The sequence below is a fragment of the Polyodon spathula genome, chromosome 10, assembly GCF_017654505.1.
Source record: "Polyodon spathula isolate WHYD16114869_AA chromosome 10, ASM1765450v1, whole genome shotgun sequence".
In the NCBI taxonomy this organism is placed as follows: domain Eukaryota; kingdom Metazoa; phylum Chordata; class Actinopteri; order Acipenseriformes; family Polyodontidae; genus Polyodon; species Polyodon spathula.
Genome location: NC_054543.1, coordinates 16,044,732 through 16,188,910, shown reverse-complemented (window position 1 = coordinate 16,188,910; position 144,179 = coordinate 16,044,732). Strand labels below are relative to the sequence as shown.

Sequence of the window (144,179 nt, the reverse complement as noted above, 5' to 3'; positions counted from 1 at the left end):
TACTGTTGTTTTTGCTGTAATGATGTAGCATGCTAGAAGTTCTGCTAGGGTTTAATTCAGGGCTAAAAAAACCACAAACTGAGGTACCAACAAATAGTGATATCAAATACTGGTATTAAATCAAGGATGCTTATCCAGAAAGGGGGCGTTGTTAGTCTGTAGATTATGCTGCACTGCTGTAGTGTACATGTATGAATCATATATAGCAATTGCTTGCCTCAGATAACTCAGCTAGGCTTTCCCTGTGAATGAATTTGAATGAATAAAGAAAGAAATTGGAAGGTAACATACATATATAAATACACATCACAGTTGCCTGAGCCATGAAAAATGAACTGATGAATCTGTTATCCCTGATGTGTTCTGTACTTTATAAAAGCTGTATTTCCCTGTTGAAAGTTAGTTTCAGTCACATGCAGGTTTTGGTGTAGCGCTGACATCCAGTGCTTGGTTGGCAGGTGCTTACGTATTCAATTAATGATGTTTTACAGGGAAAGGTCTCAAAAGTGATGAATTTGCACTGCTCATACTGGAGCACAGATTTTAACCCGCACCTGTGCTCACCTATCGCTGGTGCAGACCTTAAGTCATTGTTGGATGCCCAGTTGATTAGTTCTATAGTATTTTAGTTTTCATTATTCCTTCCCCTGTCAGTCACAGCAAGTGTTTTGTTCATACAGTATTTACACACTAACCTGTCACAAAACCACCACACACTATGTGTTGCTATTCACAACACAGGAGATGAATATTTTATACCAACGTTTTTTTTTTTTATTGTTTGTTTTTTTAATGATGAAGTAACAGTGGACCATTCTATTATCTAGTGTCACCACCTAGTGGTAAAAGTCATACATTGCAGAATTGTTCCCTGCAATAGTTGTTTCTATATTAAAAGTTTAGGCCTATAAATAAAATAAAATGATATATATATATATATATATATATATATATATATATATATATATATATATATATATATATATATATTAAAACAATGACATTTCACACAATAATTTAAGGAGTACCTAGTTAGTTTTAAAATGTTTTTTCTTTTAAATCTATTTTTATCAATTACTCACCACTTACTACATACGCCAATTGTTATGCTTCCTGCTGTAACCTACTTACTGATCCGGGTGTTCAATAAGAGATTGCCTCTTTCATCTCCTGAACCTAAGCAACAGATGTTACCCAGCTATTGTCTCCTGGAGACAATGACCAATCATTTCTGATGCACAATCATTGCTAGTCAATATTCCTCCCTAACTGGCCAGTGCAGCACTCCTCTTATAAAGCTTTCCCATAGTAAAACCACAGTGACGTATAATAAAGCATAGTGAAAGCATGGTAAAGCACTGTGGGGTAAGGATAGAGTCACAGCCCAGGTTGGTGGAAATCAGGAAGGAGACCCAGAGACAGAAGCTTCAGGTTAAAGCACGATTCCAACCCTAACCCTAACCCACATTCATTCTCAAAACTAACACCCGTGATCACCCTTTTTATACACCTGTGGCTGGGATTAATTAGGGACGGTGGGTTATAAGGGGTGTGGACACGTGGCCGTCCCGGAAGTGGGGACGTGTGTGTAACCATTCGTAAACATTCTTATCGTTAACGGCTCATTCATCATATTAATAAACATGGCAAACCAGAGTAAACTAAGGTAAATGCATAGTATAACCATGAGAAAAGTATAGGAAGACTGCAAAAATACAGTGCAAAAATACAGGGGTAAACTTGTATAAGGGTCCCCAGTCAGGTTTGCTAAGCGTCAACAAGATTCATTGCATGGCTCATTCACTCTACATGCTGTTAAGGTTTAGATTTAGGGTTAAACTAGCATAATTCTCTTTGATCATCATTTTTACAGTCACAAGCTCAAATAAAGGACATACGCAAAGCCATACAAAACGTTTTTTTTAATTTCAACTCTTCTCACAAAACCTTTGTACTGTATTGTATATATATATATAGATATATATATATATATATATATATATAATATATATATATATATATATGTCACCCGCACATTTCTAATCTACAGGAATAGTTTTTTATAGCATATAAATGCTGGGTTAAAAATAGCTCTTTTGTGCATTGATTGCGCAAGGAAGTCCATTAATGATAATTGTCTCCAGGCCTTTTTTTTTATTTGTAAAGGGTGCTATTGTGGTTTTAGTTCACCTTGTGTGCTTCAATTATATATTCTGACTCAGCATAATGGGTCTAACAGCTTGGAGTCTGCTTTCAATTTTGTTTTTATAGCAAGCCGGCCTCCCATGTGCTCTATCATAAGTCAATTAGTGACATTCAAACTAAGGTTTTTAATCATGTACTTTTCTTTTGTTAGATTGACATTTTCTCCACCCCTTCAGCGCTTTCTTGCCTGTTATTAACCAACCAGCTGCTTCCCCTAATGACTGGCATGTTTTGCAGCCACTGACATAATTCTACCCCTGTGCCACTGCTGTAATGAAGGGTGTCTACCTGGGTGAATACCTGAACTACCTATAAGTAAGGCATGCAGGCGGATACATTTATTTAGCGTCTTTAACCAGATATCTGTTTTTAAAATGAAAATACATGCTAGAACACACATTTCTTTCAAAACTGCATACACAGTGAATGGAAGTACAAGGTAATATTATACAGTTATTGCATTATTGCATAAAATGTTGAATTGGAGTAATATTCATGCCCAAGACAGTCAGTAAAAATAACATTCAACCTGATGTCACTTGCAAAATGTTAGAGAGAATAAAATATGGCTGTCATGTTGAGTCTGTCAAGAAAAGCCTCTACATTTAATTGGGTATCTTTTAAATGTACAAAGAGCTTTTATTTTATCATACAGAAAATGTCATCTCTTCAGCTTAGAAAAAAGAAAGAGGGGACTTGACTGAAGTCTATAAAATCAGAAGTGGTGGAGATAGAGTTTACCTAAGGTACTACTTCAAATTTAGCACAGAGAATAGAACTAGAAGGCATAGATGGAAGCTGTGTAAAAGTACATTTAATGACAAAACCAACAGGTATAGAAAAATGACTACTCTATAAGGGAACACAGATTTAACATCTCTTTTGAAGTCTTTTTTTTTTTCTGTAGGTTTTCCTGTCATCACAAAAGTCACATTAGGCACTTTGTTAATGTATTGGTGATTGAGATATTGTCACAGTATTAAGCTAATTGAATCTGGCCTGAGTCAGTAGGATATTGAATCCTTACCTCAGGCATATTTGTGTGATCCTTCATTTAATATCTGCATGTTGCTAAGATACCCTGTTTATTTTCAAATCTCACCCATATTTTGATATCCAGAAATATAATTATAGATGTTGATGTGAACAATGCATTCAAAATATCTCTTTTATATTGCAAGAATATATTATGTATTTTTGGACCCATTAAAATAATGGCTCTTCCTTTATCACTGCGTCTAATGTAATTGAGATTAGCTGAACTCTTTTTACAAGCTGTGTTCTGATTTAATTAAATCCTTAGGGTTGATGTCCTGGTTTTTTCTTCAATGTTTAGCACATAAATGCCATCTGCATTCTATTCAAACCAGACAGTGTGTGCAAATTTGAAAATATCGGAGGAAAAAATTATAAAATATGTTTTATTTATAGTACAAAATCTAATGGGCAAACATTACATTTGGCATTTTAAATCCTAAATCCTAAAGAATATAAAGCACTGGTATGAATCCACCTGCTGGACTCCAATAAGCCAGTGACTAAAAGGACAGGCAGTCGCACAAGAACAGGACTTGGAAGCCTACAGCAATCCGTACAGAAAGGCTTTGAGAACAGGCATGTCTCAGAGGAGCAGTTAAAGAACCAATGTATCTGATCAATGCTTGATGCATTGGCTGTCACTGTATCTCTGGGGCTATTTGTGATTGAACTGAAAAAAGCTTAACAGCATCACTGGTTAATTGAATCAACCTCAAAATGTAATCAAAAAATGTATTATGAATATACTGTACCAGCCTTTGCAGTCTCCTTTACAAAACCCACAACTTTATTTGTATGACCTGGTTGTCATGATCAAAATGAAGGTGTGCTTTTAGTTACATAAGCTTGACCTTTTACCTGCAATCACATATGGGTCTATGGAAACCATCTTGAGAGGTTTGTTTTCTCTATTTCATCATCATCCAAAATGACTGTATGAGATTCATTCAATTTTATTGACTGACTTTTCATATAAATGTGTGCTGAATAGATTTTGTATAGGTGATCTTATCAAAGTTGATTGATTAGTGACCATATTTGGCAGGTTCATTGTTTTGTATCCTACAGTGTTGTATATAAATGTTGTATTTTTTTTATTATCCTATTAATTAAAGTTAGCATTTTTTTTGCTTTTAGCTTTTTCAGACTGGAACATTTGGCTTTGTTTAAGCCCCCTACTAATGGCTTTGTTAGCACTGAAAATAAAATGTAAGCCAAATGATATATTAATTGTTTTTTTTTCAACCTTAAAAAAAAGTATGAGCAAGATATTTCTGAAGAGTAAGCCTTTTTTTTTAAAAGAAAAAAAAAGAAAAAAACAGCGATTTGAGGAATTTACATGAATACTTTATTAATGTCGCAAGAGGCTTTTAATTATGTGAAACTGATGTTTCATTCAGCAAGGCTAATACTGATATCAAAACCTTCTGCATGTGCACGAACCACAAAAATAGTCTCCTCCAAGCACTTCAGACAGGATGTACGGAAATAATCAACACAGACTGACGCAGAAGCAAGCGAGAACAGACATCTGTTGACGCAAAATCAACAGCAGAAAGGCAGGATTTATCTCAAGTAGGTTGAAGAAGCTGGAAGCCACCATATCAGATTATTAAGAACAAACCCGTAGCTATTTTCAAAGTAAAAAGGAAGTACCATTATATCCTTAAAAAAATGATAGTTCTTATTTGGCATTGTGCGATAGAAGGAAGGTTAAAAAGGTTATACAAAATGTTAGGTGCCTTGAAGCTGTAGTTGTCCTTAATATGGGCAACCTTTCTGATAACAAAATCTGCCCTTTTCTGTACATATGGAGCCAGCTTTCAAATACAACCAACATTTATAAAATGGAAGGCTTGCTTGTGAATTCTAGTGGTCTCATCCCTACAAGTGTCAATAACCTCATTAGGATACTGTTAAAAAGAGCAGCTTGCTACTGAAATATGACAGGTATCTTACCTGATGTATTCTAGTTTAGAATCACTTTCTACATCTGTTTCTGTCATAATATCCTGATGACTTGTTGCTAGGGCATAGGCTAATACCACTGGTATACCAGCTAAAAAGAAGCAAGACGACATGCCTGAGCATTATTTTATAGCCACAGGGGTGCTTTGAACAGTCTTCTTGACTGGATAAAACAAAGTGAATCTAAACAAGAAATACATTTGCTCAGAAATACCAGTGTATTACCCTGAAGAAACTACAGCAGAACCATTAACAGATCACAATAGCAGCAATGGAAGCACAATGGGTTTCGAAACAATTGCGCACAAGAAATCTTGATGAAAATGAATACCATTGTGATCCCATTTGTATGTCAATATATGAAGATGATACCACTGCTGTGTTATTCTATCAATGGCTCTTACTATTGCAGGAGCTTTTGTGATACCATTGCGAGTTTATCTATTTATTCAAGCACCCTTCACAGCTCAGGTCGAATGGATGGGCTCCATGGCGCCAGAAATAATTAGTTTTCTGTTCATTATTAATAGCTACATAAATATAGTACACTTAAATTCAGGTTAATATGAGCTTTCCTTAAAAAATTGCTACAATACTTCTAAATCATTTTTCTCAGTATTAGAATTATATATGCAAGGGAAATTCTAGGCTCCTTTGATGAAGTTCCAGATTCCAAAGAAATCAAATGATGTGGTGACTTTTCAGTTCTTTCAGTGTGATTGCCTTTAAAATCAGGAACTACCTAAAATGGCCCGGCATTCAACAGACGCAGATAATGCCAGGGTGATTATGATAGAGCCAAATTATTAGGGAAACACTTTTTAAAACCAATTGGGGCAACATAAAGCCAAACATGGGCTAGATTCTCTAAGAATCCCAGGACTAGAAAAATGTGAAAGGGAATAAAGGAAAATGTAAAATAAATGTTACAAAGCTACTAACTAGCAGTATTACTACTTTTTTTGGTGACAGATAGAAAACATCACTTTTGTGATTCACACTCCATGTAAAATGTATTTTTTTTATATAAAATGTCATACAATAGCACTGTATTTTTTTTTTTTTTAAGTGACTGTCCTGTTTGTTTCAATTTCTCAAAGGCAATCAACAGGTTCAGCCATGCTTGAAAAGCAAAGCTACAGAAGAACTAAACAGAAGACGAGCATTTAGACCGATACACTGAACATGTCTGTGTAGCAAGTTTTGCAGTAGAGGAGACAGGGTTGGTTAGGGTCCCTAAATCATTTAAGATAGGCCTGTGTGCGTTTTAATGCAGACTGATTATAAATTGATGTGAGTGGTAAGAGCTGTCTCTGATGGTCTGAATAAGATTCTGAGCAGTGTTGTAGTTAAGACAACACTACAAGTTTAATCTCCTTCATCAGATCTATCTCTCTCTCTCTCTCTCTCTCTCTCTCTCTCCAATTTGAGCCCTGATTCAAAATTCTCCAGTTCTTCTGTTTTTCATGAATTGCAAATGCATTCAATTTGTAACCTTTCTTGGCATTCAGGGCTAGGGTATAATGTCATCATTAATACAGATATAACAATATTGTGACAGTCATATTGAGTTGTGCTTTACAAACTAGAAGGCACACATACATTTATTTTTTTATTTTTGCTGAAAGCCAGATAAAACTAAACAGTGAACCCAAATGATACAAGTGGAATCTCACTTCTCATGTTCATGGGATTCCAAATCCTATCCAATAACAAGACACTGTACAGTCCAATTAACAAATATCACATAGGGTCCTAGTCATAACACAGTCTGCACCAGAAGGTCTTGTCCTGTTGGACTATGAGTAGAAGCTGCACATTACTGATTTTATAATTACATTTCAAGACCTTAAAGAGCAGGCAACATACATGTCTTACTGTCCCCTTGCCTTTCTATAACGTTTGCAATCATACTGTATCCGACTTTGATTTCCATTAGGATGACTTATCGCTTTGTAAATCTGAGTTACCCCTTAAACATGAAGGTGGGTAACAGCAACACAGCTGCATCAATCTGTTTAACAGCCACAATCCTTGATACTCCACATACTTTTATTCTCATATGATACATGCATTTTCCCTGACATAACTGATCATCTTAAACACAGGAAGGAATTTTCTACATGATTGTCCAATATACATGAGACTGAATTAATCTAAATCAATTTACACTTCTACTGTTGTTCTGTGAGGTATTTCCATTAAATGGGCTACAATTTTAAAGCATTCTTTAGATCTATTTTTACATAAAGGACACATATAGTGTACAACGAGTTTTGCTGTGTTGAAGTTTGTTTTTGGAAGTTCTGAAGACATGCACCTTGGACAATATATGCAGATTTGCGGAATTATTAAATTGATGTTGGCCCTGTATTAATGCTCTTGTCAGTTGTGTAATAAATCATGCAACAGAGCTACTCAAAGAAATACAGGGGTTGGACAAGAATATGTAACACCTGCCATAACACCGTCAATAGGGTGTAGATGTGACAAACATGCAAGATGTTTACATTTACCTGGAGTGATGCGAGAATTCCTGTCATGTGAGCGATAGCTTACCAATATGTACTACTATCCCATTATACATGTTTTTAATAATAATGTATTACTGTTTTCACATGGACATTATATTTAATAAGGCATCAGCATATTTGACCTTTGGAAATTTGGGTAATGATAAAGTAAAAAATGGCTCTTTTGGGTGTGCACCAGCCATTTCTCTCATAGCCCCACAGAGGAACAAAATGCTGGTGACTACTAAACATTTCAAATACCCATGAGTACAAAAACAGCTACACGATGAATAGGAACACTTAGAATGAGATAATAAACAGATGCATACAAATATCAGATGCACATTTATGAGTTATACAGTATTCCTTTAAGCTTCTGCAAGGTTTGACATCTGCAGCCAGTTCTCTAAACTTGGGAGAGGTGCATTAAACTTACCAGTACGCTGAAGCTTATAAAAAATATATATCTATTGTATAGATGGTTCTGCTGTGAGGTTTGTGTAATAACAAAAGGTATGGGGAACAATAAAAAAGTGGTGTGCTTATATTATTAATACTTCAATGGAAACACTGCAAGATGGGATTAATATTTGTATGGGTAGTTTTTATATCAACCACTGAAAAGGAAAAGGGATATTGGAAAGAGCAGGTAGTTGAAGTCCCCAAGTGGCTCACCTGGTAAAGAACCGGCGGTGTGATGTGCAGTTAGGGGGGCGCGTCTTGCATTGGCTCTGGAGTTCCATGGTTTATGGAATCTAAATTCCTAGGAGTGTTTCTCCTCATCGTGCGAATATGGACCCTAATCACTAGGTGGCTGGTGAGCTCAAGCAGGCACCTACAGGGCTGGCTATTGCCCTTCAGAGGCCAGTCGCTCACCAACATCCACTCTCAAAAGCTCCTGGGTGTAAAGAGGCAGTTTGCTTGGCACAGAGATCTGACGACTCCCAATGGCTATGTTCAGGTAAAAATTGGGGAGACAAATGGGGTAAAATAATTTGCCGCTAAAAAAAAATATTAACAATAATAATTATGGCACCACTATCTTACAACCCTATTGAATTTTTAAAAAATATATATAAATAAAAAACGCAGACGTGAATATAGGAAGGCTTCTTTGACAGCTTAACCTTCTTCCACCAGGGGACCTGAAATACAGGGAAACACATAACCTCAATTTCCAGGGTACAGCCGTATCCCTGGTGATAAACTCATTACACATAATAAATACATTTTTGGACGACTGTTATTTGTCTGCTTGGAATCAACCTACGTTTGTTTCTGCCTTAAATACCCGGTGCTGAAAAAGGGACTTGGTTCAGGAATTCCCAGTGTGTACACGTACACACCAGAAAACAACAAGCACAGACATTGTGTTCGACAGAGAAGGCAGACAATTTAAAGCCAACAGTGCCCTCTAGTAGACTTGGCAACAGGTACATGGTACAGCACAGAGAAAACCATCCTGGAATAGTTCAAGTCTGACATATTCACAATTACTGGAATCTTAAAACTATTCACTCTTAGCCGACATATTTCACATTCGCTACGAAGATATTGGAAATTAAATATTTGGCAACATTTATTCGTAACTGGAAACAGCAGCATGGTTTTGAGAAATTCTTCAGTCTTCGGAATACATTAATTAACAGGATCTCGGGGGCACATAGATTGTTAGTTTACATAATGTTCAAACTGATGTTTAATCTTAAGTAATCTTTTCCATTGCCTAAAATGTCTCAATGTCTTTCTCTCTCTCTCTCTCTCAGGATTGTGGGAAGAGCTTGCAGGGAGACAGTAGCGTTTGAACACTGGTGTGGTAGGAGGGTGTTTTTTGCTACCATTTTTTGCAATATTCTATAATTATTTGTCAATCGTTTAGTTTGTTTATATATCTTTGTTTTGGTTTGCATTTTACTGCTTACTGAGTAGTGTTGTGTGTGTGTGTGTGTGTGTAGATCCCGTTATGGGATCTTACTCTGGAAGGTTGGGGCTCTCAGCCGCCGACACAGGGTTAGCTGCTTGCAGGATACCGGCGTGTCGGAGGAGGAGTGCCTGCTGGCAGTAGGAGAGGTAGTCGGCTATGAAAACATAGTGTCGGCTTCCTGTATGAATAAAAGATTTGTCATCTTTTTAAAAGAGGTATCGCTGGTCAATCAACTGGTGGAGGAAGGATTTTCAGAGAAAGGAGATTTTAATCAAGTGTCCCCTGTTACCAAGGTTATTATGTCTAATGTGCCACCGTTTAAAAAAAAAAAAAAGAAGAATGAGCTTGCCCGATATGGCAAGCTGGTATCCCCAATTAAAAACATTCCCTTTGGGTGTAAAAATGCTAATTTTAAGCACGTCCTGTCTTTTCGGAGACAGGCGTTTTTACTGCTGAATAACCCAGGGCAGGTGATTGATGTAGCTTGGAGCTTCAGTGTAGAGGGTACGGGCTGTGTTGTATTCGTCAGCTCAGACACAATGCGGTGTTTTAACTGTGGGGAACAGGGACACCAAAGGACAGCCTGCCTGAGAAAACCATAGAAATGAGGAAAGGCAGGAGCAGGGTACTGACAACAGGGAGGAGGCTGGGGATGTTGGTGGCAGCGTGAGGATGAGTTGGCTCCCCCTTCACAGCGGCAGCCAGAGTCTGCAGAGATCAGGGAGCCGCTGAATTGAATGGAGCTGCAGACACCACGCCAACTGCACTATTGATTTTACTATGGATAGAAACAATGAAGAGCCCAATCCCCAGTCCTCCAGTGAATTAGCTGCAGTTTTTCAGTTCAGTGGCCTGGTTGATGTCTGGAGGTGTCTGAACCCTAATGCAAGGCAATACACCTGGTCTCGTCGCTCACAACAAATATATAGAGCAAGGTTAGACCGCTTCTACACGTCACACACTCATTTGAATAAATTCGTTAAAGCCAACATCATTCCCAGTAGCCTTTCTGACCACCACTGCCTGTTAGTTACAGTGATACCTACCACTGACTCTCACAGCACCTCCTACTGGCATTTTAATGTAAAGTTATTACAGGACACAGTTTTTGTAAAGCAATTCTGGAACATATGGAAAAAAGAAAAACACTCTATAAAAATATGAGGCAGTGGTGGGACATTGGCAAAACACAGATTAGAATCTTTTGCCAGCAATACACACTCAACTCAACACACTCCGGGCTTAAAAGGCATGTTATATGCAGACAGGCTAAAAGAATTGAATCTGTTCAGTCTTGAACAAAGAAGATTACGTGGCGACCTAATTCAAGCATTCAAAATTCTAAAAGGTATTGACAGTGTCGACCCAACTGACTTTTTCAGCCTGAAAAAAGAAACAAGGACCAGGGGTCACAAATGGAGATTAGACAAAGGGGCATTCAGAACAGAAAATAGGAGGCACTTTTTTAAACAGAGAATTGTGAGGGTCTGGAATCAACTCCCCAATAATGTTGTTGAAGCCGACACCCAGGGATCCTTCAAGAAGCTGCTTGATGAGATTCTGGGATCAATAAGCTACTAACAACCAAACGAGCAAGATGGGCCGAATGGCCTCCTCTCGTTTGTAAACTTTCTTATGTTCTTATGTTCTAATTCAACTGGGTCACTGAACGCAGCAGTGACAGAACTTAAAATTCTCCAGCAGAAACACATGCTGGGCAGCCTGCTGAAGGAGAGAGTGAAGGGGGCGCTGGTGCGCTCTCGCTTCATGGAACTGAAAGACATGGACACCCCCTCCAGTTTCTTTTCTGGCTTGGAAAGGAGGAGAGCAGAAAGCCGGCAGATGCATCGCATCCGGATACCTTGCGGCAGGGAGCTGTACAGCCAGGAGGAGATTAGCGGGGAGGCAGTAAAATTGTATACTGAATTATATAGTAAAGAGCCATGTGACCAACAGGATATGGAGCTGCTGCTTCAGGATTTACCCACCCTTAGCGAAGAAGAACAACATCAATTAGATAAGCCGCTAACATATCAGGAGCTGACCACTGCTGTTACACAGCTTTCAAATAGAAAAGCTCCTGGCATTGACAGACTGCCCGCTGAATTTTTAAAAAAATTCTAGATTGTGATTGGAGAGGCCTTTTTGCAGGTGCTGGGAAAGAGCCTCTGGGATAAAGAACTGCCCTTCAGTTGCAGGAGGGCAGTAATCACATTGCTGCCCAAGAAAGGAGACCTGTGTTTGTTAAAAAAAACTGGAGACCTGTTTTGCTTTTATGTTCTGATTTTAAAATAATTTCAAAATGTCTGGCCAATAGATTAAAAAAATGTATAGGAGCTGTAATTCACATGGACCAAACCTACTGTATACCGGAACACTCCATTTTTGATAATTTGTTTTTAATTCAAGACTTTTTATCAATGGCTAATACATCTGATTTGAATGTTGGGCTGGTCTCTTTAGATCAGGAGAAGGCGTTTGACAGGGTCGACCACACATACCTTTTTAAAACCCTGGGAGCCTTTGGGTTTGGCCCTGTTTTTATTTCTTACATTCAGCTTTTATACTTAAATGTTTTTAGCATTTTAAAGATCAACAATGGGCCGAGTCAACTCTTCCCAGTGTGCAGGGCTACTAGGCAGGGCTGCTCCGTCTGGAATGCTTTATTCACTGGCCACAGAGCCCCAGCTACATCTACTGAGGGGTAGGCTTGGGGGGAGCCAGAGTAGGGGGGCTGCGGATAGGCAAACACCTGTTTTTAATTGAGAGTATTGGATTAGCTAAAATAGGTCTCCCTTGTTTTTACTTGTGTTTTAGATGCCTGGAGGGCAGTGAGGATGGTGAGAGATGAGGGGTCTCCAACAGGCAGGGTCCTGTTGGAGGAGCCCCTATTCTTCAATCCGCTCTTCCCTGCACGTTTCTTTCAGTCAATGACGCTCTGTGCTGGTTTTGTGAGGGCAGGAGTGACCAGGCTGAGCCATTTGATCAATCTTGACCTCTTCTGCTGGTTGACTGCTACACAGCTGGCACTCTTAGAGGCTGGCAGAGAAAATGGTTAGTGAGCTGAGAAGCTCTCTCTCCCCCGAGCTCAGGGAGGACTTGAGGGAGATGTCCATCGGCACAGGGCAGAGACAAGACTTCATCTTTCCAGGGTTGCTAGTGTGTCTAGCAGTAGGTGAAGGAGAGGGGGATGGAGGGAATAAGGGAACGCTACTCAACCTTAACACAGTTAAAGACTTAACTCCTCACACAACAGGGAGTGAGAGAATCAGTTGTGTGTGAAGATATCACATTTTCACCAGTTGAGAGGGTTGGTAGATTCAAGGTAGAGGGCATGTCTGGAGGTAGAGGAGGGGCACAGGCCAGTATGGAGGGTGCTGTATAAACTGCCTCTCACCAAGAGAGCAGGAGACCTGTAGTGGAGGATCCTGCACTGTACTGTGTCCACCAGCAGGTTTCTCCAGAGTTGATTCCAGTAATAGCTCAGAGTGCTGTTTCTGCTGTGCAGAGGAGACAGTGTTCCACATGTACAGCGAGTGTGTTAGGCAAGGACCACTCTTCCATCTCTTCCAGGAGCTCCTGCAGGGCCTGGGTGAGGAGTTCAATAAAAAGTTTATCTGTGGGGTTCCCTACAGTTTTAAAAAGAGAAACAGGTGTGTTTTAATTAATTTTATAATGGGTCAGGCAAAATTATCCATTTTAAAGTTCAGAAAGAACAGGATTTCTGGGACCGGGCTGACTGATGCCGGGCTGCAGTTCAGGGTGTTGGTGGTCAGCCGGATAAGAGTGCATTTTTAATTTTTTAAACTAAATAATAACCTGGAGGATTTCCAGGAGAGGTGGTGTGTGGGAGATGCCTTGTGTGATGTGAGTGAGGAGGGGGAGCGCCAGTTTTTGTTCTAATTTTAATTTAATTTTATTTTTTGTTTGTTTGTTTTACAGTGTTTTTATTAATTTTGGCTTTAATCTGTTTTAAACAGAAATAAACCACAGTTTTTTATTGATTTTTTTATGATCCTTTTATTCTATTTAAAATCTGTTTTTAAGGAGAACATGATGTATTTTAGGATTTCTGCTGAGGCCGTAGGAATCTTAATTTTTGTTGTGTTTTACCTTTATTGAATTTTAACAGATTTTATTTAGAATGTTTAAATAAAGGATCTTAAAAGTCAAAAAAACTCTCTCTCTCTCTCTCTCTCAAGAAACTTAAGAATCTATCTGAGTAAAGTAGCAGGAGAGAGATGTTGCAGCACCTAATCAAAATACACAATTGGCAGGTAGAGTGACAGCTTCCAAGGAAAATCAGGACCAATGGTCAACTTGAAGCACTAGAAAGGTTAACAGAGGGACGAGACATTATAGCACGTCTTCCTATAGGTACAGTGCAGCTGCTAATTACTGTAGATACTTTGATAGTACCTCTAGTTAGGTGTAAGACAACATGAATTGTGTGAGCTGGAATTGAATACCCCAGACGTATTGTACATTTTTAGAACAGAATTCATGTTTAGCTGTGTTTCATCTGACCAGGATTAGCAAATTCATGTGCTTCGTATCCCGTTATTCTTTTCTGCTGATACCACACTTCGCTCCTGCAGTCGTTAGATTTACAGACCCCTGAAGAGCTGCTGAATTGTCTGGAACCCAGTCTGTCCTTTGAGGATTTCAGGCAAGCCCTTCCCTTCTGAGCGGAATGCATTTTCATCTCAGGAATGGTGGCTAATGCTGGCTGACCCTCTGGTGATCTGCAATTACAAAATCAGTTTCAGTGCGTTTCTAGTGGTTTAGTGAAATTACGAAACAAAGCTGTCTGTGCTAAAGCCAGTGCTTCACTGCATACTCCAGTTCGCTTTTGCAGAAGGTTTTGATTCAAACAAAGTTCAGGTGTGAGGTTTCTGTGTCAAAGTTGTTCTGAAGTTTTTGTTGAGGTTTCAAAGGCTGAACCTCATTTAGCATCAGTTAACCAAACAAATAATAAGAAATCATATTTAATGAAAATGTTAGTAACATACACTGAACATCACAGCTGTAAATATAATACTAAGAGCTCTTAGTATCATGAAAACAAAGAACATGTGCTAGCATATGTAATATGCACTAATTAAATGTTATTCCACATGTTCAAACAATCAGAAATTCTTACCCTCTTACACCTCTGACCACAAAAAAGTTAAATGTGTGTTCACAAGACTGTATGAACCACAAACTTGTTTATGAACACATTCATATGGCTGAAAACACACTTGTTTCATTTATTTTTGTTAGACAGCAAATTGAAGCTTCAGTCACTTACCTGGCTTTGGCAATTTTGTGTTCACGGTTTGCAACAGTTTGGTTAACCTAGGAAACAATGAGTGTGACAGTTATTAATTATTAGAAAATGATTCAGTACCATCAGCTCAAATGGAGCTCAGACAACATCACTCAACAACAAACGAGACATGGACAGTTCGGCAATATTGATCCATTCAGACATCAGGAACTGACCAGATGAACTATAAGTAGGGCTTCTGATTTTCGTTGGATAACCAATAAAGACCGGAAAAACTGTGGAAATGGTTAATCAATTCACGTTGACGTTACCCTTTTTCCATTAAAAAATAAAACATACTACAAAAATAATAATAAATACATTTCCCAGTGCTGCTAGGCAATGTCCCACCTTCTTGACTTGTATCTGTCATTGATTTATTCTGAATACTTTAAACCCACCCCAACTACTGAGTGACAGCACACTCCTACATTTCTATTGGAGACTCTGCTTGCGAGATTTAAAACAAGATTACAATCAGGATGGAGGTTTGTTAGAGGAATTTAAAGCTGTATTACAGTTAAGATACAGAGGATTTAAAACAGAATTGTGGAGAAATGTACAAAAATGCCTCCACACAAAAAAAAAAATCGGAAGAATGTGCAGCTGACCATAGGGATTTTTCTGTGGAAGACAGCAAAGGAAAAAAGGTACAACTTAAGTGTGCAAGTACTGTCCAGTCTGTATGGTCTGAACGCAAAAAAGCCCAAAAAAGCCTCTCAAACATGTCTTCTCTCCAAGTTCAGGTAGCATACCCAACAATAAACAATAACCTGCAGCCCTGTCAGTGCTCAAATAATTATTATTCTTTATTATACTAAATGTTGACATGTTGACCAGGTATAGTTACGTGTCTATTGCGGTTTACTATTTTGAAATAGTATAAAAGGATGCTCGGGTACAACAGCACCCCGTTTATCTTGCTTCAACTGCTACCATCTTTGCATGTGTTGCTTTGAAAATATAAAATATAAATAACGTAATAGGAACAATTCCTGGACTGCTTAAGCCAGTGACGTGCGTCAATGATTTATTTAATTTCTTTTTTTTTTTTTTTTAAAAGCCCTTTAAAATTGTGCCAAGCTTAAAATTCTGCCAAGCTTCAAAAGCAGCCTGTTGTAAAAAGGCTTTCAAGAACAGAGAGCGTCATTAGACCACTAGTATAAAATGTGAATCGCATGAAGGTTTCCCTGTGAATAACAAATAGAGTTTATCCACAATGACCAAGCCTTGAACTGATAGCACAGGGTACAGTAATAATGAAGCAAGGAGTCTTCTGTTGTCTTGCGTGAGGTTTGGAGAAAAGGGTCTGCTGTATAAAAAGGATCAAAATTAACTGAGGAAAACAGTTCAAAAGATATAGCTAATTACTTTAATTGAAGCACTGTACTGTAGTACTGTAATGAGGACATTTTATTTATGGCTCCATTAGCTAGTTCTGGAAAGCAGCAACATGATCATTGTATTTTACATTTACATGTGCTGGATGGCTCTACACTCATTAGCTACTTTAAGATCCCACCCTAACCTCCACATCTGCACTGGACCTTCTACACTAATGTGTATGTAACAACTAGAATGTGTCCTTTGAGAAAGAAAGAAAGAAAGAAAGAAAGAAGCACGCACCGCGTTACCTAGTTGTACAGTATTTTGGTGGAAATCTCAATATGCACAAACACTTGGCATCTGGTAGAATCCAAATACTCACAGTGTGTTTTTTACATTCGCGGTGTCTGGAAGCTCTTTGATAGTATGCTAGATGCCTCTCAGCCAGGGCTATCCTCTGTAAAAGGTTCTCTATAAAGTGCTGAAGCCGGGCTTTCCCACAGACTTCACGCTGAACCGTGGCCTCCAGAAAGTGGTGAATACTGATTACTTCCCTAGAAACAATTAACAGTATGAAAATGTGAGAAAAATACAGGTGAATAAATGGGAAATGTATTGCTTTTTCACTGACATTTGGTAAAGGGCATTCAAAGTTAACAACTCAGGCTCTAGCACAGAATGACTGCAGTTCATTTAGCATGTTCGAGACATGCTGGGACAATGAATGCAATAGTTACCTTCCATTAGTGCATCTGTCACACTGGTTACAAAAGAGACACTTTTCTTTTTGCTTGAAGTCCCACCACAATTTGGAAAGGAGTCATGGACATGTGTAATGTTAAGCTGGCATAGTTAAGTGTCTATTGTGGTTTGCGCAGAGTGGTTACTAGGCAGTTTCCGGACCACTTCTCACAAACGGTAAACAGCTGTACTTACTGAGGAGTTCGCACTCAACTCCTCTACCTGGCAGTGATTTAAGTGCTGGTGAAGGTTGAGGCAGCACAGACCCATATCTATATTCATGCAACATTTCAGTTGGTTGGTAGATGGTGATGAAGCAACATTGCAAAAGCAAGTTGCGAAATATTAAAATATCTCAAATATAACCTGGCACAGCTATGTCACGGTTTGCAAGACACAGTCCAGAAACTGCAGTCTGTTCAATTGATTTAGACAGTGATGGATCTAAATACAATCACTCTTTAAATATGAAATTAGGCCCAAACCTGGCATTTGACTTGCTTGTGAAGATGAAAATACACTGATGAGACACACAGGGGATTTAAAAGACGGAGGTATTTAAATCCCACTGCCTATTAAAATGGATACTCACCGTTCCTTCCTCTCCAGCTCTTGTTCAGACTCGGTAAGCTGCTGCCGTAGAGCCGCGATTACCTCGACGGCTGTGTCCACCTGCTTGCTCAGGGCCCTCTCTCGCGCCAGGACCTCCCTCTTCTCCCGAGACAGGTGCACAAACTCAGCCCGGGTATTCACCAGCTCCATGTTCTTCTGCGCCAACTCGCTGGTCACCTTCTCCAGCCTCTTCTCTACTGTGCACTCCGCCGCCTTCATCATCTCATCAAGCCTTTCCCGCACACGGCTCTCAACTGGGATTGTCAAAGCCGATTGGCTGCCTGCAGGCACCAACCTGCATGATCCAGTTTTGAGGCGCTCAGGCGGTCTCTTACACGCGAGGGTCTGTGGTTTGTCCCTTTCTGTATCCTTGAACTTTTTGTCCGCCAGGTCTTGAAACTGAAGTGGAGAGCATTTTTTGCAGTTTTCAGTGCTGCTGGTGTTTATGGTTTTCTCCAGCAGGTAGTCGAGTGGTTTACATGCAGACGCTAGACTGTAGTTGGTGATGTTGTGCATGGTTTCATAGGTATGGCTGTACTCCAAGTGTGCCCTCAAAGATGACAGGCTTCTGAACCGCTTCTGCTCTCCACATCGTGGGCAGCGGAATGGCAACCGCTTGCGGGCACAGCTCTTTTCCAGTGACTCATTGCAAAGTGTCTCCTTCCTTTCATATAACTTCTGCTGCATTTCATTAAAACCTGAAATATAATTTTGTACAGTGTAACTTGAGAACATTGAGCAGGGTTTGTTTTCAGAATGTAGACCAAATCTGGAAAATTAAGCTAGATATTTAGTTGCAGAGAAGGTCCAAGAAAATGATACTTTCAGGAAATTAAATATTAAAAGTTTCTGTATTACTATAAAAAAAAAATGAAATCTCTGATGACTGGCTATACTTAAAGCTGGAACTTACATGGATGTATTTATATCGGTTACATTTTCCTAACATTTAATTTCTTACCTGTTTAATATCATATAAACTGTAGTTTCTGCTTATATCGCTTTATGCCATGCTTATTATCCATTCCAGCAAACCTTGCTTCTGAGAAGACATATTCTGGGGAAGTGTGGCAGGGAAGCATATCAGTTTTGCACAGGCTTAAGAGTACAATTTGTCATCGATGGGCTACAGTGCACTGCGCAACACTAATATGCTTCCCCAACGCACTTGTTTTGAGGAGTCTTTTTGGAAGCGATGCTTGCTTGCATAATTAGTACAGATGGCGACCAATTATCTAAGCAGAAACATCAATATAGAATCATTATCATTCACACCTAGAATATTTAAAAAAATATCAGGAAAATGTACTGTTTTCAAGCACATGTACCACTGAGAAAAGTACTGAATGAACCATACCAAAATGTCACACTGCTGGTTCTTTTCAGCAAAAAGAAACTGCAAAGTATCCCTTATAAAGGATTAAGACAAGTATACAGTTAATTAATAATTACAAAGAGTATGAATCAAGACTTAAAAATACATTTGTATGTCTTGTAGCATGTCTTTTTTCTTCACAATAACTGGGACCAGTCATAATGTTACAGTTACAACGATGGAACATGTTAACATTATACTAAATATGAACTTGGATTGTAATAAAATATCACATTCAGAGAAGCAGTGTAGAACTAAAAGGGGCAAGGCATCAGAAATGAAAAAGATTCGACGTTAAAAAAATACAATCTTTTAAATCTGCCTCTTTTGTAAGTGCAGCTAGATTTCAGACTGTTGGGAACCTCGTTATAGACCAATTCGTGCACTGGTAATTACAAAATTCACTGTTCTTTTTCCCCAACAAAAAAAGATTAAATATTAGCAGTATATAACAGAATATTTCTTATGATTTACCAATTCAAAATACACACTCAGATATATATATATATATATATATATATATATATATATAATATATATATCATATATTATATATATATATAATTAGGATAAGAACAATGTTAAAGAAGTAGGACTGCAAAATGAGCGATGCTGCCCAAATCAGAATGTTCTGTATGAACCTGTAACTGCGGCCAGAATATCGTCCTACTGTGCCAGATTAGCACTAAACACTCACATTAAATCAAATGGAGACTGTTCATACTGTACAGATTATACATTTACATGAATTTTAAGAAAGGTTTTTCGTTTGGTGGGGTTGTTTATAGACTGCGCTACTTTTAACTACAAAAAGTATCGCAGATATTAAAACAAATTAAATGCTCCTACTATTAACGAGTGGTTTACTGTTCGCAGATAACAAGGCACAGATCACCGAGAGGCAACATTTTACACAAACAATACAAGCCGCATAAACGCGAGTTGCTTGATGCAAATCAAACCTTTGATCTCAGTTGATAATTCTAACCTTGATATTAGTTTCAAACCAATGCAATATCCATAGCAACATGCAGGCCGGTTCAACTACTGCATTTTACAAACAATTTTACCTGTATACTTGGCGTGTCATTGGGGAAAATGTGTAGTTTGTCTGGCAGGTATAGTGTAACACTCCCCCTGCTTTCTTGTCTGACAATCCAGTAAGCCAATGGGTGCGTTCTCGTATGCCAAAGCAAGCTGCGCTTGCTGCTCTCCGTTTGACGTCACACGCAGCTGCTTTAGTAACGCCTTCCCAGAGTTTGCTATGGAATATGGAAGGCCACCTGGGTCAAAAACGCATTGTGTAGTACACAAGGACCAATCAGAGCACACAAATGACTACGTTAAACAATTTTGTTTGGTACGTGTTCTAAAAAAAATATCACGAGCTGTGTATTCCTTACATTAGTGGCTTGTCATGAAAATGCACACAGTAGCCAAAAACCTTTGGTGTATCATTTAGACAAGAAGACGACATCAATTTAAAACAAGGAATATTGCAAATATGGCGAGCGATTTTTTTTTTAACTTTGTTGTCGCAGTATACTTATCACGGATTAGCACATTATGTTTAATTTACTGTTAATTACTATTTTATATCGATTAATTCATTTATTTATGTAACACTTTAAGTGTCTGTTATTAACGTTGAATTACGTAAGAACTAAATTTATCAGCATGATAAAATAGGAATTCATGAGGAATACACTTATGATTCTAATAATGTAATTCCAAGTGTTCAATTAATCAGGAATTACATATGAGCAGGCATTTATTTGAACGTGTTACCATTTATTTAATACAGCGTTGACAAGGGTGTTCGCCCTTCTTTTAGTAGTTTTAGTAGTTATTTGAATTACGATTGAAAGGCCACTCGTGATCTCTGCCACCTGCTGCAGCCAGCCTCCTGTAGCTACTTTTCTAACTTCCGGGGGTGGTGCTGGATCTCTGCAGATTTTTGAGGGTGGAGCTTCGTGACGTCGCGCAGAAGCCCTCCCGGAACGCGATGCTGTAAAACTGCGGAAATCTGTGCTACAAGAACGCACCCGATCAATCCTGTCCCATAGACCTAGATTACGTAACAAAAAGAAACCCATTTACAAGTGGACACTCCTTTTAAAGAATCATGCAAGACGGGTTAGTGCGGCTCTTAGAACGACCAGTGGAGAGATTACAGCCTGTGCAACATAGGAACAACACAATGTTACATTTTACACTAAAAATAAATAAATAAATAAATAAATACTGAATTCAGGTGTTTCCTCTGTTAAAGGTTGAGAACATTTCTGAGATCTTTCCAAAAAAAAAAAAAAAAAAAAAAAAGCTTTATTGATTCGTTTTACTATTGACTGCCTCGGACCAACTTTCTGTCACGGCACTCCGTGAAAACATGGGAGATTTTGCAGTGATTTTGCAGTTTTACCATGCTTTCAGTATTCATTTTCAATAGTTTATATACTGGTTTTTCCTTTTCCTTTTTTAAAGCTGTACCTTTCTCATGTTATATTAGACTTCGGCATGCTAAACATTTCTTTAAGAGAAATTAAACTTCGTCTTAGACTTGAAGACACCTGTATGCCACTAAGACAATCTTTCACCAGGAGGGGGTTATAATTAACATCTCTAAACTGTTAGTTATAGTCTAACTGGAGATTTTGAAAAACATAAATAAATGGTCTATCCCGGTACTGTACTGATAGTAATATATTCTTATTACCTGAAATACAGGCAATGTTACAAAAAGGTCATTTCCTCTTATTGGAACGTGACTCTACTTGAGCCTACTCTACGCTAGAACTGGTGGGAGGGGTAACTCTAGTCAAATACTGTCACAGTTTGGTAGTATCGTACACATCTTAGTCGCATCCCCTGTAGATCCTGTAATACTAGAGGTTGTCCTAATTAACTGTGCCTTTTAAACCAGCTCTTATTTTTGTATCCTATTCAATTTTCGATGGAATGCCCTATATAGAAGATACCCTCTAGAGGAAAATCCTGGTCCTGGAGAGCTGCAGGGTCTTCTGGTTTCCATTCCACCTGAGTTCTCAATTACTTAATTTAACCAATTGTTTTCTTAATTGGTCAACACTAATATGTTTCCTAGGTCTTTGGCTGTTGATGATTTAATGAGACCCAGAAAACTTGCAGGATTGTGGCTCTACAGGACCAGGATTGACCACCCCTGCTATAGAATATCCCATAGGACATTCTAAAGGGCAGAGTATCCTATAGTACAGGTGAGTCCTATAGGACACATTAAAAAGACAGTGATATTTTGATGTCCTATAGGACATAAAAAAGGGCAGCTGGAGTATCCTATAGTACATCTTAAATGTGAGCCCTATATGACACATTCAAACGATAGTGGTATCATAGGACATCATAGAGGGAGCCCCTATATGATTTTTAGAGGACAGTGCTATACAATATCTTATAACTCGTTCCCAATTTACTGTTTTTTTTTGTTATAATACTCCTATAGGACGTTTTTTTAAGGGAATAAATAATGTTCTACTGATAGCACAACCTGACATTGAGGGTGAAAATGTATTCTCTGAACACATTTATTTTAAGTAGTCCCATAATTATCCTTAACAACTTCTTCTATTATATCCAACCCACCCCTCTCTTTTACTTGCAGTAGATTGCTATTAAAATATCTCCTTCCTTTAATAGCCATCTCCCAACATTGTATCGATTGTATAAAAAAATGCACTACAATTATGAAGTATTCTATTTCCTCTCTGTCTGCTGCTTAACTTTGCTCCCTACAAAAGTTGGAACCCAGGTTAAATTAACCTACGTTCACAGCCTTTTTAGGTCATAAACAAACTAAAAATCTTAAATTTATCATAAACTTGGAGCAGCCAGACTGAAGTGCTATAGTGAATCAGATCAGGCAAGGGGCAGAATTGGTTTAACAGGTAAAATCCAATTAATTCTGCTGTTACAACAGTCAAATTATCTGTTATTCTAGGCTTTTAAACCCAAAACTAAGAAAGCTGCTGCTGATTTTTTATTCAGCTTTGATCCATCATTATATATACACTGAACAAAAATATAAATGCAACATGCAACAATTTCAAAGATTTTACTGAGTTGCAGTTCATATAAGGAAATCAGTCAATTGAAATAAATTCATTAGGCCCTAACATAAGAAAGAACATAAGAAAGTTTACAAACGAGAGGAGGCCATTTGGCCCATCTTGCTCGTTTGGTTGTTAGTAGCTTATTGATCCCAGAATCTCATCAAGCAGCTTCTTGAAGGATCCCAGGGTGTCAGCTTCAACAACATTACTGGGGAGTTGATTCCAGACCCTCACAATTCTCTGTGTAAAAAAGTGCCTCCTATTTTCTGTTCTGAATGCCCCTTTGTCTTTGTCTGTCCTGAATCTCCATTTGTGACCCCTGGTCCTTGTTTCTTTTTTCAGGCTGAAAAAGTCCCTTGGGTCGACACTGTCAACACCTTTAGAATTTTGAATGCTTGAATTAGGTTGCCACGTAATCTTCTTTGCTCAAGACTGAACAGATTCAATTCTTTTAGCCTGTCTGCATATGACATGCCTTTTAAGCCCGGAATAATTCTGGTCGCTCTTCTTTGCACTCTTTCTAGAGCAGCAATATCTTTTTTATAGCGAGGTGACGAGAACTGCACACAATATTCAAGATGAGGTCTTACTAGTGCATTGTACAGTTTTAACATTACTTCCCTTGATTTAAATTCAACACTTTTCACAACGTATCCGAGCATCTTGTTAGCCTTTTTTATAGCTTCCCCACATTGTCTAGATGAAGACATTTCTGAGTCAACAAAAACTCCTAGGTCTTTTTCATAGATTCCTTCTCCAATTTCAGTATCTCCCATATGATATTTATAATGTACATTTTTATTTCCTGCGTGCAGTACCTTACACTTTTCTCTATTAAATGTCATTTGCCATGTGTTTGCCCAGTTCTGAATCTTGTCTAGATCATTTTGAATAACCTTTGCTGCTGCAACAGTGTTTGCCACTCCTTCTACTTTTGTGTCATCTGCAAATTTAACAAGTTTGCTTACTATACCAGAATCTAAATCATTAATGTAGATTAGGAACAGCACAGGACCTAAAACTGATCCCTGTGGTACACCACTGGTTACCACACTCCATTCTGAGGTTTCTCCTCTAATCAGTACTTTTTGTTTTCTACATGTTAACCACTCCCTAATCCATGTACATGTGTTTCCTTGAATCCCAACTGCATTCAGTTTGAGAATTAATCTTTTGTGCGGGACTTTGTCAAAAGCTTTCTGGAAATCTAAATAAACCATGTCATATGCTTTGCAATTATCCATTATCGATGTTGCATCCTCAAAAAAATCAAGCAAGTTAGTTAGACACGATCTCCCTTTCCTAAAACCATGTTGACTGTCTCCCAGGACCTTGTTACCATATAGGTAATTTTCCATTTTGGATCTTATTATAGTTTCCATAAGTTTGCATATAATAGAAGTCAGGCTTACTGGTCTGTAGTTACCTGGTTCAGTTTTGATTCCCTTTTTGTGGATCGGTATTACGTTTGCAATTTTCCAGTCTGTCGGTACCACCCCTGTGTCAAGAGACTGCTGCATGATCTTGGTTAGCAGTTTGTAAATTACTTCTTTCATTTCTTTGAGTACTACTGGCAGGATCTCATCCGGCCCAGGGGATTTGTTTATTTTAAGAGCTCCTAGTCCCTTTAACACTTCTGCCTCAGTTATGCTAAATTTATTTAAAACTGGATAGGAACTGGATGACATGTGGGGCATGTTGTCAGTATCTTCCTTTGTAAAAACTTGTGAAAAGTAATCATTTAATATATTTGCTATTTTTTTTTCTTCATCTACGATTTTGCCATTTGTATCTCTTAAACATTTAATCTCCTAGTTGAATGTTCTCTTGCTGTTGTAATATTGGAAAAACATTTTAGAATTGGTTTTAGCTCCCTTAGCAATGTTCATTTCTATTTCTCTCTTGGCCTTTCTAACTTCCTTTTTGACTTGTGTTTGCAGTTCCGTGTACTCTTTCTGCGTACTTTCTTTTTGGTCCTTTTTTAATGCTCTGTAAAGAGCCCTTTTTCGCTGAATATTTTTTTTAATTGATCTATTAAACCATTTTGGCAATTTAGTTTTACATTTAGATTTGTCTACTTTAGGGATGTAATTGTTTTGCGCCTCTAGTACTACATTTTTGAAGAACAACCATCCTTCTTCTGTGGGTGTTTTCTCTATTTTACTCCAATCTACTTCTGTTAGTCTCTGTTTCATACCTTCATAGTTTGCTTTTCTAAAATTGTAAACCTTAGCTTTAGTCATTACTTTTGGGGTTTTAAAAATCACTTCAAATGAGACCATGTTGTGGTCTGAGTTTGCCAGTGGTTCTCTGACCTCTGTTTTAGTTATTCTATCTTCGTTATTTGAAAAGACTAAATCAAGGCATGCCTCCCCTCTAGTCGGTGCCTTGACAAATTGTGTTAGGAAGCAGTCATTTGTCATTTCCACCATTTCTATTTCATCCTTCGTGCTACCCACTGGGTTTTCCCATTTTATATGGGGGAAGTTGAAATCTCCCATTAGTATGGCTTCTCCTTTGCTACACGCATTTCTAATGTCATTGTATAACAGATTATTTTACTCACCATCTGAATCTGGCGGTCTATAGCATGCTCCTATTATTATGCCCTTTGAATTTTTGTCTGTTATTGATTCGGCTTTATTTTCTTTGTCCAGGTTTAACACCTGGGCTTCAAGACTGTTTCTTTTGTATAGTGCTACCCCTCCTCCTCTTCTGTCCTGCCTGTCCTCCTGTACAGTGTATACCCACAAATATTATATTCGTCCCCATCACTCTCAGACAACCAAGTTTCAGTAACACCTATCACATCATAGTTACCTGTTAGTGCAGTAGCTTCAAGTTCTAGAATTTTGTTTCTGATACTTCTAGCATTTAAATAAATACATTTAATGGTTGTCTTACCTGAGTTGTTGTTCTTGTTTTGATGCGGTCTCCCTTCTGTTTTTTTGTTGATTTCTCCCCCCTTCCTTTCTAGTTTAAATGCTTCTGAACCTGCTCGAGGATCCTTTCTCCAAGTAGACTGGTTCCCTTGTTATTTAAGTGCAGTCCATCCCGTCTATACAGATAGTCCTCGTTGTAGAATGTGGTCCAATGATCAAGATAGGTGAAGCCTTCCCGTGTGCACCATGTCTTCAGCCATGCGTTTTGATTAATTATTTCCAGCTGTCCATATGGTCTTTTGCAAGGTGCCGGTAGTATACCAGAAAATACCACAGTTTTGGTTTTCTCTTTTAATTTCCTTCCTAGCTCTCTGAATTTGTTTTGCAGGGATTTTGGTCTGTCTCTTCCAATGTTGTTTGTACCGATGTGGACGACTACTATCGGGTCGTCTCCTGTTCGTTCTAGGAGCCTGTCCACGTTCTCAGTGATGTGCTTGACCGAGGCTCCCGGAAGGCAGCACACTGTTGTAGTAAGGGGGTCCAAACTGCGAATTGAACTTGCTGTGTTTCTCAATATGGAGTCCCCAACAATCATGACCTCCCTTCTTTTTGCTGTCTGGTCACCACTGTCAATGGGGTCCTAGATGTTGTTCCTTTCATTCTCTTGTTGTTGGTTCTGCTCATCAAAATTCTGAAGTGACTCAAATTTGTTGGTTGTTTTGATTTCTGGTGGTTGTGTTTGACGAAGTTTCTTTTTTTCCCTGCTTCTGCCTACCTGAATCCAGCTGTTCTGACCTTCTATCTCCTTGGTGGCTTTCAGTCTGTTAGGGGTGATGCAGACTTCCATGAATTGTGGGTGTGCCAGTTCCTCAAGATCCTGTTGCTGTCTCACTTCTTCCAGCTCCATTTCTAGCATATTTACTAGTTTATGCAAATCCTGGATCGCGCGGCACTTTACGCACACTTGGTTTAGCTCCGCTGGCTTTTCTCGGATTTCCCACATCAAGCAGGTGTCACAGATTACTGGCTTGAAGACCATGTTGAGGGTTTTTCTTCGGATACCTAAAGTGTACTGACCCTTAATGGTCTATCAGTAGACAACCAGTGAACTTTGGAAAAAAAAAACGAGAACTTTTTTTTTCGCCTAGTCTTTTGTCAGTCAGTATCTGATGTGACCACCATTTGCCTCATACAGCGCGACACATCTACTTTGCATAGATTTGATCAGGCTGTTGACTGTGGCCTGTGGAATGTTGTCCCACCCCTCTTCAATGGCTGTGCGAAGTTGCTGGATATTGGCAGGAACTGGAACACGCTGTCGTACACGTCGATCCAGAGCATCCCAAACATGCCCAATGGGTGACATGTCTGGTGAGTATGCAGGCCATGGAAGAACTGGGACATTTTCAGCTTCCAGGAATTGTGTACAGATCCTTGCAACATAAAGCCGTGTATTATAATGCTGAAACATGAGGTGATGGCGGTGGATGAATGGCATGACAGTGGGCCTCAGGATCTCATCAGGGTATCTCTGCATTCAAATTGCCATCGATAAAATGCAATTGTGTTCACTGTCTGTAGCTTATGCCTGCCCATACCATAACCCCACCACCACCATGGGGCACTCTGTTCACAATGTTGACATCAGCAAACTGCTCGCCCACACGACGCCATACATGCTGTCTGCCATCTGCCTGGTACAGTTGAAACCGGGATTCATCCGTGAAGAGCACACTTCTCCAGCGTGCCAGTGGCCATCGAAGGTGAGCATTTGCCCACTGAGGTCGGTTACGATGCCGAACTGCAGTCAGGTCAAGATCCTGGTGAGGACAACGAGCGCGCAGATGAGCTTCCCTGAGAAGGTTTCTGACAGTTTGTGCAGAAATTCTTCGGTTATGCAAACCCACAGTTTCATCAGCTGTCCGGGTGGCTGGCCTCAGACGAACCCACAGGTGAAGAAGCCGGATGTGGAGGTCCTGGGCTGGTGTGGTTACAAGTGGTCTGCGGTTGTGAGGCCGGTTGGACGTACTGCCAAACTCTCTGAAACTACGTTGGAGGCGGCTTATGGTAGAGAAATGAACATTCAATTCTCTGGCAACAGCTCTGGTGGACATTCCTATCAGCATGCCAATTGCACGCGCCCTCAAAACTTGAGACATCTGTGGCATTGTGTTGTGTGACAGAACTGCACATTTTAGAGTGGCCTTTTATTGTCCCCAGCACAAGGTGCACCTGTGTAATGATCATGCTGTAATCAGCTTCTTGATATGCCACACCTGTGAGGTGGATGGATTATCTTGGCAAAGGAGAAATGCTCACTAATTTGAGAGAAATAAGCTTTTTGTTCGTATAGAAAATTTCTGGGATCTTTTATTTCAGCTCATGAAACATGGGACCAACACTTTACATGTTGTGTTTATATTTTTGTTCAGTGTAGGACATTGCTGACTCCACACAGAAGAAATACTTATTTATTCTGAATTTTTAAAATTCAGATTACTTAATTTCTGAAGAGCACGGGTTCAGAAGAAGGAGTCTAGATTCTGTTATTTAAATTAGTTTTAAATGAAGGGAAATGGCGAGCTAATGGACGAGTCTTGATGGGCCGAATGGTCTTTTCCCATTCTCAGATTGAATGAAAATAATTTAAACAGGTTTAGTTAAATACTAAAAAAGATAATATAATGCTGTCAAAGAGATGAAAACACACTACAGTGTTGTTTTTTTGCCCACCTAAACTTTTTTTTGTTTTGCATTTTTATTTTATTTTATTTTATTTTATTTTATTTTATTTATTTATTTATTTATTTATTTATTTATTAATTGCATTTTTTTTTTTACCTTATACTGTGTTTGAATACTTAAATGTGATAATTAAAAACACACTGACTCTGTGGCCACATGGTGTCATGTTTTGATCTTGTTGAAATCTTGTGAGATGTTGGAGCCAACCAGGTTTAATGGAGGCTAGTTTCAAATAGATACACAAGGTTACTGAATTCCAGCCTTTGAGGATTATTTTCCATTTTTAGAAAATACCTAAAACAAAGTATTACCCTTAATCATCTTTCTTACAGTGTTTTTTGCTGTATAGTTCACTTAATTTGCTATAACCGGTCCTATGTGTGTGGTCAAGTATCCATTCTAGTTTAGCATTAAAAAATAAATAAAAAAAAAACAACTGGTAGGATGCCCCCATTTATTGACCTGCTGCACATCTTGAATTGTTGATTCACTGAGCTTTTAACTTGAAGTAGTAATTATAATATATATATTTTTTTAAATCCTCATATATTCTAAAAAACTGACTTTGAGATCCGAATGAGGGACGGAGCCCACAAGCGCCTTGCAGGGAGCACCCAGAGAGATCAGGTTTTAAACGCTTCAGAAAACCTGATGACAGGGTAACATGCGCAATATGGCCTACATGACAGAGCTACTGAAAAAGAAGGAGGAACAGATCATGCACAGAAGGTGAGACTGGTTTGCTAGATGTGGTCATATGGCCACCATGGTCACCTGAACAGCTCTTAGTCAATGTTCCTTTGGTGGAATGTACACAAGGTCAGCTTCCTGAACCTAAGTGCATATGAAACTAAATTATGGAAGGCTGTGGTAAATGACACACAATTCAATTATTTGTGTCCTGTTGAACATGATTGCAGTTTAAAGATATCTTAAACAAATCTATATTTGCTCCATTCTGCAGGTCTTCTGATGTAGGGACGAAGGAACGCACAGCATGCAAGGGGAAAGTTGCAATATAAGGTAATGCCACAGCTGACAAAAAGAGCAGGGCTTCTCAAACTCAATCCTGGGGACCCGTGTGGCTGCTGGTTTTCATTTCAAACGAGCTCTCAATTACTTAACTAGACCCTTAATTGAACCGATCATTTGCTTAATTAGACCTTTTTACTTGTTTTCAGCTCTTGAACATTTGCATATTTCAAGTTGGCTGTAACATTTGACAAGTAACTTGAACTGCAACTGTTTAACAGCTGAAAACAAGAGGGATACTTGCTGCTGTCAACAACTGTTTAAAGATCAGATTTCTATACCTGCATTTGGCTAAATACACACTTGTTAGCAAGACTATTGTTATAAGCAAACTTTCAGTTTTTTAAAGAGTTGTAATCTTTTAAAACTTATTTTCCTAGACCTTCGGATACCATTGATGTGGAAGGATTTTGGCTACTTCAACAACAAAGGAAGTAGGTTCTCAAAAGCCATTTTGCTCATCCCTATATCACTATGATTACAGCTGAAGGACATCTTGACTGAGCTACCAAAGCTAACACTAAACTAGATATGAATCTGATAACTATAACACACAATAGTACTGAAGTGAGAAATGCTACAAGAAACTATAACAATTCAGTGAAAAATGGTTTGACTAGAAGTCTTTTTCATACAGTCAAAATGACTGCCATTGAGTTTTAGTTCCTTAAGTATTTCCAATAATACAGTAAACACAACTTTGTAGATATTTGGTGCACAGGCTGCAATAGTTTAGATAAATATCAAAGCAGCCCATATAGTGTACCAAAACCAAATCTCTTAGAATATCTAAGGAGAACAAAAACTGATAGTAGTCACATGTTATCCTAATCAACCTGTTTTGCATTCAGACAACCACCTTATTTAAAACAAAAATATAAAGGTAACACCCATTATCAACATCTTTGGAAACCTGACAGTTTTCAATTTCTTTGATAAAACTAATGAAAAGCACACTTTTGTCAATAAACTAAATAATTAAGTGATTAATTGGTTATAATCTGTTTTCCAGGGTCCCGACGCGTGGCTGTACTTTGCTTGATGAAACTCGGGTCTGAGGTTTTTGACACAGAAATGGTGGTTGTGAATAAAGCTATCACAGACATATGTTTTGGGAATTTAACTGTGTTGTGAGTATCTTAACCAGAAAAATGATGTGCATGGTGTTATTTTGAACAGCAGTGTTAACAAAATGCAGTTTATTTATTTTTAAATGATTTCTAAGGTTGTACTAAAAGGATAAACGTGCTTCAGTTACATGTTTTAAACAAGTCTTTATTAATGTCACGATTGATTGTTTAAAGTTAAGCTAGATAAGATTATAAGAGCCAGGAGTATTGTAGATCTTTTGATCCAGCTACAGGGAGTTTTTGGTTTTGATGTTTGTTCTTCCCATATTGTAAATCCGTGTCTTACTCATACCACCTTTTGATTTTTGCAGCAATGAGGCAGGACCAGGTTTTGAGTTACAACTTCAGGTGAACAGCTGCTGTTTGGAGGAGGAGCCCTCCACAGGCAGCTCTCCTAAGAACTGGGTGCTTCATTCAGCAAGCCCACAGGAAAGAAAGTGTGTCAACTGCTGGATGGAAATGACCCAGAGTCCTTCCTTCAGTCCAATCCATTAGCAGTGTGAGTTAATGTATTCTAATGTCACGCTTTTCCTCTGTTACTATCCCAGGAGTACTTGGTTATAATTGACCTACACAGGGTTATATTTGGTACATGCAAGATGTTTTGTAACCCGCTTTTCACTGTATTTTGTTCCATGTAGTAATGCAAGTGGATCGCCACTAGTAGTAAAGCACCAGCAGGATTAAAACAGTTAGTCCAGCTGTATTTAGATCCACTGCTTTTTTGATCACTACAATAGACTTCTGTGTGTTTTCTGTGTTCTTTAAAGAAAAGTATATATATACAATGCCTTGCAAAAGTATTCAGACCCCTGACCGATTCTCTCATATTACCGAATCCGACGTGGAAACAAGGCCAAGCGACTCAACTATGCACGAAAACACAGGAAAAATGGCAGCAGGTGTTCTGGACTGATGAGTCAAAATTTGAAATATCTGGCTGTAGCAGAAGGCAGTTTGTTTGCCAAAGGGCTGGAGAGCAGTACATGAATGAGTGTCAGCAGGCAACAGTGAAGCATGTTGGAGGTTCCTTGTAAGTTTGGGGCTGCATTTCTGCAAATGGAGTTGGGGATTTAGTCAGAATTAATGGTCTCCTCAATGCTGAGAAGTACAGGCAGATACTTATCCATCATGCATTACCATCAGGGAGGCATCTGATTGGCCCCAAATATATTCTGTAGCATGACAACAACCCCAAACATTCAGCGAAAGTCATTAAGAACTATCTTCAGCGTAAAAAAGAACAAGGAGTCCTGGAAGTGATGGTATGGCCCCCACAGAGCCCTGATCTCAACATCATCGAGTCTGTCTGGGATTACATGAAGAGAGAGAAGCAACTGAGGCTGACTAAATCCACAGAAGAACTGTGGTTAGTTCTCCAAGATGTTTGGGCCAACCTACCTGCCGAGTTCCTTCAAAAACTGTGTGCAAGTGTACCTAGAAGAATTGATGCTGTTTTGAAGGCAAAGGGTGGTCACACCAAATATTGATTTGATGCAGATTTTTCTTCTGTTCACTCACTTTGCATTTTGTTAATTGATAAATATAAACTATTAACATGTCTAGTTTTGAAAACATTCTTACTTTACAGCATTTTTTCACACCTGCCTAAAACTTTTGCACAGTACTGTATATATATATATATATATATATATATATATATATATATATATATATATATATACACACACACACACACACACACACACACACACACACACACACACATATATATATATATATATATATATATATATATATATATATATATATATATATAGATATAGATATATTTTCCTTGTCAGTGGATGTATACCAGTATGTTTCTAAAATATATTTTCTTTGTGTTTCAGAGAAATTTCAGAGAATGGTAAGGGTAGCAATACAGATTTTAAGGGACGGGTCGGGGTTGGGGTTAACCTGGCAGATTTGAAAACATTTTGCCAAGTTTATTGACCTTCAAATGCTTCTCAAAAGTTTTTGACACTTTGTTCCAGATTTATCAAGACGGGTACTAGTTTCCTAACATGAGCAGCTTTTATTTTTCTTTCACAAAAATGGTGCAAAGACCTTTTGTCCTCTGTATACATCATTCATTCAAATGTGATTTCTTTATTTTTTCTCTTCTTTCTGGCTGCCTCTGTTTGGAAACATATGCTGTCATTTGCTGGCTCAGCCAGTGTGCATGACCCAAGATATGATGAGTGGCTTCTTGAATCAGCAGGTAATCAACATGTAGCACCTAGATTTCAGGATCTGTTTTGGTAACATGCTTTGTCATACACTGCAGTCTTTGTGATGTGATACTGATGTGTTTACTGTATTTTTCTTTATTTCTTAATGGTTTTCTCTATTGTTGGGTCTGCCCTGTGTCACAGAAAGCTGTTGGAGTTGTTCTCAGCTGCTGCAGGCTGTACTGTGTCGGGAGAGGCGGAAATATGTTCTGCTACCACACACCACAGGAAATTGAGGCTGAAGTAGAACCTACCATTGTCATTCCTGTTAGCAAAGTATGCTTTATTTAAAAAAGAAGAAGGTGAAGAATTACAAAAACGGTGCTAATACTGGGAACAGTTCAGGGGCATACCAAGATGTAACATTTACTTATATCAGAATCGTACCTAATTTAAGAAGTTTCATGTTTTTTTTGGGGGGGGGGGGGGGGGGGGGGGGGGGTTTGTTTTACAGTAAAACCTGTCTCTACAGTTGTCTGCTCTTAATGGCCAGTAAATCTCTGAATGTATTTTTATGACCTATGGACTTTGAAAAAGCACTCACCTGTCAAGCAGTCTAAAATGTTTAGTCCCTCGGGTAGGCTCTTAAAATAGGTTTTGCTGTCAATACTTTTAGTGCATGCACTACATTGTGATACATTTTTTTAAACCCTAACTAACTTTTGCATGAATGTATTTATTTTCATGATGTTTGGTACCAGGTTAAGTAAAACCATAAAACAGTCTGCTTTCCCTATTAACTGAGCCAAAAGACGCTGCTGAGGTAAAGTGACCTACCAAGTGCAAGTGTAACAGAAAGCAAGCAAGACAGACAAACTGAGAACTTTTTTAATCTACTGTAGTTCAAGATGTCATTTTTTTAAAATAGAAAATTCTGTACATGTTTGCAATATCATGCGTTTCTTTCGAACTACACATTTTAGATCGACATTATCCTGAACAGATCTGTAAGTCTTCTCCTAAACTTAACCTTCTACTGTACATCCAGATAGTCTTTAGTTTTGGGGCATTTACCAAATTCAAGTTCTAGAAGTGACACAATGTGACTCTGCTAGAGTTCTCATCACGTTGATTTCTGTTGAGCAGGAATCAAGGATCCGAGCTGTGGATAAGAACCCACAGAAAAGGACCAGTAGTTTCACTCTCATTAATCTCACAGATGGCGAGGCAGTGACCAATGTGTTCACTGCAGGCTGCAGAGAGGAGCTTCAGAAATGGATGGAGGCCTTTTGGCAGCATTTTTGTGATCTGAGTAAGTTAAGTTTATTTTGTTATATAATTGGGTATAATTGATGTCTGGTACTGTACTGTCTCTGAAGTAAGTGTTTATATTAATTCCTGCTAACACACCTTCCAAATATGCCGAATAAATAACTTTTCAATGTTTTATAGATGCCTATGAAATTTATTTTAATTTCTTGTTTTTTTTTGTTTTTTGTTTTTTTTTTATTTGTGTTTTATCAGTTAATCACACCATCAGGGATCCCTAGTAGTATTAAGGTCTTCTATTGTAAAAGCTGCTGTTTTGATAAGGTCCAACCAAGGTTTTTGTATGATGCTTTATTTGCTGCTCTGCTAATTCATCAACCCAGTAAGTTGATGGAATGGAATGTGTAGAGAGTTTGGGGCTCCAGACACTTAACATACAAAATGGGTCATCACTATTACAGATACAGAAGAATATTGTTGTTGGTGGCAATGTGGTATTCCAGTCCTTTAGCTCTAATCTCCCTGTATGCTTACTGGTTTTTTTGTTGTTGTTTTTTTTCCTTCTCTTTGGCCAGTGGAAGCACTGCTGCAAAGAGATCATGGAGATTGAGATAATGTCGCCAAAGTGGCCTTCTTTGTTCCTTACAAAGCAAGCCACCCCGGTCTACCGTGATATAAGTAAGTTTAATTGCCTAGAGAGATGCAGCCCAAGAGCAGTATATACTTAACGTGAAAAACATCAATTATGTCCATAATTGGATGGGCTACAAAAGATACTGTAATAGATGGATAGTTGCTGATAATCGTTGTGATAAACTGTCTTATTTTTTCCTGAATCAGACATCAGAGAATGAGCCCCACAGGAGTGCATTCCAAACACTCGTTGGTAAACTCTCTGGTAAACTCGCTGGTAAACTCGCTGGCAAACTCGCCGGTAAACTCGAAGGTAAACTTGTCGGTAAACTCCTGGTGGCTCCTGGTATTTCTCAGCTTTTTCATGAATTTCACTAATGTGAAAAAAAGCTTGTACTTGGTTAGCTACTTTGGCAAACAGCAGGGCTGATTAATCTCTGATGGTTTCTTGTAAGCTACAAGGTTCCTACAAACCAAGAAGTTTATATATAGCAACGCTTTGGACAATGGATATTGTTCATATATCTATAACTGTTACTGTTGTTACATACTAAATGGATACCAAAGCCGTACTCTGGCATCAAAGAGTCCTTGTTGTTATCTACTACAATATTAATCCAAAGAACAGTAAATATTTTAGCAATGGGAACTTTACCAGATTTTATACACTAAAAATATAAGCGTAATACAGAAGCACAGGCTTTTGTACAATCTTGAAACTACAAAGTGCTGCAGTTTTTGATGATAAATTAATTTTTTCACAGAATGCCATAGCAGGGTACATTTGCATACTTGAGTAGGCAAAATAAAACCATTGCTTGAGACTTTGATGAATATTTATTTATTATTTTACTCCTATTATTTAATAGCAGCAATTGATTCAATTATTTTATACAGCAACTGGTAGCATAATAACACAAGGAAAATGTGATTGTTTTGTTTTAATTATCCTTTACTTTGCAGGCATTGATTCCCCAGTAAATAAAGTAGAGGAGACAGGTGGGAGGTTTCTTTTCGGGCAAGTGGACACTCCTGTGGTTCCTCATTGGGGTGCCCTATTTGAAGGCACCCATAACATGGTTGTTCAGAAAAACGCGGTGTCTCCTAGTCAGAGCGGTGAAAACCTCAGTCCTTACAACTACCCAATCAAGAAAAGACGACCTCCACTGCCTCCCCCTGATAGCTTACCTACTAACAAATCAGTCAGATAAAGAAAATTCCAGGAAAAACCCAATGGCTCCAATGAGGGCATCTTCCCTTGAAAGCAAGTTCTCTTCGATTAGTACAGCAGCTGCAGAGGCCCATGGTCCCTCCCTGCAAGAACCTGATGCGTAACAAAGCCAGTTCGAGTGAAGACCAGTTGCCAGAGCCCTTACTGTAGCATGACCTGAAGAAAGGGCTGTACCCTCTCTGTCAAAGTCTTGTTTTATTTTCAGATCTTCTAGCTTTTTATTTACTGCCATTTTTATACTTTTAAACATTTCAGTGGCAGTGGTAAATAAAATTTATACTATTGTTAATCCAGACCCCTGTAGTCCAAACCTATGATAATGAAATGCAGGCTCATGTACAGGTGATTATTAAATTTGGTCCCAACTGGTTTTAACCCTTTGTTGCTTTTTAGGAATGGAATAACGTGAAACCATATTCAAAAACATTTAAACTTTATTTTAAAGAGTGTTTTTAAACATTCTAGAAAATGATTAATCAAAACAGTCTTTTAATAAGGCATGGTTTTACAGTTTTTGAATAGGGTCTGTTCTTTAGTTTTCATTCCTAGATGGTATAGTGTAATGATATGTATTGTGACGCATTCCATTTCAAAATATGTGTGGACATACTTAAAAATCTAATGTTAGATGGGTCTCTGTCACAAGGACAGTTGGAGTGGTGATGTCAGAGCAAGGAAGTAATAGAGACGACTGATGAAATGATATGAAGGCGGTTGCTTGCGGCGGTTTATTTCAAACAAAAAGGTTGTACAAAACAGAAAACACAGACTGAACAAACAAAATGGCGCGTTGGCCAAAGTAGATAGACAGACAAACAAAGTGGACGAACAGAAAACAAGTACCGTGCTGGAGCTTCTAGCATGAAATAGCAATTGTCATTTAAATATCTCCTCTCTCACCCAGTCTCCACTCACGAACACACAACCTCGAGTGAGTGAAAACATGTTGTTTTTATGCAGCTGTGCCAAGACTCGATTTGCCAATCAATCAGTCAATTGGAGTCTCAGTACAACTGCACGTGAATTAAGTTAGTGCAATTTCCCGTGCTCACATATTATTATATTTTACCTGTATGTGAAGTACTGTGCAATCCTCGTGGCTAAATACAAATATATATTTTAAATCACTTGTGTGATTTAACACAGACCCATTTATATCCCGTGTACCAATGACTATACACCAACATTAACACACTACATACAACATAAAACTTATATAAATAGCAGAGGGGTGGGGCATTTTGCCACAGTCTCTCAATTCAAAACCTTATCCTGGGTTCTCTAACTGGTAGCATGGGTGTCATTATGTAGCATTGAGATAGCTTCATATTGTTAACTCCTTTTTTTAACTTTATAATTGATTGAAGGTTGTTTTTGGTACTATAATACTCTATTTTGTTTTGTAAAAATAACTTTTTTTAGTAAAACTAAATGTAAATTTTGTTTAAAAAGAAAGAAAGGAAAGTTTTGATACTATGATGATTTTATATTTTTTGAAAAGACACGGATGTTTATTTTAACAATCTAAACAGCAGTGGATCTAAGTACAGCTAGACTTTAACTCAACATTGATCTGAATTTTAACCCACTGGATACCATAAAAATACATTAAAATGAGGCCGCAGAAAATCCCATATTTAAGAAGTAACATTTTTTTGAACGACGATATTAAGATGTGCCACTGTTTAGCTCATAAAATAGGCCACATCATGGCTTAAATGTTTCCTAACTGATTTAAGTGTCCATTTTTTCAGACAGAAATACATCTGGGAATTGTTTTTACTGGCTTTGCAGTCCTGTGGTTTTCCTGTGGTTCTCTTAGAATAAATACTTTAAATATGCCTTCGTAACAAATTAGTCTGTTCATTTAAAGTGAGTACTGCTTTCAAGAGCTGCTAAATATAATGTACTATTCCCGATTCTACATAGGTTAAAACCAAAATATCAGAAAAGCAAAAAAATAGGAAAGAAATAGGAAACAAAATCAGCTTACATCTCAATATTGTCCTTTTTGCTCAGGTTGATCACTTGTTAATTTAATTCTATGTGCAGCTTCAGAAATAGGCCACTAAACTTGTATTGAGAGTATTCTTTTTTTTCTAGAGTTGTTCTTATTGCTATCTCTTACATTCTGTAATGTTTTGGTACCAATATCTGAATTTTAGGCTTAATGTGGCTTAACTGAGGTTCAACCTGTCCTTAACTGTAAAGATCACTTTGTTTTGTTGTCAGATTCACCAAGCTTGCTGTTTGTCCTCTTGGGGGTATGCTTAAACAAATTATTAGTGCAACAAACAAACAATGTTTGTGCGCTATAGAAAATAAATCAACATCATTTTCATGCCTTAGGGTTGCACCCTGTAAATGTTACTGGACTAGACTTTAATGTAGGGCTAACAAATGCATACACTGCCATCTAATGGCAATGTGTCAAATTACTGGAAAAAAACAAAACATTATACAGTAGCTTGACTTAAACAACTGTTTGGGTAACATTTAAGAATGTATTTTTAACTGGAAGTTACATGTCCAAGAAAAACTGAGCTTGGATCACAATTGATGAAGTAGTATTGCAGCTTTAGAGCAGGCAAGCCCTCATTTACAGTACATAGCATGAACGATCATCTCTCTAAACCATAATTGTTAAAATAGGAACTGCACAGCGCTTAAGAACTGGCCTTTCACAAATTGTTGTAAATCCTTAAAGTTAACATCCATTTTGTGGTTTGTGTGAGGAATGCAAACGCTAACCAATTAGATGTCCTCACCCAGACGGGCACAGGCAGAATCTATTTCAAGAGCAAATAGTTTCAAATGCCACTTGGAACTTGTGCTGTTTGCAATCATTCTTAGTGTTTGAGTTATGCTGCTCTGATGTTTAATCATTTTCCCTACTGTTTCCTTTAACCCTATATTGGCAAATGTATCCTATTTTAGACAATTAACAGTTTTGTGTTTTATTTATATTGTATTTTAGTTTCAGATGCTTGTAGTAAGGTATAGCAGCGGGGATCAAAAATCAGAGTTTGGGGTATATTTCGGTAAAAAATTAAATAGTGTGTCGATCCAAAAAATGTTTTCTATTAGAACTATCTGTGAAGTTCTAGGTGACTGCCCTTACAGTTCCTTAAAAAAGCATTCGGCGCCCATCCCTTTTTCACATTTAAGAGTTTCACAGCCTGGGATTTTGATGCATTAGATTGGGAATTTTTATTTGTGAGTCACACATTCTTCTTCACAGAGTCCTCCATCCCCTCCCCCAAAAAAGAAAGAAAAGAGTAAACAATAAAATAATAAAAATTAAAAAACTGCATTGTTATAATTTTTTAACTATTCATCCCCCTGGGTCAATACTTGGTTGAACCACCTCTGGCAGCTATTACAGACAGTAGTCTTTTCGGATAAGTGTCTATTAACTTTGCACACCATGAAGGAGCAATATTTGTCCATTCCTCCTTGCAAAATTGCTCAAGCTGTGTCAAGTTAGTTGGGGAACGATGATGGACAGCAATTTTGAGGTCTTGCCACAGATTTTCGATGTGATTAAAGTCAGGACTCTGACTGGGCCACTCAAGGACATCTATTTTCTTCATTTTAAGCCACTCCAGTGTTGTTCTGGCAGTGTGCTTTGGATCATTGTCCTGTTGAAAGACAAACTTCTTCTGCAGTTTGAGTTTTTTGGCAGAGGGGCGCAGGTTTTTATCCAGGAATTCTCTGTATTGTGTGCCATTCATCCTCCTATTATTCCTGACAATATTACCAGTCCCTGCTGCTGAAAAGTATCCCCATGACATGATGCTACCACCGCCATACTTTACGGTGGGGATGGTGTTACCTGGCTGGTGTGCAGTGTTTGATTTGTGCCACACATACCGCTTAGCATTCAGGCCAAAAAGTTTCACTTTAGACTTATCAGACAACAAGACGTTCTGCCACATTACTGCAGTATCTTCTAGGTGACTTTTTGTGAACTCTTTGCAGGCGAGGATATGGTTTTTTTTCAGCCAGGACTTCTTCTTTGCCACTTTCCCATAAAGGCCCTTTTTGTGGAATACCTTGGAGATTGTTGATACATGAACATCATCATCCATCTCAGCCACTGACTTCTGTAACTCATTCAGAGTCACAGTTGGCCTCACAGTAGCTTCCCTATGAAGTGCCCTTCTTGTCCGGCAACTAAGTTTAGAGGGGCGGCCTGATCTAGGCAGTGTGGTGGTAGTTTCGTATTTTTACCACTTCTGTACAATGGACTGCACTGAGCTCCGAGGGATGGTCAATGCCTTTGAAATGGTTTTGTACCCTTCCCCAGATTTGTGCTTCTCTATAACCACATCCCTGACTTGCTTAGAATGCTCTTTCGTCTTCATTTTGATTCTTTCTTTTGAAAGTCTCTACCATACTCTGGGACTATACAGAGAGAGCGGTATTTATCCTCACAGATTAATTTACAGCAGGTGATCCACTAATTTCTTACTAATTTCTTACAACAAATTGTGTGACTTGTTGAGGTAATATATTGCACCTGAGCAAAGGGTATGAATACTTTTTTAATCTAATAATTTCCGTTTTTCATTTTTAGTAAATTGTTGAAAGCTTTTGGAATTTTTCTTTTGATTTGACATGGTGCTCAAGGCTTTGTAGATCAGTGGGAAAAAATCCTAATTTAATATATTCAAATTCTGAATCTGAGACTCTTAAATGTGAAAAAAAGGATGGGGGCTGAATACTTTTTCAAGGAGGTGTATGTGATGCTTTGACCTTTCTCTTCTGTGGGCTCTATCTGCTCTGTGCCGTACTATGGCTGGTTCTTAATACGGGCACCCTGTTCCACTCTAGCCTATCAGAAGTGCATCAACTTTTTAAAAAATGTGTGAGGTATAATAGTTATTAATTTGTGTCAACAATAATATTTTTTTAACCTGGTTAGGGTGGGCTACGAACAGACTACTAAGAAAACCGAAAGCAAGCCATTCTACATGCTTAGCCAGACAGCTGGTTTCACTACCTATAGCGTGGGTTCAGAATGTCATAAGCCCAATCTTTAGCGCACCCTCTACTGTATTAGGGTTAGGGTTCAGAGTTTAAAGGTCAAGCCCTTTAATAGATCATTAGAGCCAAAAATGATTTAAAAATCTGTCAAGACAAGAGTAGCCTGAGATTCTAGGTTATATCATAACCTGATCATAACTTGATATATCCCTGGGGGAGGAATATATCAGGTTATACTCCTGATATATCCCTTCCCCAGGGAAACAATATTAATACTCAAAGCATTTGTCTCAGCTAACTTTCTGAATTAAGGAAAGACACATTTTATCTAGAAATGGCGCCCAAAACCCTCTAATTTAATATACAGGGCAACTACCAGGTTGAAAATAGCTTAAATCATGTTTTTGTAACACTTGAGAGGTCAGCATTGTAGTGTTGATTGATTGTGTACTGCCTCAGCAATGCTGCAGAGACTCATATTTCTGAAAATCACCAGCGAGGGATATTAAGTGCAACTAAATCTTTTGTTCGATGTGCGAGAGCTATTAGTTGTTTAAAATTTAAAGTGTAGTCAAGATGCTTGATTCTGTGCATCATTGCTGTTTATTATTATACAAAGTGGTGCACAGTACACACATGCACACACACACACACGCACGCGCGCGCACAATAGTTAATGGCCGCTGCTCTTTTATAGCTTTAGTGTGCAGTAACGGTCACTGATCGGCTAGTAGACATGATTCATTTTCCTTTTTGGGTACAATGCTGTGTGTGCCAGGCAACGTGATTCAATATACTGGCTGATAATAAAGCCATTTGGTTACTTTGGCCAGCAGTTGTAGAATAAATGTGTCAAGATAATGCTAGGATTACATTTCCTTCCCTCGTACTAGCCTAAGCAACATTATTACATTAGTAGTACCATTGATGTTGTGCTAAAAAAAAAAAATTAAAAAAGGGCTTCTTTTGATCCAATACTGAGTTGTTACTATTTGTCTTTACCTGGCAGTGAGCTTACCTAAAGAATCTTAAGTCTTGAGATGAACAGCCTCCCTCTTCAAAATACTTTGACAATGTGCAATGAGCTTTTTCTAAAATATGATGACTGCATATCCCTATAAAGTAAACACATAAACAGAACAAGTAATGAACAAAATGAGAACCCAATGGTCCAACACTATTGAAAGGGCATGTGGTAATGTTGCTGATGCTTTTTAAAGCCTTAGTTTGAACTCCCTCAACTACAATAAAGACGTGCTAGGCAAGCTTATAAAATGGTCTGCAATCAAGGGATCATTAGATACCAAGAGGAAATATATATTTGTAATGATGTACAGCGTTGGACAATCTATATAATCTGAAATAAAGTATAAAAAACTAATCAGAACATGCTATAATATAGTCTTTGGCTGTTGATATTTTTTGTTCTCCTGGCTTTATTGTCATTTTGACTACATCGCAAGTTCATTTCCTGTGTTATCTTTGACATTTGCGCTGTATTGACTGCATAGAAGGCTCAGATGAGGCCCCATGACCTGTAAACCAGGAAGTGATTCTAATCGTGTGGTGGAAGGGAAGCAAAAGCAACACCAGCAAAACAATTAGGGACTGTGAATGCTGTTACACTAATTACAGCCTGGCTATTACCCATCTGTTTTTTACATACTGGCACAATTTGTCACAAATAAAAAGTGGTATATCAGTTTATTTGGGCAATTAAAAATGGTTAAACCTGAAGGAGCCACCAGCATTCCTCACAAATACACTTTTTAAAAAAAAAGTGTTTTTCCTTAATAAGAACATTAATCTTTAATATCTGATCCCAAGAGAGCTTAATATTTATGAACATGTTTATTATTATTATTATTATTATTATTATTATTATTATTATTATTATTATTATTTATTATTATTATTATTATTATTATTATTATTATTATTATTATTATAGCAATCTTCATGTAAGCTTGCTGACAAGGTACTTACCAGAACTGATGAATTTTCAGTACAGATTGTACTTCCTTTTTACATGTACTTCTGAAAGTTCTTCTTTGAATACGCTTAATACTGTTATTCAGAAACCACTAGATCACACATTTAACCACAAACAAAAGGATTTTTCTGCTTATGACTGGTATCATTTGCTATATTGTATGTTCTATTTCTTTTAAATACCAGATGACAGGCTTTTAATAGCTAGTAGAAACTTGACACAAAACTTTAAAAAAATGGTACTGTATTTTTTTTTTATATAGTTACAGTTTATTAATATGAATTGAGGATAACTGAATAAATATGAATTAAATTAAATATAATAAATATTACACACAGAAAAATATCACATTCATTAAACACCTTGCAGTATATGATTTTTAAAAGTATGAATGCATTTACTGAAACAGCGATTTTTTTTTTTTTTTTTTGATTAATTTTAAGTTGTTTTGCTGAAAGTGTTGCATTATTTGAAATTAAAACTAAAATAAACATAAATCATTTATATTAAATAATTCCTGGGGAATGTATGCTATTTGATAACATTTATGGCCAGTTTCACAGACTCCGATTAGCTTCTAAAGTAAGGTTACACTGCAGTCTGTGAAAGCAGCTGCTCATGTATGGTTTTAAACATAGTTTTTACATATTGAAGGTGACCATGTTGACTATAACAACTCTTGCAGCTGTTTCCTGTACAATGCAGTACATGTATCTTGTATGCGCTTTGTCAGTAACACGAGAATGGTGTACTGGTACAGATTTAAAAGTGGAGGAAGCGTGTCTCTCTTTCTGTGGAAACTGCCTTTAAGGTTTGTAAACTAACCAGTCTGTCAACACTGCTTTTCTGATAAAGTAGTAAACGGACACTAAAAAAAATATATTCTGTAGTAAAATGAAACATGACACTGCACACCATTCAGCCCAAGCAGTATTGTGAAAAGTCAACTAGTTTCAGTGTCTTTTATGGAAATAACCTATACGAACCTTAAATACTGTATGTGCATACCCAAGAGTCTTGTTCCTGCACTAGCATTCTGTCCTTTTCTGAGTGGATTGGTTTTCTTGAACTCTTTCCATGTTTAAAGTGAAGAGTTAAATATGAAATACCTTCTACCTTATAATCATCCGCTAAAACCCCCACCTTTTTATTATTATAAGCTGAGAGAGGCTCTGGGCTGAGTGGCAGGTGGTGTTCATTAAATTTAAAAACATACAAATTTTTTTTTTTTTTTTTCCAGTGGTTGGTAGTTTCTGCATTCTGGTCTGTCTTGTAAGAGAGGTAATTTGATATGTTTGGGGGCTGCAGGATTTACATTACATGTAGAAGATAGCATCAATTATTTTGTACATCCACATATTATACACATGCTTTTTAATGTTTTTAAAATGCACAATAAAAAGTAAATATAGAGATTTTTATCATATTTGAGGGGTGAAATCTTTACATATGTGGTGAAACACAGACGTGTTAAATTACTGGAAAATGTAAGTTGACGCAATGTTCATGGCCACAAAACTAATCATATCACGATGCTGAAGTTTTCATTCCTTTCAAAAAGCTAGCAGGTTTTTTTCATTGAAAACATCAAATGTGTATTTATTCTCTGGTATTTTTTTTTAACTGTGAACTTAAGGGACCATACAAACAAACATGGAACTACTATTATTTTTTTTTTTACACCAATGCAATACAAAGATATATTTTTATAGGGCACTTCATGTATGCATCACATAGCTAGTTACATAAAAAATTATATATAGGAAAAGAAAATGTACAGAATATGCCTGTTATTCCTCAGGCTTCAGGAATTTAGCCTGGTAAGGACTTAGTTGTGGTGTTTTTAATACGGTTTAAGAATACCACCTGTATCACGATATAGGCTCAGTATTATATATTATAGGACAGTGAAAGGCTGTGTAGAGGGCATTCACAGATGCTTGCCGTCCTATAATTCTATTATATATTGATTTATTGTTAATATACAAGGTAAAAAGCTATATTTATTCACTATTCATGACCAGAAGGAAAAGGTTTTTAAAGCAGTGTTCTACAATGCTTTACTTGTAATATTGCAATGTCTTAATGATGTGTCCTGGCATTCTGGCACTCTGATTGGCTGAAAGATCCTCAGGAGCCACAATATCACAATATACAGGTCTCAATATGAAATGCATTACAATGCACATGATGATTCTAATGGGGCTACTTCGTATAACTAAGATTAATGTTCATTAACGATGGACTGATTTGAGATATGAAGGACATATATTCCTGCTAACTATCCAACATTCAAGAAACAGAGTGCCATGTAAGAGACAGGTTCTCATTTACAGACTTACTTATTATCAGAATTTGTCAGGCTGTGTCGAATGAAGCCAGGCTAGTTCTATTGACCTTGCATGAGAATTGTCCATCCATGACAAAACGATATAGTGATTTTGGTCACCTGTCACAATACACAGGCTCTGTGTTACGATACTATACATTTTTATGCAAGAAAAACATATTTTATATCTATAGAACCACTTTCATAGCATTAACATGATTTCCTTTTCAATGAGGTAAAATACAATTGATCGTTTTCTTTTAAATGGTGATCATGTTTTCTGTTAGTGCAGAACTGGTACAGTGAAGATGCAAGATTAGGTGTGAACACTAGGGGGCATGATTAACTAAGGTTGCGAGCTCCAGTCAAAATGTGTGTTTCCCGTAGGTAGTGAGTCTATAAAAAGCCTATTATTTATTACTCAGAAATGCTAGAGTGGTTACAGTCATATACATGGGGGACAACATTCACTGCTGTGCTATCAGCATGAAATGAAACATGGTCCTAATTAAGAATGGCTTTTCTGTTTTAGAAAAAAAAAGATCTAATAAACAGTAATTAAGCTCAAGTCCAATGTGGCAGAATACCACTGCTGAGTGAAAACACATTGAAGTAGGTAGTAAAATATTTTTAATTAAATATACAGTGGATCATAGAAGTACAAAATATTTGTTGCCTGTTATGTGATTGGAAAACTAATGGCACATAGTATCAAAAGCATTTCAAGAAGTACAATTCGAGAAAAAAAAAAAAAACATACAAAAAAACTGAGTGTTTATAGTTGGCTCAGTGTTCTTAACTGTAGTGTTGGATCTAATATGAAGGTTACTCAATAACCTTAAAAAACAGGAAATAACTATATAGTGTTACCAGCTATACTTAACTATATACACATTATCACCTTACAGACCACAACAAAGGCTAAAATCTCACATTATTTACAAAAAAGACAGCAACGATACACAGTATTTATACACAGCGGGGTTTTTTTTTTTTTGTTTTGTTTAGTTTTTTTTTCAAGAGCCTACCAACATGGCTTTTACAATTTAAACCAGCATGTTCTATGCGATACATTTACACTGAAAGGGACTTTTTAAGTGTGCATGTCAAACATTCTAATCACACGGCCTCACTAAATTCCCAACGCTCATTACAATCATGACCTGGACTAGGCTTTTTTTTTAAAATGTGTGCTCTAGGACAATGCTGGAGCAGGAATGAATTGTTCTTTATGAAAGCACAGTGTGAGACTCCAGTCTTGCTCCAACACTCTTAATTATTATTTTATTAATCTCTCATCAAGACTCTCAAAGTGACTTCTTTTTTAAATAATTAATTATTCTAAACCTGATCAAATATGTAGTAATACTACAAAAAACTCATCTGTCAAATTAGTCTCTTAGTATTACGTTAAATTTTTAAAAGATTTAGTGCTTGACACATATTGGTTTTATTTATTTCACTATTATTATTTTTTAATTTACTTAACTAAGAAAACAAAGAGTCTCAAATTAATTATGTAAATGCAAGTGTTCTTACTTAGCAAAAATATAAAGGCACAAATAATTACACAGCAGAAATGTACCGCACACAGTTCTTCTGATATTTATCTTTCATTATTAAATACAATTAGAACTGCATTGTCACCACCTCAAAGTTACACTATCTTGTTAAAAGTCATGGGCACCCAAAGCTAAAGCAGTGCAAAGTGGACAAGTCACAGCCTCATAATGCTGATTTATATCTTTAAAAAAGTTACATAGCAACCTGGAGTGTTACTCCAAACATCTGGAGCTATTACATGTATTTCAACTAACAGAAAGTCACTAACCCTACCATTTTTCAAACTCATTATATGGCTGACAACATAGGATTTCCTCTTATGTTGATTTTATTTTTTATTGTAAAACACCTGTGGAAAATAATTACTTATGCCTGTATTGATTTGAATTACTTACATCAATTTTCCAAATGACATCATGCATCTTTCATTCTTTTCATTGATTGCTGTCATCAAGTCACTTTTTTCCATATGAAACTGCTTCAGATTCTCTAGACAACCCTAAAATGGCCTTTGACATATGCAAGATTCTTCTTAGCACACTTTTCCATTTGAATGCATTACTAAGTGATGATGTTTGCTGCCATGTAAAACTCTGAAAGCACACTAAGAGGATGGTAGAAAAATTGCACAGCTAATAAAGACTAATCTTAAAACAACTAATTTACTAATAGTCTCATTATTGCACTGCTTTGAGCATGGAACCATACACATGACTAATACCAACCTGGACCTTCAAGCAGTTAAGAATTACAGTAGCCAGTGAATCGAAGATACAATGATTTGAATAATTCTATTAAAATACATAGGTATACCTTATGATATCTGCATTTAATATAAGTAATAGAAGTGTAACTTGCAGTAAGATTGTATATCCTGAAATGTGAATGTGATCTTCACAATAGAATATTTTACACTGATGCAGTCTGGAAATGTAAAACATATGCAAGCAAACAGCTTTACTTGTGTGCACATGAACTTATATTAAATATACTGTTCATTGTGATTAACAGTATTCATTCATTTACAAGGGTGGTTGTATAATGGGGATCTCATTGTTTATAAATGTACATACATGAAGTGAACTAACAAAATACAGTGCTACAATTAGCCCCCCCCCCCCCCCCCCCCAAAAAAAATGCACAATACAGAATAATATTAAATAATATAGAGAAACTCTTCTGACAGTAAACCTTGATTCAAATATGTACGGCCACCTTAACAGTGTTAACTTCTGTAATTTTTCATAGTGTTGTAAGATTAAGTAAATCCAGAAACTGCACTGTACATTGCATTGATTTGCCATACAACTTGTATTTATCTTAAAACTGTCCTTTGGATAACCAGCCATAATTATTTTAGTAATTGCCTGCCATCCTGTCTGAAAACTCGACTACATTATTGCTCATTTCACCTCTTTTTAAACATCTAAAACCTAGACAGCAAATCCAAAGTAGCAGGAATGAACATGAATGAATCCACCAATCGTCCCACAGTCAAAGTAATGTGCAAATTATCATTTTTGTATAAAGTGGCAAAATCTGGAGAAAAAACGGATGTCGTTTCAGATTCAAGAGCATCGTATTCTGCTATCCATATATATGATAACACAGACATGCGAAATACAAAAATTACCATTCGTTCAGGTGGAATTGTTTTTAATTACTTTGCCATATGGAATGTCAGGCTATACGCTAATGTCTTACACGGTCTTCAATTCCAGATTAAAGTTTCGTACTGGGATGCACAGAAGACATCTGCGCGGGATTGAAAGCGGACTGCACGTTCAACGCGGTTAAAGGGTACATGTGGTGCAAGAAGTTCCCGTAAGAGGCTCCCATGGGGTGCCTGTAGAGCTGCGGTGGGTGAGCGGAAGAGGCAAGCAGTTGTCTTTGCATCATGAAGGAATGGACGGCCAGTGGCGGCATCAGTGGCGAGATCACAGCCTGGTTTTTCAAGTACTGCAGAGGATGAGCGTAACCCGCTGGGATATGGGAGCCCAGGCTGTCGCACATGTCCTGAACCTGAGATACAAAGGCTCCAGGGTACAATCCTGGAAAGATAGGGGTAGGCAGGGAGTACTTATGGCTATCGTAAAGGTGGCTAGCATGCACAGCATGCAGAGATTCCAAAGATTTGCTTCCTTCAGAATCTGCAAGGCTGGGCGTTTTTGCTTTCCCCGCGGTCTCTTTAACCGAATGCATCGGAGTTACAGCCTTGATCTTTTTCTCTGGAGGACCGCTCCCCAGATCCTGCAGGTTTCTTTTCAGAGGTCGAGCAGCTCCAATGTTCTGCGGGCTGCTTTTGGTGCTCAAAATTGGCCGGACTATTTCTTCCATCTTCCGCGTTGGGATGTCGTCTTCCTGTGCTTTGTGGGGTTTCCACGGCGCTCTGTGAAGCGGTTCGGTGGGTTTCTTGGGAGTCAACATGGTCATTGGAGGAACACGGCATGCCTTAGGGTTGCAGTTGAGGCTGGAGGCCTGGCTGCTGTTGATTTGAAAAAGTGGTGTGGTTTTACTGTCCTGGTGCATGTCAGAGTGACAGATTCTGGATGCCAATGGCTTGGATGAAAGCTGTTTGTGAGCAGAGGGTTTGGGTAGACTTAAGTCTGTGGGTTGGTCGTCTAAAGACAATTTAGCTGGAGACATCCTTTCTTTTTGATTTGTAGGGGAAGAATAACTTAAACCAGTCTTATCTGGGTGTTTCTTTAGAGCTAAAGCCGGCGTCTTTTCGTAATCTCTCTTGAACTGCATCTCTCTTCCTAGGTATTTGGACAACTGTTCTCTGTTAAGATGGTGCTCGGTTTGCCTGTAAAGGTTGTGCAGGTGGTGTGAGGAATAGAACTCTGCAAGGAAGCTGGGTACCTGGGAAGGGTGTACTGCCTTTTTCACTGTGTTTTTTTCCTTGCTGTCGTGGATGTCGGGTCTCAGACTGTAGGTCTTTCCAGGAGAACCAAATTGGTGGTTCGCGATGGGAACAGACGAATCAGGCTTACCAGACAAGTCATGCTCGATGACTTCCCTTAAGGGCCTCCTTTCATCTGGAATTTGTATTTTAAAGCTCTGCGCATGTTGGATTACGGATGGTCTATTGATCATACCAATCTCCGAGTTGGAAACCTGTGAACCTTGCGATCCAGCTGACTCATCAACGTTGAAGGCTTTCTTATTTACCAAAGGTGGGGGAGGACCGAGTGAATAATTGTTTGGCAAGTTTGTACTGCTGACCTGAGACAGCATCTTCTTCTTGGCCAATGGAGACATAATGCCAGGGTTGCCCCTGGGGTACAAGACTGGTGAGTAGCTTAAACAAGCCTCATCCTTACTGGCCACCTCTTTTTTTTCAGTTGAGGTTTCTGCGATTGTGTGGACTCTGGCGGGCTGTTTCAAAGCATACATGGTCTTGTCCTGGTGGTCTGGAGTTTCGGAAGGGTCCAGATTCTGTGTTTGGTCCTGCAGGTTGCTGTGACTTAACAGCTGCGGAGAAGTCGAAGGCAGTGCACTGGCTGCTTTTTCCTGCAGTTCGTTGCATAATTTGTCCAAGAGGCAGTGCATCTGTTGCTCTGGTTTAGTGTTAGCGAGGGTCTCAGTTTCTGTCTGGAGTGGTGTGCTGCTAGTGGTTCTTTCTGAGGGGCTGTTCTCAGCCGACGTCAACGATGAGCTTGGAAGTGTAACAAGGGGTTGAATCTCCACTTTGATTGCATTCTTACTGGTGTAATTGTCCATGATCTCGTTTTTTTCAGTAAACTTTGTTTCCTCTTCTTCTTCCTCCTCCTCCTCCTCCTCCTCCTCCTCCTCCTCCTCCTCTTCTTCTTCCTCCTCTTCCTTCACCCCCTCCTCCTGTACCACGCTGTTCTGTTGCTGCTGGACTGCTGGTTTCTGTTCTGCCACTGCCGGGCACTCCACTGTAACGTCAGCCCCCTGAAGAAGTAATTACCATTGTTAATTACTGAGTACAGCCTTGTTTAACAGAGCAATTTTCATACAAATGCAAACAATTGATCTTGTTGTTTAAAGTAAATTCCCTATCAATACCAATTGCTTAAGATGGATGTGTTTAACTAAAACTGAACACAGAAGAGTGCTTTCATTTAATGAGAAACAAAATGGGAAAATTACTTGAAAACAGCAAACATCAAAGTAATCACTGTCATAAATCTAGCTATAACATAATAAAACAATGCTTGACAGATGACTATTTGGTGCACTATGAAAGTTCAATAATAAAAAAAAAACAATGTATGTTTTGTGTGTTTAAATTCAACTCATTCTAAAAGAACGCCTCAGATGAATGACCTGCTTGTGTAAGTTCTTGCCAAACTGGTTTCTTGTATTGTTGTGAAAGACACAAATTTGTTCAACAGACCAGGCTTTAAGTCCCTTTATCTTTTTTTTTTTTTTTTTTTTTTTTTAAGTGAAGGCAAGCATATAAAGCCCTTGAAATGCATTTAATGTGATAGACATCTGTTGGTTCTCTGAAATATCCTTTGTATAAATTGAATACTGCTGCATTAAATTAAAGCCATGTTGTTGATATCTTAAATGTAAACACTGAGCTAATTTGTATGTAACAAAAACAAAAAAAAAACAGTAACATAACATTTATTATTATTATTATTATATTATTATTATTATTATTATTATTATTATTATTATTAACAATAAGTCATACTGAGAAGTGAGGCTGGGTATCAGGTTTTAATTTGCTTAAATCTGTCCTCTTTTAAAACTTTTTTTTTTTTTTTTTAGAAAAAAAGCAGTAAAAATAAATCTTAGCATTTACTGTGGGGGTAAGAATTACAAAAATATATATCTTTATTTTTCACATGTAAGTGTGATAATTAAAGCATATGGTTTTTGTGTGCAGTTCTATAGTAATAGGGCTTGCATTCACAATTCACGCTATCCATGCCATTATGCTGACAATGAACTCCGACCTCAGAGATCACTACAGAATTCCACCCATGCCAGTGCTGACTGACAGTCCTTTTCAAGTCCGTTGTCATTCTAACGCAACATGCTGAGGTACTGTCTCAAAGACAACATCATTGTCTGGCGACTGAACTATCAAGACTATCAGTCTTTCAAGAGGATCAGCTGGACCTCTGAGTGCGTTCAATCTGTTCACAATGTGAACGAGGGGGTGGGGCGAGGGTTCAGCCTCACAACAGGTTAAAATGTAAAACGACCTCAAAAGTATCATTTCTTTGCAGAAAAGTCACTATGTGCGTCATATGCTCCAGTTTCTCAGAAAGACAAAAGCATTCATGAGCTACAGTAATACTTTTGTGGGTTTTTCTTTAGTTCCCTCATTTTAAGATGTGAACCTTACAGTGACCTAGTGATTTCAGCAACTACATTCAAACAAGTTTCATAACTGCAATTGCTAAGTAATATTTAGAAGATTGAAACTTTTCACTGTTTTTTGTGCCCACTGCAATATTTTAGAATATTCATTTATCTTGCCTGCATGGAGAGTTCTTTGTTTCAAATACTATTATTATTGTTATTTTACAAAGTATTATCAATGCTCTCAAGGGGCTTAATTAAAGAAACATACAAGAAGATGAACACAAAAACTATTTAGGTTGTTTTTGTTTCAATACCACAAACTTTTTAGCATTATCTATACTAGGGGTTCCCAAACTGTGGCCCGGGGGACTATTGGGCGACTACTGCAGCACATACAGAAATAGTTTCTCCCAAGCTGGCCTGATACCTGACAAGGCCAGGGGGGTTAATTAGTTGACATGACTATTATAAAACTTTACCATCTGTGGTACATTTATAATGTCGTTCACAGTACGTGCCATTATACATTAAAAGGAGGCATTGTAAGGAACACAATGTCCCTTTTCCATTGGTGGGGGTCCTCAGTTTAAGCCTGTAATGTCTGAGAACCCCACTTCTCATTCTCCTTTTCTGGAAACTCATAAACAAACTGATGAAGCGTAATATTGTTGTGCTTGTGGTCAAATTACTTGGGGTTCTAGACACCTGCTGGTTTATGGGGCGATAGCCTCAGGAGAAAAGTCTGGTTTTAGATCTACTTGATTCTTCTCATTCATTTTACAGATACAGCGATATACACTTTGGTACTGCATTAGGAGGTCGCCAGGGTATCAATGGTTATAGAAAACAGGCCACTCAGAGAAGTGTCTGAAGTTAAAATACATTTATTTTAAGGATTTTTTTTTTATTTCTTTGTGTTTTATGTAATCTTGTGCAATGAAAGTAATTCTGTTGCGGTTTACAGCATGTGTTCTTTTCTTTTTTTTCTCTATTTGTACTTGACTCGAAATGGAAAGACATTTGCAAATCACCATGGATTTTGGGGATAAAAATAGCGCATGCGGTTTATGTAAGGCCAACATATGGCATCACTTCGCTTTCCACATAAAAGCTGATCAGATTTGATATAAAGCACTTCCACAGAGACCACAAGCTTGTCCTGCTCGCACAAGAATAAATATTGTTGATAATAATAAATCGGGCATCATATTTTCTCAAGTTTTAAGGAAACTTAATGGCACCACCCATAATTCAACCAAAGCAACAAAACATGTTTTTCTTTAGCTTTCAAAGTGCTAATGTTTGGAATAGCTGCAACAGTCATTAAACATTATGCTTTGTTTAATTTACAGCACTATGCTTTTTATATATTTCCATCAGGGTAAAATAATGAATTTAAAAAACAGCTGTTCCTGCCAGCACTGTTTCCAAAGGATGAAGTCCACAAGAAACAATGTGAATGAGTGGTCCCTCACATGACTGATTGATTTGCTACACAAACAGCATCCTTGACATGCATCCTGTAATACACAGATATTCAAGTCCGTTCCAGGACTTAAGGGAAGGTAGTGGATGCTCAGTTGGTAGGCATTTGTGTTTCGTCTAGTCTGTAGGCCATTCTGGGGAACAGATGCTGCTGCATTTTTCCAGCCCCAACTCCCCTGAAGGAATCAGAGGTAGTAATCATTGAGTAACTTTCACAATTTAATTTCATTCCAATTTAACCCTGTTACAGTCTCAGCAAATCAATCCTGGCTGCTCTTGGGGGCCCTACACCCTTTTCACAGTGTTTTAACAAGTCCCTTATACAAGTTGACCACAGTCATTCTGCATGTAATTTTGCAGTACAGATTACTTTTATTATGCATGTACCATGGTTTCCAGGGTGCTGTAACAGGCGTATCTGTCATTTTTTGTGCTTGCCAGCATTTTCCCATGCTACCACTTTTCGGGGTTTATAACTTATTTTTGGTTCACCCCCCCCGCCCCCCCCCCGTAAATGAAAGCATCAGTAGCTTACCGCAGAGGTTTCCATGGCTTTTGGCAAAATGTCTTTTTCCTTATTTGGTTTTTGGCTTTGTTCAGATTTCATGCGCTTTGGCGCAGCCAATTTTGCTTTGCTCCCCCCCTCCTGGGGCCCGCTCTCCGGTTTTCGGGGTTTCACAGCTGGCAGGGGCTTATCCTCCTCCCCAGTGACATATCTTTCATACGGCAGGATGAGTCTGGAAGGAGACAGAAAGCACCAGGTGAAACAGCTGGACACACTGAAAGACAGAGTTGGGTTAATGCAAGACAGATCCATTTAAATCATGTTCTCAAACAGAAATCCTTGCTTTCTTTTAATTACACTCTTCGGTTGTTCTACTTTATCAGAAAGCAGACCTTGTTGGCAGTTCAGTTTGTTTTTCTCTCCACCACAGGTAGTAGTTGATTCATTGCTTTGCGAGCCATATACTCATTTTTCAGCTACTATTGTACCTCCAGCAACAGGTACTTGTAAACAATACCTTTCAAATGTTATGTACTAGAAAACACACAGAAATAATAAAGGACTACACTTTTAATTCCTTCACAAACAGTGATAACATTTTACAAGAACCTTCTCAGAACTTGTTAAAAATGATTTGTAAAACAGGATCCTGCACCTTTAAGCTTGACCTTAACATTACCACACAGACTAGTAGATAATGTCATAATTTTATTTTCCAGACAAGACATCATAGCCCCCTTATTGTCTACGCCAAAAACTAAAAGCACCTTTTCCCATCCCCCTAATTCTACACATAATTTGAGACTATTAAATCATATCTGGTTTACTTCAATGGCTCCCCTTCCCTGAACCAGAGTTCAATAACAATCTGATGAATTCATGTAGCACATATTAGCCTGTTCTTTAAATTAATCACAATACACTCCAACTGAACACGAATACTGCATTCTCTAGTGAAAGGAGATCACAGTAAAGTGTTTGTTATAATGCCATCAAGGGTGTATGTTTTCAACGGCATAAACAAAAACTCTTCACATCACCGAACAATGAACAGATGGGGGGTATCTAAAAAGCCCATGGTCCTAATTAAAAGTCTTTTCTGTCGCAACACAGTTGATGATATAAACCCTCTGTTCTATTGAAGCCTGTACAGACTGCATTCAAATCACCTCTGTGTACACTGTTGATAAGAGCAAAACCCTTATTCCCATGGACAACAGGAAATGAACACATTTTGAATATATATATATATATATATATATATATATATATATATATATATATATATATATATATATACCTGTGTATATATACAGGACAACATGATATCCATTTACCTAAGTGAAAGTGATATCAGTGCACTGTAATCACAGTTTGACTCCAGTAGCTTTTCGAATTAGAATGTGCTTTTGTGTGATTAATGAGTCACTATAGGAATAACGTTAAGCATGGAGAATTATAAATATTAACTCCGCTACACGAGGCATAGTCAAAACACATTTACCAGAATTGAGTCAGGGCATAAAAATGTGACTAAAATATAATTGTCAAACCATTTGCATGAAAAACTGAACCTTATTAAAAATGCAAATGAAGTATTGAAAACTAATGTACCACAATCACATTTAATATTATGCCTGTTTGTTTGCTATCCATCTGTGCTCTCCTTCCTCAGAAACCAGTCTTTGTTGGCTCTCCAGTTTGTTTTCACTCCTTGACTATAAAGCTTCCTTCCACCTTGAGGCCTGAACAAACAGACAGCATCCCTGCTATTATCTGTGGAGGCTGTGATGACATCACAAAGGCCTGTTGTAGCTCAGTATGTGATCTCATGAAAAAAGGGGATTTTTTTTTTTTTTTTTAGTAATAATAACTTTTTTATAGGAAATGACTGCAAGTCATACACATAAAGAAATAAATAAATGAATATAATAAATACATAATTCTAATGTAATTATTAATCCATATTAAAAATAAAACCCTTAAATGTGTCACAGAATACTTAAATTAAATAGTACTGCAGAATCTCCCCCAGGGTGTATTTGTAGCATAACTGCAAGCAACAAATTTTTTATTTGTGACAGGGTTTACTGAAAAAAATAATGTTTGTTTATTTATTTTAAAGGCTAACAAATATGGCCTTGTCAGGTGGCTCAGGTCTTACAGGCAAGAGATAGTAAAATAGATAAATAAATCAAAAATACATTTTCAGTACAGTTAGATAAGATGGATGCTGCACTGCAGCTAAACACATTCTATCCTGGGTCTGTGCCTTATAAAACACATTAACAGGTTATGATAATGTTTATTTCATGTAACAGTGTTAAGAATATTAGTGTGACTTTGAACTTTAATATTTTTTTACAATTTGGAGCCAGAAATAAGTCCTCATCCACTCCACTGCATTTCTCTGTTGTGCTTAATGTAGTGATCACAAAGCCATCCCTGGTCCCCTGGTATTAAGCCCAGACTCCCTTAAATGAGCCTGCTCCGGCATGGTTTTGTGCAAAAAGGTATGAATTAAAACTATCCTGGCTACAATCTGGAGGCGAGCCAGTAATGAAGCTAAGCAAGAGCCCACAGGGAACATTCATCTTCAGATCCCATTACCAAAAAAGTTTAAACATGTTACAGCTGCTAAAATTGGAAAATGCTCCCCTTTCTCTCTATGTAGACAAATCAAAATAGCATGCAGCTGCCAAATACCTGATTCCCACTGTAATGTTTCAGTTAATGTTTATATAATGAAAGCATAATAATGCACACAAAGACTTACCCTGTTCACAATTAATCTGGTGAAATCTGACAAAACGAAATGCAAGTGTGATTTTTAGAAAACCTGTGAGGGGTAGCAGCCTCTTGGTGGTGCTGTCTTAGCATTTAACGACTGTCTCATATGGAACAATTTAACAGCCGGTTTTACCTTTTGACCTCTCTTTCTTGAATTAATTTGGATGTTTAATACAAATGTTGTCAAGTATGTCAAAATTCCTACTCTGCTTTGTTCTTTTTTTCTTTATTCAGTAGTAGAACTAATATTCAAAGCCAATTTCTATTCCATTTTTTTTAACGTTAGACTAAAAAAACAAGCATGGTAATTAATTTCTGGGCAAATTATGTATTGTGGTTGGAATTCTTTCTGAAAAAGGGCTTTTAAGAGTTGGGTTGCAAGATTTTCATTTTTGTTATTTTTTTTCACTGAGTGCAGCAGCTGGCAGAAAGACAGCAGTAAAACTACATTTCATACAGCTGGTGAAAGGCATGGTGCCAGAATCAGGAACTCTGGAATTAAATGTTACTTATATCTGTGAGGGGGAGAGAGGGTAGGAGAAATGAGAGGGTGCTAAGGCATGACTAAGGTAAACTAGAATACAAATCACAAGACTGTCTTCTTTTAAGGTATCTTTGTAATTCTATTCAACCCCTTTGATTTCCTGTGTTTTAATGGTAACATACAACATTCTCTGCAATAATCATTTTCGGTATTTCAATATAAAAATAGTGAAAGAAAGATGCCTTTTTGTTTTTCAGAGGAAGCAGTATATATGTATCCTCTCTTATAAGTTGTGCGAAGAATTTTGGTAAACACAACCCTCAATATGAGATTCCTCTTTTTGAAATTGTAATGCTGCAGTAGTGGAACTGACTGTAATTATCAGCTTAAAAAGTTATTTAAAACGCAAACAATATATTTTCAGATCGACAATAACAACGCCTACATACATCATATGGGTGTTTTATAATATACGCATATAAAAATTAAAAACAGACATTTCAAACGACCATATTCAGAAAAAGCACAGCTCGTTTAAGCGTGCCAATGTAATAGTTTTTCGCACTGAGAAAGTATAAGTGAGCATTATAATCAATTGTTTGTGAATATGGCTCTATGTTACAAATACTGAGTACCCACAGGAGAAATTAACATCACTAACAGAAGAATGCGATACCACAATGTTCTGTATATAAAGGGGGTGATGTAAGTATAGGCGCAGTGCAAATATTTCTAATTGCATTGCAGCCGGGCAATTATTTTGCACTGCGCCCTATGCAAGCTTAACAGCAATGGAAATGACTCAACACACACAAATAATGATTTGCAAATATGATAATGAGGGTCTCAATGAGCGCATTGGTCTATTTAGCGGCCACTTGCAGAGTTAGGAATACAGACAGCAGTAGTCACTGTATGACGTTTGTGGACCATCAAAATACGGCTGAGAGTCCTTACGGCTGAAGTAACAGCACGAAACAGAGTTGTTTGGAAAAGTCTCAGCCAACATCAGTTGCTATCCTTAGGATATTATATGTATTGGTCTTCCTTTTTCAGCATGACATCCAGAAATTTGCCTAGCACTCTGGAAAAGGTGGATTGGGCTATCCCTCCAGTATTCTATGGTCTGAAAAGAACACAGCATTTTCACAGCATTTTCAAAGGTGCAGGGATAGCAGTCCCTAGATAACTCATCCCTCAATTCAGCTATTAGGCTTAGCTTTAACACCGAGTCATCTGGCACCCCAAATAAAACGACCCTGGAATTGAAAATGCAGGGTCGTCTTCGTCTTGCCCTTCTCAACAGGAGCCAAGTCTCGCCACATCAGGAAGTGTACCACAGCAGCCACCCTAAAGCCAATGACAGGTTTCTGCAGGTATGTGCTTTTATACGGCTCTTAGTCACTCACTTCTACAATGGTTTGCACCTTGTAAGTAGAGGTGTTAAGTTTTTTAAGTACTACCTAATATTATCTTAGGTAAGGTAGTCCAGCATTAGTGCTTACTGTTGGATCTATCAGCAACCGATGGCTCGGCTTCTCGTGTAAATGCTGTCCCTTTGTTTACTCAGAGGGGGCTGGATTTACAGTGGCACACCTCTAGTAATCTCATTTGCTTTTGACAGCAAGCCTGGTAAATAATGATCCACACAGAAAGAATTATACAAACTCATACAGAGAACACACATAATAATATATTAATGAACAGGTATGAAATACATTCCGAACGATTTTAAAAGTTTAAGAACAAATATATTTCATTGGCCAGTTATATTACATCACAGTAAAGGGTATTGTCATATACAGTCTGAATGTCAATTGAAACTGACAAAGTAATTAGCATTGTTATAACGCATAAGACCTAATGTGGGAGCTTTTCCATCGAAACCTTGTAAAAGATGATAAATTAAAGACCCTGCAATCTGAGTCTTGCTTGTACAGTTTTTCCATCATAGGATGTGTGTATTTATTTGCCACTGCTAGGACCTACATTTCTTCCTAATTCAGTCAGAAATAGCTGCAAGGGATACCATTTAACAGTGTTGACCTTAATATTTTAAAATCAAACTATGGACATAAAAAATATGTAAAATCAAGTACATGAATTTGTGTGACTAGTGTTTAAATTGTAATTATTGTGATGCTATCATTATATGGGCAATTTACATACTGTCTACAAATGCTTTTGTATAAGCAACATACATACTTAATAGCTCCAATAAGTATGCTCTGAATTTTGTTCTCTGACAATAAATAGTTTAGGTTGTGAAACCGATATCTGCAGATATAATTCAGAGAAATGTCAGCAACCAAATTCTTGCAAGAGCTGGTTCTGTGCCAGTCATTCCAAACATAAAGCTTTATGATGATGTTAATCCTTACACATGAATGTTTTTTTTGTTTTTTTTTCCTCTTAAAGATTAGTTTATAACTAGATATGGGGGGCTTTGTGAACAAAAAATAAAGCATCCCTAAGGGCATAATGTCAGGGGTCTTGCATCCCGGTCATATGGCTTCTAAACATGATGTACAATATGATATATAATATATATATATATTATATATATATTATATATATATATATATATATATTATATACTTTTCGACTTGTGTTAAAACCGTCACTTTGGAAATAACCTTAGTTCATGACGTCGGGCCACTACCGTGGAAACTTATTGAGGAAATCATAGAATACAGCTGTGTACCAAATGGTATCTGCATCATTGATATGGCCAGAGGTTAAAACAATGTGGAAGTAAAACGGTTAATTTTTTTTTTAATGAATAACACCAGTAATAGAACTAAGGATATCAACTAATAGAGCTGTATCAAGGTCACCAACACATTTAGCATGAATCTTTTACATAAACCTGCAATTATGAAGTCTCTATCTAAAACGGCATTGAAATGGTTCATTTTTCTTGGACGATACCCACATCTATCTAACTCATTGTATGAAGCCCATACCTCTGAGCGTTAGAACCTAATCAAACGGGAACTCAGAGAGATGCTTAATAGTAACACAAAAAAAGTGACAAGGTACTGTATTGACACCAATTAGAGAGAAGCAAATCTCATTGCAACTTCGACTTTCAATATTCCTCAGCGATCGACTCGTATGTCAAAGTGGAACACGGTGAATGCATTATTCAATTGTTTTAAGTGGTAAGGGAGTTACTGCAGTGCTGAAATATGGTTAAAAAAGGAACATGTATTAAAATTCTTCTGTGCACATCCTGTCTGCTGGGACTGCATAAAATGCTATGTCTACTTCCTTCAGAGCTGCTAAGACTAACCATAACATCCATTTCCATAATAAGTATGCACAGCTCTTTATATAATCGCACTAAACAGAATAATTATAAAAATGCTGCTTTATTGATGCCGTATATATCCTGAGCCCCGGCAGATACGCAATGCTGTAATCCAGAAAAAAAAAAAAAAAAAAAAACTAGAACAGAAATAGCAGTGTCACTACAAAGACTGATTTGTCCTCTATACCGGTAAATAGCTATACACATAGCGATACAAAATGAATATGTGAACCTTTCTTTATGTGTGTTTACAAGTGTTTTGTTAATCAATAAAAGGCTTAGCCATCCGATTTTAGTTAGGTTCAAGAAAACAGTTTAATTAGTACTCCGTGTGGGAGTCAGGTTTTTGTTTGGTTTGGGTTTCAGTTCTTTTATTTCTGTAATTAATAAAAACGACATGAAAGTGTTTTAAAAACTTCAAATCTTGTGTCTGGGTCTGTCTCAAAGGGCCTATGAACCTTAAAAATAATCAAATGTTTTGCAATATCTATTTTTACAAGAAAGTTAGAAAAAATAAATATTAGCATTTTTGGAGTTACTCACCTACACTGGAACCATACTTTTCAACACATGTGGTGTATGCATCACCAACCACAAATACAGGAAAATTCTCTCCAGAAATGGCCCTACTGTAATATTGTACTCTAAACATCCACAACACACACACACACACACACACACACATATACACACAAGCACTCCTTTTCTAGAAGGACAGTTAATATTAAAGCAGTTTTGCAAATATAACATTTTGCAATATCTGTTGACAGCTGTCATTAGAGATCTAGGCAGCCAGGTCTTGCTTAGGTAGATTAAACTTTCCGTTTACAGGGCCTCATAATAAAAACACAACCAGTTCATGAGCCTGTGATTGTTTATTAACAACAGTACTAACCGCAACTGCACCACTGAGGAAGTGGCGAGAAAAACAGGCTCCATAAGTACATTTGGTTATTTGTGTAAATACAATCTCTATATAGGTATATACCGGTATATAGGACCGAAGCTGAAGCTTTGTTCTTCTATGGGAAACATTTTTTTCTTTTAGATTTCACACACGCAAAGCACACACATTCTCAACATTATTTAATAGTGGGCTTAACAAAAAAAATGTCTTATTTAGCATTTAGTTTCTTAAGCTCAGGTGCAAATTCAGAAAAAGGCCAACTTGTCTTGCTATCAACTCGTTATAATTACTGATATACTTCTTTTTTCTTTTTTAGCATGCCCAGTTGGGTATGTTGCTCTAAATTATACATGCCCAACACAAAATTTTACACGCCAGAGTGTGAAAGTGAAAAACACCTTTCTGCTGCTGGTGATTCCACACCAATTTCTGGACTGCATGTCCTGCTGCGTGTCAACAGTGTGTCTAGTGCCAACAGTCTCAAACATCCAATGTTCCACTGCTGCATCCTCTTAGCTGCCATTTTTCCATCAAATAAGCATACATCCAGTGCTTAATTTGTGGCGGGGCACAGCCCAGGAACCTCTGGGCGTGCAGAGTCATATTTCCGCTACCTCTAGTTAAAAATCTCAAAAAATGCTTTATTTTTAAATTCTCAGCACAGTTGTATCAAGTCTTCAAGTTGTTGCGTGCACGCTAAAGAGAGACAGTCCGCTGCCAAGTTTGTAGCCTACTTTAAATTACCTTACGATTTCAGCTTGAGTGCCTTTAAGTAAGATGGCACTGGCTGCTGTCGTTTTTTTATAAACAAATAAGCTTAATTGATTTGAAAAACGACATGAACAATGCAAGCAGCTTCTTACACTACTTGGTTTGATTAAATGAGTAGTACACAACAAAATATGAAAGCTGAACATTAATTTCAACAAAGAACAATGACAGCTTGTTAATGAAAACATATATATCAGAGAACACTAAAACAAGATTTTAATAATCCCTTTTAGAAAGTCATCCTTTAAAATAATAATTACACAGGTCCTGCAAAGATGAACTCTATTTTTAATAATACAAACGGCTGAATATAAAACAAATAAACAAAAAAATAAAAATAAAACAGTGATCTTTGTCAAAAGGCCGCATTAGCACTCTCAATGACTTTGTCAAGAAGTTGACCTTTGAACTAATCCCTATTCGCACAGTTTAACAGGGCTATAAAGGAATGCCAAGCTACGGCTTTTGTCCTGTCTGGCTTTCAGACCAAAAATTACCTCATCGATCCCCAAAGACCAAAACCCATTAAGACGTGAACAGGAAACTTAAATTATTAAAGGTGTTGAAAAATATGCTGCAAGTGCAGTGATCTTGTGTATAATAATGTTCTGTATAATGCGCTTTTCACACTTTTGTAGACAGGTTTTTATAGTTTGATTTAGTTGCTGTTGGTGCCAAACTTAATAAGCAGTTTGAACAATGCGTATAAATAAAACGCTTCTACCCTCCTTGCCAAGACCCCAGGAACATTTTTTTCTGCCATGCAAACACAAGGCCTGAAATATGCGTGTACAACACACACCACTATAAATGAGCTTCTGTGAATATACAACGGCATCAACTATCATTTTATTAACAGCATAAATCTCCAAAACGGAGTCCAGAAAACTCAGATTTTAACTGCAAATTAGGAGAATAGAAACAGGACACAAAGGCGTATCACTGGTTTAGAAACCAGTGTGACATAGTATAGGGAACTTCATTTCTGTTTTCAAAACGCACACTGACTGTGTAAAAGCGGCATACTCCTAACACAATCTTTTCATTTTCATTTTAAAGTAGGAGTCTAAAAATCCTAAGTAGAGGGGGGGGGGGGGTGGAATCGGTGCAAGATGGCAACACCCCCCACTGAAAACGAATTTCAGGGCTTTGCAGGGGTCTAAAACTGCATATCCTGGGCATATATAGGGACCCAAACTTCAAAATAAGTGTATGACTTACCTATATGTGTATATGAAAAGTAGTAACAAAATTATTTCTTTTTGTTACAATTTTTAAAACCACAAACTTAACACACAGTAAATTTCAAAATAAGTGAAGCCCACAAAACTAAACAAAAATGAGACTAATTTTAAGTTTGCAAAAATATTAATGGAACCAACCAGTCCTTACATTTATTTTCAGTCTTCCAAGATTCTAACTATACATACTTTCCCATGTTGCCATTTCTCACTGACTACCAAGTCCTAGAATGCACAAGTGCATTAATAAATAAATAAATAATAAATAGATACGTTTATAAAAATGTGCTTGCGTGAACTGCGATTTCAAACCCTGCTGATTTTAAAGTTTTCAGAGGTTCGTTTTTTAACTGTTAACTGTTGCTTAATTAAAGTAAATACCAAAAACAATAAATAATGTATTGGCAATCACTTAAACAGCGTAGCTTGAAAGTAAAAGTCTAGTACATAAATATCAATAATAGGTATATGAAACTGAAAAACATAGAAATGACTTATTAAATAGAAAAGACTAATGTTGAAACGGAAAATCACTTTGGTCTACAAATTACATTTATATACACAAATGGTTTTGCATACTTCTTATTCATTACAGATTAGCACAAACTGACATACCACTTCCTTGGGAGATTAGCATGAGCTAATGTAGGAAATCTGGAGAATTTTTTTGGCTGGTGCTTGCAGTCTGTCACAGAACACTGCAATACACAGCTTACTAGCTTAAATTTGTATTAAACTAAAGTATGACTACTTACTGTAGAAATCACATTAATGTTTACGTAGGAAAAGGGTAAAAGTTATTAATGTAGATTATATACACTCTATTTAAGACTTTGAAATTACTGTTGTAGCTCAATTTTGCCAGAACTTTCTCCAAGAGAGGCACTCGACGATGGTACAGCTGGTGAGTGCGTAGGAGTAAAAGGTTTCAAAGTGAAAGCAAATGCAGAGTTAACCCATTCATTAATGCCCCATTTCTTATACGGTGTATCTGTGTTTGCACCATGTCTTTTAGCACCCTAAAGGCCTGGACACACCCACGCTTTGCGTCTCGTCGCGTCACTTCGCTTACTTTTTTGGCACCCAGTACAGTGTCACACCAGCGCATCTATACCCAAGTGTCAATTCCCTTTCCTGTGTAAAAAAAATATATTTTCATTAATTTAGCATGAAAATACCCTCCACTGACTGTTGCTCTTCCCTAATATACAAAGACAATATGGCTGTGTTTTGGGAAGAAATGGAAAGTGTGACATCAGATTCGTACTGTACATACGACTGAACATACTTCCATTTGACTTGGACTTCTTAAGAATGGGATTTAGTTAGTCTTCTAAAAATAACCAACCTTTGTCTTTAATCATCTTTAATACCTGTCTATTTAAACACAGACAGATAACACCATGTAACAAATTATTATTTTTTTTTGGTTCCTGGGTAGTACGTGTTATTTCCTAATTGTTTATGCCTCAAAAGTATAGAAAATGGCTATTATTCCCCACAAACTTTGCTTTTGTGACCAGGACAGTGATATTTTGATATAGATTCAGTCCTGAGTAAACTTGGAGTAACTTCTAGAACTTTCTAGAACTTTCCAGTAATATAAATAGTAGTATAAATACAGGGGCCTTAAGCCCACCAATTCAGTTTAGTTCCAGCTGCCTAACTGGATACATATCTGCATTTTTCTGAGATGGCATCAAGAGGCTGCAATGGTGGCATTCCTGATGGGTCTCCAAGGCGGTTTTACCAAGTTTCCCTGCTATCTTTGCCTTTGGGACAGCTGGGACACCAAAGCGCACTACCACAGGCAGGACTGGCCACAGCGGACCGAGTTCTCTGTGGGGAGGAACAACGTCAAGTGGGAGCCACTGGTGGACCCCCGGAAGGTGCTGATGCCACCACTGCACATCAAATTGGGCCTTATGAAACAATTTGTCAGAGCTCTAGATAAGGAGTCAGCAGCCTTTAAGTACCTTCAAGACTTCTTCCCTAAGCTGTCTGAGGCAAAGGTCAAAGCCAGTGTCTTCGTCGGACCACAGATAAAGAAGATTCTGGAGTGCAATGAATTCCCCAAGAAGCTCACTAGTAAGGAGAAAACGGCTTGGAACAGCTTTGTCGCAGTGGTTCGGGGCTTCCTGGGCAATCACAAGGCCGAAAACTATGTGGAGCTGGTTGAGACTCTGGTGAAGAACTACGGCACAATGGGCTGTAGGATGTCCCTCAAAGTCCATATCCTTGATGCTCATCATGATGAATTCAAGGAGAACATGGGAGCGTACTTGGAGGAGCAAGGCGAGCGCTTCCACCAGGATATACTGGACATTGAACGCCGCTACCAAGGACAGTATAACAAGAACATGATGGGAGACTACATTTGGGGGCTGATTCGTGAAAGTGATTTACAGTATAATCGTAAATCCCGAAAAACTGCTCACTTATAAATCTTTTGTAGTCATTTTTGTATTACTTTAGTATAAATACATGTTCATTTGGATTCATATGTTGTTTTTTCTGACTTTATGTGAGAACCGTTTTCTCACTGGAAATAGGTGCATTTCAAAATATTACTGTCCTGGTCACAAAAGCAAAGTTTGTGGGGAATAATAGCCATTTTCTATACTTTTGAGGCATAAGCAATTAGGAAATAACACTTACTACCCAGGAACAAAAATTGTGTTACATAGTGTAATCACAGTATGTGTTTATGTGTATTTGTATGTGCGGGTTTGTGTGGACGTACTTTTTATCTGACTGTATACATTTTGGGTGTAAACAGTCAATAATATTACTAGACCACAGTTTTACAGCAACTGATTATGCAGCAGACGACCTGACCGTGACATCTTGTAGCTCATATAGTGATATTTTTTGTTTAATAAAAAAACCGAATCAGCAAAACAAAGCACATCAAAATAAAATAATCAACAGTCATATTCATTAATTGCGCAATGCGAATATGTAATGCGAATGCGAATATACTAGGTTTCAGACTGATCTAAGCCACTGCATAAGGCATTTTACAATGCTATACCATATACTCACTATTTTGTAAAAAAGACGATCTTACACAGAAAACGTAGGTTGTTTGTTTAAAATTTTTTTTATACAATTTCATAACTCTGCTGTACGGTTACTGACTCAGGTATATGATTGTACAGTTCAGCCTTCATCACCAACATCGCTTGTAAGCTCGAAAATGATTGGTCCATCGCAATTCAGTGTCATGGAAACATAACTGCCCTCACAGAAGGAATGTTTTACTTGAGTTACATACATAATGAATTGTGGAAACTACCGCTATTTTATTGGAAGAAAATAAACATTTTGAATACTATTGATTGGAATATGCATGCACTTTTTTCTTTTTCACTATTTCAGGCAGCTCATCTGGCAAAGTGGATGCCAATTTAGCAGGCCATCAGCCGGAAATGAGAAGGCTGCAAACATATTCGGTATTTAAGTGAGAAAAAACATTGAATCTCAAGTACCAAAAAAGTGTACTCTTGAGAACATACTTTGTGAGGACTATGAAGCAGCCCAACACAAGCTCAGTCAAAATACATGGTAAACAATGCAAACCAGTCTTCTAAAGTCCAATTTTCTCATCATCAGTGGGGTATGTACCACTTTTACACTTGGTTCTTTAATTGGAAACATAACTAAAGAAGCACAGCCTAAACTTTGTAGCCATTAAAGTACTTTTTTTTATTGGCTGTTTATTGGTAAATCTAGCTATTTTAATTTCAAACAACAAAACAATTTATTTAAAACAGTACTACAGTAGATTATGCAGACCAATTTGCATTGCACGCTGTAGGCATTATTAAAATTCACCTAACAGTCTCTTGATGTGAAAAATGTCGTATTTTTGTATTGCCAATCATCTGCAAATCAAGCTATTAAAACCGTGCATGTGACATTTGGTCAAAGGCACCGCATGGATGTCAGACACTGACAGCGCAGGTAGCTTTACAAGCCAAATTAGGCTTGATTTTGATGAAGATTTAAGTCTGTTTAAATTAAAGCAAATCACAGAGACAAATTCAGCCCAATTAAGACAGTGGGAACATACATGAATTTTCATTAGTGTGAAAACAAAATGCCAAACAAAAAACTGAATAATAAAAAAATGATGGTAATAAGCACACCACCATTAAATCAGTTCCTGGAAATGTAACCCTGTTTCATATGTACAAACCAACATCAACATAAAATATGCATTTAATCAAACTGGCATATTCACAAGACATCCACAAGACATGTTTGAAACATGAATAATTGCTTGTTTAAAATTTAGGCCATCTGTTTTACCAGAAAACTAAAAAATCCATATTGTTATTAAGAATTGATGTGCCTGTGTCTTCTAAGCAGTTTCTATCTGTTTTATTTATGAGCCCTCACTGGAAGCTAGTGCAGGAAGGAGATGTCAAATAAAGCAGCTATTCTTGCTTTTAAATGTTCTACATCTTTTTCTTTTTTTTTTTTGTTTGGCCTTCCAAACAAAAACAAGTGTATGCTGTTAAATTTAAAATGTTCAGATTTAAAAATGTTGTTAAACATTTTAATAGTCATTTAAAATAAGAAATACTTTCAACAATACCCTGCTCCCCTTTAAACTACATACAAAACAAAACTAAAAGTGAATTGAATTACTGTTAGAATGTTTTTTATAGCTGTGGTCTGCTTAGGCTTTATCACTTGTTGTGACATATTAAACTGTGCAGCTATGGGAAAAATGCTCCCCACACAAATTCAAGATTGCTATAAATTACATTATCTCAATGATTCTTTCATGTAATTAGGTAAGCCAACAGAGTACATGAAACAAAAACTATTTATATAGCAGATACCGAATACATTTTTATTGAGGTCTTTATCTGTGCAGAGATATTTTAAATAGTACATTTCTAGGACACCGTGCTTACAAAGCAAATGAAAAGATTACAGTATATAAATAACAATGCTTCCTGCTATAATTATCTACAGGACTGGCCTCTTTCAAAGTCACAGTGTGAAATGAGAGAGGAGAAAATGTGGCAGTCAGTTTAAATGCTAACTCAGCCTTATTACTGTGCAGGTCTATGACCTCTGTTTTGATACACAAGTTAAAGTAATGATTATTTAACCATAATACCAAGTTAAGCAACTTAAGTTAGTAATGAATGCACACAGTAGACTACAATAAGTAAACTCCATATAAAGCATTATATTTCTCCCTAAAGTTTATGGTCAGGTAAAAGCATGATAACACTGAAGAATGCAGCAGTGGGAAGCTGCCAGTTTGGGGCATTTGAAAATGTCAGCAACAATACTGGCCTACAGTGGGTTCCGTGGAACACGGTGCTGTGGTAGGTGTCATGCCTCATAATGCATTGTGCCACTGGTTACCGCTCACTGCCGTAGAAACATTTTTTTAATAAAATCATGCATCAACTACAATTGTAAAAATATCCTGCGAACAAACGCCAGGTGGCACCATTTTCTTTAGAACTAAATAAAATATTCTGGGTAAACACCAGGTGGTGTAGTTTCAAATCATTTGGCACTGTATCACGTTTTAAATAGTAACTGAAGCTAACTTTGATCCAAAAAATAATATATTTTCCCTGTTGGGTTACAACGTATTGTGAAGCTAGTGTGTACCCGTAATAGAACTATTTTAAAGTTATAAATCTAAGACTCTAAACAATGATCTTCTAATACATGTTTCATTGTGTTTATTCCTTTCAGTACTAATTAACACAAGCATCATTTCCAGAATTTATTTGTATTTTTATTAGAGGATAATAAATATGCCATTTAAAGTATTCTTAATACTTTTGTAACATTTCTACTTTCAAAGACACTCTAAATGGGGATTAGTAATTTAATGTGTCAGTTAAAAGTTACTAGTTAAGTTAAAAGCTACTTACAGGTATAAAACCAAACTCAGTGCTTAAAGAGCTGAAAACTATAATACAGAACAATCACTCATCTTACAATGGGCAATCTCAGACCTGACTGCAAGAGCATAATAACTCACCACAGGCAACCTCATCTTTCATTCTCGACGAAGTGCAAAGAACAGCTTAATTTACAAGCAAATCCATATCATTAATTACATTTACAGCTGTAGTAGAACTAGGAACATCAACAAACCACACACTTGGACCCTTTCACAGGTTTAATAAAACAGATATTGACTGCTGTTTTCTTTTCAATTTATAATGGAAACAAGGCAATAATTGTCGAAACCGCAGCAGTTGTCTCAAGCCTCAACTTAAAATGCAATAGTTGACCAGGTAGAGTTGAACGGGCAAAAAAAATGTCTATAACAAAGAAGAGTTATTGTCATGGACTAATGGTGTGCAAGAACGGCTTGAGTCTTCATGGGTCAAACTGTCCCTATCTTCTCATTCCCAACTTTGCTTATGTACTGACTCGCACCTTTTTGGCAGATAATCCACAAAACAGAACATAAGATATGGAATTAACATTTACATTCTTGGCCAGGGCAATAAAACACAATTTAGGCATCAATGCTGCTAAAAAACCAATGAACCTGAACTAAATCAATACTGTGCAGAATATCATACATAATTTCCATACGTAACCTTCCACAGCTCAGTTGTCAGGTTTGTGAAAAAAGAAGGTTATTGTGGCCTAAATTCAATCACAGCATGTGGAATAACATAGGAATTAAAAAGAGGCAGTAATACTATGATGAATATTGTTCGGATGCAATTGCTTGACAAACAATTCAAAGACATGTTTTCAGGTGAATCACCTCCTCAGGCCTTTATGAAAGTTTACTGTGGCCTACCATAGCAACATGGTGAAGCAGACAATATAAAAGTATAGGCAAAATATAAACATGCTACACTGATCAATTATTGTGCACATTAGTTTGTTTGAGAATTAGCCAGTTATCATCTCGTGTCTTACCGCTCGTAATGTCGTCTTGTGCAAGTCGCAGCGCTTGTGCTTCCAGGGTTCCCGCCCAGTTCATCGTAAACACTTTTCCATTGTCGGCGGGCTGTTATCTGCAACACATGGCAGCAGAAACCAAATGATTACATATTATGGAGATCCAAATACAGGAAGCATCATTATGATTTTATATAGAAACGTTTACTTGTATTCATGAATATACCCACACTAGACAGCAATGTATTGACAGTACTATCTAGGAAACAGTAATACCTACATAGTGACATGCCTTGAGATCACATACTGGTATGGAAAACCCCAGTACATTAAAAAGGTATAAATACTCAACACACCTCTTTTTTACTTGAATTACTTTTAAAACAGCCAGATTAAAATGACAAAGGTTGCTATGAACTACAAGCTCTATTATTGTAGATGCTATCAGGGTTCGTTTAGTTTATACACAATGTTTATACTACTATAATTCTTTTTTTTTTTTTTTAAACATGAGGTTTCATTTAGGCCAAAAATGCAATGTATATATACTTAGAAACATAAGTACAGGCAATGTTAATGATTTGTAGCATGGTTTCACTCCACATGTAAAAGAAGAAAAAATAAACCTAGACAGCTTCAGTGTATTTAATAAATGAAATCATTAGGATGTCATTTTCAGCTGTCAAATGTTGACGATAACCCAGTTTAGATACAGTAATTCACCCTTCTCATGCAGTTGTTTAGAATTACTCGATATCTTGTTTATAGTATAGTCTGTCACTCTGCTACATACATTTCAAGGATCTGTAGTTGGATTTTGTCAATATGCTAACTTATATACATCACATTCATTTACTCTGACTTCAGGGCTCTGCTCTTAATTCCAAGGGTTTAATTTGTCTTGACTGCTGTTTGTTTTCACTTTACTATTATCTGAAAAAATAAATTATGTTGACCTTTTGGTTAAAGTAAGAAAGAAAAAAAAAATCTTACATTCACTATTGAGCTTGTATCTGGCCATTGTTTGCAAAGTAAATATTTCCAATGACATCATGTCCCTGTGTAAATGGTCTTTTATTATAGATGTCATCTGCTTTGAACTGTTTTAAGGTGGGCGCTGTTGCGTTAGCCTCCAAAAGATTTTAACCACAACCTGCAACTCATTGCTGTATTTTGAATAATTTCTATACTGTACACACAGGCACAGGCCACAGGACTTATCTTGTACATGCATACGAACAACAAATAAACTTGCAGATAAAAACATCTGACAGAATGTTATGAGAAGCCTCGTTTCTTAAAATTACATCTCTAACTTCCTGTTTATGCTCAGAATAAACTTGGCTGGCCTGCTCTTTAACACCAACAATTACCAAAGGCTGAGTCGTTTACAGTATCTTTGCGGCTCTAACTGATTACATTTAAAAAGTCTTAAATACTTTTCCCATATTAGAAATGAGCAGATGTCAGGTACGCTGCCAAGTGACATTTCTTTATTGTGATGTTGGCTTGTTGTACAATAATAGCCCCTTTCTCAACATGGGAAAAAATTACAGACCTTACTAATTTCCTTGACAGAAAATTGTTACATATGTTTTCCACTTGTACATTTTACAACAACTGCCTCATATTGCCTCGTCTTAACTGAAGCTCTGTCCAAAAAATGCCCAATAAAAACACACTGTTGACAGCTAGCCACAAAAAACAAAAAACAAAAATTAAATTGGTAATTGAATCTGTTCGTTTTATTTTTAAATGTTTTCCTAATTCATGCTGGTGAAAATAATGGCAAATTTAAAGAGCGTAATTTACAGTAATCACTTACCAATTCATATCCTCCCAGTTTCTGAGCAGCTTGAAACATCGTCCAAAGGTTTACTGTTGGAGGAGACAATAAGCAAGTTGATTTAGAAGAAGGAATTTACAACATTGTGTCCTGTTAACTGTTTAAACAGTTAAAGTCACATCTGTTTACAGTTTATTTATGTTACTGCTAAACCAAAATATTTCAGACATTTTGTTCTGAATATAGAATTGCCTCAGGGTTGTTTTTAGTTTTTTTTTAAGTAATGAGAGTCTGGTATTTTCACACAATGATAGGGTCTCTTGAAAGAGATATTTTTATAAAGAGGATGAGACGCCTCAGGAGAAAAAACTAAACAAAACACCTGTGTGAATGACACTCTACCTAACATGAAGGGCAACACACATACTAAATTCTTATACATTATATAATACTGTGTTTTCATAAAGACAGTGTGTAAAATGTAAGAGTGCATCAATTACTGTAAAGAGAATGTGCACAAAACCCTTTCACAAAAAGACAGCTTGGGTGAATTCTGATCTTTTAGACCCTATGCAATGATTACTGGTTGCAATGTTAACTTCAATGTTAAGCAATGGTAACTTTATATTTATTCTGTTCTAACATCAAAATACTCAATCACATTTAAGAAAAGTCAAGTAGACAAGCATTTCAGCTAGTGCCTTCAGTGCACCCCTTATGCAGCTGAAAAGAATTGCAGCAGCCAAACATATTTATACCTAGAATTCCATGGAGGGGTTCTGGTGACAAGAACCGACATATGCATATATATATATATATATATATATATATATATATATATATATATATATATATATATATATATATATATATAAAAGATACATGAATAAACTATTTTTCTCCTTCAAAGTAAACAGTAAGGAAAAGAAAGTGAATTCATCCACAATATTTGATTTTTGGCACATCTCTAATGATTAGTATTCATTTGTCAAAGCTTGTTTTAATCAGCGTTGTTTGAAGTCACTATGATTTATGGTACTCGGTTACAACTGTTTTTTTTTTTGAAGCTCAAGCTGTACTCAAGCTGTACTAATAAGGACAAAAAACCTAAAGCACTATCTCAAATATTTTTTTGCTGCTCTAAAACATGCATCAAATCATTTAATAATATCCTTTACCTTGCCAGCAATTACTAAACCCAGAAAATCAATATAGAAAATGAAGTTAAGGCCTCAACAGCAACAGCTTTTAATTTCATCACATTCATTAATGGTGATTCATTTTATGGTAAATTCATCATGAAAGCCAATGCATATTTTATTAATTATCAATATGTTGTGCTTGTGAAGTTAAGAGCTCACATTAATGAGGGAAAATGGCGCAAATTCATTCTCAATTACCATACAGTGCCACCTGTAAACCGTACCTTGAAATTCTAAAATAAGCAAACAAACACAGTGCTCCCCTTTTATCACTGTAGTCTGCAGCTGTAGGTCAGAGACCGTGCAATTTGTGTTTCTCCTTATAAACAGAACACAAGTGCTAGTGGAATGGCATAATGGTGCAAATGTGAGCCACAACCTGTTCCGCAGTATAGAAAGCTACCTTATAAACAAGGAGCACTGTAGTTTTGCTGTATAATACTAACAGAAACGTATAAAATTGAACACCAAACTTTGCAGTATTTTTTCAATATCTTCAGCCACAATCAATAGGCATAAGTAAATGCTGCTATTACTTACTCTGTTTGAACCCAAGGTAAGGTATCCGCTCTATGGGTGTTTTCCTTTCTTTCATGTATTTGTACAGCGCTACAAGGAAAGCCTGCTCATCGGCTCTGCATTCCTCCCCTGCTCCCACCTTAGGCTCCTCATCAGCCGTTGCTTTTTTACAGTTACTGTTATTTTTGGGTTTGGCCATGACAGCTTTAGTTTCTGTTTTTACCTGGAATTAAAGACCGTTTCGAGAGATGAAAAATGAGACAAAACAACACTTTCTGCTTTAAACATGGTCCTAAAACAACAGCCGTATGGTACAGTCATGAACTGAATCAAGTAATGTGTAAAAACCATGGGTCTGTCCATTCAAACTTAGTATGGGTGGGGAGGGTGGTCCATGATGAGTTTATGTATTGCAGTGAAACCGCAACTAACCGATCACAGCAGGGACTACACTTTTGTGGCTGCTTAAGGCAGGTGTCTGCATAGTTCAGATTCCTGTGAAGACAAGTATTTACTGAATTATGAGTGTTTAAAATCAAAATTCTTTCATTAAATATTACCAGTATTTGTGTATACTAGGGAGACGACTCTTCTTACTATCTTTCATAAATCCAATCTATTGTTTCTGTCACAGTGTTTCCACTTCCAGTATCAATTAATTATTATTTTGATTTACTGAACAGTAAATCCAAATCTATCAATTAGATGGCTCCAGAAGACTGAACTCCTATCAGACTCGTTTGAAATGAACGTAACATTAGCTTAGGTTTCTTGAGTATTTATGTCAAACAACTGTAATAAGAACATTATAATTCAACAGACCACAGCATTACGAGTCAACGCAACGTGATAGATTGGGAAAAAAACGCTGGACAGTGGTCCTGAAACAGTAGCACTCTTGTGACCGTACCATGGTTCTACAATAGATTAACATAGTACTGCAAGTGTGTATTGGGTTAACATTGCAGCAGTCCTTGTGCTACCTGTGTCTCATTATTTTCAAACAAGGCCAAATGTATTAATTGAATAACACGGTGAAACATACATTTCATGCAGATCATCAACCCTTTGTTTCTTTAAATGTATTAAAAAATGAAGATGTAACAGTGTTTAACCTACAAGTGTGGTACACATAAATGAAAACCATTTTTCAAATAACCTTTCTAACAATTTGTTATATACATAATTTAATGTTATATGGTTGTAAAGTTCTTAAACAAACATAGAATGTGTAAATCTTAGAACAGATTTTAACTTGCTCTATATTGCCTTAATGTTTTTCTAATGTATTAATACATGACAGCTTGTGACCCAACAGTGCATAAAATCCAAGAAATCCTAGTTGATGGCATGGATACATGAATAATATATGCTGGGAGAAAGAGATGTAATGGTCAACATGTTAATTGCTCAGCCTAAATATCAACAGAAATACATTTGGAAGCCTTTAAAACCATTCAGGAACACTTCAAATTCAGTGCCAAAATCTGGAAACCGAATATGGCTGGAAAACAGACACAATAAAATGAGTTTTTAAATTGGCATACAGGGAAATGTAATCCTAATGAATGGTGTACCTTGGCAAGGGCCTTCCCATCCCAACTGCTGCTGGACTCTTTCACACCGCTGGAGACCTGGGACCTCTGCGAGGTGGAGGGCTTCTTCTTGCGAGGTCGGCCTTTGAGATTCGGAGCTGTAACAGAAAGGGTAATAAAAAAAACAAAAAATATTAAAATGGTGTGGGCTTAACAAACCAAGGAAATGTACACCGCATACAGGGGCATTCACATAATTCCATTTCAGTCATAAAAACATAAACAAAAAAAAGTTAACAATTGAAGCATTACATTTTACATCCAACACACACAAACAAGTCAAATATCCAAGCGTAAACAACATCCGTTTCTGTAACAAAAGCTGCAAAGTGCTACCTGTATTACACTCTTTTATGAAAAAAGGTTAAGGTTAAAGGTTGTTTACCATACTGATAATATCTTTAACTTCCTTTTAAATGAAGCAGCATGGTTAGTTTAATGTATCTGTGGGAAACAAAAGGTGATGTATCCTATTCATAGCAGCTGTCATACCAGTTTAATGGGTACGCACTCAATATCACAGAGTAATTTTTCCTCACTGTTCATTATTTCATTGTTTGTAAACCTGTTTGTATGGTCAGTGTTCACTCATGTGCCACCTGCATAAACACAGCTCTGCGGGTCCAGCAAATGCAAGTAATGAATTCATTAACAATAGAAGGGCAATGGGTGAAATTCAGAAGAAACAAACAAAAACAAAAAAAAACACTGTTAACCTCAAGGAGCCCAGAAGTCATTTTTTTCAGTTGGCTAGAGTTTAAAGTACAATGAGATCTTCCTCAAGCGTATAATAAAAAAAAGAAGAATTGTTGACTGTGTAACATTTAACGTAATAATCTTTCGCCCTGAAGCACAGAAAGGCTAACACAATTAAATAATTTTACCATGAAAGCACTTACTACATGTTGTCACCTTGGCAACCAGTTTTTTTTCATACAGCTCTCTTAACAAACACATTTGTTCAAGCCTTCAAATGAAAACCACAGACCTCAGGTACAAGCTACAAGCTGAAGAATGTGCTTTCTGAAGCATCTGTCTATAAGTTACACTATTTTTGTTTTGTTTTCACTGTTATGAACACAAGACATTTTCCAACGTTTAATTGCATCTGTAAGACTGATTAATAAAACTGCTTTAATCGTTTACTGATGACAATCAGGACAACTGCAAGCTGCTCATACTTGTAAGCTTACTTTTAATACAAACATCATTACTGTTCATTCTCAGATACTGTATTAAATCACATGCCTGTCAACGGACATTGTTACGTTTTCCTTCATAGATAAAACAAACAACATCCTGCATAGTAATTTTATATATATATATATATATATATATATATATATATATATATATATATATATATATATATATATATATATATATATAAAAATTCAAATATTTTACCATGACATCTAAACATCTTGAAAACTTGTTTAAAATAGCGTCAGATACATCAATACAACCCCCATTAAGAAATTATTCCAACACATGCCTCATATTAAACTTACAGTAAACTGTAACATTACTGATCACACACCATATGAATAATAATAACAGTAAAAAAACCATCAAAGAGCCGTCCCCATTAAAAAACATTAAAAAAAGAAAAAGAATGTTACCCATTCCACTCATTAATCAGCAGTCCGCTTTTGTTTTTCAAAAAATGCATTAGACCCCATGTGACAATCCAACACAGCCCTGTATTCCCTGTGCGACTGGCTTCCTAAACTGTGTGAACAATTTGGCTTTTTGCTCCCAGTTTATAGTTTTCTGTTAGCCCTCCTCGGCGCGCCATTACTCACACATAAACAGATTAGATACTAATAGAAGGATGAAGGGTTTGGACGGGAGACAGCTGCACCCAGCTGCCAGGCTGGCAATGCCTGTGCTGCCTGATGACACCATTTCCCATTTCCACTAGGACCACTCTCTGAGCTCTACCCCAGATAACAACAGGGGAATGCAGGCAGGTCAACAAACTGTGTCAATGACAACCGCAGAAAAACAGGGAGGTCTTCTGAAACACACATCACAATGCAAACACTACCCAGGTACTGTACCACACATAGTTATCTATGTCGTTATTATTATTATTACTACTGTATTTTTAAGGAGTGGTTGATTTAGAGTTCTTAGTTTCTTATCTTACCATCTCTCCTGAGCTGCCATTTGTGTCTCTCAAGTTTGCTGATAACAGCTAAATGACACCAGAAGCTTAAGGCTGATACAGTGTTTTACTTCACACATCTTTCACAAATTTATTAAGAACAATGACTGCATTACTGTAGCTTCATTTCACCTATAAGCAAATCCTGACTTCCTTTTTTTGCTGTTTTCTTAATGGTAATGACTTCAAAGGCCATCCTATGTTTCTGCCAAGGCTTAGGAAAATAAGGCTAGACATTAACCTTTTGATACCCAATTACATTTGAAAAAGCAGAGATAAAAAATGGTTGCCTTGAGAACAGAATTAAAGTTACAGTAATTGTTCAGGAACAGCACTTGACCAAAATCTGAAGGTGATATAATACAATGAAGCGATGGAAGATTTAACTTTTTAGCTGTTTTTTATTTTATTTTACCTCTAATCACCAGGGGGTGGAGCCAACATCAAACACACAGCATCTAAGAATACAGTCAAACCAGCTTAAGATCACTCCTGTTGATGCATCCTCCACTTCATATTGGCCACAATATAATGGGAGTCAATGGCGACAAGCCCCTAATAATATCACTTCAGTTATCACACTCCTAATAACAGTCACACACCTTATTTCCACTTAACATACTTTGGGAAAGACTAAGATAAGAGGGTTTACATTGAAGTACATGAGTTAGATGTTAAGAATACAATGTATGGTAGCAAACTATACCACACACTGCAATTTGTATGTTTACAGCATGTGTTGAATTATTTAAAATGTGTTCAACATGTACAGTGTAACAGACTGTACTGTATATTGGAAATAAATGTTATTAATGAACACTCTTGTAATCAGTGTAATAGCACAGTATTATATTTGATTTCCACAGTAAAACATGCATATTTATTGCATCAGTACTTAAATTTGAAGAGTTATTTTGATATGTTACTGGGAGCAGTGTAACGATTCATTGTGTGTTGATGAACCGTGATTCTTTCTTTACATAATATATTGATTGCATCGTAATAGAGGTACGTGTTGTTTGTGTCGTGTTACAAGGCCAAAAGCACAAAACAGCTCCTTGCAGTTCACCAGATAGTTCTTGAATAAAGAATACGTGTGTTTTATAGTTGCTATGAATACATATTCTCTGTAACGTGTTTCATTTTTGTCTTTTAACAGAATAGTCCCTCATTAAATAATTATTTGATCGTATTAAACAACATTCAGTAGCCAACCAGGACCATTTACCTTGGTTCCTGAAACCTGTATTCCCCAATGTCACCCTGCAATCTCCATAGACAAGAAGCCAACAAAAATGCAATTACATACACTAAAAAACATTTTTCAGGAAACACAGATATTTTAACGTAGGTTTATAAGGTGCACAAAAAAATAAAACCAAACCGTTCACTGCATCTATAAATCTGCAAATCAAAATGAAAACAATAAAAGCTTCACTAATTGTTTGCAAGTGATTTTGTTTTTTTTCTATTAAACAACCCTATTTTCAGGGAAATAAAGACGTAGATTAAGTTTAATTAGTTATGGGTAATGAAGAAGAAATGTTATTAGCCAATTTCTGGGAAATGACGTGTTCAAACTGCCTACAAACGGACACGCCTGAATCTACAAATGCAACTGTAACACACCTGACATTACTCACTTTCCTCTCACTATATATGTAAAGTTATTATTCTCTTTTTACAATGGCCTTTTTACATGCTTATTATGCCAGTGCTGGGAGAACAGAAAATAGGTAACCCCAAGGTCAATAACTATGCAGGACTCGTCTGACAACTTTGTTTTCCTAATGCAGCGGAACACTGCAGCTGTACTTTCAATATTCTTTATTTACATTCAGGTTAATAAAGACCGTCTGGTTTCCCTAGAATGCACGGAAATGAAAAGGGGCTTACAGAGGGTTAGACCAGAGCTCTATGTACTAGTGTACATGAAAACACAACTGGAAAAATACATGCAGTCAATTAAAGACAAGGTCTTAAAGACGGTTAGTTCTCTTAACGTATATTTATTTGTCAAAGGTCTATGTGGAAATATTTAGGAGAGAAATTCAATGTTATACCTTGATATTATTTCACTGTTGATCAGCTGATAAAGTAATATAGGTAGGATTTAAGTGCATACTATTACCACATAGGAAATTTTGTTATGTACTATATATGTAAAATTCTTCTCAACATTTGTAGTAATCGAAAATACAAAGAACTACTGTGTAAACATCTGAATTTGAAATAGTAGAGCACAATATGAAGTGCTCCTTTCAGTTTGCAACCTTTTTTTTTTTTTACTGGTTTTATAGTTTTTACAATAAAATTTAAAAAAATGAAACAAAACTGTTATAACAGTTGTTGAAAGATGAGGTTTTGGTGTTTTTTTCTTTACATTCATATTTCGCTTCATAATATAAAACATAGATGTGTTACAAAAAAAAAAAAAAAACGTAATTGAAAACTATAAGTGTTGAGCAGTATTTTCATCTACATTACATACATTTCCACACATTGGAGCAATACTTTCCCACAAAATCAGTTACAACACAGAATGAACACTGGCTATAACATTTGTACAGTGCAATGGGTTTTTGTTTACATACATATTATTCCACAGGCATTTCTGTCCTCCAAAGATATTTAAAAAATATTAAAGAAAACCATGTTTTCATGTGATACCTTTTAATATGATCAGCTGAATATGTATATTTTGATAAGTTAAATCCTTCTTTTCAGCACATATGAAATAAGGCGGTGTTTGATATATTTCTAATTAGGGTTATGCATTCTTATCTTTTACTGAACACGGCACAATATTTTCAAGCTTGGCTGAACTTGACACACTGTACCATCTGTACTGAAATTATAGCAGAATCAACCATTCTATGTATCTGTCATATGACTTCATACTGGTGTTTACAGCAGATGGCACAGTACTGCACAGAAGGAAAGAAAGATACATGACAAATAATTTACACAGCATCAAAATAACACTGTGCGACAGGCTGACAACAAAAAAAAAGGTAATTTTTAAATCCTATGTACTGTAAGTATGTGATTCTTATGACAGAAACCTACAATTTTCTTTCTGTAAATAAGTCTAAAGTGAATTAAACTGATATTTACACAACATTAAATCCATCTTGGATCAAACAATAGCACTGTTACATTTACAGTACTTCGCAGGATATTGTTTAAAACATTTCATTAATAGCTGTAACTTCTTGTTACAGCTTGTTATATTATGCTCTTGTGACATAAATGCACAAAAGCACTGGATACGTGTTTTCAAGTAAGGAAGGGATTTGCTTTCAGGGATGTTCATTTTAAAGATGGGTGTCTATAAAAAAAAATAATGAGTTGGTTGGGCTCAGCGGGCATTGGTCAACAAAACCGGTACGCAATCCAGCACAAGTGTCTGTCACTACTTGAGAGAGGGCCAGGATGGAGTGGAAAGGCTGGTATTGTGATGAGCTCTTCTGTAGAGCTGCTCTGGAAACTCTAATGGAACCTTGCCTGTCTGTAGCCAGTGTTGTTGTCCGCCATCTTTCAAAGGCACACTATTCATCAGAACCGTAACTAAAAAATAACAATACAACGGAAAAAATACAAAATGTAGTGCTACTACAGCTGGATGGCAGTTAAAATATCAAAAGAAACTGTTTTCAAATTATGAGCAGCTCTGAATGTAGTTTGTGTCTTTGTCAATCCTTAGACCTGCTTTGTACCACACAAATATTTCACCATCCAGCATTATAAACTCATGACCAACTGTCATTTGATCATTATCTAACACAGCTGGGCTTAACACAGACACACACACACACACACAGAGTCACATACAAAAGCAGAAGAGTCTTATTTGGGCACAACTGTCTGTTGAATCACCCTATGATGACTATGTTTTACTTTATGATGAGCCTAGGTTGTAAATGTATTTTGAATTTGGGCAACCAGTACTGTAAGTAGAATTAAAAAAAAAAAAAAATCAAGACAGAAAAATAAATGCTGATTTGTTTTTAAAAGCTTCACAAGAATAATTTATTTCCTGCTAGTTGGAAACCAATGTGTAACGACTCTCAGTTGCCCTCTAGTGGTTTCCAGTATTACTTCTCTGAACAAACAATTACCTCACGCATTTCTTTGAGGCATTGACACAGTAGGAAAAGAACAGCAATATGTTTTCAGAGTCGTTAACACCAAGTGTTTATTTAAAAACTGCAATATATTACTGTTATGCCTACACATAATTACCGGTATCAGCAATTATTGGTAGTAGCATTTCCTCTATTTGCAGTTGTCTCTAATATGTTTAAATAAAAATTGTTATCTAAAATATGTATTTTCATACTTTCATCCAAGGAAATCAGGAATAAACTACTGTGTCAGAATGAGTCCACACCATAGTCATTTCTTCAGCCCCTTAATTGAACATATATTTTTTTTATTTATTTAAAACCTGTGTCTGCATTTTGTGCTTATCAAACAGAAACTTTTAAAATGCACAAAAATAAATAACTAAATCAATATTTTTAATTGTAAAGACACTATGCACCATTTGTTCACAATGAATAGGTGATCATGTATACACCGGAAACACAAAGAAATATCTGTGCCTTATTTGTACTACCTGTTTGAAAGTAGATTAGCACAAAGACCCTATCTTCTTTGCTAACCCTCTTATTTATCAATTAAAAAAAGGAAACTAAAATGCATTAAAAACAAATACACACATACGCACCCACCCACCCACGCACGCACCCACCCATGCACGCACGTATGCACGCACCCATGCACGCATCCACGCACGCACCCACCCATGCACGCATGCGCCCACGCACGCACACACCCAAGCACGCACCCATGCAGGCATACACCCACACACGCACCCACGCATGCACCCATGCACGCACGCACCCACGCATGCATGCACGTATGCACACACGCACGCACACACGCACCTACGCACGCACCCATGCACGCATGCACCCACGCACACGCTCGCACACACACACACACACACACACACACACACACACACACACATTACTTCAGACATGTTTTTACTGGCTTTTAACATAACTACAATCAATAAACTAATGAGCCCAATTCTTCTGAAAGGCTCTTATTAATCGTCAGTTTCAGTTTACAACAGAGCCCTTTCCACAGGCATTAAGCCTGCAAGTACTAAAAGGACTTGGCAAAGGGTCACTTCTGGCAGGGCCAGGGTTCAGAAACCCAGCCACAGGTCACAACAAGTATGACATACAAAGATACAAACTAACTCAGTGCTGAACAACAGATGTTATGTAACTGAATAGCCATACTTTCCCATACACTTTATCCTCATTTAGAACACATCCTAAAAGCAGGGGGGTTTGCAGTGTAAGCTAATCAGCTTCTATCCTGGGCTTGTATAATAGATAGCAACTACATCTGTGCCACATTTCAGTTTCTCTTTTATTTTCAAATAAATAGCTTCAAATACACGATGTCTCCATGGAGACGTTAATGCATCTGTTGACATTTAGCACTTGCTCTAGTTAGATTCGGTTATGCATACTAACAAAAACGTGTTTACATAAGAGACTGAAGCAAATATTTATTGTTTGTAACTTATTTTTGATTAACTTAAAGCATGTGTACCATATTTTATCATATATATATATATATATATATATATATATATCTATATATGGGTGGGGATGTAAATAGATTTTATTATTGCCACTGCAACAGTGCAGTAGTCAGATAGAAAACAATCCCGTTTAAAAGGAGGAATTAAAATATGTTCTAACTTATGGATGTGCTTCCAAGCCTCACAAAACAAGGCTCTACAGTAATTGTGTGCTCTGACAAACTTGTTTAGAAATACGCTTGAGGCCATCATGCACAGCAGGAGGATAGTGATGACACCGCTGATAGGGTATTTGTTTAGTTACATAGTTTACTTTTGTATAGAAAATGCCACTAGATCTCTTATTTGTTTATCTGACATATTTCATGATGAATAGAAACAGATTTAAAAAAAAAAGTTTTTATTTTTAATGTGTGTTTTTTTTTTTTTTTTTTAATAATTGTTTCAAGGGTTCGAGAAAATGTTGCTTCTAATTTGTCCCAGAGAACTGGAGCAGTAATGTGTTTGTGCCAAAAGAGAAGTGGACCCCATTCAGACAAGCGCTTGGTTCATTCTGGGTTTTTCATAGACAAATAAAACAATGCAGTGAAAAATAAACATATTTTACCATAATGGAGCACAAGTATATGTATCCACTCCAGGGAAAACAAGCTCCATTTTAAACACATTAGCTGTACTGCCATCTTTCATAGTTTTTTTTTTTTTTTTTTTTTTATTAAATTGCAGGCTGTTAAAGTTAACACAACTTGTGACAACATTACAGTGGTTAACAAAAGGCTAACTCCAAATACTAAAGAAACTATAATACACTAGCTTGATTTATACAACCAACGCAAATTATCTGTATTGGACCATGAGCTATATAGAACTGCATTTTTAAAAAAAAAATTACAATTTTATATTATATTACTATTCATGTAACATAATTGCCATGTGTGAATTTCAATACAATTTCATAGGATTTCTTATGAGTAACCTGTTCATGATAGCTGGTTAATTTGTAATTTATGTTCTTGACATGGTTTCTTATTGATTAAAATAGAATAGCAGGAACACTTATGACATGTTTTAAGTGTAACCCTGTTCACTAGTGTACACAAGCAGACCTTGTTTAAAGTTCAGTTTATTTAGATTCCCCAAAGGTAGTTTTAGAAAAGGAAACATCCTCTGTTCTCTGAAACAGGCATTTCTCCATTATATGACACAAATATTTGCATCAGGGGTTATTAACAATATATTTAATCTCTTTTTGTTTTTACTGTTCAGGAAGGGTTTTTCAGACACAAACTATAACAGCACATAGGAAATACATACAGAGCTATTATTTTCAACACTGAATGCTTAAATATGTAAAAGACCATATTTATATCCGTACGAGGCACTAAATGTAAGTTTGGTCTAAGCGATATAGAACAGTTGAAGTATCTTTTCTCTGCTGTTGCTGAAACTAAAAACGTCTTGGCTGCTTGACAGAAACGACCACGACTGTTCTGTTCATTATAGTGAAATAGTGTGAAGCCCATACTAGAAAGGATTACAAAGAGATGGAGCAACAGATAAAAGATTTGCTTACTGGTTCCCAAACTTTGATTTCCAGAGCCCGTAATTACACTGTGTGTCATGTGTCTTTTATCATGGTGCAGTCAACCTCTTTTTTTGGAATTAATAAATAAGCTGTTCCCACATCACAGGGTTTTTTTTTTTTTTTTTTTTTTTTTTCACCACTAATTCTAAAATACTAAAAACACATTTGAATTGTCCCAAGAACCTTTAATATATATGATGGCTAAACCCTTAAAGGTGTAGGTCCCACAAAGTGTTTACGTTTTTATAGAAACCTTTTACTTTATAAGGCCATGTTGAAAAAATCACCTGTATAGATAATTCCTGTAAAATGTTATCAGTGTAACACAGTGGTATTTACTCTTGGCCTACAATGTTTATTCCAGTCCAGGATTTTGTTCCAACCAGTTACTTGACAGATTAGGTACAACTTAATAATTGAGGACCTGGCTGGAACACAGTCATGGACTGGAATTACCCTTGTAGACCGAGACTAACTATCACTGGTAAAAAAATTTAAAAAAAGAAAATTGTTGTGCTGTTAATCTGTGTTGTTTATATCTTAATATTATAGCTGATATTTGTGGCCAATGAGCAGACAGGTGATGACTGTTACACACCAAACAGTAGGCCTTGTAACCAGCGCACCCTGTGCTTTATCACCAGGCTAATCCACAGTCAATGATTATTTCACATATATGTATACAAAAAACTTTAGATATCTTTGATGTTGGGCTCCTTCCTAGCCTGGTTTCCTTGATAGATTATGAAGTTGTAAGGGGAGGGGCAGGGAGTATTTTTTTTTTTGGTGTCATATTGTTTTTCCGCCCACCGAAGCCCACGGGCCACTAGCTAGAGAAACATATAACTACATCAGTCTCATACAGATGACATCACGCTAGCATCTGATTTGCCAGCTGGCTGCATCAGCATGATTTGGAATTCTGGGTCAGGTTACAAAATAGTATCCTTTTCTTCTATTTTCTTTTTCCAGCCCATAGCTGTCAAGCCTGTATTTTATGAATATGTAACAAAGCGACACAGTCCTGTTCACAGTCATTCAATGTTACGAGGGATTAAAGATGAAGCAAATTCATAGATATTTTATTCCTCACAGGGATGGGGGAGGGGGTGTTTGTTCCATGGATCACATTGGCCAATAATTTGATAGCTATATTGCACATATACAAGCAATATTTCTGTGGAGCAGTATTTAGTACAGTAGGCATTATTTAAAAAAGGAGGTTATTCATTTAAACCTGCTAAATATGCAAAATTAAATATGAGCTCTTTTTCCAGGATGAGTCACATAGCAGTGTAACTGTGAACCACAGTGATATTGTTAAATATAAAATCCACAATAGAAATTTAAAAGGGATAAAAAAAGGGGGAGATTTTTAGGGAGGTTTTGAAGCAAGGGGATTGGGGAAGGGATGTGTGGAATTCTCCTGTGGACATAAATTCTGAATCATAACCCTTTACCAAAGGAATTTTCTTTTTATTTTATAGTGTCCAATTATTTCACCTGTGTTTATCACCACAATTGTATGCGCAGCACGGTGCCTTTGCTAGGTGAGCGCCTCAGGGAGCATGATGCTTTCCCCATGCAACACATTGCCCAGCTTTTACAATGGATATAATGCAGGCTTAATCTCCTTCAAGGAGTGCCTATAGAAAATCAGGTACAGTAAATGTAATGTCTGTTCCTGGAGGTGGAAACATTTGATAATATCAAAGCTGTTTTCACTTCCTCCACTATGCAAAACAACACTGTCAGAACTTGGATATGTGTGCCCAGCCCAGTACACAATTCCCAGATTTGCATATGACTGAGAATGTCTGCGTTTGAACATCACTCTTCTTAGATTAAGCATTAATGGCCTTAACCTGATGAATCACTGCAGTCTGTAAAAAGGGCTTCAATCTAGTGAATTGTTTTTGCCTCATCCAGTTCCTCATTGTAAACAGCTTGCTGCTTTTGCTTCACAACCAGTAAAAATGCCCAGACTAAAGGCTTTTTAATTAATATGCTGTTAAACTATAATCCTTATGTGTTTCAGTGGAGACAAGTAAAAACAGATTGTTTACAAATGCTTGAAACTTTAAAAGAAAAAAGCCCTTCTTGTGTTTTTCAAGAGTTGATAACATCAGTTCCAGTTTTTGTCATGTCATTTTACCCCTGCTCTGAATTCAAAAGCATATTCAGTTGTGTGGAATTTCATTTTAATGAAAACCGATAACAGTTAGCCTTCTTAATCTCTGCGTGGTGTTTAGTGTGCTTTAAATATGATAGTTTAGCAAAAGATACACAGTTTACAATTACATTACATAAGCTTTAAAAATTATGTTAGCATTCCACTGGAGTTGGATCATTAAAGAAATATTAATATAGATGACACAATAATGATTTTACATTCAAATAACTTCTCATAAGGCTTCAGTTGACAGCAGACAAAAATATAAAATATACTGTTAGGCATGAATTAACTACAGCAGAATCTCTATGAAGATAATTAGGGAAACATTAGGTAATTATCAAGCTTATACTGCCACTTTTGATTAGTTATATTAATTGAAATTCAACAATCAAATTGGTTTGTGATTATAACAGGACTAATTTTGGATTTTACCCATATTCATAACCTACTAATGTATTAATTGTAGTAATTTATGCTTAAAACATGTAAAATAGTTTATTCTCCCAATTAGAATAAAGCATTATCTTCTTCTATAGAAATGCCACTTCAGTACTTGTATTGCCTTCCTTGTTTTGTATTGTTTCTGATATATTTTTTTTTTTTTGTTCAATATTAGATGTATGACCCTTTGAGGTATGTAGCCTTGCTATTTTACAATACTAATGAAAGCTTCCTGGCTTATGACAGCGTGCCTGTTGCCAGGAGTTAGAAAAACACACAAACATGCTGTGTGTGTCAGCTGAAAAGGAAAGACTAGGGAACATTGATTGCAAGTCACAATAACTCCCATTCTAACTTTTGGCACAGTATTGTTAGCATACCAGTAAACACAATGACTATTCCCCCTCTTACAACATGTTTTATAATTACCTTGTTGCTGTACTTTTTTTCTATCTCTTTGCCTGCTCTCATTTTCCCCAAATTAGTTGGCTGAGTGTGCTTAGTCCTTCAAAGACTCAACAACACAATGCAGGGACTAATTGTTGAACTGAACTGAAGGGCTATAAAAAGACAGCAATCACACAGCACTTCAAAATGGTAGTGTATTATTTCTGCATGAATGCTTGTGCTATGTTAACTCATCACAGCTTAGGGCTTTCTAGTTAAAAGAAGCATTTAGATGAGTTGTAATAATAAATATGAAATGTATACAAAAGATAAAAAGGGTGTTGCTATTAGTGTAGTCTCAAGATAAAAAACAATTACTGAGTCATTTCAAAGGGTTATTTAAATATCTTAATTAGCATTCGTATATACTCCCGGTAATGACAGTTAATAACAGTGGGATATAGAGATAGGTAAAATATATTCCTAGCCAAGTTTAATTTGAAAGATATTAATGGGAATGGGAGTTGGAACATGCAAACACACGTAAGCGTTACACACCTTATCATTAGTAATCCTTCAAAAATGTTTCTAAAATAAGAACAAACAAACCCAGATTGCTTGCTACACACACTAGATGTTAAATGAGATCACATTGGCGTCTGTAACTGAGGTTTGATCAGTCTGATTAAGATATGAACTTGAGCTCTGTTTTATTTTAGTTTAGGGAGAGGGGGTTCTGTTTAAATATACTGTTATCATTCCTTTCCTCTGGTGGCATGTGTTTCCTTATCACCCACACCGCCAAGTGTTGATCTGCATGTATGCTTTGGATGTTGTTAAATACAAAGCTTGCAGTTATTCTAACGCCAAACCACAACCTGTAGGGGTCGCTGTGGAGGGAAATAGCAATGAAAGGTTCCACTGACAGCCATAAAACTTTGATTGTTAGTCCAGTCAACAAAAGCTTGACATAACATCTAACAGATGCTCATACTGTATCCTGCTTTAGAGAACTGTACCCTCTTAAATGAAATACATCTTTAGAACACCTTTTCTATAGCCAATATAAAAAATGACACTTATAGACCAAGAAATAGAAACCATCTAAATGCAAAGGTTTTTTTAACTATATTCCTCAACTCGAAGACAAATTAAATAAGGGAGTTTAATATAAAAGTCTTGTTTTGTTGCCAAAAAGTAATGCCCTTCGTGTCTCCAAGATGCATGGGTGCCCATGTGACAAACCCATGACCTCCGTGAAGTGTCACAACTGCTCATTACTATGCATCATAGTCACAGACTCAATTCTCAAAGCTTTGAAACTCTGCCAGACTGAAGTTCTGCAAGTGGAACTTTGACCTCCTAACTAAAAACTTCAACCTTCATTTCAATCTCAAAGCTCAATGTGCTGTAAAGATAAACCCCTTCCCTAGTCCCCAAACCTTTTATTACTTTGGTGTTAAAGAAGGAAAAACACTTATACAGTATCCTGCTTTAAAAAATGTGCATGAAGGCAAGTTTCTCTTAAAAGAAATACATTATAACATTGTCTCTGCCCCACCTCCCTCCTCCCTAATTAACTGTGTGCACAGCAAATATTTTCCCTTTTAAAGTTACACATGGTGTTAAAAGGATTTGGCTACTTTGTATGCTTTGTATGCCATCTATAAAAAAACACAAAGGTTACATAATCAGCCGCAGAACAAACCCTCCTTTTTCAGCATTTGAATAATGCTGACAGACAGAAGGATATCTCAGTTATAGCACACAGCGGGCTTGGCCTCAAAGAAAAATCAATCTGTTTCACTTAAGAACAAAGCACAGCAGTGGTATTGAGTTCCCATAAGAATAAAACCAACCCAACCTTATGTTAAATTCTGCAGTAGGGAATTTCTTTTTTTCATAATTCTCCCCACATGCTATACTGAATTTCTTCCAAACACTAACAGCATTACACCTGCTAAGAAAACCTATGAAATGAATATTATATTCATTCAATTATTAATTTATGTATTTATTTATGTATTTTATTACAGACTCTTGACTTAGTTCAATTATTGTTGGGCAAGTTATAACAACTGTAATTTTACTAGTAAAATTATCTCGTTTCTTGAAAGCACTCTGTGACAGGTAAACAGTTTCCCTAAAGCCTGTATAAGAATACATTCCTAAACATGTCTGATGTGTGGACAGTCAAAAAGAGTACCACTGAAATGTAACAAAGATATCTGAAGAAAAAAAAAATGACATATTCCCCTTTCCAAAAAGACAAGATTATATTACAATTTGAAATGGCTTCATGCTGCTACAGTCTATATTTGGCCTTTCTAAGCACATACCGGTACAGCATCTTTTAAGGCACTGCCATCAATCACTTGGGAAGATTATTCTGAATATGCAGTCTACACAAAAGGAGATCTCTTCTTTGCACACAGGCCCTATGGCAGTGTTTTGTTCAAAGAAAAGATTCCTTCATAAATAAAATAAAATGACAGAAATAAAAATGAAAGAGGTGTGACAAGGAAATGAACACATCCTCGACACAATTTTTTTTTTCTAAAAATCCCAGCGAAGTATGTCTCTTTGTTTTAATACTCAAAAATGCTACCTCATTAAAAGCTTATAGGGTAAGTACATAGATGTCTGCTGGATTATAAATCACATAGGATCCACGTCCTGGAGCTGGTACATCTCTACAGCACTGTTGAGCTCAATGAATCATGATCTATACACATTTAGGTAACAAATACAAAATACTAAAAGAAAACTATTAAAATATAATAGTTAAATTAAAGGATTTAGTGCCATGTTCTCAGTCTACAGCACTACAGTTTTATTGGTAATACAAAAATGATGATTCTAAATACTGGAAGGTTATTTCTCTATTTTTTTCATGCATAATTTATTTTTTTTTTGCTCTAAGTAGTGAACAGGGGATACAACAGATGAAAATCCAGGTGTTTTCTTTTGCCGTAGGTACAATATTCCAAATCCGTGCACATCATACATAGTAGGTACTTTTCACATGTAAAAAAAAAAAAAAAAGACGTGTTTAAGTGCTGACACGCTGTGTTCCTTTTTTTCTTTTCTTTTCAAAGGAAAGTAATATATTTGAATAGGAACCGCCGGCTAAAATATCCAGAGGTTTTTTTTTTGTTTTTGTTTTTTTGCTAAGAATAAGTGTTTTAACTAAAAGAGCCAGCTAGGAGCATAAATTAATCCATATCAAGTAAGAGCGTACTAAAAAGAACATAATGGCACAATTTCAGATGATATAATCTACTTCCCAGAAGCAGATATAATTTTATTATTTCATATATGGAGTGTTTCCAGACAGACACCAACACTTCTTTGCAAACAGTATTGGGTCATTCCAGGAATGCAGCACAAACCAGCAGATGTGAGTCTGTAATTGCTTTTCAGACACAAGTTAAGGGAGCCGTTTGCCTTTTAAAAAACTGTAAGGCAAATTGTAGTGCTAGGTAAATCACTTCTGGCAACAGTCCTCCTACACTTCACTTTCAGACTGCTTTATTAAAGCATTTCATAACTTTGCAGTTGCTGGTAGAGAGGCACCAGTGAGCAGAATGGGAAACGATAGCAATTTGGTTTTCATTTGACGTAATGCACACTAAACAGTTACTGGAAAATATTACATCACTGCGTTTTGTTTTGTTTTTTTGTTTTGTTTTTTCAATAGTGGGTGTATGCATAAGAATGTGGCCATGTTTTAACACAAACTCGTTCTCTTTTCCATTGTGCTGCTTTCAAGAATGTTGGCACTTGCGGTCGCTGTTGAATTTCTATCTCTATCCTTAGCTGTTCCTGCAGAGGGGGTTGGGGGACTTGACACCTCAGGGAATGTAAGAATGTAAATGTCGGATTCTGATGGATTTTCAAATCTTTCCAAATCAAAGCTAAAAGATACGACAGGCACGGTGGTCCACGGGTGGCTTCGAAATTTGAGAAACATTAACTGGAGGCCTCAAAGCACACAAGACAGGAAACTGATCAAAGAGGCTACAGTATAACTGATCCCTGAGTAAATAAACTGCTATTGTCTTTACAAGTTGTTTTTTTTTAAACCATGTAGGCTATGTAGGGTGGTGACTTATTAAGGTGGGTTTAATTGATCTAAACAGTGCAAAATCTAAATATCATTGAAACTAAAAAAAACATTGCATGTGTCTCATTAGTGTATTTTTGTCTTTAAAAGTCGGTAAATTGACCAGTTTGGTCCGAATATAATATTGAAATAGTAGAAGTATCAATATTGAAATGGTGGTACAGATCAATTGAATAAATGAGCCAATTAGAATAAGTAACTTGTATCCTACAAGTATATTAAAACACTTTAACAGTATTTAGGAAATACATTTTCTGGAAATACTGATATAAAAAAGAAGAAGTGCATTCAGGAAATTACTCTAAAACAGAATGTAGTGGTATCATACATGTTTTCATTTCCATGAAATGATTAGTTTCAACATAAAGGCTTTTTAAAAAACGAAAGAAAACTCAACATCCTCTGACAATAGAATGCAGATTGCGAAATAAAGAACTCAAACATCGTAAATCCACCTATGAAATGCTGCTGATGAACAGCAATAATAATGGTGTTAGCACTGGACACAATCCCCCTCTAACTGCAGTGAAAGACAGGATTTAATATAATCTCTCATAGTTGTTTTTGAGCAACGTAAATTATCAGTCTACATAGGATACCTTTAACAGTAGTAATTACACAGGGCATAGAATGAAAATAGTCATTATTCTGTTTGCTTAAACTTAAGCGCTGCTGGAGTGAAATCAACAATTACATCATTTATATTAATGAAGGTCTACAGTTTCTGAGAGCAGTAAAAAAAAAAAAGAAAAGTAAAAAAAAAATCTATCTTTAAAGAGCATCTGGATATCATTAATAACCTGCATTACAGTTACTCAGGCCAAAAAGGAAAAGGTCTCGAGGAATGTAGAAAATGTTCCCACTTTTAAAAGTGAAACATAAGCATCACTCTTTAAAACAAACAAACCAATTTAGCAAAAGATTAAAAAACAAGAGTTTCAAGAATTAAAACAGTATTTAAAATTGCAGAATATAGTGCTTGATCACGCCCTAATGTCACAGTTCACTTGCAAATGAAAATGCACAAAAGCAACTAAAGATCACTGTTTAGTTATTAACTGTTTTACATTACAGTAGAGGGTCTCGCTTTGTTGTTGATTCATTTTCGTCAGGTGAAACTCAAGGAAGCCCTGTGTAACTGCACAATAAATACCGACTGATTTGCGCATGCAAGAAAAATAAGTAAAAACCCATGGGCTGTGACGGATAATCAAATAAACTGTAACACTGAAGCGATGGCCGTTGTATCAGAAAACTGGTGATTGAGATAGAAATCATGTGTGATGTGTATGTGCATCAATTTATTACATATATATAATGGGGATTGATTTTATTCTTAAAACAAGCACGGTAAAAAGCGACTATTGTGTATCAGAGTGTCGTATATCTGAGTGCTGACTGTAGTTAGGAAAAGATTAACAAGTTAAATCAGTCTGCCTGATATTTCACAATATTCCAAGATAAGCTTTGATGTACTGAAGGGTAAATCTCTGCTCAGCATCTAATTATTCAAATGTTCCATGAAACAAACGTTTGGAGAAAACAAGCTCCTTGTTAACATCCTTTACAGCTGGCTGGAACCTCACAGAATATTATTTGCAGTTTCTAGTTTATTCATACAGACATAGAATACTCTGTATCATGAATATTTTTAATTGCTGTTCTAATTACTGGCTAAGGGAAGCCACTTCTCAGTGCTAGAGGGGCTGGTTTATAAAACAGGACTGCAAGGGTCTAACCACACAGACACCTTGTGGATCTGGTCTGTGTTACATGAGTATATGGTAATAGATAATCTGGCTAGACCTGGAGCTACAGCTTAACACAGAGTATTGACTTCAGTACTGTATTTGAGTAATTGCAATAAGAACCACCCATAATCCAAATGTAATTTCAAGTTACTTACTCATTAAGGACAACCTCTTGGCCTTGTATACACTTTAAAACAGAAAAGCAGATTCAGATACCCTCAGTAACATGCTAAAGAATGTCCTCACCAAGTTTCATCCCAATTGGCTACGCAGGTCTCTAGATAATTCTACTCTACACTGTGAAATACATGGATACAGTACAGGCGTTGATACAAACAGAGGCATCCACTGTACCTCCTTCAACAGGGAGATGCATCCCTTAATAATATTGCATTGCTAGGGAGGTTTTTCATAACCTCGATACACACATTTTAATCACTTAAACAGTGGTGATATATTTAAATCAATAACTGAATAGACCCCGATATCTGTATTGTGCTGCAATTTCAGAAATGAGAATCCATGATTGATGTAGAATGATTATTTATTGATCTAAAGGAAACATTCCAATACAAAATGAAAACTTGTGGCCTATGGCCTTGTCCCTAGGAGCTCATTAGCAGCCCATATCTAAAAAAAGATTTAAACTAATTAACTAATGCCAGCGTGCAGGACAACCAACAATACAAAATGACAAGAGAAGAGAAGAAGAGGGCAAAGAGAAACCATGCTTTTACAGGGCTGATGATTATATTATTGATTAATGGGTGGATTTTCCTATTCAGAAAGACAACACGTTTCCAAGGAAAAGGTCAAAATATGTTTTTACTCCTTAAAAAATAAGCTAGATCCAAATATTTAGGTGTCTACACTTCAACTGTAACATCAGACTATACAAGAAAGCTGTCGGAAAAAAAAACACAGAAAGAATGGCAGATTGTCCCAAGATATATATATATATATATATATATATATATATATATATATATATATATATATATATATATATAGCTCAAAGAGCCAGCTGCCCAATGTTTTGATATGTTGAACATATCTTTCTCAGAAATATATCAGAAATTACTACCAGCCCACCACTGATTAATATCAAGGCTAAACAAAGAAAAATATTTATATTTCACTAGTGCAGAGAAAGGGAAAATGAAAGGGGTATTTATGATAAGGATGAAAGCGTTTGCCACAGGATGAATCAATATGATGCTCACAGCTGCCACAGAAAAAAGGCAGGAATCTCTGACAGTAAATCACAATTTTCTACTGCATTTTAGAAACAGAAATATAATTAGCAACTTCTGACACACAAGCACATTTTATACACACAGTGTATAAAATGAAAGGAAAGGACACTAATGCTCACAAAAGGTGGTATACAGCTGTGACTAAAATGTGTTAATACTGCTCTGTATGAAAAGAGCGAGTCCGATAATGTGCAAACCAGTTACGTAATTACTAAATGAGTGAAATAAACATGGTTGAACCCATCAGCCAACAATTAACCAGGCCTCACTACAATACAGTAATAAATGTGTCAGTAAAAGCTGAACTGAATCTAGATAAGCAGCCACTGTAATCTTCTGAATAAGAAATACTGGCTAGATGTATTTCACACTTGTTTGTTTGTTTAATGTAGGACACCAACATAGGAAATGTATTCGAAATACAAAGCCAAAATGAATGTAATCAATGAAAATAAATAAAAAAACAGCGGTAGCTGTTACATGGAGCTTTGTGAAAGCCAAAGGTCAGCGTTTGTATTTCTAAACCAAGTAAACAGACTTATTTGTTGGCAATTTGCAGATTTTATGTACTACTCACCCACCTGGCACCTAGCCCAATAAAACACAGATCAAACTTGAGTGAATTTACAATGGAACATTTCCTTTAAAAAAATAGAAAGAAATACTGTACTGTACACCCCCTACTTCCATCAAACTGACAAATCGTTGGTTATCTCTGACTAGCAGGACTGGTATTATTAGGAACACTTGTTGGAAAGCCAGACTGTGGTTTGTTGAACTTACATTCTTCCCTCAGCACATTCATAACCTGCAAAACCAACAAGGTACTGTTCTCTATTTATTTAAAAATGTAATATTCAACTTGGCCTTGCCTCAGCTATTCCAAACTTCTTACCCTGGAAAAATAGGGGTGGAAATGATTAAACAGTATAAAAGCTGAAGTCAACAACAACTTCTAGAATATTTTTAATCTGTTTAAGATGAAGCTGTATTCTGGCTCAGGCATTTCAGAAAATAAAAGTAATCCCTTTTCAGTAAACAAATGGTAATTCTTAGTAGACCCAAGGTCTCGTTGTAGTAATCCCTAGTAATAGTAATTGTAATAACTTTGCAATTTATTTTGTAACCAGCTGTTTGCAGAAATGTATACAGAAAATAACAAATGAATCTTCCAGATCACAACCAGCATTTTTCTCTGTACTGTATTTTTCCCTGGTTTTGTAAAACATGTCCACTACAAGGGCTGAACTGTCCAGCTTTAACGACTACATAGCTTCAAATGTATTTTTCTTTTATTATTATTATTATTATTATTATTATTATTATTATTATTATTATTACTATTATTATTGTCCCCTGTGTTATGTAGCTTTCAGGAGCTGCTTTTAAGTTATATTTGTCTGCCGCAGACATATGTATGATCAGCCAACGTGCCTTATTGAAGCATGAGCCAATGCCCTCTAGTGATCTGCCACACTGGATCAAGTGTTCCTTTGATTTGCTGGCATCTGACTGCTGGTGCTGTTTCTTACTAATATAAACCCACTTTGTACAGTATGCACCTATTGGTCAGCACAATATGGAAGCTGTGGCACAGTTTAGTGGTTTATTGTTCAGAGTGAATCCTTACTGACTGGTCAACAAAGAAACTGAGCCTTTGTGTCAGCCCCAGGCAGGAAGCTGCTAATTCAAGGTCACTTTTTTCTTTTCTTGGATTTATTTGCTGGTGGCCATTCGATTCAGGTTTTGCTGTATAAGGTTTAGAACAGTGGGGCCTGATGAAAGGTCTTTTGTAAAGCATTCACTATCGTCTATACATGTGCCTCTCTTAAGCTCAGTGCTCCAACAGACTAATTAAACATGGGTGTTTTTTATTTACACCCTAATGTCTTTTGTATCGCATTGGATTATATGTTGGAATTAATTTGCCTGTCAACAAGGAAATAAGATTGTTCCAATCTGATAACTTAATTACAGTGTGCATATGCAGTGTAATAACATATACATGTCATTTAAAAGAGCACTCCTTGTAAAATGGAAACTCTGATGTTTGAAATTAGTATTTCCCCCCCTCATTTGTTTACACTGCAGCTCTATGGTTCTTCCAGCTAACATGTGGCATGTTTCCATTTGAGTGCTTGTACGCACTCTGTGGTGGCGTGCTGTTCAGAAGCGCTTCTGCACTACCTCTCCCACAGTCATTTGTGCTGCAGAGCCAATCTCCTTTCCAGGTTTCCAGGACTGCTGCTCACCGCCGGCAACACCGGGGCTGGGAGCTTGGACTTGGAAAAGGACCAACAAGATGGCAAAAAAACCTCATAATATATCTTCCTTTTTTTAATTTGATTTTTCTGTATAATAAATTTCAGGAAATTCCTTGAAAAACTATATTTTCACCAACTGCTAGTAACACAGTATAAGCTTATATAAAGATCAAGACTGGAGTTATAACAGGAAACAAAGTAACAATGAAGAAGTGTCTCTTATAGGCACGGTCAAATAAATCTGTACATTAGTTACACTGTTTGACCACCAGTGTCACACGTGAGAAGTGAATATTAATAAAAGCATGATAATGCAATACATTTGGAGCCCATCAATACCCTGGCTAGAACACTATTAAAGGCAGATGTATTATTGCAGTTGCTATTACCTTTAAAACTACATGGACCAGAATCCTTTGCAAAGCAGGCTGTGTGTGTGTGTGTGTGTGTGTGTGTGTAGTGTATATTGAGAGAAATAAAATGGAGCTTTAGAATAAGGTTTCCAATCCATATTTCCACAAAAAGAGTATACAGACCCATAACTGGTAATGAGCTGATGTTACAGCTGTTTAAACTCTCATCCATGCATTTATTATTATTTGTGTAAAGAAATAATGGGAATAAATATCAGACACAATATTCAGTATTAGCTTTTCATTTACTGTCTTTATTATTAGAGTCTCTCTTTAAGGATAGCAGGCTAATTAGTATATTCCGGACACTAGAGACTCTATATCATAGTTGGTGTTTCCTTGGACTGATTGTGTATGCAAACGTTATGCTAAATTCTCAACATTTCCCCCAACTTTCAAGTTGATCATATTACTGATAATGGGCTAAAATCATTCAACTCCGCTCTGTCCGAGACATGACAAATCAACGTCACGATGAGTAACACTGCCTATGTTTTATCCAGCTAAATGACTTACCGAATTCATCACATATACTCTCGTTCTCAATCAGCGAAGGGTGGTCGAAGGTATCCCGACAGTACAGTATCCGAGTGTTGTTGTTCAAGGCCGCAATACCTCCCAGGGCCAGCACAATCTGGTCTGTCAATAAGGACGAGGGTCTTTCCCGAAGACGGACAATCATAGATCGATAGCGGCAGTACTGTGGGTAACTCAGGATCAGAACCCTTTTCTCCTCATGGTCTTCACCTGGGAAAACAAAAACACAACAATGGATTCCAAGAACACCTCAAGTTACCAAAGTGTTGTAGTCTGGAATACACAAGGAAACAGGTTTTCTGTTTCCTTGTTTACAAAAAAAAAAACAGGACCTGACTTCAACATGTTTCCAGAAACATTATGTCTTTGGCCAATCAGGAGAGATCTTTTCGGGTTTGTGATGATAAAGCAATGGTTTGGACTGCAGTTACAATAAATAATATTGGTTATATGTATGCAGACAGAAACAACTGCAGAACATATTACCATAGCAGCACCATCACAGAAGGCAACATTAATGATTATCATGTGAAGATGTTTCCTGGTAAAATATAAGAAACCTTCTGTATGCTGGGCTTAAGTGACTTAAACAGTCAGCACAGAACTAATGCTTCATAGGTATCAAAGCACTTTCATAAGAACCAAATTGTTGCCTTTTTTATAACAGCCAGTCGAGAAATTAAAATGCAATTTTGATGGTTTAAAAAAAAAGGGGGACTTACTACCACTGATGGCTTCAATTAGTTATATTCCAATAAGAAATCCAGAACAAACACAATACAAAATGAGAGCCTGGCTATTCCCATGGCTGAATTTGTAGGGTTGCTTTGACATGTTGAAAAGATGAAAACATTAGACTGGGGAAACTTATTATTAGTGGTTAAGTTAAAATATTTCCCCTCACAATAGAATATATATATTTAGAGAGCAGAAGCAGGGTTCATTTTATATAAACAGACATGGCACCATCGGCATCAAATCTCCCTGAGAACAAAAACTAAATTGCAAAGATATATAACAAAGCCAATTATGCATTACTGCTGATGACAGTCATAATTTAGCAGTTTCAAAGACTGCTGCTGAAATGCTGTTTTTAGTATGCACATCCAGTTCTCTCGCACATGAATTGCCCTTTATTGTGATGTGTACAACCCTGACAGCAACATTTTATATTATGCAGCACCTTGGTGAACCACAACAAAAACCCAAAGGGAGTGGTGTTTAATGGTTCTGTTGGTTCCTAGGAGCCAAAAGTCAATTCACGTTTGACTGCTTTTCAGAAACCTTTACAAGCTTAAATCTCGCATTTCTGGTACCCCATAAGGAAATAGGAATGAATGTTTAACAGTGACCATCTTGAAATGGGAGAAGGTCCAAAGTGTCTTTTACGTGCATGTGAAACTACCTTGAGACTATATAAACAAACAGGAATGTCATCCAGGCCCATTTACTCATAAAATAGTGCCCAGAATTGTGTATTAATGCAAGCATCTTTATTCAAGTTTCCAACAAACAAACATTACTTCAAACAACTAAATTGATGGTACCAAGCTAACATTGCTAAAGCAAATGCAAAAATAAAGATACTCTGTAGCAAGAACCAAGGGAATAAATATGGAAGAAACTAAAAAATGGAAAGAAAAAACAGAACCCTTTCTAGTTATGTCATAGCTGGTTAGGTACTCTGTTTGCACGCAGGAGCATATAACCATTCATTTGGATTCCTGAACGCATTGTGGGTTTTTACATTGTATTCCCTGGGGTCAAATGGGTACAATTTCTTTGAATACACCCGATTTTACATTCACTAATAGTTCAATGAAATGTAAACTTTGGCTATACATAAAATAGTTCTTCCTGTACATACAGTAGCATGAACGCAATATAACCTGGTTTAATCTTCCACAGAAGTCCTGTAGTATACCTCTTCCTCATCTCTTTGTTGGTCAAATGAGCCCCTTTTTGCACAATTAAACTCAGTGTTCTACCAGGTCACTTTTTGACAGAATTGTCAGATGAAATAGGGTAAAATAATTTTAACTTTCCATTCATGAGGTAGGGGTATATGGAGTCAAAAGCTAAAATGTATGTTATGTACAAGGCTAAATACCAATATGTCATGTGTGTTAAGGTTTTAATTGGTAATTCAAGTAATTGCACTGACATTTGTTTTATTAGGCTCACAGCTTTAATTTTCAAACAAACACAGACTGCTCTGTTTGCCTCAAAAGCTTTTATTTGTGCATTTCATGAAATGGGTTCAAATGAAAAAGCACTTTTCATGAAAATAACTAACTATAGAAAATACATACGTTTGCAATTTTGGAAAGCAGATCTGCCTTTAATGCATGTCTCTGCTCACAAAAGATGTTGAAAATGACACTTTGTCAAAAGCGTCCAATTTTCTAAATAGGGTTCCTTTTAATACAACTGGGCATGTCTTTGTGTGAAAACCCTTGTCATTCTCCCATGCAAGCACATCCACATATAAGGACACAGAAGAGACCATCCACTATTCAAACCCCCTCCGACATACAGCCCTTTTGTTTGTGAAGCCATCTTTTTTTAAATAAAGGCATTCTTATCTTTATATAAGCAATTTAATTGGTTAGGGCTGCACTATCATTAGAGAGGAAGGGAAATCACATTATGCAATTTTCTTTTTAAACCTCTTGACAAGCAGCTTTTGTGAAGATCCCAGGTAAGCACTGATTGGTTGCAAAATCACCTCGGATATCAGCTTGACTCAGTTTCACATGTCTTATCAGATTAACAGGAATGGCTTTAAAAATCTGAAATAGCATTTTTCTTAATAATTACATATTGTCATAATTTGCTAATATTGCCATTTTCTTCAAAAGGCCTTGGGCAAATGTGAAATCTACTTCAAAAGTTTGATGCATTTTTCTAACATGGCGAAGACCAGCAACATGTCTTACACCTCCATTGACTCTCCATAGAATTTTATTGGCCAAACTCTCTGTATACCACAATGCTTTGCGTGCAGTGAGGCGGAAGTCTCCATTGAAAATCACCGGAGTTGAGTATCTTAATAAATAGAATATCTTTTGAAACGCCCTTCTAATAAACTGCAATATCATTGGCTGTAATATCTGAGTGAGGCTGGATTTTCATTGGTTAAAATATTAGTGTGTGCTCCCATTGGCTAGAAAGGTTGCAGTGGTTTCTGCACAGTGCGAGATTGACAGTTGGAAGTTTGTCTGATTGTTGGGAAGTTTGTCTGGTTGATTGGAAATTTGCAGGTCTGTGCAGCCTTTCGTATTAATGAATTGACAAATTAATTAATGACTTATTAGATGAATTAACAATTGTTTCTTGTATTTTTGATGTCTCCACTTTAGATGGCTGGGCACATTTGATAACTTGGTGTTTTTGTTTCAATTAATAATGTACACAGGAAATCTACTGAGTAAAATTAGGCAGTAATTGAGATAGTTGGTATTCATGTACATAACGCCGCTCTCTGTGACTGATCACTAGTATTGATTTCATGGTTGTACTGTTTCCTTCGAACCAGCTCTCTTTTATATGCATGTAACAACTTGTTGTGTTGCTTTTTGTTTTCCTACAACATCAACTTTTTTTTAACAAAAGACATGAGACAGTAAGCAGCAAGTGAGCAGCTCAGCTCACTGTCTCTCTAGTTTTAAAAGCAGGGCCCACCAGCAAAATATGTGGAAAGAATGCACCGATATGCAATCTTAAGCAACAGCTTCACCTTGCAGCAATATTTCATACTTACAGAAAATCCATTTTATATGCTAATAGACTTGTCAGTATCAGGAAATTGCATTTTAGCCCATTTTGTCACAAGCCCTGTGCCTCTACACTTTATTTTGCTTTCTTAAAACCTACCAGGAGCCTGAACCAGGTCTCATTCACATGACGTTCACAGCCCTTCAGAGCGTTTCATATTTTTATAAAGGTTACCTGAACCTCAAGGAAACTTTCTATAGAAGAAACAATAATAAAATAAGTGCTTGGAAAAATACTGTACAAGTTTGTTCCTGCACTTAATTACCTAAAAGTGCGAATTGTGCCAAACATTTGCCTGCTACTTACCTTAATCACATTTGTGTGACTTCGTTCTGAATGCCAAGATATTTGCCTACATAGTTGTAGCTTTGAGCTTCATTTATTCCATTTTACTGAAAACAAACATTGCAGAACGGTATTCTATACTCTTCTGCCCCAGCCCTGATAAATTTATTTGATTCTTTTTGTTACAAATCCAAATTGACTTCAACCACATTCTCCAAATATAACCAAATGTCAATGTAAAACACTCACTGGATGATTTATGATACCTGGTGTTATTTTATTACATTAGACATTCCATTCTTTAAGCTCTGTGATTTCAAAGTGTTTCCCTAGCAACCGGCAAAAAACACTGCACTGATTTTGTATAGAAACATTCCAGTTGTAACTGTCTGTGTTATTGATTGGTGGAATGCAAAGTTTGCATTTAACAGCTTCTGTAATACATGACAGAATTATACAAAATTCCTCCTGCCAAATTGTTCTTTCGCCTGACAAAGATGTTGCTGTTGGAAAACAGAACCAATACTTCACACAGTGCAAGATGTAGCACGTTATGCTTTAAATAAAACACAATACCCCTTCTCCCAATGAACCAATAAAGAAGCAGAAAAACAGCAACATTTCAAACCAATTTAACACAACAAAATAGCAAGATGTTTGCAAATAATCTGCGGCACAACTGCTAGCCTAAGATCTCACCCCAATTTAGTCTCCCCAAAATATTGTGTTTGCAGATTAAACTGCAGCAATCCACATCATTCACTTTTACTCTCAAGTATCATTTCCTGGTGTCTGTTTATTACCTTCTTCCGTAGCTTACCCCTCTGTGACCTATACTTCATCAACAGCAGTAATAAAAATACTTTGTGAAGCTTGAACGTCAAATAGGACTTCTCCGTCTTCTACTACAGACAGTACTGACATCTCCAGACTCAGCTATCAGCAAGCCTAACAGATTTTCTCTTTTCTAATGGTGTTTTTTGTTATATTGATGATATTTGGAAGAAATACCTACATTTTTTAACAAAAAAAAAAAAAAAAACTTCTAATAATAAAATATTAATAATAAAAAACTAATAATTGCCTGTACAACCTGCTGGAGCTGAAAGTGTTCTTATCTCTCGGTATGCATATGGAAACAATATGCTTTTCATAATTGATTTCAGTGGTTATACGGTTAGGTTTCACATTACAGCAGTTACCAGCATTGCTATAACAACACCTTATTTACTGCAACTATTTAAAAAATGTTATGTATAGTATGCATTGTTTTTTACATGGCAAATACAGTAGTTACTTTGACAAACACCCTCTTTTGGTCTAACGATTTGGGGATGTTTTTGTTCACAAAATGTTTCTGTTTAAAGTGTGTGTAAAGTTAAACGTAAAAGTTTGTATTATACCTAGCGGTAAGTAAAAAAGCAACCACGACTTACAGAGCTTGTGAAACAAAATATTGCCTTTAATAGCTCAGTCAATCGCGTGTCAGTACCATGAAAAAATCTGCAGTGAATGCCCATAGAAAGATCCAACACATTTTGTGTTTCTTTTAGTATGACTACATATTGATTACTGCAACTGAGTGTTTTACAGTTATGGATGAGACTTTATTACCAGTGAATAAAGGCCAAAAACACGACTTTAATCAAAAGGATTTTGGAAGCTATTCACTTAGCTTTAGATCACAAGTTATTTTTAAGTCTATTTGTACAGTATCAATAAAATGTACTTTTTAATGGTGTTTGTTTTATTACACTAATAATATTTAAATAAAAACATATACATAAGTTAAGGTGGGCTTACAAGGTAAAAAACCTTCTTAAATATGTTTAAATTTAATTAAGTTTAATTTTTAATAAACTTCCAGAAGCCTCGACAGACTAGATTGTTGTTGTTTTTTTTTTAAATGCCTGACTTAAAATAACTTTTTGATCAAAAATCTTTTCTTCTAAACTGTGTTTTTATTCCAATGATCGATTATTTAATTTAAATATACTTAAGTTGACAACACAGGGGTGTAAATAACAATGGCAACGCTATACAAATGTCTACACACAACTTCAAACACCAAAACCTTTTTGTAAATTAAATTTGATATTTTAACAGGGTATTCCAACCAAATGCTACACCCTTTCTTCCCTCCAATGAAAATGAATACATTAACAAGAGAGCACAAGAAGAGAAAATAATGACATTTCTCAATGAAAGCAATTAAAGGTTATTAGTATGAAGATCTGACAGAAAGGACAGATTAGATGAAGGCTAGGATAACAGGACAGTACATTATCAGTGCATTGTGCTGTTTTCTCCTTTGGCAGGCTTTTCGAGACTTGCTTTTTCACTTACCGTCTAAAAGATAAACCACTCATAAATCTGACAGCTGCCATAAAAGGATGAATATTACATCATTTATTCATTTAAAACCAAAGTGTCTCAAAGTTTGTTTGCTGCGGTAGCTTGTTCCATTGTTTAGCTTTCTATGCGCTGAAGACATTGTGAAAGACTTTTATTTATTAGAAAGAGAGGCAACCTTGTTTGTTTGCAAGTTTGTTTACATTCTATAAAGGAAATTTATCTTCCCATCCTGACAGCCAAATATTAATGCTGTTCCAACAATTTTCAGCCCCAGGTGGATACATATTACATTTACAAACCATGTAATATTGGAACAAACAATGTTTAAAATGTATTAAAATGACTGTCAAAAAGATCAAATTTAGAAGAAAACCAAAGCGTTTCTTTCCTTTCTCTAATGGGTCATTTGATGAGGTACTGAGCTATTTTGCCCTTGAGATTTTCAGTATTAATTTACATTTTGAATGAATATTCTGAACTAACCCACATTCGTCCTAGCACTACATTATACCTGAGGAGCAAGCAAACCAGCATTTTAAAAGCGGATATAGCTACTGTACAGGAAACTTCAAAACAGACTTACAAGGTAGCAATATTCGTAAATATGTAAGAACCCCCATATATAACACAATCTCCATTTCAATTCATTTCAATTGAAGTAGGTTTGACATTCAATACAGAGAGTATTATTATGGGTCTTTCACACAGCCGCTGGTTGTTTTTGGAGCTTTTACATTACAGAAGAAGTCAAATTAATAACTTCGCTGTTGTTTCAGCAGGGTAATGGACAGACAATAAAACTATTCATTTCCTCAAAAGGTCACCCCTTTGAGAAGTGCACATTGTTTAACAGTCTACAGCACAGCTATTATCCCACAGCAGTGAACACAACAATGTCCAAGCAGCTGGAAATTACAGCAATGCAATGTAAATCAGTGCCGAAACTAAAAACCAATTTACATTACAAGACATAAAGATAATTAAACATATGTCTTACTTTACTTCATGTTCCAACCCATTTATACATTTTTAGGACTAATACAGTTTATTCCACTCTAGCACATAATTTACTGCTGGCAGATTTAGACTTCTTGGCTACCTTCCAGACTTAAGTCGTAAGGGAACTAATGACACGAGCAGATCAGTGTTTTATAATAGAAAAAAAATGGGCATCTAAATTTCCAGATAGCAGGTCTGCAAATAATCAAGTCATGATGACTATAAATGAAGCCGTTTCTTTGGTTTTTTTTTTTTTTTAAATGGCTCAGAGCGAACATTGAACCACTAAGAGCTGTTGCACTGAACGTAGCAACATGTAATGTTGAATAAAACATTACTTTAATCACTTTGGGATGTTTGTACTTGCAAATTAGTTTAAAAGGAAGAACATTCCAGCAATACATCATGGTTTCTATCAACTGACTAGGCAGACCTTGGATCATCAAAGAAGTGGCTATTTCTTATTTCAGTCTCAAAGTAATGAATATTATTGAGTTTACAACATGTTAGAAAGCTGCGGTTATAATAACGCAGTCTGGTAAATTCATAAGCATTGCAATTAAAATTTTAAACCATGGGAGGATTCCTATACAAAACCAGGGCACTATGAAAATATTTAAGTAGCTCCAAATCCGACTATGCAATCTGGCTGCGCGTTTCTTATTTCAGTTACTCTGAGGCTGTGTGTGTTAGGTGCAGCTCTTCAGTTCTACTTGCCTCCCACACATAGATTTAACATGAAAGCCAGACATCGGATTCCTTTTGTATTGTTGGCAACACACTGCTTTGCACTAGATGGGGCTGACGCTTGCTCCTATAAAGACATTCTAGACTGCTCTAGCCTACAAAAACCTGCGTCTATGGGAGGAATCTAGGCCTGTAGATCAGCTCTTAAAAGAAATGGTGAATAAGACTTATTTTTTTCTTATAAATGCAAATTGGCTCCCCACTTTCCTGAAATATTTCCGAATAAATGTATTTTCAACCAGAATAAATGATCAGAGCTTTAACAAATCACCTGCTTTTATTTTTCGTTGCATCTGCTTTCCTATGTCGGCACAGCCATTCATTGGAAGCCACAATTTAGAAAGAAACAAGATCAGCGAAAACCCATTAATCTTTATTTGAAATCTTTAATATCAATGGCACTTTAAAGCATTATACTACTTAAAATAAAGGTCAGTGCTCATTGCCTGTAATGTGTGAGCCATACACACAGTTCCCTTAGAGCTAGAGGGCAGCAAGCCAAATACAGTTAACAGATAAATCAATGTTTCTGCTTGACAACAAGCTTGCTGCAAGCAAATAGGACACCCACTACCCATCACACCAACCGCTACACATGAAACACAATGTGAAATATTAGACTTTCACCCAAATATTGCATGATGATGGTGAGGACGTGAAGATGATGGAAATTGTGTGGCTCTGGGAAATTTGGGCATATAATTTGCACACACGGTTTAGGATGCTAATGTTGCTCTTCAGTCTGTGTTCTCTTTTGTATCATTATGCTGTCACTTCAGCTGTGCATAATTTCAGTTCTGCTTTGGCACACACTGAAACATATGCACTGAATTCAAAAGCAGTGCTGTTTGTTAATGATGATATACTTTGCATTTAGCTGTTACAGTGGGAGATAAGAAAGATGTGAACTTCCTCATTTCTTCACTGACACATTTCTGTTATATTCTTCGAACTTCAAAGACTTCTTCTCGCGTCTAAATGTTTATATGAAGTAACATGCAAATTTTTTATCTGATCGCATTTCCATTTTCTTTTTATTTCTTTTTTACATAGAGTAGTACGATTCTTTTTTCATTCATATTTCTAAGCCCTATTATTCCAGTCCTATAGTAAAAACAAGCGTTCTGGCTGCATCATGTCTTTATCAGCGTGTGCTAAACAATATTAAATGAATCACTACAAACATTTCTCAACTTGACATTGGGGTTAGTTTGATCAACCTATACTGGATAGCTGGATTTGTTTAGAGCAGTTTACAGCCCCAGGGAATCCCCTTAATTGCCTCAACCACTTACTTTTAGGGGTAAACCCAGAATAACTATGGATAGGTGGTTAATGCAACAAAGTGCTGTTTAATGCTTACAGAAATTTAGCTTATCCCAATGGGGTATAGGTTAATTAACTCAACCCCTGAGTTTCTTATAGTTTCACTTTTAGATTCAGATTGCATGTTTGAATGTATGTATACATACATGTTTACAAGTTTACATTGAACATGTTGCAAGTTTTATTTTTAAACTATTTTTTAATGAGCCATCCAAGGCAATCGGGATTGTGGCATTTAACACTGCATTAAATACGAATACTCTTCTGTTGGGCTGCATAGAGAGCTATACTGTATATCTCTAGATGCTGGTTACAGCACTATGGGGAGAGATTAGGGTTTTACTCCTGGGTAGATTCTGTGTGCTAACCAAATGTCAGCCTCTATTACATCACCATCTCATTCCTTTATTAAAAAAGGAACCTTGTGAGCTTCATGTCATCGCCCCTCTTTAATGGTATTTTTTTTTTAGTAAATGATATGGCAGTTTGAGTGTATGAATGAATCATGAGTTTCATATCTGTGTTTCTTTCAAACTAGACAATGTTTGGAAGATTAAGAACTTTCCTGTTCCAACATGTAAAAACGACAGCCTCCTACAGTCTAAACGTACTTCACTGTATGCAAGAAATATTTCATATAACACAAAAAAGAAGACATTACATTATCCTCACTAATGAGAAACAGACTGGCCTTTGAGTCACAAAAAAAAAAAATACTTGGGAATTAAATTCAACCCAGGACTAGTAGATTTTTTCTTTGCACCATGTATTTATCAAAAACTATCTAATCACCATTTCAAAGAAACTGATGCAATGAAAGTCTAAAGTTACAGGTTTCAGCAGGTTTAAAGGAGTAATAAACAAGGCTTTTTTTAAGTATTTCCATAAGAATAACAAAATATTTGTCTTTTCAGACAACCCCCCTCGTTAACTTAGATTAACCCAATTTGCCTTCCCACAACACTACAGTACCACTCCTGCTGTTACATCTAATTAGGGCCCCACTGGAAACCCACACATTTTCCTACAGTATCTGAAGTTCCACCAACTGTAACACCTGAAAAAAGTGAACCAGTATTGTTGTGGCAGAAAAATGGGAGTCACAAATACTTAAATTAAAAAGAGTAAAAAAATTAAAAATCAATAAAAAATATGATGAAACGCTGGATGTACACGTCTTTAAAGCCTTGCAAGGTACTCCTTTAAAATCTACATTTTGATTTAATTTCTTAACTGTTTAAAATCCTATCATGTGTGTTCTCTAGTAATCTCTACTGTGTTTTCTGCTGAGATCATTGTTCACCAGGCTTACTAACATTTCCAGCCAAAAATTCCTTTCTCAACCTCTGGGGTCAGCTTTTAAAAGCTGAATTTCTGAAGTGAGCTGGTTAGAAAAATGACCTCTAGTGGTATGCAGCTGTAATTTGTGTCCACTCTAGTTGCCACAATTGCAGAGGGGGCATAAATTACAGTTACACACCCTTAGTGGTCACATTTAAAAAACGCTTAAAAAATTCAGCTTGGGGAGTCTTTTCATTAGCAGACCTCGTGATTGAAAAAGGCCATTAGTTAAGCGTGGTAAATAGTTATTCAAGCAAAACAAGCGATAGAGAATTATACAAAACAAACGTAACAGGATATTGAACAGGTAAAATATCAGATACAGTGAAAATGCTGATGCTGTACCCCTTTAAGTCTAGTTTATCAAAATATTAGGAGAAAAGACCACTCCAGCTAAAAGGTTTGCTCAATGGCACTATTTCACATATAGTGCTACCAAATGCCTCAATGTTATTATTTCTCACTCCATGTTGATTGAATGGCTGTGTGGTCATTACTAAGCCTGCTGACTAACTCCCAAGAGCTGAATCTCCAATTATCACACCAACTCTGAGTTCTGTATTAACACACAGGGAAAGAGCAAAAAAATAATGTCATTGTAATAGGGCAGGTTCTACACAATTATTGCAATGATAATATAGATGTGCTGTAACATTTGTGTATCGGAAAAGATGTCAAGCAGTGTATATACCTTAGCATACTAAAAGCATACAAATCATAAACTTCAAACTCGCCATCAGGTGTGATCTGTTATGTACTACATCAAATAAACAAAACATATTTCTTCACTTTAAATATTTTATAATAATAATAATAATAATAATAATAATATAATAATAATAATAATAATAATAATAATAATACTCTTTCCAGCACTAATAATTGGAGGACATCAACAAGCAAAACACCTAAAATTTCAAGAACCGTACTGAAAACTCTTAATTCAACAGATTCTAACTTGAAAGGCACCCATTCTAAAGGGCAAACCACTGTATGTAAGTTGATCAAAAAACAATGCTCAGGTTTAGTCATTTTCAAAGTGTAGATACCAACGCAGCTGCATAGTTTCTGCTGACATTTATAGACAATAGACACATTAATGTCTGTCAATATACCTTGTGGAAGTTCCATTCAAGGTGAAACAACCCATAGTAAATATTTCACTTTCAGCCCTCACTTGTAAGCACAATTCTCATCTTACAGACCCTTGTCCATTGAATGTGTTACAGTTTCATCAGTGTAAAACATTCTCCTGCAAACAGCTTTGACTGGCTTTTTAATTTTCCCTTCTTTTCTTACACTTTGGTAATCAATTATTGTGTTCCCTTCAAATATTTTGTGTCTACTCCAGTTTCAACATACGGATACATTTCCCTACAGGACTTTGACAGAAGTTCTGAACACGAAGGTTCTCTCTGTTTGACTAATGATGTGTGAGACTGCAGTGCAACGAAAGACCAGTAAGCCAATGAAACTTTAACCCCTGGCTGTAAACATATGCTGTAAAGCGATATGTTTAGCTTTACAGCATGTTTTAATTACAAGTTTTAATTACAAAACCACTTTCCTTATGGAGCCACTAACATATGGTTAAAAAACTATTACAATGACAGTTGCTAATATGTTATAAAATATAATTGCCCCAAAAACATCACATTACAGTGTCTTGCAGTGTATTGCAGTGTCTAATAATTTAAATGACATCTCTTCCTTAGTGATTTCCGTATTAGCTTGACTTTCGAGTCATTATAATGCACTGTCCCCTTGTGGTAATGCACTGTCCCCTTGTGGTTTGTGGTGTTTGGGAGTGGGACAGTTGGATGCCCATTGTTCATTCAGGCTGCTTGCTGCAGTACCCCTGGATAGATAACCACTCCCTCTTCAAATATGTGTAAAAGAAGAAGAAGAAGAAGAAGAAGAAGAAGAAGAAGAAGAAGAAGAAGAATGTGATACCAGTCTCCCATCCCTGTCATTCTGTAGATAGTAGATTGATGACATTTGGGGTGTCGCTGCACTTGTGGGCTGCATTGCTTATAATAATCCTATTTAGGGAACAATGGTCTATTCAGGTATAATATTTAGTACAGAAGAGGTCTGAGTGGGGCAACAAATTCCATCCCGTGTATTTCGTCATTCCTAGAAAATGGATAACATTTTTGCGTACCACTGCACGTGTGACTGCTTGCTCATTAAAATTATTGAAATATGTTTGACACCAAGATATTAATAAGAAAGGCAAAATTGCCCCATATATCCAACAGCATACTTTCTGAGTCACTTATTTATTTTACTTAAATAGTTTAAATGACTAGTTTTTGTGTTTGTGCTTAATTATTAATTCATTTTTATTAGCAACGCTGTTTTTTTTGCTCACAATTGCATAATGCAGTGCTGAATTATTCCTTCTTTCTCTGAATAACAAAGAAGAGCAAATTCAAGCTAGAGATGGCCTCTGGTACTCTGCCAGAATATTTAGCTTACCCAGCGAATTCAGAGGCATTTTGAGTAACTGCATTTAGTCTCCTGACAACACACAACAGGCCAGATACAGTCATTGACGAGCAACTTATTAACATCACAAAAACAAAAAAAACCCAGCTACATACATACATAATAAGCTTACAAATCTGGCAATAAATAAATCCATTGACAGACTTTCTATTTGCTGTGGGTTACGTATGCAACTGTAATGTCTAAATGGCAAAACAGTCCAGTATTGATTATTCTGCTTGATGGGAATCTACTGAAAAGAACTGTGGTTTAAACGCAAAAGTATGCAAACAGTGGCAACTACCAAGGATATAATGTTTTATCATATGGAAAAACACATGGTGGAAATTCTATGAACTCATTTTGAGACCTCACAAATTGATACTGGTAAACATTTATGAAGAATAAATGCTAGTCATCATGATCAAAACATGTACAGAAAATGAGACTAATGACAAAGTTCTATTATGTCATGTAACCAATTGCTGATATAAAACTAAATCAGATCAATACAGCATAAACTACACTTTATAGTGGACTGGGTTAGTGGTCAAGTTGTGAAAAAAAGTCCTGAAACTTGGATAATTAGACATAAAAGGAGTTCAAAATTTAGCCCCTAGTTAATTTTTCCACTGACAGTACAGTCAGTCTTATAGTCTTATAAGGTTATAATTAAAATGACAAAAATATCAACCTGCAGAAGAACATTTTCTTGGCTCCAACAAAATATCTGCTGCATATAAATGTAGTCCAAAAAAAAATGACAATTTATTAGCCAATAAAACTTACACGGCAGCTTTTACATTAAACAGTGAAGCACTCAGCAAGAACTGTGGCATGCCAAAGAGATGGAGAAATACAGTTTTTAAACCTGAACTACAGTAAAAATACACACCTCTAAACTATTTTATTGACCTTGATGTTTCTTTATCTTGAAAACACAACCGATACACTGTCTAAAATCAGTTGTGTGAACTTATCTAAAAGCACTGATATATAAGCACTGTAGTAAGTATTGCCTTTGGAACAGTTTACTGCGGTCAAATGTGTTTCAGGCACAGTCAATTGTTGTAAAGCACAGTCAAACATGATCAGCCAGTAGAAACTATGCCAAAACATTGTGCATATTGTGAGCACAAGGAGGACTGCAACATTACTGTAGTAATATTCTGTTGTAATTAAGGGTGTAAGCACACATTTTACATACATGTTTTAAATATATTTTACATACACGCACCTATATACACACACACACACACACAAATACACCCCCACCCCCACCCCCTCCCCCTTCCCCCACCAGATCGCTGCTATGGGTAAGATACCTTTTTCAAGGGACTGTTTGTTTGAAAACAAACACAGAAAGCATCTGCAGGGTTACAATAAATAATTTTCTTCACTAATCTTTCTCTATAAAGATGACTGTAGAACATTCTCCAAGTCTCACATTAATTTTCCAACTAAAAAATAATAAAACCATCAAAAATAATCACCCAGTTCAGCCTTGTCCTTCAAGACGTCTTTGAAGTTGAGGCCGCTGTCGAGTGTTGATTGCCTGTATTTCTGCAAGGCCTCCACCAGTCCGATCATTCCCAGCTCCTTCTGGACTGATGGCTTTAAAGGCATGGCTTGGAGACCACACTTCCAGTTGGAGAAATCTGAGTTGGCCCATTTCACCAAGTTGTCCAACTTTACAATGACTTTCTCTGAAACTGCAATAACCTCGTCCTGCAAGAAACAGGCGAGACAAAAAAATAATACAATAACAGAAAACAGGACTTGTTTTGGACGGACATTAAGACTCCATCTACATTCTTGCAGTGTCACAAAATGACAATAAATGGTGTTGGCACATAACTTATTTTTTTGGTTTTGAAAGACATGATTGATTTTAGTCCCAGAAACTTGTAATAAGTAAATGACTGATGGCCCACAGGACAATAAAGAACATGTTTTTGGAAAATGGGAGCCAATTATATCATTATATAGATACAAATTAAAAGAGGTAGTACCCCATATTTATTTATTTATTTTTGTTTCAACCTGGCTCACTGCTGCCAGCCCCGCGCTGACTCGGGAGAGATGAAGACAGTGCCATCAGCTATCCGCTTCCTTTCACTCTGCTGGCCCAGCATGCAGCCACCTCAGAGCTACAGCATAGGAGGACCATGTAGCTCTGAGCAACTCACAGGCAGGCCTGCAGGCACCCGGCCAGCCTACAGGGGTTGCTGGTGCACGGTGAGCCGAGGACACCCCCATCCACAGTCGGCAGTGGAACAGCCTGGACTTTAACCGGTGATCACCAGGCTACAGGGCGCATCCTGCACTCCACGCGGCGTGCCTTTACCGGATGCGCCACTCGTGAGCACCCTATATTTTTTATTGTTTTATAAGCCCACATCATCTATAAAATGTTAGTAAAGTATCTATGTTTTTTACATTTTCTTTTAGTTTTTCTATGGACCATGCATAACCTCCTACTGTTGAATGTACAAACAGAAGCCTGCCCATTTAGTTCAGTTAGGGGTCATATTCACTAAATACTTACCCCAAGTTTACACCAGTCTTTTCTGTCTAAAAAATGTATGAACCACTGAAGTGAAAAAGCCTCTATTTAAGAGCTCCTACACGCACTTTAGTTGTAACATAAGCACGAGAATAAATGGCAATAAGGCTTCAAATAAGAAGGATGCTGGTGTCCCTCTTAGGGAATGTAAACAAACTAGAAAGCAAACAAGATTTTACTTTTGTGCAAAGTTAACTTGGTTAAAATGTCAAAAATATTCAGAAATATTCCTTACACACATTTTTTTTTATTTCATAACCAGATCTTGGACCTGTGCTTCTTCATGGATCAAAAGGACAAAGAGATTCAAGGGAAGTGATTTAGTTGGAAAACAGAGCATTGTTATTATGAGTTCACGCACACATAATTTACTGTTTAGCAAACATAGCCACAGCAATTGTTTTAACCTAAATTGCATTTTCTAAAAATGTATGATTATTAATATCTGTTCTCTCCCCCCTTTTATCTCTGAGAATGCAAAGGTATACAATTTAATGATGTCAACACATCAATAAAACTGTACTCATTTTAAAAACATGTAATTTATGGTTGCGTTTACAAACCTCGCCCTTCAAGAATTCTCATTCTACAGCTGGCTGTGTACAACATTCAAATTTCCCTGAATCAGTTTTATTTATTTATTTATTTTACAGATTATCAAAAGCAGTTTAAAAGCGACTTTAAAAAAATATGAATCAATTAAAGTTCATTATTCTTTACATGGCATACAAAAAACCACCCTATTACTTATTACTGAAGTATGTCACTATACATGCCCCACCCACTCATTCTTTCCTCAGTGTTTTTAATTAAGAGAACAGCACATTCCGAAAGAAAAACAACTGTCATGTAGAATTTAGTCAACTTCCTCATAATATTTGATATTCAATATAAGAATTATCCTTCTTAATATCAGGAAATGTATGACACAAGTGGAAAACATTTAAAGAAAATGTTTGTTTTTGGGGGTGGTGATAATAAAGTTGCTTTATCTTTAATGGCATTACTAGTTCCAGGAATGAACATTCTTACAGTATTTTTCCCATGTTTATCAAATCCTACATATGTAAGCCCACTTGCACAATTTTGCATATTCCCTACTTATTTTTTTTCCATTTAACCACTGCCATCTTTTAGTACTTATCACATTTCATAATGCTTACAACAGACTGAAGACTGATTTCCATACACATGGAAAAAATGAAGACAAGTCCATTTATGCAAATATACCCCATGGTAGTTCCTTCATAGTAATATTCCACTTTTAGCTATAACTCGAAGGCAAAATTCCCCTCTTATAAACCTTGTTCTTTGATTTAGTGATCAGTTTCTCCATTTTAACAGTCTACAGACCTCCCTGTCTAAATCCTAATTACACTCATTATCCACTAAGATAAACAGGTATTGTCATTGCTTGCTCTTAAAAAAAAGAGGATTACCTGAAAAACAAATTCAATTGTGACTTCAGACTATGCAAAAACAACACACACCCCAATAAAGAAAGGGTCCTGTTCATAACAAACCTTTGTTAAATAAAGCTTAATTAATGCCAACCTCTTCAAAAACAGTTTAAGTGACCTGGGCTCAATAAATTGATATTTATCAACAGTTTTTGAAAGCTGAAACGCCTTTTCTTTTGTCTAGTGATCCAAAGTGCAAGTGGCTTCAGCTGCACATTAAGCTATGAAAAAAAGAAAACATATATATCCTTATCCCATTTATCATTAATTTACATGTCACATACTTGACTGCTGATCCACGCTTAAATCAGATTGATTTTTGACCCTGAGTGTTACTATATTAAATGGCTTCCAATGTGCAAGATCTGTCATATGGTACTGCTCTTTTAAAAGTTGTTGGTTTTGCTTAGGTTCTTGGGTCATTGATGTTCACAAAAGATTCTGGGACAATTGTTTCCATCCATTATGGTTCAAATGATATAAATTGGGCTATCTGCTACCTATTATTACACATTAAGGGAAATTTAAGTATTAGTCTGGCTAAAGCTGAGCAACAAAGCAGAGATTCCACAAACTGTCATGCTGAGGCTGTTTCACTTCACTGCTTCCAAAGGTCAATGCAAGAATTCCCTAGGTCAGAAAGGATTTGTACACCTGCTTGCATGTCTATTTAATTATTGACCTGGTAACATGAAAAATGTGCTTGACAGAAATAGAGGAAGCCCTTTTTGTGCTTTAAATAAGTTATCTTAAAATGTTTAGTGCCTTATAATTAGCCACCATCCCCCATGTTAAATTCATGGCAACGTTTAATAAACTGAATTATGAGTGAAGAAAGAACTGGGACAGCATGTGTTTGTGTTAATTATTTCACTTAACACACTGTTTAAGCAAAACAACTCTCAGCTGGTTATGGCTGAATGTAATATTTCATTAGTCACACTTTATATAAAGCTATTAATGATACGCTGGAATGAAGGGTAATTATTGAGGTCATTATCTGCAATTTAGGATAAATTTAAAGAGGTAAGGGTAATAAAAATAAAAAAATACAATACTGCTTGGTACTTAGTGTCCAAATAACATGCGTTGCAAAAATAATTATGTTGAAAACTAGGAGTACTAAAGTGCATTGGACTGTAGCTAGAACTGTAATTAAATCATCTTCATTAATATTGCACACAGATAGTTAATGTACTGCAACCCTGATTTAATTAAATCAAAGTTCATGGTGGTGCTATAACTCTATTTCACAATGGCTAAAGAGGTGCCATCATTTTTATTTAATCCAGGGTCTTATCACTTGACTACACCGATCAAACCTGGAATGGACAGGAATTGCTGCATTAGCACGTGAGCAAATGTACAATGCATTTCTTTGCTATTGGTCTGTCAATGTAGGCCTTGTTTATATTCCAGATTGTTTACATTCCCCAACTGCAGTTTCAGCTGCCAGGGAGCAAACTTGCTGCACTCTCCTCCTTCCCCTGAAACCTGGCTGCTACTGTGTTATTCATCAAACCAAATAATTACAGAGCGCTGTTACAGTAGTTCCGTCTACAAGAACTGTTAAAGCTGATGATAAAAAATGTGCAGGAAATACCTCATTTTGGCACAAAATTTGGCTCATAAAATAGCTGTTGCTGGGGGAAAAAAAAAACCCATAGTGATACTGACAGTAAAACTGACAACTTTATTAACATGTTTCATATTAATGATGAGAAGTCAAAGCTGAAGATTTTCAGTGCATTACTGAAAAACAGAAACCAGTCTGTAGGTAATTTTCATAGTCATTTAAAGAACTGTCAGCAGTTTGTTTTTTATATCACACTCCTGCCATTGTTTGATAGGCATGTCATGTGGTGGTCTGTGCATAGCCTATTTTGATGTGATACTTATGCACTAACTTTAGACTCAACATATTGTATCCCTTGTGGTATGTTTGAATATGAACTGGGGATTTCACAGTTAGAGATCATTACCTCAGGAAACAAAAACAGGTTACCTAGCTAAACTCTGTATTTCATAGGCACCCTTAAACACAAACACGGATCACTGCCAAGCAGAAGAAATATCCTTGGAGAATTGCCACAGAATGCTTCTGCAATAATAATCACAAATAAAGTCCATAGTTTATCTCAGAAGCCATACTGCTCTGCAATTCAAAATAACACCTGAGCACTGAAAATAATTAGTTACTGCCCATTTATTGTACTGCATCCTGTTATTACATCAAACATGTTCAGAAGCATGTTTTTTTTTTTGTTTTTTTTTAAGTGCTATTCCTCTAACAGACAAAAACAAACAATGTAGAGTTTAGTTTTCTATTTTGGGTCGTTTCATGAGAGCAGCATTTAGCTTACACTGCATGAATTTGAATGAACAGTGTAAACTGTTTACGGTTATCACTGGCAAATTAATCAGCTGCATGGTGAAATCTGAACCCTCGTAATGTGATAAAATTGACAATACAGATAGGTAAATAATGACATGTCAAAGATTTCATTATAGTATGGTAACTGCCTGTATACAGCTGTGACAAAAGTTTTGCATCACTCTATAGAATTAACTCATGTTGCTTCATATAGCCGTATATAACCTGCTGAATAATGTTACTTTAACATATTCAATTACATACCGCTTTGTAGTTTTCCATATACTTAATGAAAAACTGACAAAAATTTAAAAATATGCCATTTCGAAATCTAACATGAAATACTGTACTGTACTGTAACTATTATGGCTTACGGAAGACTTGTTCAATATCATTTTTTTAGCTTCTTTGATTACATGATGTAAAAGACCGAAATTACGTTCACATAGGTTTTTTTTTTTTGTTTTTTTTTCTTTTAATAATATCTCAATACTAAAATTCTAGGTGATGCAAAACTTTTGGCCAGAGCTGTATAGTTAGTCAAACGGAAAGTGCTGTCCCAAAAGGACTTTATAATAATAACCAATTGATGTATCTATCAAGTAAACACTACATACTCAGTTTGCAGTTACACTTGAAATGCTCAAGGCTTTACAACTACTTCTGTGATTTTAACAGCAGCATCTGGAGCAACACATTCAAAAAATTATTTATCAGCTTATTAAAAATGTAAAATAATATGCTTCATCAATAACAGTTACTGTCTCTTAAATGTGGACATTCTCTTTCTATGTCAACACCCAGCATGTAACATCAGAGAAGCAACAAAGTAATCAAATTACAAATATTACATTTTAACCACAAGACAATATTAATGGGTAACGTGTAACAGGACCTGATTTGCTACACTTTGTAATCTACATTGAAGTCTCCTTTTATAAAGCTTTGAAACAAAACAAAAAGCCTATTCGATTATACGTACTTCAACAATGGAGTTTAACTGAGAAAAACAGAGCAATGGATTTAAATGTAAAAGCACAGAAGAGTTATACTTTTGGAATTCAATTAAGTGAGATAATTTACTCCACTTGCCAAGTTTTGAAAACAAGGCCAAATAAATGTGTAGCACAGGTTGGTGTTTTCCCAGTTACCATTTTCATTTTAATCTTTAAAATGACCTTCCTTACCTCATATTTAAACAATGTACAGTGCTGTAAAACATTCTTACAGTACCATGAATGGTGTGTTGTATTTCAGTGTAACAGTCCAGCAGCATATTTACCTAGAATAATCATTATCGTTTCAGTTACTAAGTAAACACAACACAATTAAATTACTGTTTAAGGTAACAACACACCCTATTCAAAAACCATTCCTCCTGTTACCTCTTTTAATTAATTAAATACAGTTTTATATTAATGGTTTCCATAACAACAGTTTGGAAGTTTCATATACCCAGCACCTTACAGTATTTAATTTATCAAAGCAGAGATCATTTATTTATTTTTTTAGGAGGTAAAGCTTTGTGAATATGAATCAACAAAGATAAACAATAGCCTATGTAATACATTTTCATTTACTTAGGTGCACCCAACGTCTACACACATTTATCAAGAAACATTGATAGAGTAGAACATACAGTATATAAAACTGCTGTCCTTTCAACATTAGGCAGTCAATTTTTGTTAGAAAGTGTTTGCAGGCACTGGTTCAAAAGGAAGACACAGTCACTTCAACTCAGTAAAAACAGCACATGTCTTAATGAGAGTGTTATGTTGCCCTCTCTAGGCTCAAGCTCTAAGTGTTAGGTTCAACAGGCCAGCTGCCAGTGCAGGATCACTGAGCGCTCGTTGCTGTTTTTGCTGCTGCTATTCTACTAATGAATGACTAACTCAGGCCAGAGGGGAAATTGCACTACTGGGGCGTACAACAAAGAGCATCTGGAAATATACTACCTGCTTTTATCACAATGATCAGAGCTGTTTATTGAACAATGCATTTGCATATTAAAGGTGTGTTATGTTTGCCTGATTTACACACAACTACTAGTCTAGCAGAGATATTATTTCAGGAAAATTCTGGGTAAAGTACATAAACTAAAAGGTAATAATTAACAGAAGTAAAAATAGCAAAATTATATAAAAAAAAAAAACACTTTGCCCTTGAAAACAAGCAACATAAGAAGTAGTGTGTGTGTGTGTGTGTGTGTGTCTCTCTCTCTCTCTCTCTCTCTCTCTCTCTCTCTCTCTCTCTCTCTCTCTCTCTATATATATATATATATATATATATATATATATATATATATATATATATATATATATATATATACTGGTATTTAGATGGGAGGCCTGCTACTGAATTAACTATACCACAGGGAAGGCAGGTAAACAGCTTGCTCCCCCACACCACTTTGCCCTTTAGGCATATTCATTACTGGAACAGGCTAATGCAAATTCTATTCAGTTTTGGCACTTTACAGATTGCTAGCTAGTGTGTCTCTTGGTTGTGTTTCCACAGGAGAGCTTCAGTTTAGACATCATTGTCACTCAAATACAGTTGATTTTAGCAAGTCTGGACAATGTCAGTTCAAATCTAGCAATATATACCACTTACACAATATGTAAATGACCCCAATAATTGTGGTACAGTCATCTGAAATGTTTTACTGTTTGTATCAGATGGCAATGGCATCAATTAAGGTTAGCTATACTGTTTATTTTTATTTAACAATATATTGTATCAGTTTCTACAGCACCACACTCAATAAGAAATTGTATTCCTATATATGTATACATATACACATAATATTTTGAAACGTGAACAATTAAATTGCTTATGGAAAAGTCTAAATGGCTGTACATTAACAATATATAATTCTTCCAATAAAAAAGGAAAAATCCCCTAGTTAGACAAACTACATAAGAATACCAAGCATTGTCCTTGCCAGCTATCATGTAAACGTGATAAATTTCAAAAACAAATAATATGCAGTACTTGCATTTGTTGTGGGGGAAGGGGGCGCTTAAATCAGCAGATGAGAGGTTAGAGGGAGGGATCTAAGATACAAGGCTTGGATTTGAGCGCAAATAAGGGGTCAAACATGTCATGTTTTTCAACAGTCTCTACTGGTTACATTTTTTAACAGTTAAATGACGGTGTACATACAGCAGGGCTAAAAGAAATATCTTATTGTTCCGTATACAGATGTAGGCATAACCACATATCTCGCTGGTAGAATACGATATTGTAGGAAAGGTGCTGGAGAAACCTGTTGCCTATTATGAAAAGGACATTTGATCCTTAGTTCCTGGGGTTCAGGAGACAAGAGTTGTTTTCTTTAAAAACCTGGCAGGTTCGAGTGTTTACACCGGCTGTGCAGGACATAACAAGTTTTATCCCTACCATATTTCACCTGACTGTAACCTATAAACTTATTTTGATATCCCCTTAACAGGAACACACACACACACACACACACACACACACACACACACACACACACATACATATATATATATATATATATATATATATATATATATATATATATATATATATATATATATATATATATATATATATATATATATATATATATATATATATATATATATATATAAGTCATTAGAAATATATGTCTACCTGGCATATTTATTGTCAGTAACTAGCTAATCATATTCTAAACCGCACTACTAATTCAATAATTCAACCAGACGCACTCACACAACGTTCATAATGTCACTCCATAAAGGCAACGCATCTGCTGGCGTTATCGCTTTTCGTAGTGGGCTATTAATCAATTACAACAACTTCTAGTCGCTGAAAGCAGTTAAACGTGCATAGGGAAAATGTCCGCTTGCATTACTTCTTGGCACTGTAGCTATATCATTACTGCTCTGGTGTTTTTGCATGGCAAATACATTCGGGTCTGTAAACTGAAATTGACAGATCATATTTTATAGATTATGAGTGAATGTTTTGTTCACTCAGAAACGTATTTGTGCTAGTTATACCTCTATTCAAACAAGCCCGTGCCGATCCGGCAAGCTTAATTATTATTATTATTATTATTATTATTATTATTATTATTATTATTATTACTACCTGTCATTTATCACCTTATAATATTTGCACACGTGCTTTGCCAGTTCAACAGCGTTAGCTCGCACAAAGCCTCCATGTTGTAATTTCCGCCCCATATTACATACAACATATTAAATTTGGTAATACACGCTACATAAATAGATAAGGCAACAAACATAATGGATGTGTTTATTTTTCCATTCTGTGAGTGGAATACGATTAATTCAAACATGACACACATACGGCACAAATACTGTACTGTATTATAAATATAATGAGTTTAAAAGCACTGCGTTGTAATTACATTTGCTGTTGTTTGAAAACACGGGCTCTGTGAATAAGATTAAATATATATTCAGCGGTATAAGCAGAGTAGTGATTACTGAAAGGAAAATATGCTACGTGCTTCTTGTGCGTCACTGTAAATAGCCAGTACTACGACGAGGCTATACAGGTCATATTCCATTCATGCGCCGGCTTTTATTGACATAATCAGCAACATATAGATAATACAAAACATTATGTTCACCTCTCCATGAACGGCAGTTCTTCCTTGGGGGGTATCTTCTGGGAGAAAATAAAGTTTGGAGCTGGATAAAAGTTGCTTGGTCGTTCGTTCTTCCCATAACAGCTGTAGTTCTGCTATGCAAATCGGATCCTCCGGCTTACATCTTACAAAGAAAAAATCGCCAAGGGACAAAATTCTTGGTCTGCCTTCAAGGTGAAATTTAAAAGCCTTGTAGAAAATGTATGATCCGTGTAAGCCACAAGCTGAGCCTACCCACTACGGAAATAAAAAAAAATAAAAACGATTAAACACAATGATTTTATTATTTTCGTTATTATCAATAAACAACAATAAATACATCAATGAAAAATCAACATTGAAATTGACCTGTTAATTTCTTTCTTTTTTTTTTTTTTTTTTTTTTTACAAAAATATGTTTTTAAGTTCTCTTTCAACATGTAAAGTTTTTTTTAGTTTTGTTTTGTTTTTTTTTTTTGTTTGTTTTTTTTTTTGTTTTTGTTTTTTTAAGTTTAGTCATAAATAAAGCCCCCCACCCCATTTAATATATTGTATCATAAGGGGTCCCCATGTAAATTCTTTTTCAAAATGTTACATTTGTATATATATATATATATATATAGTATATATTAGATATTATATATACTATATTATATCCACACACACAAACACAAGGAGAGTAGATAATAATACCTTGAGCGAGTTGGGCTCCATCTCGACGTTCTGAATTGATTAAACTCAACATTCTCTCCAAACTTGTTGGCTTGAATGGGTTGCTAAAGGTCCTGAAAGGAGAAAGCGCATACTCACACAAAATCCTCCAAAGTCTCAATATGAAATCCTAACCTTCCAAAACCAGGTGGTCTAAAATGTCCGGAATAAGTACGTAATATTTTGTTAATTACTTGTTTTTAAAACAGTGTAAAAATCACACCGTTTAATTTCCAAATCGTGTTGATTAAATTCCAAATAGCAACAAAAGACCCAATGCACACTTTGTACAAATTGAAACTACCTGTCTTTTAAAAACAACCTGACTGGAAAAACTATAACTTTCACATGTCACAGTAACATTTACAATTATAGATATTTCTGTGTGTAAATCATTAATAAGTATTGCATTTTTGCAACTTCGGTGCATTGAAATGTACGAATATCTGTATATGTTTCTGCCAGGACCTGTTATGAGACTGATGTATATAGAAAGAACATTTCATGCAGAGATTCAGGGGCGCTCTTCCTATTTTTTTTTTTTTTTTCTCGATTGCTTGTATTAGATTAGATTGTGACTTTTTTGGCGGGGGACGGAGGGGGGTAGTTTTAAAATCCTGGTTATGAGCTTTCTGCTAGCGACGTTGGCATTTTGGGTATAACATAATTAGTTGTTGATATTATAGCCTAATGTAGATAAGGTTATGAATATGAATAGGCCTATACACGTATATTTGTTTTAAAAAATCGGGAATCAGCAAAAATACAAAAGCAAGCAGCCATCAATGGATTTTGAAACCCTGCTATTGTGGTGCTTATGAACATGAATATTTAACGATCGCAATAGATCAAGAAATGTATCGATATAGACTGCGTTTGAAAAATAAATATAAATTCATCTGATTTGTCGTTTTTTGATATTCGGGTCTCGGGGATTCAGTTCGCTTTTTTTGCACGTAATTGAAGCAAGGCTTTTTTTTTTTTTTTTTTTTTTTTTTTTTTTAACACAGACAAAACGTAATTCAAATAAGGTCGTTTGTAACTATAAAGTTGTTGTGCATAAATAATTTGTGAACATGTATGAGCCAGGAATATCAATGAATATTAAAATACGGGATAATAACGCTATCTAAATGGATGTTTATTGTTCCCAAGCCTTCGGGCATGATACAGTTTTGCCATCGAGATTATGCAAATAGCTAGTAGAAACGTGTACAGTACAATAGAACAATGAGAACAGGCGAGCTGCGATCAATACTGATGATAGCAAACAAAGTAGCTTGACAAAGGCAGTGCTTCCCAGGCTTTAAATGCATTTAAATTGTACGATTTGTTATTCATAGCGACGCTCTTGTGTTTAGCTTTATAAAACTACAATTTAGCAAATTTACCTCACAGCCACGAGGCAGGGCTTTTTTTTAAACTGAAAACAAGTCTAACAGTATTCAAACATAATTACAGAATGTCGCATTTATAAGCCAGCTAGTTTTTATACATTGTGCAATACTGGATCTGAAGTCACGAGGACAGCTGAGTGCAAGGCAAGCACAATTAAAGGGAGTATCTATTAAATAAGTGCCTTGAATTCGGCATATAGGAAATATACAATGTTGCAAATTGCAAAATTAGGTGTCTTTACAGAGAAAGCAACGAGAGCGTCACATTACATTTGAAAATCCCCTTTATGCTGAAAAACCTTCACAGTCATTAATTATATTGAGACAGGACAAGGTAGTAGAGGGGTGGGGCAAGAGCTGGCGTGTTTATAGAGAGAGTGTGACTCAAATGTTGTGAAGGAATTGATTTTGGCTTAACAACAGGAAATAAGTAAGACAAAGACTCAAAGTACAGCAGGTTAAAAAAACAAAACAAAAACAAAGCCTAAATGTAATTTATAACACCATAAGTTACATTTGAGCGACAATTTTTTTTTTTTTTAATGAAATGGATCTAGCATTTGTTTTTTGTATACAGTATCACAACAGAGTTGGTAACATTGCAGGCTTTGATAAAGGGGTGTGTTGGTGGGGGTGGGGGTAGTAATTGAGTCATTTTACAAAACCCTTTGTGTAACAAACACATTATTATTATTATTATTATTATTATTATTATTATTATTTATTATTATTATTATTATTATTATTATTATTATTAATTATATAATAATAATAATAATAATATTAATTATTATTAAAGAAATCACTGTTTTTTAAATTAAATACAGTATGTATTTCTAAATTGCCTGTTAAAGAGGTATTACAAATTAAATACATCACTATATAAACGCTGTTTTGGGGCATGTTGGAACATGAGTCAGTTTTCTGAATGACCTACACATGTGTTTACTTAGGAAACATCCATGGAATGCCTTTGGGCATCTTTATACTATATAGATATGATTTAGACTAAAGGCTATGCCACAGCTTCTAACATACCCTATACTATCTATATATCTATCTGTATATATCTATATATATATATCTATATATATCTATATATATATATATCTATATATATATATATATATATATATATATATATATATATATATATATATATATATATATATATATATAAACATATACACACACACACACACAAATACATTGTTTTTTGTTGTTATTACCAGTGCCTAGATTTGCAGTGAATGTACTTAACTTTACAAAGTATTGTAGCCATTAAGTTGCTTGATTTGAACTTGCAAGAGGGTAATAGCATGTGTATTCAAGACTCCATCAATCACCAAGCAGATATAAGACACCAGACACTGACACCCATCAATAAAAAGAGAGCTCGTGCAAGTGCAGTATTTTTGCTAATATAAAACCAATACAGTACCTGTAACTGCAAGGAATGTCTATTATGATAAACTAATCATACACACAAACATATAGTTATTTCCTTCTTGCCTAATAGTCCAAAACGTCCAAGTCAAATTGTATCATTGCTGAATGTATTTGGTATTTTCTGGTCTGCTTTGCAGCACAGGTTTTGTTTTGTAGATGACAATATCAGTTCATGGCAGATTTATAGTCTAATCTTTTTTTCACTGCAAAGAATATTTGAAGTTGAGGGCTCGTGGGAAATTGCATATCTCCAAAAGAAAAATATTTCCCCATAAGAAAACATTACAACATGTCTAATCTGTGAAATCAAAAATAAATTAGCTATCTTTTTTTTGTTATATGTATAGCAGTTTTCATGGAGGACGACCATCACAAAGCACTTTACAGAGGTAGGCTGTGAACTGTGCATTATATGCAGAGTCACTTACAATAGGACATTTATTTAATATCTCCTATGCAGGATGGTGCACAAGGAGGTTAAGTGACTTGCTTAGGGTCACACAGTGAGTCAGTGAGTGGCAGGGGACTTTAACCACTGGATCACACTGCCTCCTTCTATTTGACCTTTAACTTAGTGTCTATTTGAGTTATAAAATATAAAATAGGCGATACTATACATAATGACAGCCTAATATGGGCTCTATACTACCGCTTGTGACAAGAAGTAGGTACTGCAGGTTTTTGGTTGTATTTTTACTGTAATGTTTACCGTCAGTCTGTCAATGGTCTGCAGCGGTGGCTATTTATCCGTTTAATATCTTGTAAAAAGATAAAGGCCTGACAAAGGGACAATTATTTGTGTCAACAATAGACTCAGGAACGGTTATTTAATTTAATGATGTTCAATGCCCTATAGGGCGTGTTGTTATCCCCAGATAGATTATTGTTATTCATTTATTTGGCAGACGCTTTTACCCAAGGCGAGTTACAGGTGTTACATGGCAGTACATGGTCACAATGCAAGCTTAATATTTAAATGTATTGTAGTTTACATTGTAGTTTTGTAAGTGCAGAGAGGGAGAGAGAGAGGAAGATAGGCAGCCAGGGGTACAGAGTGCCATGTGTGAACACGAAGAGGGAGAGAGAGATGAAGATAGGCAGCCAGGGGTACAGAGTGCCAGGAGTGAGCGCAGAGAGGAAGAGAGAAAGGAAGATAGGCAGCCAGTGGTACAGAGTGCCGGGTGTGAGCATGGAGAGGGAGAGAGAGAGGAAGATAAGCAGCCTGAAAGAGGGAATGACGGGAATGTGAGCAAAAAGGCCAATTATTCTGAAGATAGCGGAGAAACTAGTTTTCTGTCAGAACAGAGTAAAGGAAAGCCATGGAGTGTTGCTATAACCAGTAGAACACCGGAGGACAGCTCTGATTTAGATAGTGAGGATGAGGTGAGTCTTACTGATTGCTCTCAAGTCTCAGAGCCCTTGTTCTCTGGTGTGGGATACAGTGTGAGCAGTATAACTGATTTTCTGGAACTAACAAAAGGGAGGAGGGGAATAAAAGTTGAGGATCATTTTCCCAATATAGAAATGTTTTTGTTGTCTGCTCGTTACACTTTGCAGAAAACAACAGGAGTTAGCTTTACGAAGCAAGAACAATTGCAATTAAAAACTGTAATCGCTAAAGTTCGTATACAAGCTAAAGAGAAAACCCAGTGATTTTTAGAACATTAATTTTTTGATGTCTGTATATTTGTTGGCTCTTTTTCCTGTATGTTTTTTTCTGTTTGTTTCTAATATGAACTCTTACATTAGGATCCCTAAACATTAATGGTTGTAGAGATGAATTGAAAATAGCGGCATTATTTGAGTACCTTAATCAGAAAAAAATAAAAGGAACTTACAAGAAACACATTCTGACATTAAAAATCAGGTAGACTGGGCCAAAGACTGGAAGGGGGAAATTGTTTTTAGCCATGGGTCTAATTTGAGGATTTTAAACAGTTTTAATACTACTGAGGTAGTGAAAGGATGACTGCTAAAGGTACATGCAAAGGTGGGGGATAATTCATTTGTTTTTATGTAATATGTATGCACTTAATAAGGGTTATGGATGTGTGGCAGGCTGGCGAGTGGATAGAGGTCCAGAGACAGTCTGTAGTTCAAAAAAATTATTATTTTATTATAAATACACAAAAATAAAAGGGCACAAGGGCCAAAACAAAGCAATTTAAACACAAAAAGAAAGACAAAAAAAACAAAAATAACATAAATAACAATTTCCAGGCTGGGCAGTGCCTTCACTCGATTCACAAATCTCTAAAAAAATCACACACCAAAAACCACCAACCTGCTTCCTCAGCTCCCTCCTCCTAAATGAAAGGCAGAGGCCTCCTTTTATGTCAGGTGGCTGGGCGCTGATTGATCGTTAATTAAACTAATCATCTAATCAACCCTAGCCACCTGAACACAATGAACCAAGGCAGGTAGGGGAATTTAACCCCATCCCTGCCAATTTCTAAAGAGCAGAGCTGTGCTCTGCTACAGGATGGTTGAATTTTTTCACATTTTAGACCAAGTTTTAGATGACTATAGTAATGAGGAGGAGGTGTTTTTAGCAGGTGGTTTTAACTGTACAGTGAATCATACAGAGGATCGCAATCACCCAGAACCAAACCCTAAGTCTGCCAGTGAGCTTTTAAGTATTTTAAATAAGCATGATTTAGCAGATATATGGAAGGTTTTTAATAAAGTAAAGAGACAATACACTTGGACTAAGATTTGTGATAAAAAAACATTGAGTTGCAGGAGAACTGTTTTAACCCTGTTACCAAAGAAAGGATATCTGTGCAATATTAAAAATTGGAGGCCTGTGTCTTTGCTGTGCACAGACTATAAAATAATGGCTAAATAATTGGCTAATAAACTGAGTACTATGATGGGCAGTGTTGTACACCGTGACCAAATTATATTTTGGACGCCTCCAAGCTCTATGGTTTCCCTCCTGGGCTTATCTGCCTTGATCAAGAGAAGGCCTTTGACAGAGTCGACCAAATTTATTTATTGTAGGTATTTGAAGCCTTCGGATTTGGCCCGGGTTTTATTGCCCAATCACGGCTACTGTGCTGTGACATTTCAGTTTGCTGAAAGTCAATGGTGGCTGAGTTCACCTTTCCCAGTCCTGGTGATAAATCTTCCTCCCGACCTGTGAGGGCACTAAAGAACGAGAGGAGAAGTATCTGGAAGGGCTGGCCTGGCAATTCGTTTCCGGGACAGGGAAGTGGGTCAGCCTGGATGGAAGCGAGACTCTGTTGTAAGACCGTATTGATTTGAAAGGTAAACGAGAGGCAGCTGCAAGCAATAAAGCAGCTGCAACCATTTACCTAGATATCATGTGGGATTACATATAGGGGCCAGGGTATCGCTGATCTTGTCCTTTGTTTGGGTTAACGCTAGGAGAGAAGGACTGAGAGAGGAGCTCTCAGAAAATGCGAGAAATAAGTGTTTGTTACGTGTTGTGTGTTATTTCTGTCTGTAATTGTCTGTCTTTATCGCACCACTAGACAGTTAAAGCACACCTCTGGAGCTGTCGCCACGAAAGCACTATCCGGAGCACCACGGCACAGAGCACCTGCACGTTTGGATTCACCCAGGACTGGTGACCATGACTTTGTTTTCTGTTCAGGACTGTGTTGTGTTATTCACGTTCCCCGTGCTTTACACATTGTTGTGTACTGCCGGGGATTTATTATTTGACGGTCGCCAGACCTGGAAACGGTACAATAAACACTTATTCACTAAATTACCGTTGTCTGCCTGTCACTCCTGCATCGCATCACCACTACACCGGTTCCCCTTACCAACCACTTTGCCACAGTGCCCTTAAAAATTTTATATTGAATCAGCAGGATGTTAATAATCTTTTTGAAAGTCAGAAAACATTTGAAAAAGTCTCTTCTGCAAAGATAAGCTGGCAAAAATATGAATGAATTAGGTGAATTACTGTGGAAGAGAGATGAGATCAAATACTGAGGGTGTTTCTGGGGAGTGAAGGAGCCATACAGAAAAACTGGGAAGGGGTAATGGAGAAGGTGTGGGAGAGAAGGACATTATTATTGTTTTTCGAATGGTGTTTGTTAGCCAGTCAAACTGGGTTTTAATTACTGCAGTATGATGAGGGACTTGGAAACTTTTGAGTTAAAGTTGTGCATAGGAGGAGTATTGTATCAGATTGAAGATGAAATGATTGATATTTATAATCTTTGTTCAGATAATATTATTTAAGTAAAATGTGATACTGTAAATGTTTTTTCTTTGTTAATGTTTTTTTTTTAATTTTTTAAAGATAATACAGTTTTTTAAAAAAGTTCTATAGTTATCTATTTATCTATCTATATCTATTTGACACTTCGTTAGGACATTCTTTTACACATATTATTTGAGAGGATCAGAATTGTAAGGAGGTAGTAAAAAGTTCATGCATGTTTGATTTACAGAGCAGCATGGAGACTTTAGGCAGCGTAAACAAACTGGGAAGCCAACAAGGTTTCCGAAGGCGTAGTGCACCGAAGGGTACATTGTGGAATGATAAACAGTGACCCAGGAATCAGTTTCTAATTGAACATGAGAGTGCTGTCAAAACACTATACTGTTGCATTCAAAAATTTTATATGAGTTGAATCGCTGTGCCACTCACTTTCATTGGGGTTACAAATCCTGCTTTCTGTGTTAGGATTATAAATTTAAGGGCAAAATACAGTAGATCAAATTGTGCGAAATTATTTCTAGAACAAAAAAGCCAACCTCAAAAACAAGCAAAACATGAATAAATAAAAACTCCTTGAAATGTTCTTTTCTAATATCAAATAAAAACTACATTTTACTATTGGGTATTAAAAAAAAAAATCACAGAAGCCAACTTACTTACACAGTACAGGTGCACTGTTAAATATGGTCAACTGAATGATTTTTGGCAAAATGACAGTATTCTATAAAAAAGAGACTTCCTTCTTGTGTCAAACTCCATAGTAGACCCCTCTCCGACAGACCCTTTCAACATTATGATGATCTCCCTCCATTAGTACTAGGTCTCTATTAAACCCAATTTAGAATTCAACCAAAGGAACTACATCTCCCATGGTGTGGTGCATTATACACAGAGCATGTCTCATTGGAAATACAGTCAATTCTGCATTTCATTACACCAGGGAAGATGTAATAGCACCAGGGACTCTTTGCCATCAATTGCAATATTGGAGTGAGATTAAGAAATGAGAATCCTGATCACAAAATGTTAAGCCTATTGTTTTTTTTTTAAAATGTCCACACATTCATAATGAATGTAAGTGGAAGACCACAGAAATAGCAGCTAATATATTGAAATGTGTATGGATTTTTGGCCATTATTTAACCCATTCAACCTGAACAATCTATGGAACCAACCCCTGGTTAACCAGCGAAGGAAATACAGCTCCTATGAACAGACATCACTTTGAATGGACTACATCTCCCATGGTGCAGCAGTGACTACAGCAGAGCATGTACTGCTATACCATTTCCTCAGGGACAGTGGTACTGAATTATCTCCATCACAGAGAGTGTAATGGTCCCTGCTGCAGGAGATGTCAAGGGCACACATTCAAACAGTAAAGTCGAAGGCAGATCTGGGATAGCTGTCCTCTGCATTTCACTGTCTGGGTTTATTCTGCTTCTCAAGTGTAATCAGAACTGCAGCTTTTTATGCTAAGCCATAACCTGTCTTTACAAATTAAAAAACAAAATACAAACATTAAAACATACAATATTTAGATTACTAATGCACACACGGTGTCGCTTTACATACAGGGCAAAAAGCAAAAAGGGCATTACAGCAGTCTAAACAAGAAGCCGTTATCAACCATGATTTAGAAACAAGTCATAGTTGATGAATGTTGATGTCATTAATACATATGCTTGGAAATAAAGACAATCAATATTGCATGCTGTGCTTTTTGTTAACATATCGGTGTGAACCGGATGGTTTAAGGGTAACGTCAGGCCAGGAAATGAACACCAGACTGGGGTAATAATTGCGCAGGTGGACAGATTTAATAATAAATAAAAAGTTTAAAACAAAACTGTGACAAAGTGGTTTGCAGTGCGCAGGTGTAGATGTGATGCATAAGTGTAGATGTGATGCTTCAACAGATGACAGACAACAAAATTCACAATCTAAACAATCCTTTATCTGTTTTATAATCCGTGTCGTTTGGCGACGATAAATAATAATCCCTGGCAACACACAGCAATGTGTATTAGGGATGCGGACCGGACCAGGTTCAGTGAGTGGTCCTATCCAAATCTATGGAAGTCCGGTACAGATCCGGTACACCTCAAGGTAGTCCGGTACAGAGAATGGACCGGTATGTGGCCGGTCCATCGCACAAACACTGGACCAGCAAGCTTTTTTTTCTCTCAGTTTTAAAAAAGACTGGAACTAGTGTAATAACGGAAACACAGCATACTGCAATAAAACACTGCGTACTCCTAAGACTTAAAGCATTAACTTTTCAAAAAGCTCTACCCCCCCCCCCGTGCTTGCACCGGTCTTGTATCTGGACATTCCTTACAAAATACAAACGAAATGGCAAAACAGACAGACAAAACAAACACTGGAGAAACACTAAATAAAACAAGTGTCATGCTGGTGTAAATCCAGCATGAATAGCAATTGTATGTATTTGTCTAAAGCTTACTCCAGACTCTCTCTCCTGTTCTGAATCCTGGCACGTGCTCACATACTATTACATACTGAATCTACACGTGAAGTGATTGTGCAATCCCTGTGCCTAAATACAAATATACAGTTTAAATCACTTGTGCTACACAGCCCAATTCATACCCGTGCGTCACTGTATCTACACCAACAATAACACACCACATGCAGCATAAAATACAAAATACATACAGGGAGGGGGCACCCCATTCCCAGTGGTTAAAAAAACTGACTTTTAACCAGGAGGTTCCCAGGTTCAAATCCCACCTCAGCCACTGACTCAGTGTGTGACCCTGAGCAAGTCACTTAATCTACTTGTGCTCTGTCTTTCAGGTGAGATGTTGTTGTAAGTGACTCTGCAACTGATGCATAATTCACACACCCTAGTCTCATATCTTGTAAAGTGCTTTGTGATGGTGGTCCACTATGAAAGGTGCTACATAAAAAAAGAAAAAGCTACCCACCAACTTTTGAATACAACTTGTGTCCTATCCACACTACAAAACTATGCACAATCAATATGTATTGAAATCATGTGATTGCCATTCACTTTTTTCACAATGATCACATGTTATTTAAATAGTGTAATGTGGCATCAATGATGCTGTTGTCCAACGGGACCCTAGTTTAGTGACTCAATCAAGTTGAACCTGGTGGGACCCTAATTTAAAATGATTTCCATTATATGAGAGTAGATGTTGAACTTCATGTTGATTTGAACTCGGCTCTCACCAAGATAAGCACCAACTAAGACGTAGCTTTGCAGTAAACTAATGTGATCCATCTGCATCTCCATCCATTTATGTTGTATTCCATTTGATGATGTAGATATCCTTCTGTCTGGTGTTGATTGCTGAAGTGTAATGCTGGCTCCAGGGATCAGCTCATTTTGCCTCCCTAGCGCATCAGCACACACAACGGCTGAGGTGCTGGCTCAGGGGATCAACCCAGTGCGGTCTCCCCAGCGTCTCAGCATGAAAACCGTCTGGATTGAGCTAAGTAGGATACATCTCTGGGGTCTTCAAGTGGGCACCTTCCATCCTCTGTGTTTCGTTGACTAGCCCACGACACCTCAAGAGGGCTCAACAGTGATTCTGGCGTCCCAGCATCACCCCCCTCCATCCCCCACTCAGCTCAGCCCAGCTTACTTACCCGTATATCAGCGTTGCTTTTTTTCTATTGTGCTTCAGATCCCCATCCAGAATATTTCTGTCTCAACCACAGCCAGTTGCTGCTCCTTTCTGTTTTCTCTTTCTTCAGATGAACAAGGCGTGCTGATCCAGACCACAAGACAATGTCTGGTTGAAGGTTAGTGGTGGCAATCTCAGTTTGAAAAATAAGCCGTTGACCAACATCTGCCAGCATCTTCCAGTCTCTAGCAGCTTCCAGTTGTCCTGGGCGAGGCTTGGTTTTAACACCTTTTCTTGGTGGTTGCCCTCCTGGATGGAGGAATATTGTCTTTTGTGTGTAATGCTTTGATGTAACTGGTGGTAACTTATTGGTCAGGTTACATTTGTCTTCCAATGCTAAGGCCAAACATCGCAGCACCTGGTCATGGCGCCAAGTAAACTGTCCTTGGCTAAGACCCACCTTACATCCTGTCAAAATGTGCCTTAATGTTGCAGGTGATGAACACAAAGGACATTAGGGATCTTCACCCACCCAGAGGTTTAGGTTCTGTGGTGATGGGAGAACATCATATGCTGATATGATGAGAAAACTGATCCTGCTCTGTTCCACTGTCCATAGGTCTTGCCAGCAGTGTTCCACACTCTCCCATCTCCATTCTCCCTGCTTGGCCTGGGAAATGGCCTTTACACACCTGATCCTCTCCTCCTGCTTTTGCACCTTATTGATTACTAGCTTCCTCCATTGAGCTGGGGTTGCCTTATGCCATGTAGGAGGAGCTGAACTGAGACCAAGACCTCCTTTTCCATGCTGAACTTGCCCCATAATATCACCAATTCAAAGGGCAGCCTTAGCATCTTCCACAGCTTTCTTTGCCGTCCATTTTCTTCCAGTTTTCAACACAGGTGCTGCCTCCCTTATGCATTTGTCTTGTGAATCTACTAATATAATTTCCAGTCAGACTTTGGCACACTTAAACTCCTCGGTTAGAGCAGAGATTGGTAGCTGCAGTATTCCTTTACCATAAAGTTCCACTCTGCTGAGGTAGTGTGGAACTCTCAACCATTTCCTGACGTATGAACTGATTAAAGCTTCCAGCTTCTCAACTGTTGTCAAGGAAACCTCGTACACAGTCAGTGGCCACAGCAGTCTTGGCAGTAGACCAAACTGAAAGCACCACATTTTTAGTTTGCCTGGTAAAGCGCTGCTGTCTATGCTCTTCAACCCTTCCACTGCTTGTTGTCTGACTTCTCCCACACCAACTGTGTCCTTTAGATCCCCGTCGTACCATCTCCCTAGACTTTTCACTGGCTTCTCGGACACTGTTGGTATTGCCTCACCATTAATGTAGAACCTTTTATCTACTACTTTAATTATAGAGATGCTCCTTGATTTAGTGGGCTTGTATCATTGATTATTGAACTCTGTTGACTTCCGAACACACATATCAACATGCCTGTGCCTCAGGATGTCCAGATCTGCAATGGCCATTCTTTCCTGGCCTTCTCTTTGTCGGCATAATTAAATATGGAATAGAATAATGGGCTAGAGGATCTAAGATAAACTGATTACATCATCACCAGTAAATCATGTAATTGTATACTGAGCTGTTTACATGTACAAATAGCATTTCAGAAATGACACTCCTTTATACTTTTGCACAAAGGGATATTGTCTCTTGTTCTGTTTTAATCTTTTCAGAGAAAAAAATGTTCAGCACTGCAGGCCTCCAATGAGCTCTAGGAAAAAATATCTCAATTCAGAACAGCAGACTGCTTTTGCACTCAAGGAAAAATAACTTACAGCTGACTGGTTAACCAGTCTCATTCTTGTAAATGTCCACATATCAGTTTTGTATGACCTTTTTCACTAAAAAGTGTTGTTAGTTTTAGAAGAGTTGTCTTTTTTTACTACATAGTGACTATTTTAAAATGTAGAACCTAGAACTTACTTTATTAAACACGCCTTGGAGCATTAAGATTAATAGAACACAGGTGGCTGAATTGAATTAAATATGAAAGGAAACACATTTGATAACAAGAAATGACCTTAGTGAAAATAATAGAATAGATGGCAACATCATGACAATGCTACTTAGCCAGCTATATTTTTAGACAACAATAATATCACACTTTTACATTTTTGGGCACAAAAGCCTAAAGTTTTGGCATGTAAAATTTAACAATGGCACTGTCAGCAGTCAGACACAGGTCCAACTTTTCAATCCTGACCTGGACATCCTCTGCCATTCAATCCTGTTACTTACTCTTTAATTAAGCTGAAGCAAATAGAAAAGTCCCTTTTTTCGTGTACTAAAAGTTATTAATCCGTATTATTTAGCACAAGAGATGATAAGAGCTATAGACAAAAAAAAAAGGAATGATTGTTTGCTGTTGATCTTCTTTCAGAGGCCAAAAGAACGTATTTGCCTCTATTTGAAGCAAACGAAATTGTAGCTTTATTCTGAGTCATTTATTTTGATTGAAACCATGTGTAACCCATAGATTTCAGACTTGCAAATTATATCCATGCATTAATGGTACACCCATTAAAATCAAGTCTATTAAACCTACAACAAAGCCATGCATTCTTTAGATTACTGCCTACAAAAATACTATTCATTTCTGTAGAGGCCCAAATAAGGAATCCATTACAGTATTAAAAATGCAGCTTGCTGTTTGCTACACAGTGTCCACAGCAGCTGTCAAATAGGACAGCAACAGCTTTTAAATAATGTAAACATAAACATTTTCATATACTTTTTTAAAAAATGTGGAATCACCAATTAACATTATCAGATATGGTTTAACTGCGCCAGACACAATCAAAACAAACAAACAACAACTACAAACACAATTGCTGACATTAGCATTACTGTTGATGACTCAAGGTGGTTTAGCATTTCTGATTAAATCATACTACACACACCTACGACAATTTCTCCCCTGCTTGGATAATCCACAATGCCGCATTAAAGTAACTCTTATCTGCAACGTGTTTTACAAAGCAATCAATACCTTTTTATGTCATTTGCAGAAATGAATAGAAAGTCTAACCACTGCATTTTTTAAGCTGTCATTTCTGCTTAAAGACAAGGCAATCAGACCCAGACTAAACACCCGCCCAGTTTGTTTTGTGGAGTCCACATTAACAAGCCACCAGAAAGCAGGTTTCATGAGTTTTGGAATGCTGTCATATTTAACTTTCCTACCTCATTACTTAATTTTCTTTCTATTGTCTGGGAGTAGTTTGTCTAATATGATCTATATAAATTGAGCTTTAAGTGGATGCCCTATGTTGTCTTTACAAAGTATAGTCCTGATGCATTTCCTCGGGTTACTTGCCATTGTACCCTACCCATTCAGTATAAAAACAAACCTGCTAGCAGATGGCTAAGCTAAAACCACACAGACTCACTACCATGTGGAATGAACGCATAATGTAAATAATTTCTTGTCAAATAAGAAAGTTAAATGTTTCTGTTTGGCACAAACAGGTTTCTGTTTAAGCATCCGGTTTTGAACCCTTGAAAACCAGATTCCTGAAGTACACTGCCTACTCCCTTTGTGGAAGGGCACAGAGATGGACCGTTGTGAGCTCTCTAGGCATTGAAGCACATCTGCAAGATCGATGGCCAGAAAAGTGAACTTACCACAGCTACCATAATGTGTCATTAATATTTTTTCTGTCCAATCATCACATTTTGGTGACTTTTCTAAGTTAGCTTCAATATAACTTCCTGAAACAATCTCTGAGTACATTTGGCACACCAGGAGTGAGAGCAGCACCCTTTCCCGCTTGCACTTCAATCAAGCCTTTCTAACAAATAAGGACACAGTTCTCTGCTTTGATTGAAAGGCATGTAGTGGCTTGTTAAACGCAGCCAAATGGAGTCAGAAATTTGAAAATGAATAAAAACATGAGGCTAACGGTAACATATTTTACTTCTATTCTTGCTTATTTGCTTCATTTATTATTTACCAATAAACCCAAGTTTAAATAAAATGTTTGTGTGTGTTTGTAGCCATATATATGTGTGTGTGTGTGTGTGTGTGTGTGTGTGTGTATATATATATATATATATATATATATATATATATATATATATAGATAGATAGATAGATAGATAGATGTATATATAGATATATATGTATGTGTCAGTGCCTCAGAGTTTCATGCATTTAAATTATATTTTTTTCCACTTATCTACACACTATACTCTACACTGTTAAGGGGAAAAAAGTTTTTATTGAGAAAAAAAAATAGATATTAAAAATACAAAACTGAAAGATCATAATTGGATAAGTCTTCACCCTCCTGAGTTAATAATTAGTGGAAGCACCTTTGCAGCAATTACAGCTGTGAGTCTATTGGGAATACTTTCTACCAAATTTGCACACCTAGATTTGGCAATATTTGACCATTCTTCTTTGCAAAACTGTTCAAGCTCTGTCAAGTTCATTGGGGAACGTTCATGGACAGCAATCTTTAAGTCATGCCACAAATTTTCAATTGGATTTAGGTCAGGGCTCTGACTGGGCCACTCAAGGACATTTACCTTTTGTTCCTTAGCCACTCCAGTGTAGCTTTGGCTGTGTGCTTTGGGTCATTGTCATGCTGAAAGGTGAACTTCCATCCCAGTTTCAACTTTCTTGCAGAAGGAAGCAGGTTTTCCTTAAGGACTTCTCTGTACTTTGCTCCATTCATTTTCCCTTCTACCCTGACAAGTGCCCCAGTCCCTGCCGATGAGAAACATCCCCATAACATGATGCTGCCACCACCATGCTTCACAGTAGGGATAGTGTTCTTTGGGTGATGAACAATGTTGGGTTTGCGCCAAACATAACGCTTTGCATTTAGGCCAAAAAGTTCCATTTTAGTTTTGTCAGACCAGAACTTTTTGCCACATGGCTACAGAATCTCCTGAGTGTTTTTTTGCATACTTCAAATGGGATTCAAGGTGGGCTTTCTTGAGTAATGGCTTCCTTTTTGCCACTCTACCATACAGGCCAGACTTGTGGAGTGCTTGGGATATTGTTGTCACATGCACACTTTGACTAGTCTTGCCCATAAAAGCCTGTAGCTCTTACAAAGTTGCCATTGGCCTTTTGGTAGCCTCTCTGATCAGTCTCCTTCTTGCTCAGTCATCCAGTTTGGAGGGATGGCCTAATCTAGGCAGGGTCTTGGTGGTGCTATACACCTTCACTTCTTAATAATCGTCTTGACCATGCTCCAAGGGATATTCAAGACCTTTGATATTTTTTTACACCCATCATCTGATCTGTGCCTTTCAACAACTTTGTCCCGGAGTTCTTTTGAAAGCGCCTTGGTGCTCATGGTGAGTCTTTGCTTTGAAATGCACTACACCTCAGAGGGAACCTACAGGAACTGTTGAATTTATCCTGAAATCATGTTAATCACTACAATTTAACACAGGTGGAGGCCACTTTATTGGTGTGTGATTTTGAAGGCGATTGGCCCTAATTTAGGATTGCTATAATTTCTAGAATATTTTTTTCACTTGGAAGTTGTGGGGTAAGATGTGTAGATAAATGAAAAAAAATAAATTAATTAATGCATTTTAATTCCAGGCAACAAAAGGTGAATATTTGAAAAGGGGGTGTAAACTTTCTATAGGCACTGTATATATATATATATATATATATATAAACTATAGTTATATATAAACTATAGTTACCAACAGGGGACTATAACGCCTGAAGCCGTATAGCTGGGGTCTGCAGTCCATATTTGTTTTATGAACCGGTCAAGAAAGCAATGTTTTTGAAGACCATAGTGCAGAGTTATTAAAGTTTTTTTGGCATAAAACTATCCATCTGACTTTCTCATTGCGGCAGAGAATTCTCAAAGGAGTAAGTTGAGTTTGTGAACATTGAAGTTGGATTTGTTTGAATTTTAGGAAGTGAGAAAACACTGAAAGCGAAGATTTTCTGACAATTGTAGTGTTTGCAGCATTTTTCTTTTGTCTTTTTATAATATATATATATATATTATCTATATATATATCTATTATTTATATATCTATTATAGCTCAAAGAGCCAGCCAGTTTCCAAATGTTTACAAAGCTGTTGCTAAATATACTTTCTCAAGAGGAGCTGTGTTTGAATCACAAACATTAGTTTTGTATTTCATAGGTTTTTGTTCAGCAATGACAACTACTTGTTATTGTTTATATTCAAATCCATGATTTATTCTTACATGATGCAATGGTTTTCTATATATCGTGACATCATTTTTACTTCCATCTTTAAATCTGTATTCATTTTAATTAACATTATTTTATAGAAACTTATATTTATATTATCATTCAATGCAAATTGTAGCTAATTTTAGCTGTTCTAATACTACAAACTTGACATCATTTATGTCATGTCCTTGACTGGTGAAGTGCTGTACTATTGGTTCATTCATTTTTTTTTTTTTTTTTTTTTTTATTATATTATATATATATATATATATATATATATATATATATATATATATATATATATATATATATAATCTTTTTGTTTTCTCTCTCTCTCTCTATCTCTTTTAATTTGAAGCAGAAGCATCCTCATGACTTCAATGGTGCAGGACAGTGGGGTCCAGTAAATCAAGCTCACTCCTCAATGCAGTGGCTGCTATGACCGGCGTGTCCCTCAAGACAGTCTCCTGGGAGTGTCTGTCCTGGAAGGGTAACGTTTGCAGAAAAGCAACCCCGGAATGCACACAGGTCATGACAGATCAAGCTCTCACATGTGTGCAACTTATTGTGATAAGCAGTGGTCCAAATCAAAGAAACCTTCAACACTGGATAAGACACCTCTGTATCCCTTGATCATTTCACCTCGCGAGCGATACACACTGATAATCATCTACTGTGAAAACCATATTGTTAATGTTTGGACACTAAACACATACCCCTGTCTGGGGGGAGACAATGTAGTCTAATATAAACACAAGCTGACAAGCCTCTGAATGAAAGAATACAAGTCATACATTCTCTATATTGCAAACTCTTTGTTTACGGTTTAAACATATTGAAGAATCACACAAAGAACACGATGCAGTACATAAGGGGTTAATCAGGGGGCTGAATGGGAGTCATTAGGTCACCACAGTCATTATATAAGCAGATGCAGGAGAAGACTAGCTATGTATCAGGTTTCAGTTTAAATCTTATTTTTATTACATTTTCTTGCCTGCAGAACAAGCTAAAACTCCCTGTCTACAATAGATCCGTCTGTGCAGACAAACAAAAGTTGGATAAGTATTTGCAGCATGCCATACATTATCTAGACTAATACTCGCTAATTGTATCAACATTGTAATGCAGGGTTTTATGGAGGTGCAATCTTTTGGAAGTGTTTTTAAGGCAGAGTAAATGTACTGCTAAATAAATATTTAAACCAAACATAAACAATCAATCAACTTCAAAATTAATTAATCTGGGAAATATGTTTTATAGAAGCAACAGTATCAAGTCACAGATGTGAGGTCATGGAAACTATTTGCTAATCCTACTTTTGTTTGTACTGCATACATCAGCATATAAAATGTTTTAAGCAATTTAAGTCATACATTTTTACTAAGTGGCCTAGCATTAGAAGTACCCTAATGCATTACTCACAGGACTTTTAAAAACAGATTTAAATTATGTTCTTTTTTTTCTTATCTTGAAAAAAATCTGTACTAATAATGAATAAAAATATATAATTGATATAGTCTAAAAAGTCTTTCTAGACATATGTAATATTGTATGTGTTTAAACAGTCAGACAGTAACAAACAGTCTATTTGCCTTACATTCTGATTCCAAAATTATCCTGTTCTAAAGGATCCTTAGCAAGTTGACATACAGACAGGTGGTCAGTCAGACATACAGTGGCATCAAAAGTATTCACTTCCTTTGGACTTTTCCACATTTTATTATGTTGCAACATGGAATCAAAATGGATTTAATTAGGAGTTTTTGCCACTGATCAACACAAAAAAAGTCCATAATGTCAAAGTGAAAAATACAATCTACAAATTGTTCTAAATCAATTACAAATATAAAACAAAAAATAACTGATTGCATAAGTATTCACCCCCTTGAGTCAATATTTGGTAGAGGCACCTTTGGCAGCAATTACAACCATGAGTCTATTTGGGTAAGTCTCTACCAGATTTGCACATCTGGACACTGCATTTTTTGTCCATTCTTCTTTGCAAAATTGCTCAAGCTCCGTCAAGTTGGATGGGGACCTTTCCACATATTCTCAATTGGATTGAGGTCCGGGCTTTGATTGGGCCCCTCCAGGACATTGACCTTTTTGTTTTTACCACTCCAGTGTGGCTTTGGCTGTATGTTTGGGGTCATTGTCCTGCTGGAAGATGAATCTTCTTCCAAGTCCCAGGTCTCTTGCAGACTTCAGCAGGTTTTCCTCCAGGATTTCTCTGTACTTTGCTGCATCCATTTTTCCCTCTATCTTCACAAGCTTTCCAGGCCCTGACGCAAACAAGCATCCCCATAGCATGATGCTGCCACCACCGTGCTTCACGGTAGGGATGGTGTTCTCAGGATGATGTGAGGTGTTAGGCTTGCGCCAAACATAGCGCTTAGTTTTGAGGCCAAAAAGCTCTGTTTTGGGTCTCATCAGACTAATCTTCTTCCACTTGGTCTCAGAGTCACCCACATGCCTTCTGGCAAACTCTAGATTTGATGTGAATTTTTTTCAACAATGGCTTTCTTTTTGCAACTCTTCCATAAAGGTCAGTTTTGTGAAGCACCCGGGCTATTGTTGCCATATGCACAGTGCCTCCCAGCTCAGCCGTGGAAGACTGTAACTCCTTTAGAATTGCCATAGACCACTTGGTGGCCTCCCTGACTAGTTTCTGAGGATGGCCTGTTCTAGACAGATTCATAGTTGTGCCATATTCTCTCCATTTCTTACTAATGGACTTTACTGTGTTCTGGGGGATATTCAATGCCTTGGAAATGTTCTTATATCCTACCCTTGATTGGTGCTTTTGAAGAACCTTATTCCGGATTTGCTTTGAATGTTCCTTCGTCTTCATGATGTCGTTTTTGTTAGGAAATGTACTAACCAACTGTGGGACCTCCCAGAGACAGGTGTATTTAACCTGAAATCATGTGAAACACCTTAATTGCACACAGGTGGACTCCAATCAGCTAATTATGTGACTTCTAAAGACAATTGGTTGTACCAAAGCTTATTTAGGTGTGTCATAGCAAGGGGGTGAATACTTATGCAATCAAATATTTTCTGTTTTATATTTGTAATTAATTTAGAACAATTTGTAGATTATTTTTTCACTTTGACATTATGGACTTTATTTTGTGTTGATCAGTGGCAAAAACTCCTAATTAAATCTATTTTGATTCCATGTTGTAACACAATAAAATGTGGAAAAGTCCAAGGGGGGGTGAATACTTTTGAGAGCCACTGTACACCCCCAGATTATGAGAACTGAAAAACGTCTGCTAAAGATGATCCTTTGCAAATTTTATAACAGGCAATGTATGCAGAACTTAGGATACAATGAAGATTTAGCTGATTTGACAGTTAAGAAAGGCCATAAATTTGTACCCTCATTGTAAACACACATGACACCTTTACTACATGTGTTGTATGGTTCATTGAGTTAGAACTGCTATCACTGAGACGTAGACAGCATTAGCAGTATTTACTATTAATTACTCAGTAATTAGTGGTAATTATTGTTACCAAATACAAAATGACAAGTATATTAAAATTTGAACGACAAAGTGCAATTGAATAAACTATCATAGCTAGGGGTTCTAGTTTATAACCTTCCATCATAGCTACAGGTTCTAGTTTATAACCTTCCATCATAGCTAGGAGTTC

General features: G+C 36.6%; 2 protein-coding genes and 1 pseudogene across 3 annotated transcripts; 1 reads left to right on the top strand and 2 right to left on the bottom strand.

Moving 5' to 3' along the window:
* Positions 1–12,204: 12,204 nt before the first annotated feature.
* Positions 12,205–20,319, bottom strand: LOC121321434 (protein ZNF365-like). Its single transcript, XM_041260379.1, has 6 exons — positions 20,084–20,319; positions 17,619–18,336; positions 16,668–16,839; positions 14,942–14,988; positions 14,264–14,393; positions 12,205–13,277 (listed from the first exon to the last, which is right to left on the bottom strand). Exons 2-6 carry the CDS (start codon positions 18,323–18,325, stop codon positions 12,969–12,971), a joined length of 1,365 nt encoding a protein of 454 aa, XP_041116313.1. The 5' UTR covers positions 18,326–18,336; positions 20,084–20,319; the 3' UTR covers positions 12,205–12,968.
* An 8,964-nt stretch (positions 20,320–29,283) lies between these two features.
* LOC121321666 lies at positions 29,284–35,604 on the top strand (annotated as a pseudogene).
* A 12,596-nt stretch (positions 35,605–48,200) lies between these two features.
* On the bottom strand, positions 48,201–123,713 carry LOC121321873 (AT-rich interactive domain-containing protein 5B-like). Of its 2 annotated transcripts, XM_041261183.1 has the most exons (10): positions 123,625–123,713; positions 122,935–123,189; positions 113,416–113,650; positions 98,582–98,812; positions 75,850–75,965; positions 74,294–74,495; positions 72,591–72,643; positions 70,784–70,881; positions 54,381–54,582; positions 48,201–50,989 (listed from the first exon to the last, which is right to left on the bottom strand). In XM_041261183.1, exons 1-10 carry the CDS (start codon positions 123,643–123,645, stop codon positions 48,794–48,796), a joined length of 3,609 nt encoding a protein of 1,202 aa, XP_041117117.1. In that variant the 5' UTR covers positions 123,646–123,713; the 3' UTR covers positions 48,201–48,793. The 2 variants fall into 2 exon arrangements, with proteins under 2 accessions (XP_041117117.1, XP_041117118.1); XM_041261184.1 differs by lacking the exons at positions 113,416–113,650; positions 123,625–123,713 and having other exon boundaries at positions 122,935–123,312.
* Positions 123,714–144,179: the final 20,466 nt, after the last annotated feature.

Coding starts and splice junctions, on each gene's coding strand:
- LOC121321434 (XM_041260379.1), bottom strand. CDS start 18,325: ATGCAGCAGAAGTTATATGAAAGGAAGGAGACACTTTGCAATGAGTCA. Junction 16,840..17,618: donor GAGCTGGAGAGGAAGGAACG/GTGAGTATCCAT, acceptor AATTGTTTCTAG/GGAAGTAATCAGTATTCACC. Junction 14,394..14,941: donor CACAAAATTGCCAAAGCCAG/GTAAGTGACTGA, acceptor TTGTAATTGCAG/ATCACCAGAGGGTCAGCCAG.
- LOC121321873 (XM_041261183.1), bottom strand. CDS start 123,645: ATGGAGCCCAACTCGCTCAAG. Junction 74,496..75,849: donor ATGGGAAGGCCCTTGCCAAG/GTACACCATTCA, acceptor CTTTAATTCCAG/GTAAAAACAGAAACTAAAGC. Junction 72,644..74,293: donor TTACCTTGGGTTCAAACAGA/GTAAGTAATAGC, acceptor CTCCTCCAACAG/TAAACCTTTGGACGATGTTT.